Here is a 132,861-nt window from a genome sequence, read left to right as displayed (position 1 = left end):
AAGGGTCTAATACCCATACTGCACCTCAGATGCAGGAAGGTTTCAGGGAAAAGAAGTGCTGAACAAAACCATAAACGTTTTAAAAGGCAAAAAACAAAACTCTCATCCTCCACTATTGAATACAAACTTTCTGATGGTAAACAGATGAGTTCTCAATTTATAAGTAATGACTTGAAAAGATAAGTTTTCTGAAAATAAAGTGGGAGAAAAACCTTAAAAAACACACACACTAATGGAGTGGGGAAGAATCATAGATTTGAAGTACATACCTTTTCACAAGCAGTTCTCTCTAAATGTAGGAGTTTTATCAGCATCCGCCTGGGTTGTGCCCCTTAAAAATATCCTGAGTTTGGGAGAAAGGTAACAACATCTGCCCTAATGGTTAGGACTCTGGCTTGGGACACCTATATCCTTTAATGGAGTGCCTGGGTTCAAGTCCTGCCTGTTCCTGCTTCTAGGTTCCTACTAATGTGCACCCTGGGAAGCAGATGACAACACTACTCAACGTGGTTAGTCCCTGCTACCCATGAGACATTCAGATGGAGTGCCAAGTTCCTGGCCTAACCCCAAGTGTTGTGGGCATTTGGGGAGTGGCCCAGTGGACAGATCTCAGTCTCTGCTCTCCACTCACCTATCATCAAATAAAACAAACTTAAAAAAAAAAAAATCCCAATGGGAAGAACTTAGAAAATCCAGCTCATCTCAAGCTAGGAAAATTCTCTTCCATTCTTTACCTCTTCTCTTGCTTCCATTTGTCTTTCTCCTTCTGGAATTATTATTTACATGGTATTTCTGTCTCAGAACTACTCTCACTGACACCCTGAGTTTAGACTGCTACCCCTCAGAACTGAGAAAATAGCTTTGTTAGGTCGAGTCACAGCAGAGGTTACACTACTGCCTGAGAGACCCACATCCTACACTGAGTATCTGGGACAGAACCCTCTCTTCTCTGCTTCCGACACAGCTTCCTGCTAATGCACACCCTGGGAGGCAGCAGATGATGGCTCAAGTACTTGGGTCTCTACCACAGATGTCCAAGACCAGGATGGAGCTCCTGGCTTCTGGATGTTGCAGGCATCTGGGAAGTAAACTAGTGGAAGGAAGATGTCTCTGCCTTTCAGAGAAATAAAAGCAAAGCCACCTGTTGTTTAAGCTATCTTGCCTTAATTTGTAATGACAGCCCTAGAAGACTAATACCCCAACACTAAACCATATATATACACACACGTCTATATATTTATGTATATCTGTGTGTGAAAAAATTCCCAACAAAATACTATAGAATACCAAAAAGAATCTGGCAAAATAAAAGGATTATCTATCACAAGCAAGTGGGTTTACACTAGGAATGCAGGAGTGCTTCATCTTAAGAAAAATATCATGGAATTGGACAATGGTGGTGATCTTACAACTTTCATAATATACTAAACACTTCAGAATTGTGCTGTTTACAAGGCTTAAATTTTATGTAATACTAACTAGCTCCAGCTTGAAATAATCTGCATTTGTCATTCATACCGTAATTGTAGTGGACAGCACTATCCTGACCAAACATCATAAAGCACAACAGGGCCTTGATGGGAAGATGAATGGTGACAGCAATGTGCACGTGTTCAGTTAGACTCGTAAGGACAGACAGTAGGACAGGAATTTGTAGTATTGTATTAAAAGACAAGTTTTGAAAATGGGGCATGAACGAGAGGAATAAAATATAACTTTAAATACCACCCATTATTTGCATTAATAATTTTTCAGTCCAAGGCCTTCTGGATAGATTAACTTACAAAGCTCCGTTGTTTTGATCTGCATTTTACTTCTAGACATACAATCAACTTGGAATTCTCTCTCCATTGCCCTACGTTTTTTAATTACTTTACCAAATTTCACAGGCTAATCTAATTCATGAGCTCACTTGTAAAACCCCTGAAAAAATACTAACCAAGCATATCCAGTACTACCACCATGACCACGTTGGGTTTTTTCAGGAATCAAAGATTAGTGAATCATTTTAAGGTCAATTACTGCAATCTCTCATATGGGTCTATCAATGTAGACAAAGTATGAGGTAAAATAATTTCAGGAAGCAGTCTGAAGGGCTCTCACTAGCCAAAACCTGATTAATCTGAACCAAGAATAAAAGACGCAATGGATTAAAACACATTGCTAAAACCCATGACATTGTAAAGATACAAGAAAAAAAATAAGTGCTTTTGGGTTGTCTATTTCATTGTGCTGGGTATTGTTAACAATAACAAAAAAAACCTGTCTTTAACATATAAAGTACATCTTAGGGTAATCAAATGATTTATAAAGAAACTCTTCGCCGGCGCCGCAGCTCACTAGGCTAATACTCCGCCTTGCGGCGCCGGCACACCGGGTTCTAGTCCCGGTTGCCCCTCTTCCAGGCCAGCTCTCTGCTGTGGCCCGGGAGTGCAGTGGAGGATGGCCCAGGTACTTGGGCCCTGCACCCCATGGGAGACCAGGAAAAGCACGTGGCTCCTGTCTCCTGCCATGGGATCAGCGCGGTGCGCCGGCCGCGGCGGCCATTGGAGGGTGAACCAACGGCAAAGGAAGACCTTTCTCTCTGTCTCTCTCGCTGTCCACTCTGCCTGCCAAAAAAAAAAAAAAAAAAAAAAACTCTTCACATAAGTATTCTCGCTAATAAATAGTAACTGAAATATCAGTTATTTGGAAACCACAGGCAAAATGATGGATCTAGGCAATGATCAATACCTACAGAGAACACCTATCAGCATTGCCTCCTGCTGGAGCACAGCCCGTCAAATGAAGTATTCTTTCCAAAAATGCTTATGGTACTCAAAACATCCATCATTACGGTAACTTCCATTCTACAGGAAATTCAGAGAATAGAGAATCAAAAGCTACCACGGAAATGCCATAAGAGACTCAAGCAGAGGGAAGGAGCTTTGGAAGACAAACCTGATTCGTGTGACAGGTATACAGCAAAAAGAAACCTTGAAGGCCACACTGAAACCGGCTCACAAACTAAGATGTGTATACTGTAAAATTCAAGGCTTCGTATGAAAAGTATTAAGATACTTGAAAAACAGTATTCTGGATATATTAGCTTACATTATGAAAGTCATCCATGCTCCTTTTCAGAACTAAAAAACATAAAATTGCATTTATGACTTGCATTCCATTTCAATTGCACAGTGATACTTACCAAGTCCAAGGTATGACCTTATTTCGATCCTAAGTCAAACCAATCACCTGTACAAACATATTTAATCCACAATCCAGGACATCTGAATCTGAACCCTGGGTGCTTAGCTGCATCTCTGAAGGTGTGATGTGACTGTAGTTAGGTTTTTCTGTTAGTATTTGAGAGACGCGGTATAGTCTGCTGCGTGCAGCACAACGAGCTAGGTCGGTCGCGGTGCAGGCCTCCCTAAGGGCTCTGGCACTGGCCCCGCGGCGGGGGTGGAGCTGAGTGAGGGTGGGGGCCGAGGAGGGCTGTCCCTGAGACTCCAGTCCCAGCCCCAATTGTGTCCCGAGCTAGTGACTTCTCCGGCCTCCATTTTCTCCTCAGTACCGTAGGGTAATAGCGAGAACACCATTTTAGAGTGATTAGCATGTGATTAGCAAAGCGGGTAAAACTCGGAGCGCGCGGCCCGACCCGGGAAGGGTCCATTACCGCGCTGCGGCCGCGGAGGGCAGCGCCGAGCCGGGCGGGGGAGGGGGGGGGGCGGCGGGGCGGCGCGGGCGCTGACCGGGCCCCGCAGGAAGCCGTCGGGGCCCATCTGCCGTCCGCACGCCGCGGCCCGCCGTCTCCACGACGCGCGCACTTAAACCCGCCCGGACTTTTATTTTGCAATACTGCCAAGTGAAAACCGGAGTCACGTCACTTTTTTAAAAAAATAAGGAAATCGAAAATTCTAGAGTTTTAAAAAAAGAAACAAAAGGGACCTTAAAGGTTCAGAAGTTGACTATTAGAAGTCACGAAAGCTGCGGGATTCCACCCAGAAAGCGGCTGTGCCGTTCCGACGCGGGCCCGGGCGGGCCGCCGGCCTGACAGGAAGCCCTCCGCGCCCCCGCCCAGAAACAAAGAGTTAACCGCCGACAACGTGACCGGGGCACGGGCGGCCCGCACGCCGCCATGGCGCAGCGCCCACAACTTTTTGAACTGCGAGCCGCGCCGCAGCCCGCGCTCCGCTGCCCCGGCCCGCCACGCCGGCCCCGCCGCCGCCCCCTCGCCCGGCAGCTGCCCGGCCGCATGGCCGCCGCGCGCGGGCCCCGCCGGCAGTTGCGGGAAGCGGCGGCCGGCCCGGGTTCTGGGCGGCGGCCGCCCCCGCCCGCAGCGAGGCTCGCAGGCCGGCCGGGTCGCCGCGAGGCCTCCGCCGAGCCTGGGCCGCGGCCCCAAGTTTCCGGAGCGGGGGATGGGGCGGCGGAGACCGCGAGGAGCCGCGAGCGCCCTCCGAGACACAAAGGCGCGGCGGCGCGGGGAGCGCGGCGCCGGCCCGGGCCCGCCGCGCCCCGCACAAAGGCCCCCGCCCGCCCCGCGGCGCCCCTACCTCTCGGAGCCGGCGCCCAAGGCCGCACGCGCCGCCACGAGGAGGAAGAAAAGGCCGCGGACGCGCGGCGGCGGCTCCGGGCGCGGGGCGTGGGAGGAGGGCGGAGCCAGCGCCCTCCCACCAGGGCCTGGGCAACTCCCGGGCGCCGCCGGCCACGTGAGCGGCCGCCGGCGTTCAAACAGCGGCGCCGCGCCGGCCGCCATCTCACCCCCGGCCGGGCCCGCGGCCCACCCCCGGCCCCCGCCCCCGGGTTCAGCCACCGCAGCGGGCCGGGGCCGAGTGCGGCGCCAGGAACCCGGCTCCGCCTCTCCCATCGCCATCCCCCCCACCCCGCAGTGGGCCCAGTCCCCCCCCCTCCGGGCGACCTCGCACCCCCAAAAACCCAGCTCCTCTGCCCCCTCCTTCGGGGCCCAGGCCCTGCTCGGACCCGGGAGCGCGGCTCTCGACCTCCGACGCTCGCCCCCTCACCTCGGGCCCCGAGTCTCCACGCCAACCCGCACACGTCGGCCCCCTCGGCCGTCCCTCGAAGCACCCAGTGCAGGGTGGAACGCGGGGCGCTTGGCAGTTGTAGCGGAGGCAGTTGAGGCTTGTTTACCGTCACCATGGAAACCCCCGGCGGCGCGCTCGGGGCGGGGCCTCCGAGGGGCGGGGAGAGGCGCGCGGCGGGCCCCCGTCCGCGGTTCCCAGCCGTCGGGCGCACGCGGCGCTTCCGGAAGCCAGCCGGACCCCGGAGTGCTCGGCCCCCGCGCGGCCCCGAGCCCCAGAGACCCAGAAACAGCAACCCCCGAGAGCCCAAATCCCCGTCCCGGTGACCGCGGCCGGCGCGACGGCAGCCCAGGGCCCCCACGAACCCCACCTTCTTCAGGAAGACGCGGCGCAATCCTGCTTCCACGACGGAGCCGGAAGGACGCAAGGACAGCGATGGGGCGGGGCCTCCGTAGTGGACTTCCGGGGGCGGGACCTCGGAGGCGCCATTGTGACGTACGCCGAGCGGAGCCGGGCATTGGCCGTCCGGGCGCAGGTCGGGGGCGGGTGGGGGCCGGAAATGGAGAGATTAGCGACTGCGCAGGCGCCAGCCCGCCTGAGTGGGGGAGGGGAGGGGCCCCACTTCCTGGTGAGCCTAGCTCGGAAACGTGAGTTCAAAGGTCGCCTGTTGGAGAGACCCGGATGAGAGGAGAAAATGAGAATAGTTTGCGAATGGAGACCACTTGAAGGGTTTAAGGAGTTCTCTATTTAAAATTGCTCATGACATAATCACGTGGGCTGAGAAGTGTGACCGGTGCAGCGGGGTTTTCGGTCGCCGTCCACCTCCGCCGCCTTGGTGGCTGATGGCTCCCGGTCTGAGGCAGAGGAGCGAATTCTTGTTAGAAATCTGCATCTGTATTTGGAAGGCGGAGTTACAGAGGGAGGGAGAGACCCGTCTTCCATCTCTGGCGGCCTCAGCGGTGGGGGCCGGGCCCGGGGCTTCGTCCAGGTGTCCCCAGGGCTGGGTCACTGCTGCTCTCCCAGGCGCGTTAGCAGGGGGCCGCATCGGAACCGGGCCGCTGGGCCGGAGCTGGCGGCGCTCGTGGGGTGCCAGGGCGCGGGCTCCAGCGTCTTGGGGGGGCACTCCCTGAGGTGATGTTAAGGCACAGGTTAAATTGAAGGCTATTTTTAACATCAGACGGGCCAGCGTTGTGGCGCAGCGGGTCAGGTTGCCACCAGTGATGCCGGCATCCCATGCGGTTCTGGTCCCAGCTGCTCCACTTCAAGTCCAGCTTCCTGCTAATGCTCCTGGACAGACAGTGAAAGATGGCTCTAGCGTTTGGGTCCCTGCCGCAGGGGTGGGGTTCTGACCTCCTGGTTTCAGCCTAGCCCAGTCTTGAGTGTGGCCGTTTGGGGAAGGAAGCGGGGACGGAAGATCAGTTTCTCTAACTCTGCCTTCAAATAAATAAATCTTTTCAGAATAAATAAGATCAGAGAAAATAGAGTGGTCAGTCACTGTCAGGTTGTGACAAGGAAAAATACGGCTTAAAAAACTATTTTAAAAAGGAATTTATTTTAAAAATTAGGTTCTCGGGGTCACAACAAATGCATGATTTTTGCTACAACAAATGGCTGATTCTATAAAAGGATGTGAAGTGTAAAAGCAGGCACTGTCAGAGGAGCTGTAAAGATCCGAGAGAAACAATTTGTGGATGGACGGCACTGTGGCATAGCCGGTAAAGCCTCTGCCTGCACTGCCAGCATCCCAGATGGGCACTTGTTTGAGTCCCGGCTGCTCCACTTCTGATCCAGCTCTCTGCTGTGGCCTGGGAAAACGGGAGAAGATGGCCCACGTGCTTGGGCACCTGCACCCATGTGGGAGACTTGGAAGAAGCTCCTGGCTTTGGATCAGCACAACTGGCCATTGTGGCCATCTGGGGATTGATGGAAGACCTCTCTCTGCGTGTAACTCTGACTTTCAAATAATATATCTTTAAAAAATAATAATTTGGCAAAATTACAGAAAACAAGTCCTGTAAAAATCGGGTTAAAAAAAAAGGTTTACTTATTTGTGTGAAAGAGTTTTAGAGAGAGAGAGCTTCCATCCACTGGTTAACTCCCAAAATGGCCACAATAGCCAGAGTTGGGCCAGGCTGCAGCCAGGAGCCAGGAGCTTCTTCAGGGTCTCCCACAGTGGGTGGCAGGGGCCCAAGCACTTGGGCCATTTTCAGTGGCTTTACTAGGCCATTAGCAAGGAGCTGGATCATAAGTGAAGCAGCAGGACCTGAACCGGTGCCCATAGGGATGCCCGTACCACCACAGCACCAGCCCCAGATAGGTATGCTTTTTCTTTTTTGTTGTAAAGATTTATTTTATTTGAAAGAGCTACAGAGAGAGGTAGAGACAGAGAGAGGTCTTCCATCCTCTGGTTCACTCCCCAGATGGCCGCAACGGCTGGAGCTGCACCAATCCGAAGCCAGGAACCAGGAATTTCTTCCGGGTCTCCCAGGCGGGTGCAGGGGTTCAAGTATTGGGCCATCTGCTTTCCCAGGTGCGAGACCTGGCTGCTCCACTTCTTATCCAGCTCTCTGCTATGGCCTGGGAAAGCAGCAGATGGCCCAAGTCCTTGGTCCCCTGCACCCACATGGCTTCATATCCGCACAGCTCCACCTGTTGTAGCCAGTTGGGGAATGAACCAGCATATGGAAGACCTCTCTCTCTCTCTCTCTGCCTCTCCTTCTCTCTCTGTGTAACTTTGACTTTCAAATCAATCAATAAATATTTTTTAAAGAAAGAAAGAAGTTCCTCTGTAGAAGCCACTTATCAATAACAAATATTACGGAAGCTTGGGGTACCTGGAGCCCAATAGCCCTTGAAAAAAAAAAATCACTGCTCATAAAGCTTTGCTCCCTCCTTCCGCAGGACAGTGCCAATAGGTAGGCAAAGATCATCAAGTCTCAGAGAAGTCTTGCTGCACCTCATAGTGTCTGTTAACTTGCACCTGGTCTGTGCTTTGCATTCTTCTGCCTAATCTCATTTCAACACACCCCAGCCCAGCAGCAGATGTTATGCTGTTTGATCCCCATTTAACAGAAGGAAATGAAGGGACAGCTTTTTTCTGGTACCCTAAGGTCACTCAGCTCCTGGATGTTGGTCTGGGTGTGTCACTGCTGCACCTTTTTTTTTTTTTTTTTTTTTTTTTTTTTTTTGAAAGACAGTTTACACTATTTATTTGAAAGTCAGAGTTCCACAGAGAGAGGAGAGGCAGACAAAGAGAGTGACAGAGAGACAGAGGTCTTCTGGTTCACTCCCCAAATGGCCTCAATGGCTGGAGCTGCACCGATCCGAAGCCAGGACCCAGGAGCTTCTTCCGGGTCTCCCACGTGGGTGCAGGGGCCCAAGGACCTGGGCCATCTTGTACAGCTATCCCAGGCCATAGCAGAGAGCTGGATCGGAAGTGGAGCAGCCAGGACTCCAACCGGTACCCATATGGGCTGCCGGCACTGCAGGCGGTAGCTTTACCCACTACGCCACTGCTGCACTCTTTTAATGCTAGTGAGAAGCAAGTCTTTCAGGCTGCCTAGGGATCCACTTTGCCTGCCTTTCCCACTGAGAGGAGACTTGAAGGCCATGGAAAGCCAGTTGAACTGGCACAGCCACACGTTGGGCCCTCTCCAAATGTCCCTTTTGTCCTTGAGGCCAGATGCGCTAGTAAACAGAGATAAGGGATAAGATAACCAGGTGGGAAGCAGGCACATTCAGGAGTCACAGCCTTGTCTGGTTAAATTCTTGACTAGTACAGAAAAGGGCACCTTTGAAGCAGCACTCATGCTTATTTATTAAGGAGTGAGCCACCACCTGGAAGGCTGGGCCTGATGGGCCAGGAGCTTTTTCCGGGTCTCCCATGTGGGTGCCCGGGCCTAAACGCTTGGGCCATCTTCTACTGCTTTTCCAGGTGCATTAACAGGGAACTGGATCAGAAATGGAACAGCCTGTGGGGCCGGCATTGTGATGTAGGGGGTAGAGCCGCATCCCATATGGGCACTGATTTGAGTCCTTGCTGCTCCACTTCCAATCCAGTTCTCTATCTCTGCTGTGGCCTGGGAAAGCAGTAGAAGATGGCTAAAATCCTTGGGCCCTTGCACCCGTGTGGGAGACCCGGAAGAAGCTCTTGGCTCCTGGCTTTGGATCAGCGCAGCTCTGGCTGTTGCGGCCAATTGGAGAGTGAACCATCGGATGGAAGACCTCTCTCTCTCTCTCTTCTCTGCGTCTCCTCTCTCTGTGTAACTCTGACTTTCAAATACATAAATAGGGGCTGGCACTGTGGCGCAATAGGTTAGCGCCTGGCCTGAAGAACTGGCATCCCATATGGGCACAGATTCTAGTCCCAGCTACTCCTCTTCCGATCCAACTCTCTGCTATGGCCTGGGATAGCAGTAGAGGATGGCCCAAGTCCTTGGGCCCCTGCACCCGTGGGAGACCCGAAAGAGTCTCCTGGGTCATGGCTTCAGATCGGCACAGCACCAGCCATTGCGGCCATTTGGGGAGTGAACCAGCAGATGGAAGACCTACCTCTCTGTCTGTAACTGTCTTTCAAATATATAAAATAAATCTTTAAAATAAATAAATAAATAGAAAGATATTAAAAATAAAAAAAGAAAGAAATGGAACAGCCTGGGCACACTGGCTCCCACGGCACGGCAGGCAGCAGCTTAACGCACTGTGCTACAATGCCAGCCCCTATAGACCATTTTAATCATAGATAAAATGACAGATAATATATACGCTTAATAAATATTAACATTTTGATCCATTTTATTTTATATATGTAGATATATTTTTAAAATATTTACTAGTTTGAAAGGCAGAGAAACAGAAGGAAACACACAGAGAGAAAGATTTTCCATCCACTGGTTCACTTGCCAAATGTGTGTAACAGCTGGCTGGGCCATGCTGAAGCCAGGAACCAAAAACTCTATCTAGGTCCCCTGGCAGGGACTCAAGCACTTGGGCTATCATCTGCTACTTCCCAAGGTGTATATTAACGAAAGTTAATCGAATCGGAAGCAGAAGCAGGGTTCCACTGCAGGTATTCCAACGTGAGAAGTAGGCATCTCAGCTGGGTGCAGGGGCCCAACGACGTGGGCCATCTTCCACTGCCTTCCCAGGCCATAGCAGAGAGCGGGATTGGAAGTAGAGCAGCCAAGACTCGGACCGGTGCCCATATGGGATGCCAACACTGCAGGCGGCGGCTTTACCGGCTACACCATAGCTGCTGGCCCCTTAATAAATTTTTTAAAAAGCCTTAGTAAAGCTAAAACTTATGAATGATGAAATATTTCAGAAAAATTTCAAAGATAATATAGCATCACTGTTGTTTTAGGATCAGGGAATTAAGCTTTGTGGCCCATTTACATGAGTTTCTTTGAAGAAACTGTAATGCAGTTTTTGTGCTGTCTTTGACCTAGTTTTCAGGCCCTGGCTACAGGCCAGTCAGTTCCTCTTCTTGAGCGAGCGATTAAGTCCCCACCCCTAACCATCTCCCTTATCACGGCTTTTACACTCTGGGCCAATACAGGCACATCGACCCTAATCACCCCAAGGCAAGTACCAGACAACGGGGCATCCTCTGGGCCTCGGAGCCCCCTAATATCACTCAAATCAGCCAATCCTGAAGCTGTGTGCCCTGCCTAACCAGTTCCTTCCTGTAAAAACCACAATAAAGGTTGCGGCCCCCCACCCCCATCTTATGACCTATCCCAGTATCCCCCCCGAGTGAACCCACACGGAGTGCTGTGTTCTCACTAGGGAACTGGGAGTCCAGTAGTCCCCTTCATTGTGGTTTTGTTTTCTGTTGCCCAAGGTCAACTACAGTCCAAAAATAATACATGGAAAATTCCAGAAATAAGCAACTCAACGGCTTTGAAACACACCATTCCTAGTAGTGTGATGAAATCACACAGCTCTGCCTGGGTTTCAAGTCATCTTTTTGTCCAGAGTATCTGCTGTATATGCCCCCTTGTTAATATGTACAACAGATTATTTTGAAGAAGGCCAAATTAACATACTTTTATTTCCAGTATGTTATTATAATTGTTGTATTTTATTATTATTATTATTTTTTTTTGACAGGCAGAGTGGACAGTGAGAAAGAGAGACAGAGAGAAAGGTCTTCCTTTGCCGTTGGTTCACCCTCCAATGGCCGCCGCGGCCGGCGCGCTGCGGCCGGCGCACCGCGCTGATCCGATGGCAGGAGCCAGGAGCCAGGTGCTTTTCCTGGTCTCCCATGGGGTGCAGGGCCCAAGCACCTGGGCCATCCTCCACTGCACTCCCTGGCCACAGCAGAGGGTTGGCCTGGAAGAGGGGCAACCGGGACAGAATCCGGCGCCCCAACCGGGACTAGAACCTGGTGTGCCGGCGCCGCTAGGCGGAGGATTAGCCTAGTGAGCCGCGGCGCCGGCTTATTATTGTTTTTAAATCGCTTTCTATGCCTCATTTATAAATTAAACCTTATCATAGGACAAAACCATATAAATAGGTCTGTACTATCTGAGTTTTTGGGTATCCAGTAGTGGTCTTGGATTGTATTGGTGGGGGAGGCTACTGTGCAATAAACCCACAAATTCTTATCTGGTTTTTCTCTCTTGATCTTATCTCACTCAAAGAAATATTTTTAAAGCAATTTAAAACAGTTCCTTCCCACTGCAGCTTCTACTGCACCACCATGGTTGAATGGGTGGGAGGGAGCCTGGACTGAGGTTCCTGGTTAGCTCACATTCTTGGCTGCCCACCAGCCTCCATGGCGGGAAGGGGGGAAGGGCAGATAAAGCAGGCCAACACTCCTGAGCCTCACTCCACTGAGGAAGAGAACAGCAGGGTAGAGTGTGGAGCTGGCCAAGTGGGTTCCAGCCTCCTTTTTTTTTTTTTTTTTTTTTTTTAATTTATTTATTAGAAAGGCAGAGTTAGAGAGATCTTTCATCCACTGGTTCACTCCCCAGATGGCTGCAACGGCTGGAGCTGGGCAATCCGAAGCCAGGAACCAGGAGCTTCTTACGGGTCTCCCTGCTTGGGTGCTGGGGCCCAAGCACTTGGGCCATCTTCTACTGCTTTCCTAGGCCACAGCAGAGAGCTGGATCGGAAGCCAGGACTCGAACCGGTGCCCATATGGGATTCCAGCCCTGCAGGCAGCTGCTTTACCATCTATGTCACAGCGCCTGGATTTGTTTGTATCACTTGGTATTTGTTGAAAAGCAACATGTCTTGCTAATATTTACGTTTTGGGCACTTTATTGACCCCAGAACAAAACAAAACCCAAGTTTATCCTGGAAACATGACACAAGTTGGAGATTTTTTTTTTTTTTGACAGGCAGAGTGGACAGTGAGAGAGAGAGACAGAGAGAGAAAGGTCTTCCTTTGCCGTTGGTTCACCCTCCAATGGCCGCCGCACCGCGCTGATCCTGGCAGGAGCCAGGAGCCAGGTGCTTTTCCTGGTCTCCCATGGGGTGCAGGGCCCAAGCACCTGGGCCATCCTCCACTGCACTCCCTGGCCATAGCAGAGAGCTGGCCTGGAAGAGGGGCAACCGGGACAGAATCCGGCGCCCCAACCGGGACTAGAACCCGGTGTGCCGGCGCCGCAAGGTGGAGGATTAGCCTATTGAGCCACGGCGCCGGCTCACAAGTTGGAGATTTTTATATTATCATCATGATGGTTGATAATGGTGCCTTTGAAGTTTTCTGATCTATAGAAGAAAGAAAAAAAAATAATGATAATGACAGCCAGGGAAAGGGACCCACGGCATAGCTCGGGACTCCCTTTGTGCACAAAGGAGAAGCCAGAGTTTCCTCAAAAACCGACCTGCACCCCAGGGCGCCCGCCTGAATCCTGCCCTCCTCGGGGTCCCTGGGGGCAGGGGTCGCAGCTGCGCCGAACTGGGAAGCTCAGAAGTCCCCGGCCCAGGTCCGGGTTGGCGAGGGGCTGCGGGAGACGCTGCGCTTTGTGCGCGGCGGCCCGCAGCGGCTGCAGCTGCGCCACCTGCTAAGGGCGGCTCGTGCGGGTCTCCGGGGTGTGTGTGGGGGTGGGGGGCGGCGTGAAGCGAGCGGGGGCGGGTGTGTGTGGGGGTGGGGGGCGGCGGGAAGCGATGGGGGAGGGGTTGTGTGGGGGTGGGGGGCGGCGGGAAGCGATCGGGGGAGGGGTGTGTGTGGGGGTGGGGGGCGGCGGGAAGCGAGCGGGGGCGGGTGGGGGTGGGGGGCGGCGTGAAGCGATCGGGGGAGGGGTTGTAGGGGGGTGGGGGGCGGCGGGAAGCGAGCGGGGGAGGGGTGTGTGTGGGGGTGGGGGGCGGCGGGAAGCGATCGGGGGAGGGGTGTGTGTGGGGGTGGGGGGCGGCGGGAAGCGATCGGGGGAGGGTGGGGGTGGGGGGCGGCGGGAAGCGATCGGGGGAGGGGTGTGTGTGGGGGTGGGGGGCGGCGGGAAGCGATCGGGGGAGGGGTGTGTGGGGGGGTGGGGGGCGGCGGGAAGCGATCGGGGGAGGGGTTGTGTGGGGGTGGGGGGCGGCGGGAAGCGAGTGGGCTCCGGCTGGGGGCGGCGCCTCTCCCTTCCTTTCCCGCCAGGGCGCGCCACGCCCGGCTGGCTGTCCGCGTTGCGTAACAGTCCAGTCCCCGCGGCGAGCGGTGCAGAGTGGCTCGCGGCCCTCACGGCTGAGGCGGCCGGTAGACCCGCACCTCCGTGCTCCGGCAGCGGCGCTGGGCCGCAGGACTTCTCCCGGCACCTGGGGGACAGAACCTGCCCTGGTCCCGTGAGCCGTGTTTTCTGTGGCCCTCTTGAAGTGTGACAAGGCCCCCGGGGTGAGGAAAAGCTAGACTCCAAAAGGAGCGGTCCTTGTCCCTCCAGGGATGGAAGAAGACAGTGCAATCAAGTGTACAGGGAGAGCCTACATGCCGTAGAAGGTTCTGGAAGGAGGTACCCAAGATGTGTGGGTTATTGGGACTCCTGCCTATTTTTGTTTTTCCAGCTCTAACTCCTTACTTCTCAGTTTCTCCAACCTCACTTCATCTTGGACCTGACAGCCTCTACAGGGCTCATCTGTGCCTCTTAGCAATGTCACTTCCACCCTTCCAGCATTAGGATCTAAAGAGTGTTTTGCGCGGCAGGGAAGCAGTTCTTCAACGCCCCTGAACGACCATTTTAGAGAGGCCAGAAATGATGATGATAAAGGCTATGAATGAGTCACGGAATTTGTTATGCAGAGGGGAGTGACTCAGCAATAAATCTATGCTTCCACAAAGAGCACTGTTAGAAAAGAACTTTAGTGGGGCCGGCGCTGTGGCACAGCAGGTTAAACCGCCGCCTGCAGTGCTGGCATCCCATATGGGCACAGGTCCAAGTTCCTTGCTGCTCCTCTTCTGATCCAGCTCCCTGCTATTAAGCCTGGGGAGGCAGAGGAGGATGGCCCAAGTCCCTGGACCCCTGCCACCCAGGTGGGAGACCCAGATGAAGCTCCTAGCTCCTGGCTTCCTCCTGGCCCTGTCATTGAGGGCCATTTGGGGAGTGAACCAGCGGTGGAAGATTCTGTCTCTCAGTCTCTTCTCTCTATAACTTTGACTTTCAAATAAATACATAAATCTTAAAAAAAAAAAAAGAAAAGAAAAGAAATGTGGAAAAGTAAAGTCTGTTAACTTGATAGTGGAATATGTTTATTTCTGCACTTGGGAATTAGCCTGGCTACAGTTCTGCACGTTATGAAAAAACAAGGACTAAAGGTCCCACGTAGATTTAAAATTTTTTTTAAAGATTTATTTATTTGAAAGAGTTACACAGAGAGAGAAGGAGAGGCAGAGAGAGAGAAGTCTTCCATCTGCTGGTTCACTCCCCAATTGGCCGCAATGGCTGGAGCAGCACCAATCCAAAGCCAGGAGCCAGGAGCTTCTTCTGCGTCTTCCCATGTAGGTGCAGGGCCCCAAGGACTTGTACCGTCTTCCACTACTTTCCCAGGCCACAGCAGAGAGCTGGATGGGAAGTGGATCAGCTGGGACTCAAACCGGCACTGCAGGCGACAGCTTTACCCACTACACCACAGCCCTGACCACGCCCCCCCATGTAGATTTAATCCAGAAAAACAGGGCAGTGTGTGATACCTCATTCCTTGCTGCCCTTCCACCCCTCTGCCGCCTCTTCCTGCCCTCTTAGCTGGTTACACTGCAGTTCTCAGAGATGTTCTAACCTGCTTCCCCATTGCAGGCTGCAAGAAGGCAAATAGGTTTATCTCCCCAAAGTATTTCCTCATCCTCTGTTGAATGACATCAGGAGGAATTTAGAAACCATTTTGGTTGCCAGCACTATGGTATAGAAGGTTAATCTTCAGCTTAGTGTTGGCTATCCCATATGAGCACTGGTTCAGGTCCTGGCTGCTCCACTTATAATCCAGCTCCCTGCTGATGCACCTGGGAAAGCAGCAGAGGATGGCCTGGTGCTTGGGCCTCTGCACCCACGTGGGAGACCCAGAAGAAGCTCCTGGTTCCTGGCTTCGGCCTGGCCCAGCCCCAGTCATTGTGGCCATTTGTGTGTTTTGGGGGAATAAACCAGTGGATGGAAGATTCTCTCTCTCTGCTTTTCAAATAAATAACTAAATCTTTAAAAATAAAAAATAAAATAAAAATAATTTTTGAATTGGCTGTGGAAAACTTAGGGTCTATTCTGGAGCCCTAGGCACCACTATGCCTCCTCACTTGGCCAGGAAGCCACCTGCCTGGTGCTGTGTGCAAAAGGTCTTTATGTGATGATGAGCCTGACTGAGAGACGGCTAGTTTTACTAGTGCCATCAGGTGGGAAGTGGCAAATCCTGGCTTTAAACCACTTAGTTGAATCTTCAGTTCTGTGTTTCTCTTAAACACTACTAGAGGTTCTACTCCTGGCTGCTTTGATTCCCAACCCAGCTTTCTGCTAATGCATGGGGAAAGCAGAGGCAGATAGCCTGTGGGTCCCTTCACCCATGTAGGAGGCACGGATGGAGTTTCTGGCTCCTGGCCTTAGCCTGGGTCAGCCCTGGCTGTTGTAGCCATTTGAGGAATGATCAGGTGACTGGAAAGTGGCTGGAATATCTCTCTGTATCCTGCTCATTCGCGCGCTCTCTCTCTCTCTCTTTCTGTGTGTGTGTGTGTCTGCCTTTCAAATAAACAAATCTTAAAAAAAAAAAAAAAAAAACTACACAGCTACTAGATTGTACGCAGGCACAGGCAGGCCTCACCATATTTGGATTTTGTTTACCGTGGTCATGTTAAGTAACACCCCTGCCTCCACAACAGGGTTCAAATTTCACAGTTCATAGTATGAATCCTAAGCTTCACTGCCAGCTCCTCAGGCCACAGATCACTGCCTACCCTAGAGAAGCACAGGTATTCAGTGACCTGTTATGTTTGCTCTGAGCCTGGGGGCGATTGGCCACTGTGCACGCAGCACTCAGTTCACCTGTAGGTAGAGAGCAGGTACTTTGGGTTGTCTCCCAGTCATATTTAACCCATGTGCTAGTTTACAAAAAAAAAAAAAAAGAAAAAAGAAAAGAAAGAAAGAAATCAAAGGAGGGAATTCCCCAGCAAAATGCAAGTTCAGCCAGTGAACCACAAATGATACTGGTAGGAGTGAAACGCAAATTGAATGCTAAGGGAGTGATACAGGAAGTAGCTTAGCAGGGAGGGAGGAGTTGACACCGTCACTGGATCTGCAGCTGCAGGGGGTGGTCCAAGGGGAGCTTAATATGAAAGAGCAAAGTGTTTAGGAGGAAAGAATGAGCGAGTTCATGGGAAGTGATACCCACAAAATGCTCACATTATAAAAATGTTGGGGATACTTAATGGCATTAAAAATTGCAATGGAGGGGCCGGCACTGTGGTGTAGTGGGCTAAGCCTCTGCCTACAGTGCCGGAATCCCATATGGACACCGGTTGGAGTCCCGGCTACTCCTCTTCTGATCCAGCTCTCTGCTATGGCCTGGGAAAGCAGTACAAGATGGCCCAAATCCTTGGGCCCCTGCACTCACGTGGGAGACCCAGAGGAAGCTCCTGGCTCCTGGCTTTGGATGGCGCAGCCCCGGCCATTGCAGCCAACTGGGGAGTGAACCAGTGGATGGAAGATATCTCTCTCTCTCTCTGCCTCTGCCTCTCTGTAACTCTGCCTTTCAAATAAATAAATAAATCATTTTTTAAAAAATGATAAAAGCTGATTCACATTTATTATAAAACAGTATTAAGATTGCCAAAACATAGGAAAAATATTGTTGTATGACAAATAAAAAGGCAAACATTGCTCAAATTGCCTTTGGTAAGCATTTTTCAAATAAAACTCAATATTCCTGACTTTCAAATATTTATTTATTTGAAAGGCAGAGTGACAGAGAGAGAAAGACTGAGAGAGAGATCTGTTTTCCATCTGCTAGTTCATTCCCCAGATGGCTGCAATGGCTGGGACTGGGCTAAGCTGAAGCCAGGATCCAAGAACTCCAGCCTACCCTCCCACATGGCTTGCAGGGTCACCACACTTGGCTCATCTTTTGCCTTCCCAGGCTCATAAACAGGAAACTAGATCAGAAGTGGAGTAGCCAGGAGTTGAACTATTACTCTGACGTGGGATACTGGTCTTGCAAATGGTGGCTTAACCCACTGAGCCACAGTGCCAGCCCTTCCTGATATATTAAGTGAAACAGTACTAAATAAATGTTAGTTTTCCTATTTGCCTTGCCATGTACATTTATAACTGAAAATCAGAGAGCTTTTAATGTTTTAGCAAAAAATTGTGTAGGTGGGGAATGGGTGTTTGGCCTGCTGATTAAAATACTACTTGGGATAATATTTACACTGAAGTCTTGACTCTGTTCCAAATTACCCACTTCCTGCTGATGTGCACCCTGGGAGCGGTGGTGATGCCGAATCCTTGGATCCCTGCCCCTAATGTGGGAGACCTGGATTGAGTTCCAGGCTCCTGGTTGTGGCCTGGTCCAGCCCCAGTTATTGCAGTATTTGGGTAGTGAACCAATGAATGGGAGATTTCTCTCTGTCTCTCTGCCCCTCAAATAAATACATTTTTGAAGGTCACAGAATAATCGTAATATCTCCCATGGATTATTAAGGTCACTTTGCATGGTTTCACATTGCATGTTCACTTTTACAGTCTCACACTGCTGTGCAAAGTGAGGCCACACATGTACACACATGCACACAGAGCAAAGTATCAGTCTGGTGTGAGAGGACGGTGGTTAGATGGGACTCTTGCACTCTGGGTTTCTGTGCAGCCCTCTACTATCTGGTTAGCTTTGAAAGAGCTGCTTACCTTCCCTGGATTGAGTGGCCTTGACAGTGAAATTGAAGTAAACCATCTTAGCTGGGGCTGTTCAGTGCTGGCCTGACTTGACAATCAGACCTGTCTTGTCCTCATAGAGTGGGCCCCCTGAGACTCAATCTACAATGAAGTCTTGAATATGGAATCTGTAAATTAGTCTTCTGACATCTTTAAAAGCAATGAAAAGCAACACGATACTTCCTATGAACTTAAAACTTAGCATTTCCTGTTGGGATGTTGGATACAAACCATAAAATTGGTTTCCATCTGTCCTGACCAGACCTGACAGAGATGTTTCCACAGATAAGCTCCCATCACCTAGGCTACTCTTGGTGCCAAATCCACTCAGCCCACTGTGCCCCTCAACCAGACCTTCATGTTTGTAAGTAGGAAAGGATTCTGGAAGTTTCACTTTTGCTCCATTTTTTTAATTAAAAAAAATTTAAAGATTAATTTATTAATTTATTTATTTGAAAGTCAGAGTTACAAAGAAAAAGGGAGAGACAAAGAGACAATGAGATCTTCCATCTGTTGGTTTACTCCCCAGATGACCACAATGGCCAGGACTGGGCCAAACCGAAGCCAGGAGCCAGGAGCTTCTTACAGATCTCCCACACAGGTGGTAGGGACCCAACCACTGGGGCCATCTTCCACTGTTCTTCCTAGGCTATTAACGGAACTAATGGGCCGGAGCTGTGGCATAGCGAGTAAAGCCTCTGCCTTCAGTTCGATTCCTGGCTGCTCCACTTCTGATCCAGCTCTCTGCTATAGCCTCGGAAAGCAGTAGAAGATGGCCCAAGTCCTTGGGTCCCTGCGCCCACATGGCAGACCCAGAAGCTCCTGGCTCCTGGCTTCGGATCAGCATAGCTGTAACTGTTGTGGCCACTTGGGGAGTGAACCAGAGGATAGAAGACCTCTCTCCCTCTCCCTCTCCCTCTGCCTTTCAAATAAATAAATAAATCCTTCAAAACAAAAAGGGAGCTGGATCTGAAGTGGAGCAGCCATGACAGGAACAGGTGCCTACACCGAGTGCCAGCATTTCAGGTGGCGGCTTTACCTGCTATGCCACAAAGCTGGCCCGGATTTAAAAAAAAAAAAAAAAAAAAAAAAAAAAAACAACTTTTTTTTTTTTTTAACAGAGAAAGGGAGAATGACAGGACAGACAGGGAGAGATCTTCCATCCATTGGTTCACTCCTCAAATGGCTGCAACAGCCAGGCAAGGGCCCAAGTGCTTGGACCTGGACCATCTTCCGCAGCTTTCCTAGGCACATTAGCCGCTGTTCCCATGTGGGAAAAACGGATGAAGTTCCTGGCTCCTAGCTTTGGTCTGGCCATCTCGGGAGTGAACCAGACAATTGAAAGATCTCCCTCTCCCTCCCCCACCTCTGTCTGTAATTTTGCCTTTTAAATTAAATTTAAAAACAAAACAAAAAACTTAAGCCCTGGAGGTAGAGCCAGAGCAAAATGTCCTGAGGCCTAGTGGCACACCTTCATTCTCTGTCCTTGAGATTTCAAGGCCCTGGGCTGTTCACATAGGAAGCAATTTATAACAAGCCGCTTGCAAATCTTAGCCACTGGACAAGGACTTTCATGTGAAGTCACCCAATGTAGGGTAACATTTCATAGGTGACAAATGGAGTTACAGTGAGTCCTGGTGGGACTCCATTCTTTTTAAAACTGTCTTTCAAGATTCATTTTATTTATTTGAAGAACAGTTACAGAGAGAGGTAGAGACAGAGAGAAAAGACAAAGACAGAGAGGTATTCCATCCTATGGTTCACTCCCCAAATGGCCGTAACAGCCAGAGCTAAGCCGATCCGAAGCCAGGAGCCAGAAGCTTTTTCCAGGTCTCCCACATGGGTACAGGGGCCCAGGCACTTGGCCCATCCTTTACTGCTTTCCCAGGCTCATTAGCAGGGAGCTGGATCAGAAGTGGAGGAAGCAGGACCCAAACCGGCGCCCATATGGGATGTGGACGCTGCAGGCCAGGGCTTTAACCCGCTGCGCCACAGCACCTGCCTGGGTCTCCATTCTAAGATGAGAAGTAAATACACCCACAAGCTAAAAGTGTCCTGATAAGGAATTACAAGGCCGCACTTTCTTCTGTATATACACGTGAAACTCCCTAAAGCAAAGTGAAGTTGATGATGGAATTCAGTAATTAGGGGTGGGTGTTTGGCAGAGTTTAACTGAACCACAGGATGGAAGATCTCTGTGTGTCTGTGTCTCTGTGTTTTGTGTGTGTGTGTTGTTGTTTTTTTTTTTTTTTTTTTTTTAGAAATTCAGTAATTAGAATTAAAAGCAAGATTTATCAGACAGAGGAGTTGTGACCCTACAGGGTAAGCCCAGAAGGGCATTGAGGCAGAGCCCCAACCCCATTCCCAGCCCCAAGGCAGCTCTCAGAGTGCCAGGTGGGTGATAGGGTTTGTGGGTTTCCTTTATGGTAGCCTAAAGCTGTGTCCTCCCACAGAGGCCTGCTGAACAGGGGAAATGCTGCTAGTGCCACTGGAGACTTGACTTTAGTTTTGCTAAACACTAGTTTTAATTGTAAAATGCACATAAAGCTTACCATCTTAGTCATTCTTCAGTGTACAGTTCAGATGTAATAACCACATGTTGTGTGAGCCAGTCTCTTGTCATCTTGCAAAACTGAAATTCCTCAACCATAAAACCACTCCCCAATTCCTCCCCCTCTCCTACCCCAGCAGCCACCATTCTACTTTGCTTATATGAATTTGACTATTCTGGGTCCTGCAAGTGGAAACAAGTATTATTTGCCGTTCTGGGACTGGCTTATTTCTCCTAGCATAACACACAGGTTTATGCATGGGTTAGCCTGTGTCAGAATTTCCTTCCTTTCTAAGACTGAATGATATTCCATTGGTAGAGTCAGATTAAAAAAATTTTTTTTTACAGGCAGAGTGGACAGTGAGAGAGAGAGAGAAAGGTCTTCCTTTTCCGTTGGTTCACCCTCCAAATGGCCGTTGCGGCCGGCGCACCATGCTGATCTGAAGCCAGGAGCCAGGTGCTTCTCCTGGTCTCCCATGCGGGTGCAGGGTCCAAGCACTTGGGCCATCCTCCACTGCACTCCCAGGCCACAGCAGAGAGCTGGACAGGAAGAGGAGCAATCGGGACAGAATCCGGCACCCCGACTGGGACTAGAACCTGGGGTGCCGGTGCCGCAGGTGGAGGATTTGCCTATTGAGCCGCGGCGCTGGCCATTAATTTTTTTTTTTTTTTTTTTTAGTTTGAAAGCCAGAGCAAGAGAGAGCAGATAGATATAGAAATATTCTACCCATTGGTTCTCCTCCCCACAATGGCTGCAACAACACCCAGGGCTGGGCCAAACCAACGCCAGGAGCCAGGAGTTTCATCCATGGGGGTGCTGAGGCCCAAGTACTTGGGCCATCTTCCACTGCTTTCCTAGGCACACCAGCAGAGAACTGGATAGGAAGTGGAGCTGCCAGGACTCAAAGCAGTGCTCACTTGCAATGCTGGCGTTTGCAGGTGGTGGCTTAATCCACTGTACCCTGTGGCTGGCCCCAGAAGCCTGGAACTTAATCTGGGTCTCCTACATGGCTGGTAGGCATCCAAGTAACTGAGCCATCACTTGCTTCTGTCTACGTTACTCACCAGCAGGAAGCTGTTATGGGAAGCAGAGCTGGGACTAACATGCAAGCATTCCAATATGTCTTGTAACGTGTCAGAACTTGGGGATATGAGCATACTGCTGCACCAAACCTCCACCCTAATAACTTTAATTAATTAATTAATTACATGCAGAATACATGAATAGAGTATTCAGTATATACTGAATCATATACAAATATTAAAATAACTTTGCCTATTTCTTCTTTTTTTGTAATTGTGGCTACTAGAATATTTTTAATCATGTGGAAAGTGTGTATATGAAAAAGCTGTGCATCAATTTTTTTACTTATTTAAAGATTTATTTACTTATTTAAAAGGCAGAGGTACAGAGAGGGAGAAACAGAGGCAGAGAGGGAATGAGAGAGAGGGAGAAACTTCCATTTGCTGGTTCACTTCCTAAATGGCCACAACAGCCAGGGCTCTGCCAGGTTGAAGCCAGGAGTTTCCTCTGGGTCTCCCATATGGGTGCAGGGGCCCAAACACTCAGGCCATCTCCTACGGCTTTCCCAGGCTCATTAGCAGGGAGCTGGATCAGAAGAGCAGCCTGGACTTGAACTGGCAGCCATATGGGAATCTGGCACTGCAGGTGGCAACTTTACCACAGCACTGGCCCCACTATGCATGTTGCATGGATTTAAAAACTTATTCTGCACAAAAATAAACTTCCCTTTTACATTCTGTTTTCCATTAACTTTTTGAGGCAGCCCCCTCCCTCTCCTACCACATAATGAAAACCTGATTGCAAAAACTCCTTCTCTCTACGTTGCAATTTTTGTATGTCAAATAAACCTTCATGCTTGCTTCTGCCTTTAGCATTCATGACCATTTTTCATTATGAAAGGATTTCCTGAATGGAAACATCTGTCCCCTGTTACTGTGAAAGGCTGGGCTGTCCTATGGTGACTTGTTTGCTGTTTGGGCTTGGGTATTTTGTTTTCTGTCTTGTTAATGTGTTAGCTTGGTGGCTTCCCTTACCGTGTTAATTGCTGTGCCTGGGGAAGGCAGAGGGCTGCCTGACAACAAGGAGGGCTCAGGAGATGTGTTAATGTGCTTGCAGAATCAAGAGAGAGAGAGATCTTCCTTCCTTTGCTTTTGATTTGACAATGCTGCCTTGCACAACTTCTGTTTAGTGTGGTTCTTACATTTTGAGAGATTTTTTTCACTCTCAAAGCAGTCAGGAATCCTGGGCTTACCTGGCTCATGTGACAGTGTAACAGGCCTAGACCAGGTGTGATTCCTTTCAGAATCTGATAGCTGCATACCTTTTTCCTTCTTTCTTTTAGATTTATTTTATTTATTTGAAGGGTAGAGTTACTGGGAGAAAAAGTGGGATCTTCCATTTGCTGGTTCACTACCCAGATGGCCTCAATGCCCAGAGCTGGAATGATCTGCAGCCAGGAGCTTTGTCCCGGTCTCCCATGTGGGTGAACTCAGGAGGGAATTAAAAAACGTCAGGAAGGGCTCCTGGCTTCGGATTGGCGCAGCTCCAACTGTTGTGGCCATCTGGGGAGTGAGCCAGAGGAAGACTCTCTGTGCCTCAAAAAAAAAAAAAAAAAAAAAAAAAAAAGTCAGGAGGGGGAAGAGGTAGAGGTAAGGTAAGGAGGAAGATGTCTGTTGTGACTATACTTCAGCAGCTCATGCCAGTGGTGTTCGTGATGCAATAACTATTCCCACTACTCTGGTCAACAGCAAAAATCCGGCTTCTCCCTGGAGAGCAAGTTGTGCAGAAGCATTTGTCTTCGTAAGGTTTTTATTTTGGGATAATCTTAGATCCACAGAACATTTGCAGATTGCACAGGGAGCTTCTTTACCACGTTTATCTAACCCTATAGTTAGATAACCACGGCACATTTATTTCCCCCAAATATAATATTATTCAAGCACATTTATTAAAACTAAGAAACTGGTATATTAAGACTGTAGCTTATCTGATTTAACCAATTTCTCCAGCAATGTCTTTTTTTTTTCCAGCAATGTCCTTCGGCTGTTCTTGAACACAATCCAGAATCACATTTAGCAAATGAGTATTTTATATACTACGATCTTGATCGCTTACCACTATCATTAGAAAGATTAGGCATCCAGGCTTTGAGATCTTTCAGTGTGCACGAGGTATGTCTAACTCACGTATATAAGTGTATTCTTACAGGCAATGCCCGTCAGGGGCAGTCAGGGTGGTGGAATGGGTGACTTCCGGGAATGGATGTATTCCTCGCTCCACCAGTTATTACTGAGTTGTGAGTTTCGCGCTGAAGGAGCCCTCGCTCCCCGGGGAACCATGCGGCCTCAGGAGACTAGTTCTAGCCGGCTGTGACAGCATCTGGGGTTGTGGCTGGCGATGTGGGGGAAGGCGCCAACCGATCTGGCTCGGTGCTGTCAGAAAACAAGGGCAATTCGGGGATTATCTTGGCGATTTTTAGGTAGAAGGCAGAAGCCCCGGAGCAGGGCTAGCAAAGCCGGAGCCGTCCGTCACCGTGGTGTTTCCTTATCTGAGGCGAACCGGTGCTTGCCTTTCACCACTCGGACTCCGTTACGGAGCGGCCTTATTTTGTTCTCCTTCCGAAACACCCTCGCCTGACCGCCCACATCCTGCGAAATCGTTTACGTCTAGCATGGCGCCTGCAGCCCGCCTTTTTCTGAGCCACGTTCAGAAGAGAAACAGCGCGGCCTCGCGCAGACGCCGGGCGCCACCCGGGGCACGCACGCGGACCCGAGGGCTCCGGCAGGCTCGTCGGGCGCGGCCGCGCGGGCCTCGGCCTCCCCGCGCTCGCCCGCCGCAGGGAGCGGCTCCCGTCGTCTCCCCTCGGGCGGCTCCAGCGCTCCCTCAGCGCCGCCTCGCCCTTCAGCGGGCTCGCGCATGCGCCGCCGCAGCCCGCCCCGCGGCGCGCGCGTCACAATGGCGCCGGGGTGGAGGCCGAACCGCGCGCCGTGTCTTCCTGAGGAAAGCGGGCCCCGGAGGGCGGCCGTTCATTCGGTGGGCGCTGCCACCGCTGGCTGCAGAGCGGGCCCGTGGGGCCGAGCACGCCGGGAGCCGGAAGTCCCCTGACTGACGGGCGGGCGCGCGCCTGCCACCGCCCCTCGGAGGCCCCGCCCAGGGCGCGCCGCCGCGGTTCCCATGGTAACGGTAAACAAGCGGCTCTAGCTCACTGACCGCCGCTGGAGTGCCCAGTGTAGCGGCCTCCTCTAGGTAGGTGCTGGAGCCGGAGCGTGGCCCGGTGGGGGGCGGCGGTCTCAATCCCTGGACTGGCCCCGCTGCGGGTGTTGCCTGCGCGGCTGGTGTCGCGAGTGGGCGAGGCGGGGTCCGAGGGCGAGGGTCGCTCTCCCCGGCTCTGCTGCGCCTTGGGCTCTGCGGGGCAGCGGCCGGCGAGGCGGGGCCGGACGTTGAGCCCCGCACGCGGTGGGGGCGGGGTGGCGCCGTCCGCGGGCCAGGGACTGCGGGGCCCGAGGGAGCCCTGAGTATGGCTGCTGGCCCCAGTGGGGAGGGGCCAGTCCGTTTACCCTGCGGGAATGGAGGCCTGGGGACCCTGCCGAGGCACCCACTCCCGGGCGGGAATGTAGTCCCGGGTGGGTGGGCGTGTGGGGGCCTGGAGGGACCACAGGACTGCACCCTCTGCACGGACTCTGCCAGCGGTGCCGTCGAGAACAGAGGTTCTAGTAGTTACCTCTTTTAAGAGTAAGGCAGATTGAATTCAAGTGGGGGGGCGGGGCTTGACAGGGACCACGGCATTGGGTTCTTGCAGTGGGGGGGGTGTTGCACTCCTGGTTTTTCTTCTTCATTTTAAAAAGTGACCTATGTTCATCTACTTGAAAACTCTTTTGACAGAGACAATACCAAGGTCAAGATCTATCCAGTGACACACTTGCCAAATGGCCAGGCCGTAGCCAGGAGCCCAGACCTCCATCCCAGGGTCCTGACAGAGGCGGCTGTGGGAATCCAGAGCTCCCTGCTAGACCTAATCCAGTTTCTTATCTGCCCTAGTGAGGGGTCAGATGGGTTAATAGGTAGTCAGGGAGGTCCCAGTGGAATTTGGGGTGTGAAACGTTTGCTCCCTTCCCTGTTTGCTAGAACAAACAGGCCGCCCTCCTTCCGAATCTCCACGTTTACCATGAGAATAGCCAGGGAGCTCACAGGTTCCTGTGAAAACTAGTTACCTGCCCCACCCTTCTAGATAGGGTAAAGAATTGTAAATCAGGGCTTTGGATAGGTTTTTGTCCCCCCCCCCCCCAACTGAATGCAGTCTGATGGCCAAGTTGTTGTGGTTTTTTTTTTTCCTTCAAAATTGTACATAAAATCCCCTATACTACAAGGTTCTTGGTCCGTGCCACTCTGGGTGGGGGTCTTTGACTCTAATAAATCTTTTAAATCTCTGATTGGAAATTCTTCCAAGTAACAATGATTTCTCTGCCGCCGTTTTCCCGTAACACTCTCATGTAAGAACACAACCAGGAGACATAGATAAAGGTGAACAAAATAGCAGGATGAATCAAAACACAAGGCACATTGAAGACAAGAGTGCGGCCAATCTCATGACGGGGAATTTTCTCCACCAAAGATAGACTTGACCTTTTTATAGAATAAGGTGCGTATGGTTTTTCCACAACGCTGGTCCTCCAGATTTATTTATTTATTTTATAAGGTTCTGGATGCCTGTGTCACGTGTGGCCCCACATTGCTGGCCTCCAGATGTCACTATATTTATTTGGTTTGAAATATTTCCTCCTTGATTTCGTTTGCTTCCTGGTCTTTTCTGTTGCCTGTTCATGGAATAGTTAACTATTTTTTTTTCCTCCAATCATATCCTTAAAAAATTTTTTTAAAAAACTTTATGTATTTGAAAGCAGAGTGAGAGATCTTCCATCGCTGGTTCACTCTGCAAACGTCTGTGACATCTGAGCCTGGGCCAGGATGAAGCCAGGAGCCAGAAACTCCATCCTGGTCTCCCATGTGGGTGGCAGAGGCCCAAGGTTTGGGCCATCTCCTGCCTTTGACAGATGCACTTTAGCAGGAAGCTGTATCAGGAGCTGAATAGCTAGGACTCAAACCAGTGCTCTACTAGGGGATGTGGGTATCCCAGGTGGCAGCTTAACCCACTGCACCATAATGCCTGCTCCATCTGGTCATATCCTTATATACATTGTGTACTGATTCCTTTTAAACTCATTTGGGAAAGAATTTGAATTTTTAGTTTAGGATTAGTCCAGGGCTTTGTGTTAGGCTTCATATATTTCCTTTATGATCAAATGTTTTTTTCAATTTTCTTATTTACCTATTTGAAAGTCAAAGTTAGAGGGAGAGATAGAGAGAGGGGGAGAGATCTTCTGTCTGCTGGTTCACTCTCCAAATGGCTGCAGTGGCCAGAACTAGGCCAGGACAAAGCCAGGAGCCTGGAGCTTCATCCGGGTCTTCTGCTGCTTTCCCAGGCCATTAGCAGGGAGCTGGATGGGAAGTGGAGCAGCCTGGACTTGAACCAGTACCCATATGAGATGCCAGCATTGCTTTTGTATGTAGCTTTTTCTCCCACATTTTAAAAAACAGATTTATTTGTTTGTTTGAAAGTCAGAGTCACAGACAGAGATGGAGAGCCAGAGAGAGAGAGAGAGAGCGAGAGCTTCCGTCTTCTGGTTCACTCCCCTGATGGCTACAACAGCCAGAACTGGGCCAGGCTGAAGCCAGAGGGGCCCAAGCACATGGGTCATCCTTTGCTGCGCCTCATGGGCCACCAGCAGAGAGTTGGATCTGAAGTGGAGCAGCTGGGACATGAGTAGCCAGGACACTAATGGCACCCGCATGGGATACGAGCATTGCTGGTGGCAGCTCTACCCACTGTGCCACAGTGTCGGCCCTTCTTATCTTAAAAATAAGAAATACGGCCTTATAGACTTTTGGTAGGATTCTAAAATGGTAATAGCCACTCTGGAAAGCATTTTAATGGTTCCTCAAAAATTAAAAATATAATTGCATTGTAATTCAGCAATACTACTTATAGTGATATATCTAAAAGAAATGAGACAGGCAAATATTTTGTATACCCATATTCATAGCAATGTTATTCACAGTTATGAAAGTGAAAGTAACCCAAGAGTTCATTAATAGATGAATAGGTACACAGAATGGCACATACATAAAATGGAGTATTATTCAGCTTTGTATATATGCTAAAAACATTTGTAGTTTTTACTGTGTATGTTTGTTTATTTTAAGGATTTATTTATTTATTTGAAAGAGTTATACTAAGAAGGAGAGGCAGAGAGAGGTCTTCCATCTACTAGTTTACTTCCCAATTGGCCACAATGGCCGGAGCCGGGCCTATCCAAAGCCAGGAGCCAGGAACTTTTTCCAGGTCTCCCATGCATGTGCAGGTGCCCAAGGACTTGGGCCATCTTCTACTGCTTTCCCAGGCATAGCAGAGAGCTGGATCAGAAGTGGAGCAGCTGGGACTTGAACCAGTGCCCATATGAGATGCCGGCATTGCAGCTGGCAGCTTTACCCATTTCTCCACAGCGCCTGCCCCACTGTGTATGTTTATATATGAATTAAACAATATGTTTTCCTTAGTGCCTACATTTGTTAATCAGTGCTGTCTTCCAAGGTTTTTGCAAGTTATTGCAAAGTTATTGCAAGTTATTTGCAAGGTTATTGCAGGTTCAATGGTAATTTTGGCTGTTTTATAACCTTTCATGTAGTAAGTGGGCCACATGCTTCAGCAGTGTACTGTTTGCAGGATGGGATATTACAGTGGTGCTTTGCACAAGCACCTGTCTCCTGGGGCACATATGCCAGACTTCCTTCTGGCTGTGTACCTGTGCCATAGGTACAGGACCATAGGATTTGTCCACATTCTGCTTCATAACACAAGGATAGTTTCCAAAGCAGTTGTGCCAGCCCACCCAGTGGTACTGCTGTATCATACAGGAAGCATACATGTAACTATAAAATAAAACCATGGGACTGGCCTTGAGGCGCAGAGGCCCACGCCGCGGTCTGCATGGCCAGCATCCCACAGGAACTCTGGTTTGAGTCTCTGCTGCTCCATTTCTTCCTTTTTTTTCTTTTTTAAGATTTTATTTATTGAGAGAGAGAGTTACAGAGAGAAAGGTCTTCCATCCACTGGTTCACTCCAAATGGCTACAACCTCTGTAGCCATTGTAGCTGGACCGACCTGGTGAGCTTGTTTGCTATGTCTGTGTCTATTTTTGAAATGTGAACTATTTTGTTCTTTTAAAAAAGTGGCTGTTGAGTTTTGATGCTTCATTATCGTTTCTGAATTACAAGTCCAGACATGGGATTTGCATATATTTTCCTCTGGTTTGTACTTTAACTTTTCTGAACAACAACAACAAAAAGTCAGGTTTATCTACTTCTCCTTTTCTGGATCATGCACTTTTTTTTTTTTTTTAAATATTTATTTATTTGAAAGAGTTACAGGGTGGTGGAGGAGAGAAAGAGAAGGGTCTTCCATCTGCTGGTTCATTCCCCGAATGGCCACCACGGCCAGAGCTAAGCTGATCCGAAGCCAGGAGCCAGAAGCTGCTTCTGGGCCTCCCAGGAGGTTGCAGGGGCCTAAGTACTTGGGCCATCTTCCATTGCTTTCCCAGGCTAATTAGCAGAGAGCTGGATTGGAAGAGGAACAGCCAGGACATGAATCAGCACCCATATGAAATGTTGGCACTGCAGGTGGAAGCTTAACCTTTCATGTCACAGGGCTGGCTCCAATGGTATTATAAATTTTTTTCTTTTAAAAATACATTTATTTATTTGAGAGTTAAAGAGAATGAGAGAGAGGAGGATATTATACCTTAGATTTCTACATGTTGTATTGGTGTTATACAGAAAAATTATTCATTTTTGTAGTTGATCTCATATTCTACTGTGAAGAGTCATGCTGGAAATTGAGGGTGGAAAATATTCCCCCCAAAAGTTTTCCTTAGCAAGGCCACAAGTGCTTGCCTGCCCACTCCTTGGGAGCTTCCAGTCTTAACATGAGAATAGCAAGGGAGTGGGGGCTCCACCCTTCTGAGCTCCCAGTTTATTGTGAAAACAAATTAGGTGTCTTAGCTCTGGGATGGCTCTTTTGTTCTATCCTGAGTGAGCCAGACAGGGTCAAGGATTGCAAATCAGGTCTTTTGATGGGTTTTGTCCCCTGTCTTGTACCTGAATGTCAATCAAAACTGTGCTTAATTAAAACCTGCCAGAGACCACTTTGGGGTGGATTTTGCTCTCTTGGAAGCCCCCCATCCATGCTGCTCTGGCTGGAGGTCTTTGAGTCTAATAAATCTTGCTTTTAAGTCTCTCTGCTTGTCTGCTTGGAAATTCTTCTATGTGAGACAAAGAACCTTGGTAATACCTTCTTCGTCATAACACTGTGACCGTGGTCATCATATAAGCTCTAGGTTTTTCTTTTTGGTATATTTCTTGAGATTTCCATGTAGCAGACCTGGACATCAGCACATAGGAGTTATTTTACTTCTGCTCCAATCCATACTCAACTTTTATTTCCTCTTCCATTGATTTAATGCATTGCTCAGAAAAAAGAAGAGCTTGTTCCCAGTTTAGGGAAGAAATGTACAGTTTTTTTTTTTTTTTCCCCAGTGTGATGCCAGCTGTAGTATTTTTAAGGTTTTCAAAAATATTTTTAAAGTTTATTTTTATTTGAAAGGCAGAGCAACAGAGAGAGAGAGATCTTTTCATCTGCTGGTTTGAAAATACCTCTAACAGCTGGGCCTGGACCAGGCCTGAAGCCAGGAACCAGGAACTCCCAACTGGGTGTCCCCTGTAGGTGGCAGGGTCCCCAGGTACTTGGATCATAGTCTGCTACCTCCCAGGAAGCTGGATAGCAGCAATGGACTTGATCCCAGACATACGGAAATGGGGGTGCAGGCTTCCTAAGTAGCCACTTCAGCTGCTTCCTCAAAACTCCCCTCCCCCCCAGCTGTAGTGTTTGTTGATGCTTTTAACCAAGTTGAGCTGGTTCTCCTCAGTTTGTTTTTCTGCGGTGGTGATTTTATCGTAAAAAGTGTGATTTGGCAACAGCCAAACAGAACTTCTATGCCCTCTCTGGCACAATTTCAAGTGCTCCTGTGTTTGCCAGCCTGCAGGCTACACCCCCCACCCCCACACACTGTTTCTAACTTGGTAAAGGTTTTCATCATCTATGTTGGTACTTTGTTCAGTGTCTTTTCTGTGTCATATCACACAATCACGTCATTGTTACCCCAGCTATTAATATGCTGTATTACGTAGATTGATTTTCAGATGCTGATTCCAAACCCTACTTGGGTGTGGTTTATAATTGCTTTTACATATTGCTGAGTTCTGTTTGCTCATATTTTATGAAAGACTTGACATCTGTATTTATGAGGGATATTGATTTTTTAAAAACGATTTATTTTTTATTTATTTGAAAGGCAGCGCACAGAGGGAGGAGGAGAGAATCTTCCATCTGCTGGTCCACTTCTCAAATGGCCACAATGGCTGGGGCTGGGCCAGGCCAAAGGCAGGATCCCAGAGCTTCCTCCGGGTCTCCCACATGGGTACACGGGCCCAAACATGTGGGGCCATCTTGCACTACTTTCCCAGGCACTTCAGCAGGGAGCTGCATCAGAAGTGGAGCAGCCAGCTCTTGAACTGGTGCCTAAATGGGATCCCGGCATCGCAGGTGGAGGCCCAACTTGCTGTGCCACAGCCCAGGCCCCTAATCTTTTTTTGTTTGTTTCCTTTTAACTGTCTTTGAGTTTGATATCTGGGTGTAACACTGACCTTATTCAATGAGAATGGAAGTAGTTTTAACTCCCATTTTGTGGGAGATATTTATAAAAATTGTCTTAATCCTTCTTTAAATATTTGGTATACTTTTCCATTGAAACTGAGTCTGAAGATGTTTTGGAAATTTTTCAATTACAGATTCAGTATCTTTATTTCGTGTTGGATGAGTTATGGTACTAGCTTTTAGGAGAATTGGCACGTTTCACCCAAGTTTCCAGATTTGTGAGATAGAGTTCTTTATGGTTTCCTCATATGACTCTCCGATGTCATCTGGTCAAAATCGAGAATTTTCAGCTATTACTTCCTTGAATATTTTCTAGTTCCGTAGACTCCCTGTGGGACTCTGATAACATGAATGTCGGGTCTTTTGTGACTCAATTTTGATTGGGTAAATTCTGTTGTTTGATATTCTTTTTTTTTTTTTTTTTTTTAATTTTTTAAGAGTATTTATTTATTTGGAAGGCAGGAGAGTCAGAAATAGAGGGAGAGATGGAAAGAACAATATCTTTCATCTGATGATTTACTCCCCAAATGGCTGCTATAGGCGTGGGTGAGCCAGGCTGAAGCCAGGAGCCTGGAACTCCATCCTGGTTTCCCTCATGGGTAGCAGGTGCACAAACACTGGGCCATCTGCTGCTGCCTTCCCAGACACATTAGCAGGGAGCTGGATGGGGAGTGGAGCAGCTGGGACTGGAAGCAGCCCTCAGATATGTGATGCCACCATTGCAAGTGATGACTTCACCCATTGTGCCATAATGTTGGCCCTTGTCCCATTTCAAGTCAGCTGGTCTCCTCCCTAGCCCCACCCTTTCATTGGCTCCTTTCTGCTTCCAAACAAACAAGCAAACAATTCTGGTGGGGCATTTGCAGGAAGCTGGGCTGAAAGTGGAGAAACTGGGACTCAACCAGGCACTTTGATGTGGGGTGCTGGTGTTCCAAGTGTATTTTTTTTTTTTCTTTTCCTAAAGATTTATTTATTTATTTGAAAGACAGAAGCAGAGAGAAGAGAGAGGTCTTCCATCTGCTGGTTCACTCCCCAGTTGGCCACAACTGCCAGAGCTGGGCTGATCTGGAGCCAGGAGCTTTTTTGGGGTTTCTTGTGTGGGTGCAAGGGCCCAAGGATGTGGGCTGGTTTTCCAGGCTACAGCAGAAAGCTAGATCAGAAGTGGAGCAGACAGGACTGGAACTGGCACCCATATGGGATGCTGGTACTGCAGGCGGTGGCTTTACCCACTATGCCGTAGCACCGGTCTCCCAAAGTGTATCTTAACTGCTGCATCAAACGCCTGCCCTTGCATTCTGCTTTTTAAGCCTACGCAGTGAATTTTTACTTTTATTTCATTTTTTGAAAAGATTTATTTATTAGAAAGGCAGAGAGTTACAGAGAGAGATAAAGGGAGAGAGCGAGAGATTTTCCATCCGCTGGTTCACCCATGAAATGGCTGCGACTGGGAGCCTGGAACTCCATCTGGGTCTCCCACATGGGTGGCAGGAGTCCAAGCACTTGGGCCAACCGCCGCTGATTTTATTTATTTGAAAGACAGGGCTATAAAGAGAGGTAGAGACAAGAGAAAGAGGTCTTCCATCTTTTGGTTCGCTTCTCAAATGGCTATGACAGCCAGAGCTTAGCTAATCTGAAGCCAGGAGCTAGGAGCTTCCTCTGGGTCTCCTATGTAGGCACAGGGGTCCAGGGATTTGGGCCATCCCCAACTGCTTTCCCAAGCACATTATCAGGGCGCTGGATCCGAAGTGGAACAACCAGGACTCTGGCACCCATATGGGATGCTGGTGCTGCAGGTTAGGGCATTAACTCACTGCACCACAGCACCGCCCGTGAATTTTTATTTTGATCAGTAAAATTTTGTGTTGTAGAGTTTCTTGTTTCTTCTCTTTCTCGCTCTCTCTCTCTTTTAAGATTTATTTATTTATTTATCTGAAAGGAAGAGTTACAGAAGCAGAAAGAGAGAGAAAGAGGTGTCTTCCATCCACTGATTCAATCTCCAGCTGGCCACAACGGCTGGAGCTGTGCTGATCCGAAGCCAGGAGCCAGGAGTTTCTTCCAGGACTCCGTCGGAGCTGCAAGGGCCCAAGAACCTGGGCCATTTTCTACTGCTTTCCCAGGCCATAGCAGAGAGCAGGATCGGAAGTGGAGCAGCCGGGGCTCAAACTGGCGTCCTATGGGATGTTGGCACTGCAGGTGGCGGCTTTACCCGCTATGCCACAGTGCTGGCCCCTCATTGGAGCATTTTGCGATGCCTGCTTTAGAATCCTGTCATAGGGTGGGCATTTGGCCTCACAGCTAAGCTAGCCCACATTCTGTATTGGAGTGCCTGGATTCAGTGTTGGGCTCCAGCTCATGACTCCGGCTTGCAGCTGGTAAAACATAGGCGGCAGTGGTAATGGCTCAAGTAGTTAGGTTTGGGAAGACTTGGGTTGAGTTCTTGGCGCCTGGCTTCTCTCCCTGCCTAGCCCTGGCCATTGCAGGCATTTGGGGAGTGAGCTGGTGGCTGGGAGCACTTTCTGTCTCTTTTTCCCTGTCTCTCTGCCTCTCAAATAAAGAAATAAAAATTTTTGAAAAGTAGACAAAAGTTTGTGAGATATTCTACTAGCTTAGGGTTGATTTCTGTTTTTTCAATGTGCAATGTTTTCCTTTGTCTTGGTATGACACATTTTAAGGGTCATGGTATAAATTCTGCCTCTTGTTTGAGTGTTCTTCTTTAGTAGCTCTTGTCTGACCCTGAGCTAGAGGGCAAACAGCTGCCCACTCATCATTACGGGCCTGGATGGAAGCTGGGGTTGGGGCCCAGGGTGGAAGTTCATGGGCGCAGGGGGCTGAACGGTCAGTGGAGCGCTGTCATTGCCTGCTGCTGAGACAGGGCTTCGTGAACCCCCAGTGAGCCGAGGCAGGGTCGGCCCCTTCCCAGACCCCAGTGGTGTGAGCACTGGGTGCTGTTCCCTGAGCTGCTCCAGGACAGGATCTTCTTGAAATGCGTAATGGCTTTGCCTCCTTTTGGGGGCTTCTCTACTGAGTTCCTGTGTGTGCAGCCCTCACCTCACAGATGCGGTAGATCTGTGTCTCCAGACCCTCAAACCCGCGTCTTCAACTCAGGAGGCTGCCAGGCCCCAGCACGGCACAGCCAGAGCTGTGGATCTGCTGGGGCGCCTGGAAGGCCCATCTGGCTGTGTCCTGTGTCTCAGGGACTCTGCCCTTAGTTGCCTGATTCCCAGGTCTTGGGGACTTTTTTGGGGGTGGGAGACTTTTTTTTTTTTTTTTTTTTTTTGGTTAAGCTTACTTTTTGTCATGTTGTTGTCGTTGTTCCAGGTGAGAGGGTTAATCTGGTCTGTGAAACAGCCCATCCTGGTCCAGAGTGGAAAACTGAAGGAGGGGGCACCAGGCGCTCATTTTGTCTTCTGCTGAGAATCTGACCAGAAGTTTCCCTCAGACAGCTCTGACCCCCCACAGAGAAGCCTGCGTGCATGGAAGCGTCCCAGTCCACAGAGTCAGAACGGATTGGACTTTGAAGCACAGTGACGCGTAGTCAAAACAGCTCAGTTTTGAAGCTCAGCTCATGATACAGGAAAATTCCATTGGCTTAATTCCGACATCGCATAGGTAGCAGTGAGCGCTGTTATTATGGAAGCGGAAGCGGAGCTTGTGAAATCAGTGTATATTTTTAAAAATTCCTTTCAGTACTTTGTGAGGCCTCAAAATGCCTCTTGCCTCTTGAGTTTATTTTTATTATGGTAGTGTACCCAGAGTTATATATGTATCTTGAAGCAATTTCAGTTAGGTGACATTTTATATCATGCTGCACGGAGCACATTGGAGAGGTATGCTTTTTTGAAAAATTCAATTAAAGGTGTTAGAGCTATAATTTTTAAAATATTTGATGATTTTCATTCTAATTTATTTTTAAAGATTTATTTATTTATTTGAGAGGCAGAGTTACAGAGAGGCAGAGAGAGAGAGAGGTCTTCTATCTGCTGGTTCACTCCCCAGATGGCCACACAGCTGGAGCTGTGCTGATCTGAAGCCAGGAGCCAGGAGCTTCTTCCCAGTCTCCCATGGGGGTGCAGGGCCCCATGGACTTGGGCCATCTTGTACTGCTTTCCCAGGCCATAGCAGAGAGCTATATAGGAAGTGGAGCAGCTGAGACTCGAACCGGCGCCCATATGGGATGTTGGCACTGCAGGCGGCAGCTTTACCCACTGCGCCACAGCTCCGGCCCCAATATATATGTGACAATTTATATCATGTTGTACTGAGCACATTGGAGAGCTGTGCTTTTTTTTTTTTTTATTAATTCAGTTAAAGATGTTAGAGCTATAATTTTAAAAATACTTTATTATTTTCATTCTTCATTAAAGAATTCATTCATTTATTTTATTATTTAAGAGATCTTGTGTTTGCTGGTTCACTCCTGAAATACTTGGGAGCGGGGTTCTGAGTCCAGGTGTCCCGTGTGGGCGGAAGCGCCCCAGCTCTGAGAGCCACCACCGCTGCCTCTCGGGATGTGCATTTGCAGAAAGCCGGACTCAGAACCTGAACGCAGTGCTTTGATATGGTTGTGGTGTCTCACACAGTGTTTTACCTTCTGTGCTGCATGCCTGCTCCCATTTCCACCTGGCTCATTCTATTTATATGAAAGGAAGAGAAAGGAGAGAAATCTCCTGTCTGCTGGTTCATTCCCCCAATGCCCAACAGCAGCCAGGGCTGAGCCAGGGAGTTGCACGCACAGTCCGGTGTCCCGTGTGGGAGAGACCTGAGTACTAAGGCCAGCACCTGCTGCCTTCCAGGGTGCATGTTAGCAGAAAGCTAAAGCCGGCAGTGGAGCTGAGATTTGAACTCAGGCACTCTGATACGGAGTGGGAATGTCCCATGTGGGCTCCTAACTGCTAGACTAAATGATTGCTTTCTTTATTTGAAAGAGTTACAGAGAGAAAGGGAGAGCAAGCGCCCAAGCACTTGGGCCATCTTCTGCTGCTTTTCCCAGGCCATAAGAGGGAGCAGGATCAGGAGTGGAGGGGCCGACGATGTGGCATAGGTGGGATCTGCCTCATACCCCAACCCCTGCAATTCCAGTCTCCTTCCTGCCTTGCCATCCAGCACCACCGACGGCCTGAGTGTTCCCAGAACTGACCGGTCATGCTGGCGGCGATGTCTTGTTACCAGCATGCCTCGCTCCTTTCCCATGTCTGCCCTACATGCGACTTCCTCAGTGTTCTGCATCACGGGCCCTGCTGCTGCAACCTGTGTCGTTCTTCCTCCCGTTAGCCTGCCTGCTGGGCCGCATTACCACAGGACATGCTGATTAGCTGGTTACCGTCTTCCCGCTAAAATGTACTCTCCAGGTGGGTAGGAACTTTGTTGCTTGTTCATCCCTTCATCCCCAGAAGCTACTCCCTATGAGTATCAAGAGACAGTAAGCAGGGCCCGTGCCATGGCATACTGGGTGAGCCCTGCCTGCAGCTCCAGCATCCCATATGGTCAATGGTTCAAGTCCCGGCTGCTCCACTTCCTATCCAGCTCTCTGCTCCACTTCCTATCCAGCTCTCTGCTATGGCCTGGGATAGCAGTAGAAGATGGCCCAATCCTTGGGCCCCTGTGTTCTACGAGACTTGGAAGAGACTCCTGGCTCCTGGCTTCTGAATGGCATAGCTCTGGCTGTTATGGCTACCTGGGGAGTATACCAGCAGGTGGAAGAAGTCTCTCTGCCTCTCTGTAACTGCCTTTCAAATAAATAAATAAATAGATCTTAAAAAAAAAAAAATCAATAAGCTGGGTGAGGAGCAGACTCCTCCAGCTTTCCTCACTGTGTTAACATGATAAGTCCGTTTTTTTTTTTTTTTTTTTTAATTTATTTATTTGAAAGAGAGATTTTCCAATTTGCTTGTTCACTTCCCAAGTGACCACAACTGCCAAGGATGAACCAAACCGAAGCCAGGAGACAGGAGCTTCCTCTGGGTCTCCCATGTAGGTGCAGTGGCCCTCACACTTGGTCCATCTTCTGCTGCTTTCCCAGGCCATTAGCAGGGAGCTGGATCAGAAGTGGAGCGGCTGGGACTTGAACCATTGCCCTTGTGGGATGCAGGTTATCCTCTGTGGCACAAGGCTGGCCCCTGTCAATTATTTTTGCATTGCAGTTTTCTCCTTTACTCACAAATTTTAACTTTTGCTCGGTGTAGTTGTGAAGATTAATGGGAAAAGGATGGAACTGTCATTTGTGAGCACCTGCTGGGTATACATTGCTGCAGTACTTTGTTCCTGCTATCTAACCCTCCTGTCAGCCTGATAAAGTCAGTGTTTGTATTCATTTTTTCAGATTCAGAAACAGGCTCCACAAACTTGCTAGTCTTGTAAAATCCAATGGGATAAAATTGTGTAGTAAGAAAGATACAGGGGCCGAAGTGGTGCAGTGGTTAAGCCACTGCCTGCGACACCAGCATCCCATATCGGAGCCCCACTTTGAGTCCCAGGTGCTCTGCTTCTGACCCAGCTCCCCGCTAATACACCTGGGAAAAAAGCAGCAGAGGATGGCCCATGTGCTTGGGTCCCTGCCACCCATGTGGGAGAAAGGAGTTCCTGGCTCCTGGCTTCAGTCTGGCCCAGCCATTTGAGGAGTGAATGACCAGAAGGAAATTCTCCCTCTCTATCACTTGGTCTTTCAAATACAAGAATAACTTGTTAAAAAAAAACATAAAGTACCTCAATCATTTATACTTACTACATGTTGCAGTGATAATGCTTCGAATATTATATATTATATATAAGATATATTATTCAAATTAGTTATCTTTTCTTTTTTACTTTGAATGTGGCCACTGTAAACATAGAATTACATGTGTAGCTCATGTTTTTTTTTTTTTTTTTTTTTTTTTTAATATTTATTTATTTATTTGGCAGAGTTACAGAGAAGGAGAGGCAGAAAGAGAATCTTCCATCTGCTGGTTCACTCCCCAAATGGCTGCAATGGCCAGGGCTGGGCTAGGCCAAAGCCAGGAGCCAGGAGCTTCTTCCAGGTCTCTCTCCAACGTGGGTGCAGGGACCCAAGGACTTGGGCCATCTTCTGCTGCTTTCTCAGACCATAAGCAAGGAGCTAGATCAGAAGTGGAGCAGTTGGGACTGGAACCACTACCCATTTGGGATGCTGGCACTGCGGGTGGTGGATTTATCTGTAGCACCGGCCTCAACTCACATATTTTTATTTTGACAGCATTGCTATGTCTGAAAGAATGAAAGAGAATCCGTGAATTCAAGGAAGAAATTTCACAGACAAATGGTTCTGCTTATGATAAGCAGTTTATTGAATGCACGTTTGCATTATGTTTTACTCCAGTATCCTATTGCTATTCTTTTTTTTTTTAAATTTTTTTTAATTTACTTATTTATTTGACAGAGTTAGTGAGAGAGACAGAGAGAAAGGTCTTCCTTCCATTGGTTCACCCCCCCCCCCCCCCAAATGGCCGCTACGGCCAGAGCTACGCCGATCCGAAGCCAGGAACCAAGTGCTTCCTCCTGGTCTCCCACGTGGGTGCAGGGCCCAAGCACTTGGGCCATCCTCCACTGCACTCCCGGGCCACAGCAGAGAGCTGGACTGGAAGAGGAGCAGCCGGGACTAGAACCTGGCACCCATATGGGATGCCGGCACTACAGGTGGTGGCGTTACCCACTGTGCCCTAATGGTATTTCAACAGATGTGTAGTGATAAATTATGTTTCCCTCTCTGTTGTCACTCTGTGTTGCAACAGTCTGGCTTCTCTGTTTTTTCACAAAATATATATGAGGTTATTGTGAACTATGGTTCACCCACTGTGCTGTGGAATAAATACTACAACTAATTCTGTCTGTTTATCTGTATTTTTGTCCCCATTATCCCTCTATCCCCTTCCCTTCTCCTCAAGCTTTGATAATCTGTGTTCTACATCCAGATCGATTTAAAATTTTTATTTATTTGAAAGGCTGAGAGAGACAGAGAGATGCCTTCCGTTTGCTTCACTCCCCACCTGGCTGCCACAGGGCTGGGCCAGGCTGAAGCCAGGAGCCAGGAACTCCATCCAGTTTCTCCTGTCTCTACAGAGACCCAAGTGTTTAAGCCATCACCTGCTGCCTCTCAAGGGGCGCTTTAGCTGGAAGCTGGAATTAGGAGTGCAGCTGGGACTCGAACCCAGGCCCTATTAATACAGGATTGAGGCTGGCGCCGTGGCTCATTAGGCTAATCCTCCGCCTTGCGGCGCCGGCACACCAGGTTCTAGTCCCGGTTGGGGCACCGGTTTCTGTCCCGGTTGCCCTCTTCCAGGCCAGCTCTCTGCTGTGTCCCGGGAAGGCAGTGGAGGATGGCCCAAGTGCTTGGGCCCTGCACCCCATGGGAGACCAGGATAAGTACCTGGCTCCTGCCATCGGATCAGCACGGTGCGCCGGCCACAGCGCGCCAGCCACGGCGGCCATTGGAGGGTGAACCAACAGCAAAGGAAGACCTTTTTCTTTGTCTCTCTCTCTCTCTCACTGTCCACTCTGCCTGTCAAAAAAATAAATAAATTAATTTAAAAAAATACAGGATTGAGGTCCCACATGCACTGAATGCCCATCGCTCTCCTTTTTAGCTTCCACATCCAAGGGAGAACATGCAGTATTTATCTTTCTGAATCTGACTTATTTCCCTTAACATGTCTTCCAGTTCCATCCATTTTGCTAAAAATAATAGGATTTTACATATTTAAAACCTACTCTATTTTGTATATATGCCACATTTTCTTTGTCCATTCACCTGCTGGTGGCAAACCAGGTTGATTGCCTACCTTGGCGGGTGTGAATAGCACACCAAGTTACATGGGTGGGTGTGCTGGTATCTGCTGCTTCCTGTTTCCTTTGGAAGAGGGGTGGAGGGGTCCTATGGTAGGTCTATCTTTGGGTTTTTGAGGCCCCTACACAATGTCCTCCCTACTGGCTGCACTAATTCACATTGCCACCCATAGTGTATCAGAGTTACTTTTTTTTTTATTTAATTATTTATTTGAAAGAGTTACACAGAGAGAGGAGAGGCAGAGAGAGAGGTCTTCTATCCAATGGTTCACTCCCCAATTGGCCACAATGGCTGGAGCTGCCCCCATCTGAAGCCAGGAACCAGGAGGGAGGATAGGGCGGGAAGTATCACTATGTTCCTAAATCTATATGAAATGCATGAGACTTGTATACCTTAAATAAATAAAATTCCTTTTCCCCATGTCAGCATTTGTTGTTTTTTAAGTCACTAAATGCATTCCTTAATGCTCTTATTTATGATATTGTTATGGGACAAATTATCATTACCTGGATTCTCACATGGAAGAATTTCCAAGCAGAGAAGCAGAGATTTAAAAGGTAAGTTTAGACTCAAAGACCTCCAGCCAGAGCATCATGGGTGGGGGGCTTCCAAGAGAGCAAAATCCACCTCCCTCAAAGTGGTCTGTCTCTGGCAGTTTTTAAGCACAGTTTTGTTTGACATTCAGGTAAAAGACAGGAGCACCCGGACTTGAACCGAGGCCCATAGGGATGCTGGTGCTGCAAGCAGAGACTTGACCTATACCACAGTGCTGGCTCCTATTTTTAAAAAATGTTTAGCATATATATTTTTTTCCTTTTTTTTTTTTTTTTTCACTGAAAGACAGACGGACAGATGGAGAGAGAGCATTGATTTGCTAGTTCACTCCCCAGATACCCACAGTAGCGGGGTGGGGGCGGGCACAGGCTGAAGCCAGGAGCCCAGAACATGGTTTGGGTGTCCTATGTGGGTGGCAAGGACTGCAGCACTTGTGTCATCTGCCGCATCCCAGGATGGGCATTAGCAGGAAGAAACTGGGTCAGAAGAATGGCAGCCAGGACTCCAGCAGGGGAGACATAGCTGGCCCAAGTGGCCAGTTAACTGCAGTGCCAAATGCTTGCTCTTTATTATGCTGAAATTATTTTCTTTCATTGTGGTAAAATATGGACACTGTTTAGGCCATGTGTAAGTGTGGCACATTGTTGTGGGAGTCTGACCCAGCAGCTTCCCTGTGCAGAACTTCTAAGAAGACTTTTGTTTCTAAATTGTGAGATATGCATAACAAAATAGGCCATCCTATTTTAAAGGGTCCGGTTCTGCAGGGTTAAGTGAATTCCCTGCTGTGTAAACAGTCTCCCTGAACCCCCTCAGGCAAGACGGGAAACCCCTCCCCACCACCAACAGCTGCTCACTTCCTCCTCTCCCTAGCCCTTGGAAACCAGCATTCCACCGCCAGCCTACTGTTCTGGCTGGACTCACATACACCCCGGGTTGGTTCATCTGTTAACTGGTGTCATTCACCTAGTGTCACGGTAACTCCAGTCGTAGCATGACTCAGCATTTTCTCCCCTACCTCCACCGGGCAGACATAACCACATTTTGTTTATCCACTCATTTGTTGGTGGTCCCTTGGATTGGATTGCCCTCACCTCTTTGGCCATTGTGAATAACGCTGCGATAAATATAGGTGTGCAGGTATCTGTTCAGAGTCCCTGCTTTTAAATTCTTTTGGGTAAATGCTGGATCAGAAGTCGAATTGCCGGATCACATGCTAATTCTATTTTTGTGTGAGGAACGGCTGTAATGTCCACAGTGGCTGTATCCCGTTACGTTCCTGCCAGCAAGGCACAAGGGCTCTGATTTCTCCACATCCTCAATGATACTGGTGGTTTGTGAGAGAGAGAGAGAGAGAGAATAATAACCTAATGAGTGTGAAGTCGTGTCTCAAATTTTTTTAAAGATTTATTTATTTATTTGAAAGAGTTACAGCAACAGAGAGAAAGAGAGAGGTCTTCCATCCACTGGTTCACTCCCCAGATGGCTGCAATGGCCAGAGCAGGGCCAATCCGAAGCCAGGAGCTTCCTCCAGGTCTCCCATGCAGGTGCATGATCCAGAATTGTATGAATAGGAATGTACAGAATTCATACATAGCCCTGAGTATGAATTTACAGAACCACAGTATAGCTCATCTCGAGGCAGACTGGAGACCACCGGGCAAAATAGCCTCCCTTTTTTTTTTTTTTTTAAGATTGATTTATTTGAAAGAGTTACACAGAGAGAGGAGAGGCAGAGAGAGAAAGTGAGGTCTTCCATCTGATGGTTCACTCCCCAGTTGGCCTCAATGGCCAGAGCTTTGCAGATCTGAAGCCAGGAGCTTCTTCTGGGTCTCCCACATGGGTGCAGGGGCCCAAGGACTTGGGCCATCTTCCACTGCTTTCCCAGGCCATAGCAGAGAGTTGGATTGGAAGTGGAGCAGCAGGGTCTTGAACTGGCGCCCATGTGGGATGCTGGCATTGCAGGTAGCAGCTTTACCCGCTATGCCACAGCGCCAGCCCCTCCCATTTTAAATAGTTGCTTCAAGATGTACAGAAATGAGAGGACCATAGCATCTTAGATGACAGAAGACATGGGTTCTGTGCTGCACCAGACAGTATTATCTGTGTTTACCCATCTGCCATCCAGCTATGACATGTGGTTTCCTGAAGCTCTGGTTCCCAGAGCACGGTGGCCTCCCATCTTGGGGCCAGGACGAACGCGTTCTCTCTGTTGTCCCGCAGGCCTTGTGCCCCACCGTGCCCCTGTGTTCAAAAACAGTGGGGCTGGCACTGCGGCATAGTGGGCTAAACCTCTGCCTGCAGTGCCGGCATCCCATATGGGCACCGGTTTGTGTCCTGGCTGCTCCTCTTCCCATCCAGCTCTCTGCTTATGGGCTGGGAAAGCAGTGGAAAGTGACCCAAGTGCTTGGGCCCCTGCACCCGCATGGGAGACCCAGAAGAAGCTCTTGGCTCTTGGCTTTGGCTTCACTCAGTCCCAGCTGTTGCTGCCATTTGGGGAGTGAACCAGAAGATAGAAGACCGACTTATCTGTTGCCCACCCCCCACTCTGCCTCTCAAATAAATAAATAAAAATCTTAAAAAAAAAAAAGTACTACAAACACAGAGTAACTTACTCCATCTCTCACAGAACCTGCAGTCCTCACACTGGGAGAGGGACAAAAGTCAGTAAACCCCACCAAACCTGGAACTTGTTGAATGTACTCCCAACTAAAAAAATGAACCATTTTTGAACCTGAAGAGCAAAACCATATTTTCAAGGGCAAGAATGAAGGAAAAATGTAGCAAAACAGATAAAGGGATGAGTGCAAAGAAACATACTTGCACGCACACACACAAGTTCATGGTCCCAGTCGTACCCTACAGAGGACGGCACCACCACGGCCACGGTCAGCTAGCTTCCTTCTGGGTCATCGGTGCCCACCCTCAGTGATCCTGCCTGCTGGTATCTGTGCCTTTCTACAGTCCTCTCCCACACTGTGCCTATGTCCCCTGTGTCATGAACAGGATGTGGTAGAAGCGATGGCACAGTCACTTCTGTCCTAGGTTATAAAAGACGCTGTGGGGGCTGGTGCTGTGGTGCAGTATGTTAAAGCTGTGGGCTGCGGTGCTGGCATCCCATATGGGCGCTGGTTCGTGTCCCGGGTGCTCCTCTCTGATCCAGCTCTCTGCTGTGGCCTGGGAAAGCAGTACAAGATGACCCAAGTCCTTGAGCCCCTGCACCCACGTGGGAGACCTGAAGGAAACTCCTGGCTCCTGGCTTTGGATCGCCGCAGCTCCAGCCGTTGCAGCCAATTGGGGAGTGAACCAGCAGATGCAAGACTGACTCGCTTGCTCGCTCGCTCGCTCTGTTTTTCTCTGTTTAACTCTGACTTTCAAATAATTAAATAAATAATAATAATAATAAAGGCACTGTGGCTTCTGTCTTTCTTGCATTGCTTGCCGGTAGGGAAGCAAGCTACCATCTTGAGATGCCCTACATGGCAGGGAGTTGAACCCGTGCCAACAGCCATGGGAGGGAGGGAGCCATCTTGGGTGCTGTCCTATGGCCCAGCTGAGAGCTAGGCTCATGGGCAGATTGGTTGGAACTGCCCAGCCACGCTGCTCCTGCCCCTCCGAGATGGTAAGAGGGAATCAATATTTGTGGTTTTTGAGCACTAAGCTATGAGTAATTCGTTAGGCAGCAATATGTGACAGGTGAAAAACACATCTGGAGAATGCGTGACTCCATTCTCTAAGAACTGAATGGGGGAGGGACAGTTTTCAGTTTTTTCATGTGTGCAGTTTGTAGACACCCCTGAAATTTAAAAAAAAAAAAATTGAAAGCACACACACACACACACACACACAGCTCGTATCCATTGGTTCATCCAAATACCCACAATCCCTAGGGTTGAGCCAGGGCCAAATATGGGAGCTGCGGACTCAATCCAGGCCTCCCATGTGGATAGCCAATTCCTTGAGCTGGAGTCAAGAGCACAAACCTCTACAACTCTGAAACTGGACATCAACACACCTGTAGGGCGTTGGCTACAGGACGAACACATGGTGACTTGGAGCGGAGAGACCTAACGGGAGAACAGCTTCTCCTTTGGAACCTCCTGTCAGGGTCACTTTTCCTCTCCTGCTGATGCACTCATGGGTAGCAGCTCTGGGGTCTTCTGCACCACGATGACAATGTCCCGTGTCCCCAGCCAGCTGTTTCTTGCATTCCTCCATCTGCGGTCATTTTGAACTTCATGTCCTGTGTTCTCACTTGAATTTATTTGTTGCAATGCCATGTTTGTTGGCCAGTTATTTTTTTTTTTCTTTTTTGTCAAATGGCTTGATGCACTAGGGAGTCTGACAATAGCCACCTTTCAACTCCTACCAGTCTCACTTCCTTTCTGCCCTGCATCCGGACAGATGATAGGAAAGCCCAGGTAGGGGCCCGGGAGAGAAGTTAAAGCCGCACACAGGTCCTGGCATGCATGGTGCAGCCCTCACTTCCACCCACTCCTTTACCACAGTAATCTCCCTAGTGGAGCCAGTTTCTCTGCTCTCAATCCATTTTTGGACTTGTGTGGGAGCCACCCCTGTTCTCCCCAGAAAGTCTTTCTGTGTGAGTACATAATAAACCGGTCCTCTCTTCATGCATGGGGTGGGGTTTGTCATCCGTTTTGACAAACCAGTTCGTGGGTGGGCAATCTGTCTCTCAGGTTCAGGATAATGTCAAAGGCAGACACAGCCAGACGTTACTGAAAGCAGTTGGGAGCCTGGCGCGTGGATCGGAGTTAAGCTATCTGTGATGCAGGCATCCCATATGAGTGCCATTTGGAGTCTTGGCTGCTCCACTTCCAATCCAGCTCCTTGCTAAATGTGCCTGGGAAAGCAGCAGAAGATGGCCCAGGTGCTTGGGGGTGCAGCCAACCATGGAGACCTGGATGGATTTCCAGGCACCCGTGGTTGTTACGGAAATTTGGGAAGTGAACCAGTGGATGGAAGATCTGTCTCTCTGTTAACTATGTCTTTCAAATAAATACCTTAAAAAAAAAAAGCAGTGTAAACATTAAAAAAAAGATTTATTCATTTATTTGAAAGGTGGAAGGCAGAGTTAGAGAGAGAGAGCGAGCATGCACTTGCATCTGCTGATTCACTCCCAAAACGGCTGCAGCAGCTGGAGCTTGGCCAGTCTGAAGCCAGGGGCCAGCTTCCTCCAGGTCTCCCATGTGGGTGCAGGGGCCCAAGCACTCGGGCCACCATCTGCTGCTTTCTTAGGCACGCCAGCAGGGAGCTGGATTGGAAGTGGAACAGCCAGGACTTGAACCGGTGCTTATGCCCATATGGGATGCCAGCACTGTAGGCAGAGGCTTTACCAGCTATGCTGCTGGCCCCAATGCAAGCATTTTGTTCAGTAACTTTAGACAGTAGGGAAAGAGCTGACAGCTCCATTCATGAGGAGATTGGACATTTCAGAGGGAGAATGAGAGGGTAGGGAAAGGAAGTGTGGTGTCACAAGGGTTGGCCAGGATCAATGTCATCAGGCCAGCTGGGTCTGCTGGCTGGCAGTTAAGATTCTGCCCCTCTGCCTGAGACCTGGAGGCAGAGGCTTTATGCTGAGGTCCTTGAGAGAGACCCTTCAGGGCATAGTTTTATTTTTATTTATTTTTTAATTATTTTTTTTTATTTGACAGGTAGAGTTATAGACAGACAGAGAGAAAGGTCTTCCTTCCGTTAGTTCACCCCCGAAATGGCCGCTATGACTGGTGCGCTGCGCTGATCTGAAGCCAGGAACCAAGTGCTTCCTCCTGGTCTCCCATGCGGGTGCAGGGCCCAAGCACTTGGGCCATCCTCCACTGGTCTCCCGTGCCACAGCAGAGAGCTGGACTGGAACAGGAGCAACCGGGACTAGAACCGGCGCCTGTATGGGATGCCGGCGCTGCAGGCGGAGGATTAACCAAGCGAGCCACGGCGCCGGCCTCGAGGGGCATAGTTTTCTCGTAACATGCAGTTTGCAGGAAATTGTGGCATCTCCTCCACATGGATTCCAAAGATTTTTGCACTAAGATAAATAACCATAAACCAATCTCTGGAATCCATTTGGAGAGCCTTTTGCACGGCTATGGATCCTTACAGTATTCAAGGGATGGATCCAGAACTGTTAAATCCTTTTCAGTAAGTGCTCGGCGGGCTTGTCATCAGGTGCGGCGGATCTCGCAGCCAGCTTTCCTGGCAGCATGAGCTCTCTCGGCCGGCATCTGAGGGGAAAGGGCTCCCGGGCGGGGCAGGCGCCACTGTGAGAGACGAGGCTCGAGGGGGCTGGGGCGCGGAGGTTCAGACGTCCAGGAGGCAGGCGGCCGGCACAGGTCCGCAGCGGCTGCCGGCTCTGCGTGAATTACGCAACAGTCTTTGGGAGAGGCGATCGGCGGTGACCAGACTGGAGAGCCGAGAGCCAGGCTTGCACTTGAGGCGGTCACTCGGTGCCCTGGTGAGCTGACATCTGAATCGTGGCCTCGGACTGCTGTTACTGAAACCGCGGGGCTGCCGTTCGTGCACACAGAGCGGCGCGAAGCGCAGGGCTGCCTCTCGAGTTTAGCCCGTTCCATTGCTCGGGAACTGAAACGCGGCCAGTTTAAAACCATGGGAAGAAGCATCTGAAAGTTGTGTGCCATGCCCAAAGTGTGGCATCAGGAAATTATCGCAGTGCTTTTGAAAACCAGTAGGAACGATCACGGATTTCCACAATATTCTTGAGGGTAAATTGAGGGCAGTGTTATCACTACATATAGTTTCCTTTGAGAAGCACACGCATTTTAACTCCATTACTTGTCACTCTCATAAATTGTCGTATGCTTGGAGACCTCTGGGAATGATCTGCTGACTTGTGCTACAAGTATTTTAATGTTGTTAAAAGTCCGCCTTTTTTCTTAACCAGCTAACTCGGGTATTCATCAAGTATTAATGCTGTGCCTAAAAACTGATAACTCGGCAACGAATATGGATCTTTTAATAGGATTGGATGTTGATGCACTGCGCAGTTCAGCCGGTAGAGAACCGCCTGTAAAATGCTAGGAGAAACAGAACAGAATTTAAATTTCTATTCATAGTAAGACTGCATTCTGTCTACACTCACTCGGATGGACAAATTAATACTCTATTATTACCAGTGAGTCTTGCCAAGCCTGCACTTCCACAGTCCTCATACATGTTGATTTTGGTGCATCCTGGTGTTAAAAAATCCATTTATAAAAAATTTTAATTTTTTTTAGATTCAAACGTTTTCACAAAACTTCCATAAAGACGTTCGCGGGACAACTCGGGAGCTGTGCCTGTGGACTTGCTATTAGCTGCTTTTCCAGAATCACCGTCCAGCTCACCAGCGGTGACCTGGTATTACCATGTAGTAGTTTGTTCTTACGCTGGGGCTTTACTGCAAACACACACACATTAACACACACACAAATTAAACACACACGCGCAAAGATGGTAGACTATGAATAAACATGGACTGTAGCTGAGGCGTTTCCGCGTGTGGACGGAATCCCGCACGTGTTAGATCTGAAAATTTCCGTAACAGAGCTGACATTATCTTAACGAAAAGACGTCGTCCGAGACCACACGCTGCAGTAGCCGCGTCACGAGCCGACACTGCCAGCCACCCAGGGGCGCGGACTCCAGCTCGCCTCCCCCACGCCGGCCAGGGACGCTTTGCCTTTAAGGCTGGTAGGCGGGTGCGGGCACATACGCTGGCGAGGCAAGTGCTGATTGGAGGGGCTTGCGGTCAATCAAGGCCAGAGCGCAGTTACCCCGCCCAGGAGCTCCCTGAGGAAGCAGGAATTTTAAGGGGGCCCTCCGGTGTCTGTCACGCCCTCTGCCTTTAAGGCCGGCCATCTGAAAGGGGTGAGGCCCTGTGTAACAGCCGTTCTCTCCTTTCAGTCGTGTCTATTTTATTCGTTGACAGCTTTCGTGTTCGGCATGGATGGTTCAGGATTACGGCCATCTGGTTTGCTTCTTGAGGTTTGCCTGGGGGCGACCTCTGGCTCGCTCTGGCCCGCGGAGAAACGCCTGAGGCGCCCCCTGTCGGCCCGGCGGACGCAGCGCAGCCCCGCCGCCCGCCGGGGCGAGGCTCCCGCCGCGGAGCCTGATGGGAAACGGCGCCTTGGGAGCTCGCGACGCGCGCTGCGCGGGAACCAGGGAGGCATGCGCGGCCTGGTTTTGGCGCGCCAAGCACGGGGCGCGGTCGGCTCCACCGGGTCTGGGGGGCTGCGGGGCGGGGTTCCTGGAGCCCAGCTTTCGGGTGGTCAGCCCCGGCAGCTGCGGCTCGGCGCCGCCGAGGACGTGAGGCGCCGTCCCGCTCCGAGGACGTGCGCGCCCTGGTGGCGGCCGCGGGGACGGCTCGCCCTGGGCGCTCCGCACATCCGCCTGCGCCCCGAAAGCCGGTTCTGTGCACGCCCTGGTTGTGTCGTCACGCCCCGCTCCCGTGGCCGTCGGTGCAGACGATAACCTGGGCCCCTGTTTTTACCTCGGGGCTCTGTGGGGTCCCCTCAGATGGCCCAGTGCCCGTGCGTCCTGGGTTCAAAACACCAACTCTAGGCACAGGGAGTGACCAAGGGGACCTAGCCGGGCTGAGGAGGGAACCAGGAGGCCCACCTGGAGGAGGGAGACCGCCCCAGGGCTTAGCGCAGAGGCGGACAGCAGCCCCTTAGATGCGCATGGCTGCTGGAGGTGACTGACAGGTGTGCCCAGGAGTCTGGAGTAAAGAAACCCCGCCTCTTCGCTTGGGCCCCGCGGGTTCCTTGCTGTTCGCGGATCTCCAGGAACCCGCCCCGCGGGTGGCTCTGAGAGACGCAGGTGCTTCCTCCAGGCTGATGGTGTAGATTCGGAAAGCCGGGGTGCAGGAGAGAGCTCCTGGATCCCCTATTAGCCCGATCTGACGGATGACCGTCCAGGGCACCCCAGCCACTAGGGGCCCACCCGGGGGCAGCATTTCCTCAAGAGTTCCATCAAAGACAGCAGCTGCTGCCAACGCGGCTTTTTTATTTATTTATTTATTTAATTTGAGAGGTAGGATTACAGACAGTGAGAGAGGTCCTCCATCAGGCCATAGCAGAGAGCTGGATCAGAAGTGGAGCAGCTGGGACTCGAACCAGCACCCAAATGGGATGCCGGCACTGCAGGTGGAGGATTAACACACTGTGCCATGGTGCCAACCCCGCTTCCCAGTTCTCTAGAGGGTGCTTCAAGAGCATAGGAAAATGACTGGCTCGCAGGTGAGTTGTGTTTATTTATTTATTTTATTTTTTTTTCTTTTTATTTATTTATTTATTTTTTACAGGCAGAGTGGACAGTGAGAGAGAGAGACAGAGAGAGAAAGGTCTTCCTTTTGCCGTTGGTTCACCCTCCAATGGCCGCCGCTGCAGCCGGCGCACCGCGCTGATCCGATGGCAGGAGCCAGGAGCCAGGTGCTTTTTCCTGGTCTCCCATGGGGTGCAGGGCCCAAGCACCTGGGCCATCCTCCACTGCACTCCCTGGCCACAGCAGAGGGCTGGCCTGGAAGAGGGGCAACCGGGACAGAATCCGGCGCCCCGACCGGGACTAGAACCCGGTGTGCCGGCGCCGCAAGGTGGAGGATTAGCCTAGTGAGCCACGGCGCCGGCCCTATTTATTTATTTTTTTAATTTGAGAAAGAGTCAAGACAAACCACTGGCTGGTTCACTCCCCATTTAGATGCCCGTAATGGCCAGCACGGCACCAGGCTGAAGTAGAGTTGGGAACTTAGTACAGATCTCTCACAAGTACTTGACCCATCCTTGCTGCCTCCCCACATCTGTATTAGCAGGAAGCTGGAGTCCGGCACCGGGGCTGGAGCTGGGTATCGAACCCAGGTACCGCAATATGGGACACGGGCAACTTAACCCTAGGCTAAATGCTTGTCCCAAACTATCCATTCTTGTGTTAATTCATTGTTGATTTTTAAAAAACATTTATGTATTTGAAAGGCAGAGTTAGAGAGAGAGAGAGACAAACATGCAGAGAGAGAGAGAGAGGTCTTCCATCTGCTGGTTCACTCCCCAGATGGCTGCAATGGCCTGAGCAGAGCTGATCCAAAGCCAGGAGCCAGGAGCTTCTTCCAGGTCTCCCACCTGGGTGCAGGGGCCCAAGCATGTGGGCCATCTTCCACTGCTTCCCCAGGCACATTAGCAGGGAGCTGGATTGGAAGTGGAGCAGTAATTACTTTATTTATTTGAGAAACAGAGAGAGAAAGATTTGTCCACGAATACACTCCCAGATGCCCACAACAGCTAAGCCTGGGCTCAGCGAGGCCAAAGCCAGGGGCCCAGAACTCAATGTGAGTCTCCCATGTAGGCGTCAGGGACCCAAGCACTTTAGCTGTTACCTGCTACCGCCAGGCCTCTCCGTTATTTCCTGTAGAATGTTCTCACCAGCCAGGCTGTCGCCTGAGTGCACACGTGGTCTTCACCCTCGCTGCTGCCCTGTACCAGCTCCTGCACATCTGCGCAGTGATGAAGGCTCCTGTCTTTCAGGTTGTTAATGCACAAATCCCAAGTGCTTGGCCTGATAAATTGTTCGTGGATAGCTATCACCGAGGTCAAGATAAGGGACATTTTCTGCATATCTCCAAGACTGCTCTTACTCACTCATACCTGAGGGTAAGCATTATTTTGATCTCTGTCATCATATATTAGCTTTGTTTTGTTTTAAACTTCATATAAATAGAATCATGCCGTACACACACGCACACACACACACATTCCTTTATGTCTGACTTCTTTGTTTCAACCCTATGTCTGTCATATCATCTGTGTTTACATGTAGCAATAGCATGCTTTTTTCCATGTGCATTCTGCTATCAATGTATGTAGCGCTGTTTCTCCTTTTTTTAAAAAATTTTTATTTATTTTTTGACAGGTACATTTACAGACAGTGAGAGAGAAAGACAGAGAGAGAGGTCTTCCTTCCGTTGGTTCACTCCCACAAATGGCTGCTACGGCCGGCGTGCTGCGGCCGGTGTGCCGCTCCGATCTGAAGCCAGGAGCCAGGTGCTTCCTTCTGGTCTCCCATGCGGCTGCAGGAGCCCAAGCACTTGGGCCATCCTCCACTGCACTCCTGGGCCACAGCAGAGAGCTGGACTGGAAGAGGAGCAGCCGGGACTAGAACCGGCGCCCATATGGGATGCCAGTGCTGCAGGCAGAGGATTAACCAAGTGAGCCACGGCGCCAGCCCCTGCTTCTCCTTTAAAAAATTTTTTTATTTATTTTTATGTGAAAGGTGTAGTTAAAGAGGGAGACAAAGAAAAGTCTTCCCATCCACTGGTTCATCTCCCCAAATGGTTGTGACTGCCAGAGCTGGGCCGGTGTGAAGCCAGGAGCCAGGAGCTTCTTCCAGGTCTCCTACATGGGTGCAGGGGCCCCAGGACTTGGGCCATCTTCTGCTTTCCCAGGCCATAGCAGAGAGCTGGATCAGAAGTGGAGCAGCCGGTCTCGAACTGGCGCCCATATGGGATGCCAGTACTGCAGGCAGTGGCTTTCACAGTGCTGGCCCATGAGCTCTTTCTGATTTTGATTTTTGTGCATGCTTTTTGGTATACGTGGCCCTCGATTCTAAAGGCTACAACCCCAGAAATGCAACTGATGGGTCATAGCACATAGGTTTATTTTTAATTTTTAAATTTATTTCCAGGGCTGGTGCTATCGCAAAGTATATGAGAGTACCCGTTCGAGTCCTGGATGCTTCATTTCTATCCAGCTCTCTGGTAATGTGCCTGGGAAAGCAGTGTAAGATGGCCCAAGTACCTGGGCCCATGCCACCTGCGTGGGAGACCCGGATGGAGTTTTGAGCTCCTGGCTTCGGCCTGGCCCAGCCTCATCTGTTGAGGCCACTGGGGGAATGAACCATTGGATAGAAGATCATCTCTCTCTCTCCACACAACCCTCTCTCTGTCACTCAGCCTTTCAAGTAAATAAAAATAAAAATCTTTAAATAAATTTATTTTCATTTTATTTGAAGGGCAGAGAGACAGAACTTCCATTCAGTCGTTTACTCCCCAAATGCCCACAACAGCCAGGGCTAGGCTAGGCTGAAACCAGAAACCCAGAGCTCCACCTGGGTGTCTCATAGGGGCATCAGGGACCCAAGTACTGGCGCTGTCATTTGCTGCCTCCTGGTGTGCACATTAGCAAGAAACTGGATTGGAACTGGAGTGGCTGGGACATGGGCCAGGCCATTTGAATCTGGGGCATGTGTGTTACATACCTACCCCGCAATTACTTTGATAGTAGAATCCTTCTGTGGAGGAGGGCCTGTCACATCACAGCCCAGTTGTCACTTGGTATTGCTAGTGGTGTTTTATGTTTCTGCTTTTTATTTATTTATTTTTAAAGATTTATTTATTTAGGAGCCAGTGCTAGTGGCATAGGGGGTAAAGCTGCCATCTATAGTGCCGGCATCCCATATGGGCACTGGGTCAAGTCCTGGCTGCTCCACTTCTGATCCAGCTTTCTGTTTATGGACTGGGAAAGCAGTGGAAGATGGCCTAAGGCTTTGGGCTCCTGCACCCACGTGGGAGACTCAGAAGAAGCTCCTGGCTCCTGGCTTTGGATCAGCGCAGCTCTGGCCATTATGACCAACTCGGGAGTGAACCAGCAGATGGAAGACTTCTCTCTCTCTCTGTCTTTCTCTCTCTGCTTCTCTATAACTCTGCCTTTCAAATAAATAAATAAATCTTTTTTTTTTTTTTTTTTTTTTTTTTTTTTTTTTTACAGGCAGAGTGGACAGTGAGAGAGAGAGAGAAAGGCCTTCCTTTGCCGTTGGTTCACCCTCCAATGGCCGCCGCAGTGGGTGCGCTGCAGGCGGCGTAGCGCTGATCCGATGGCAGGAGCCAGGTACTTCTCCTGGTCTCCCATGGGGTGCAGGGCCCAAGCACTTGGGCCATCCTCCACTGCACTCCCTGGCCACAGCAGAGAGCTGGCCTGGAAGAGGGGCAACCGGGACAGAATCCGGCGCCCTGACCGGGACTAGAACCCGGTGTGCCAGCGCTGAAGGGCGGAGGATTAGCCTAGTGAGCCACAGCGCTGGCCTAAATCTTTTATTTATTTATTTTTTTTTTGACAGGCAGAGTGGACAGTGAGAGAGAGAGACAGAGAGAAAGGTCTTCCTTTGCCGTTGGTTCACCCTCCAATGGCCGCCGGGCCCGGCGCACTGCGGGCAGTGCACCGTGCTGATCCGAAGGCAGGAGCCAGGTGCTTCTCCTGGTCTCCCATGGGGTGCAGGGCCCAAGCACTTGGGCCATCCTCCACTGCACTCCCGGGCCACAGCAGAGAGCTGGCCTGGAAGAGGGGCAACCGGGACAGAATCCGGCGCCCTGACCGGGACTAGAACCCAGTGTGCCAGCACCGTAGGCAGAGGATTAGCTTATTGAGCCACAGCGCTGGCCCAAATAAATAAATAAATCTTAAAAAAAATTTTATTTATTTGAAAGGCAAAGTGACAGAGGAGGAGAGACAGAGACAGAAAGAGGTGTTTTGGTTTTTTTAAATAAACTTTTAATTCCATTTTCTGTGCTTTTTTTTTTTTTTTTAATGTGTATGTGTTTGGAAGGTAGAGCGGCAGAGAGAGGAGAGACAGAAAGAGTGACATCCTCCAGCCAATGGTTCACTCTCCAGATGGTCACAACAGCCAAGGTTGGGCCAGGCTGAAGCCAGGAGCTCAGGTCTCCCACATGGGTCTCCCTCGCGGGTGGCAGGGGCCCTAGGACTTGGGCCATCATCTGTTGCCTTCCCAGGTGCATTAGTAGGAATCTGGATCAGAAGCAGAGCAGCCAGGAATCGAACCAGCACTCGGCTGGTGTTGTAAGCTGCAGCTTAACCCACTGTGTCACAATACCAACTCATGTTTTTGTCTTTTTAGTATTAAGTGGGTGAATATAGTGGTGTCTCATTATGGTTTTATTTAGTTTTTTAATTTTCAAAATTTATTTGAAAGAGTAATGCAGAGAGGGAGAGACAGATCGTCCATCTGCTGGTTTACTCTCCAGTTAACTGCAATTGCTGGGGCTGGGCTAGGCCAAAACCAGGAGCCAACAACTCCATCCAGTTCTCCCACGTGAGTGGCAGGGGCCCAAGCACTCGGGGCATCTTTTTTTTTTTTTTTTTTTAAAGATTTGTTTGTTTATTTGAAAGTCAGAGTTACACAGAGAGAGAAGGAGGGGAGGGAGGGGGGAGGTAGAGGTCTTCCATCTGCTGGTTCACTCCCCAGATGACTGCAATGGACGGAGCTGTGCTGATCTGAAGCCAGGAGCCAGGCAGGAGCTTCTTCCAGGTCTCCCTTGTGGGTGCAGGGGCCTAAGGACTTGGGCCATCTTCTACTGCTTTCCCAGGCCTTAGTAGAGAGCTGGATTGGAAGTAGAGCAGCCAGGACTTGAACCTGTGCTCAAATGGGATGCCGGCACTGCAGGCAGCAGCTCTACCCACTACGCCACTGCGCTGGCCTTGTTGGGCCATCTTCCTCTGCTTTTCCAGGCCATAGCAGAGAGCAGGCCGGCACCATGGCTCACTTGGCTAATCCTCTGCCTGTGGTGCCAGCACCCTGGGTTCTAGTCCTGGTTGGGACGGCGGGTGCTAGTCCCGGTTGCTCCTCTTCCAGTCCAGCTCTCTGCTGTGGCCCGGGAAGGCAGCGGAGGATGGCCCAAGTGCTTGGGTCCTGCACCTGCATGGGAGACTGGGAGGAAGTACCCAACTCCAGCTCCCGGCTTTGGATTGGAGCAGCGCCAGCCATAGCGGCCATTAGGGGAGTGAACCAATGGAAGGAAGGCCTTTCTCTCTCTGTCTCTCTCTCACTGTCTATAACTCTACCTGTCAAAAAAAAAAAAAAAAAAAAAGTGGAGCAGCTGGGACTTGAACTGGCCTCATACGGGATGCCAGCACTGCAGGCGGTGGCTTTACCTGCTACGTCACAGTGCTCCCCCCTTGTGGATTTTTAATTTGCATTTTTCTAATGGCTGATCATTGAGCATCTTAGATTTTCTGACAGTTTTGATCTTTTTGTTTTTGCTGTGCATATTCTAGTCTTTTTTCTTAATAAATAAGATCAGTAGTTTATCTCTGCCGTATTAGCTTGTAGGAATTCTTTCTCCTCTAGCTGTGAGTCCTTTGTCAGATAAATGTCCAGCAGATGTCTTCTTTGAGTCTGAAGTTTCTTTTGACTTTTTTCATAATTTAAATATTGGTTAGCATGTGGTACAAGGTGATCTCTCGACATTTACACATCAGGTAATGATCAAATCACAGTAACTAGCATCTCATTTCCTTATCAGGTTTTTTTTTTTTTTTTTTAAGATTTATTTTCTTGAAAGAGTTAGAGGGATACACACACACACACACATACACACATACATACACACAGATCTTCCGTTGCTGGTTCACTCCCCAGATGGCCGCTATGGCCAGAGTTGGGCTTATCCGAAGCCAGGAGCCAGGAGCTTCCTCCAGGTCTCCCACGCGGGTTCAGGGGCCCAAGGACTTGGGCCATCTTCTACGGCTATCCTAGGCCATAGCAGAGAGCTGGATCGGAAGTGGAGCAGCCAGAACTCCAGCTGGTGCCCAACACCACATGGGATGCCGGTGTTGCAGGCAGTGACTTTACCCACTATGCCACAGTGCTAGTTCCTCCCTTATCATTTTCTTTTTTAAATTTTTTGCCAGGCAGAGTTAGACAGTGAGAGAGAGACACACAGAGAGAGTTAGACAGTGAGAGAGAGACAGAGAGAAAGGTCTTCCTTCCGTTGGTTCACTCTCCTAATGGCCACCATGGCCAGTGCTATGCTGATCCGAAGCCAGGAGTCAGGTGCTTCTTCCTGGTCTCCCATGTGGGTGCAGGGACCCAAGCACTTGGGCCATCCTCCACTGCCTTCCCGGGCCACCACAAAGAGTTGGACTTGAAGAGGAGCAACTGGGACTAGAACCCGGGGTTGCCAGTGTCGCAGGCGGAGGATTAGCCAAGTGAGCCACAGCGCCGGCCCCCTTATCAGTTTTTAAAAACATTTATTTTATTCACTTGAAAGGCAAAGTCAGAGAGAGAGAGAGAGAGAGAGAGAGAGAGGTTCCATCTGCTAGTTGCCTTCTCACGTTTAGTCCCCTGGCACTGGCCAGGGCTGGGCCAGGCCAAAGCCAAGAGTCTGGAACTCCATCAGGGTCTCCCATGTGGGTGGCAGGGGCCCAAGCAGTTGGGCCACCATCCACTGCTTTCTCAGGCACAGTGGCAGGGAGCTGGACTGGAAGTGGAGCAGCTGGGGTGTGACCCAGCACTCCTGTGGGATGCTGGCGTTGCAGGTGGTGGCTGAACCTGCTGTACCACAACGCTGGTCCCTCTGTATTGTTTCTTTATGTTCCGAGCCTGCCAGCTCCTCCTCCTGCATTTTAATGAAGTATAGTTTATTAATGTTTTCTTTAACGGTTAGTACATTTTGTGCCCTGTTTAGAAACATATTTGCCTATACCAAGGATGTAAAGGAATTGTCTTACGTTTTCTTCTTTGTTTGAAAGGCAGAGTTACAGAGAGTGTGGAAGGGACAGACATTTTCCATCTGCTGGTTCATTCCCCAAAAGACTGCAACAGCCAGTGCAGCCTAGGCCTAAGCCTGCATCCGGGTCTCACATGTGGGTGTCAGGAACCTATGTGCTTGGGCCATTATCTACTGTGTTCGCAGGCACATTAGCAAGAAACCAGATCATAATCAGAGTAGGACTTGAACAGAGCACTCTGATACAGACCAGGCACTCTGATACAGGTACGGGTATATCAGGCATGGCTTAACCCACAATGCCTACCCCTTGTTTTCTTTCTTTTCTTTTTTAGATTTTTATGTATTTGAAAGACAGAGTTCCAGAGAGAGGCAGAGACAGAGAGAGAGGTCTTCCATCTGCTGGTTCACTCTCCAGATGGCTGCAATGGCCAGAGCTGCGCCGATCTGAAACCAGGAGCCAGGAGCTTCTTCCAGGTCTCCCACGTGGGTGCAGGGGCCAAAGGACTCGGGCCATCTTCTATTGCTATCCCAGGCCACAGCAGAGAGCTGGATTGGAAGTGGAGCAGCCGGACTAGAACTGGCGCCCATATGGGATGCCAGGACTTCAGGCCAAGGCTTTAACCTGCTATGCCACATCACCGGCCCCACCCCTCGTTTTCTTATGAAATCTTGAATTGTTTTAGTCCATTTAAAATTATTTAACACGTATACTTACCCACACATTTTTTTTTTTTTAAATGTATTTAGTTATTTGTTTCTTTTTTTTTTTTTTTTTTTTTTTTTTGACAGGCAGAGTGGACAGTGAGAGAGAGAGACAGAGAGAGAAAGGTCTTCCTTTTGCCGTTGGTTCACCCTCCAATGGCCAGCAGAGAGCTGGCCTGGAAGAGGGGCAACCGGGACAGAATCCGGCGCCCCAACCGGGACTAGAACCCGGTGTGCCGGCGCCGCAAGGTGGAGGATTAGCCTATTGAGCCACGGCGCCGGCTTGTATTTAGTTATTTGAAAAGCAGTGGAAGATCTTCCATCCAGTGGTTCACTCCCTCAGTGGCCGCAACAGCTGGGGTTGGGCCAGGCCAGGCTGAAACCAGGAGTCCAGGAGAAGTTCCTGGACAGGAGAAGTTCATGGTGGCCAGGGCCCAGCTACTTTTGCCATCTTCCTATGCCTGGAAAGGCATATTAGCAAGAAGTTGGATCAGAAGCAGAGTAGCTGACACTTGAACCAGGCCTCTCCTAGGGGATGGTGGCGTTGCAAGCAGTGACCACAACAGCTGTGCCACACCAGCTCTTGCAGTTCCATTTTTTTTTTTTTTTTTTGACAGGCAGAGTAGACAGTGAGAGAGAGAGACAGAGAGAGAGGTCTTTCTTTGCCGCTGGTTCACCTTCCATTGGCCGCCGCGGCTGGCGCACTGCCGCCGGCGCACCGCGCTGATCTGAAGGCAGGAGTCAGGTGCTTCTCCTGGTCTCCCATGGGGTGCAGGGCCCAAGCACTTGGGCCATCCTCCACTGCACTCCCTGGTCACAGCAGAGAGCTGGCCTGGAAGAAGGGCAACCGGGACAGAATCCGGCGCCCTGACCGGGACTAGAACCTGGTGTGCTGGCGCCACAAGGCGGAGGATTAGCCTGGTGAGCCGCGGCGCTGGCCTGCAGTTCCATTTATTGAAAAGACCTTCTGTTCCCAACAGAATTGCATTGCTGTTTTGATTGAGAAGCAGGTAGCCATTTATATGAGTATCTCTTTGGATCCTCAGTTTTATTGCAGTTTTCCCTTTGGCCGTGTTAATGCCAGTGAGCCTTGGTTCCCCTAGCTTTATAAAGTGTTCCTGTGTGGGAATGTAAATTCCCCACCTTTGTTCTTCAAGATTGCTGCTCTCCGTCCTTTGTATTATGGTGTAAATTTTGGCATCATCTTCCTTCCCCCAACCTCCAATCTGCTAGAATTTGATATTGAATTAAATCTCTGGATTGATTTGGTAGAAAAGTCATATTAATACTACCTCTCTGTGGTGTAGCAGGTAAAGCTGCCACCTGCAGTGCCAGCATCCCATATGGGCACCAATTCGAGTTCTGGCTGCTCTACTTCTGATCCAGCTCTCTGCTGTGGCCCTGGAGGGCAGTGGAGGATGGCCCAAGTGCTTGGGCCCTGCACCCACTTGGGAGACCCAGAAGAAGCTCCTCACTCCTGGCTTCGGATTGGTGCAGCTCTGGCTGTTGCAGCCATCTGGGGAGTGAGTGAACCAGTGGATGGAAGACCTCTCTGCCTCTCTGTAACTCTTGCCTTTCAAACAAATGAATAAATCTTAAAAAAAAAAAAAAAAAAAAAACTACCTCTCTGAACTTATAAACATGGTATTTTTCTTAATTAACTTACATCTTTAATTTTTTTCAGGCATGTTTCATGATTTTCTGTCTGGGTCTTTTGTACTTACTTCGATAGTTTTTTCCCTAGATATTTGGAAATTTTTCATCCTATTTGGATGCTGCTGGTATATAGACATAGAGTTGGATTTTGTATATTGAACTTGTATCCAGTGACCTTGCTGTTTATTAATTTTAATACTGTATATGTGAATTAATTTAGATTTTTTTACCTATACAACAGTATTATATGGAATTTGTTTCCTATTTAAATTTCTTTAAGATTTATTTTATTTATTTGAAAGACAGAGTTACATATAGAGGTAGAGACAGAGGTCTTCCATCCACTGGTTCACTCCTTAGATGGCCGCAACGGCCAGAGCTGCGCCGATCCGAAGCCAGGATCGAGGAGCTTCTTCCGAGTCTCCCACGTGGGTGCAGGGGGCCAAAGACTTGGGTCGTCTTCTGCTTTCCCAGGCCATAGCAGAAAGCTGGATTGGAAGAGGAGTAGCTGGGATTCGAACTGGCGCCCGTATGGGATGCTGGCACTGCAGGCCAGGGCTTTAACCCACTGCGCCATTGTGCCAGCTCCTCCTATTTAAATCTTTTTTTTTTTTTTTTTTGACAGGCAGAGTGGACAGTGAGAGAGACAGAGAGAAAGGTCTTCCTTTTGCCATTGGTTCACCCTCCAATGGCTGCAACGGCCGCGCACCGCGCTGATCCAAAGGCAGGAGCCAGGTGCATATCCTGGTCTCCCATGGGGTGCAGGGCCCAAGTACTTGGGCCATCCTCCACTGCACTCCCTGGCCACAGCAGAGAGCTGGCCTGGAAGAGGAGCAACCGGGACAGAATCCGGCGCCCCAATCGGGACTAGAACCCAGTGTGCCGGCGCTGCAGGTGGAGGATTAGCCTATTGAGCCCTGGCGCCGGCCCTATTTAAATCTTTTAAGAAAAGATTTAGTTTTTTGAAAGACAGAGAAACAGAGTTTATTCATCTGCTAGTTTATTCCCAGATGCCTGCAATAGTCAGGAGTTGGCTAAGCAGAAGCCGGGAGTCTGGATGCAACTCAACCTGAGGGTCCACATGCATGGCAGGAACTCTGGTACCTGAGCAGCCAGCCTTTGCCCTGCCAGAGTGCACGTTAGCAGAGGACAGCGGAGGGGCCGGGACTCGAACCTGGCACTCCAACAGGAAATATGGGCACCCCAAACAACATATTACTATGTTTTTTTTTTTAAACTTTTATTTACTTATTTGAAAGGCGGGTAACAAAGACAGAGAAGGAGATAGTGCTGCCCAAATGGCTGTAGCAGTCAGGAGCCAGGAACTCCATCTAGATCTCCCACATGGGTGGCAGGGCCCCAAACACCTGGGCCATTTTCTGCCACCTTCCCAGGTAAATTAGCAGGGACCTGGATTGGAAGTGGAGCAGCCGGGGCTTGAACTGGCACCTGTTTGGTATGTTGGCATTAGCGGGTAGCAGCTTAATCCGCTGTGCCGCTACTTTTTTTTTTTTAAAGATTGATTGATGGGGCCGGTGCTGTGGCGCAGTGTTTTAAAGCCCTGGCCTGAAGCTCCGGCATCCCATATGGGTGCCGGTTCTAGTCCTGGCTGTTCCACTTACGATCCAGTTCTCTACTAAGGCCTGGGAAAGCAGTAGAAGGTGGCCCTATTCCTTGGGCCCCTGTACCCATGTTGGAGGTCCAGATGAAGCTCCTGGCCACTGGCTTTGGATTGGCCCAGCTCTGGACATCATGGCCATTTGAGGAGTGAGCCAGTGGAAACGAGATTCAATCTCTCTCTCTCTCTCTGTAATTCTGTCTCTCAGATAAATTAAAAAAATTTTTAAAAATTTCATCAGTGAAATTATAAAGAGTCTGAATTTTTTTTACAAAAATATTTCAAACTATAGACTTTCCTCATCTTAGGGAAATTACACTTTAGAAAATGATGTGAGTTTTTTTTTCATGGTTTGCCGTTTGTCACCCCAAAGTAGGTGGTAGGTGGTGTTTATTCCGGGGCAAAGCTACAGTGCACACAGAGTGACCTCACTTTGCTCCAGGGGGCAGAGAGAGCCAGAGATCCTCATCTCCCCGGGAACTAGAAGCCTTCACTCCCGTCGCCCCTCAGCCTTTTAGTCTGCAGAGGCCGGCAGTGACCTCTAGTGGCAAAGCTGCAGATTGCTTTTTCCTTCTGAGTCAGGACACCCACCTGACTCTGAACTTTTGCCTTCTGTCTCATGGCTTGCTGTCGCTCCCCCTCTTCGTGGGGGAACGACACTAAACCCTGCCTAGGCTTCATATCCGAGTCACAGCACCATTATGTCGTTCCCCCTCTTCATGGAGGAATGATACAGGACCCTGCGCTGTTCTTTTGTCTGCTCGGCCCTCCCCGGGTTTGCTGCTGGTTCTTCCCGGGTTGGCTACCGACCCTTCCACCTCCGTGGAAGGGCGGTTCCCCCTGCCACTTTCCCCACTTCCGCGGGGGAGCGGCACACCGCCGGCCGGCTCTCTCGGGGGCTGCTCAGATGTTCCTCAGGTGTTCCCCCTAGATGTTCCTGGTGCATGTTGTCTCTCTCCTCCTTTATAGTCCTCTTCCACCAATCCCAACTCTGCTACCCACACGCCGAGTACGCTGCTCTCCTCCAATCAGGAGCAGGTCCTACAGTTTATTGGCTGAACTGGAGGCAGCTGTGTAGAAGCTGTTTCCCTTCTCAGCGCCATATTGTGGGAGAGCAGATGCATAGAATAAGTCTTAATTCCAGTAACTTAGTCTAGTCCGAGTTGCTCCCAATTGCTCCCCACAGATCCCCCTTTCTTTTTATTTTTGGCGTTGATACGCGCCTGTCTTCGGTGCCCCGTGGCACACACTCTGCTCTGCTTGCTAGAGTTGCCCACAGGCTCTTACAAGCCCTACCAATCAGGCAAACCGAGTCCGGGTCCTCTCTTCACCATATTGTGAGGAGGTTTTTAGGCGCTGATGCGTGCCTGTGTTCGGTGCCCTGCAGCGCATGCTCTGCTCTGCTAGAACTGCCTGCAGGTGCTTACAAGCCCTAGCAATCAGGCAAACCGAATCCAAGCCTTCTCATTGCCGTATTGTGGGGAGACTTATTGGTGTTGATAACGTGCCTGTCTTCGGTGACCTGCAGCCACCCACAGGTGCTTATCGTCTTACTAATCAGGCAGACCGAATCCAAGCTCTCTCATTGCCATGGCGTGGGGAGGCCTTATTTTTCTCTATTTCTCTATCTCCGGGCATTCCTATTTCTATTTTACTTCTATCTACCAGCATTCCCATTTCTCTCATTTTACTTCTAAACTTCTGTTTCTCTTATCCCCGCGGCTTCCCGGCGCCCGCCCCGAGGCTGCTTCTCGGCGCCTCGCCCCGCGGCGGCTTCCCGGCTCTGCGCCGCTTCAGCCCGCGCTTCTCTCATCTGCGCGGGTTCCCCGGCTTCGCGCACGCTCCGCGGTCTCTGCGCCCCTTCGCGCCCGCACCACGGCCTTCGTGCTAGCCCCGCGTTCTCTCTATTAGCGCCCCGTGCGCTCTCCCCACTTGTGCCCCGCACGTTCTCTCTGCGCGCGGCGGCTTCCGTGAGTCACACAGCGTAGCTTACGTTTCCGCCACCGGTATTCAATCTAAGTTCCCTGGGCTAACCTGGCGAATTCAACCTAGCTCACGTCCGCGCCCTTCGGTTTGGCTTCCCGTCTTTTGCTCCCCGGGCTAATCTGATGGATTCCAACCTGGTGGCCCACGTCTCTGCCTCTGGTTCCAGATTTTCGCCTTTTGCTCCCCGGGCTGACTTGAAGAATTCCAAGCTGGCTTACGTCTCCGCCTCGGCCTGCCCCCGCGGCTTCATCCTCCCTAACATTTTTCTCTACCCGGTATGTTTCCTAACTTTTCTTCCAACAATATTCCCCTCTCATTTCTCCTGGCTTCTCCCCACAGTCCGTATCCAAGTCTGTTTCTTCTAGGTTTCACTTTCACTTTCACCCTGCAGTCCGTACCTGAGTCTAAGTTTCTTCTTGCTTTCACTTTAAATCCTAACTTCTTTCCCACAGTCCGTATCCAAGTCTATGCCTAGGCTTTCAATAGCTTCTTCCGGCACCTTTTCCGTCCGGCTTTTCCCTAGGCTCTTTGCTAGTCTCTCTCTCCGGTATTTTCCCACTTCTTCCCGCTTCTTCCCTCCTAAGTTTCCTTATCCAAGTCACGGCACCATTATGTCGCTCCCCCTCTTTGTGGGGGAACGACAGCTTGCTGCTGGCTTCTCCTTTCCTTCCTACCTATGACTGCTTGGGTATCCCGGGGTGCAACCCTTAGTCCTTGTTCTTTCTCTGTCTGAAACCCCCCCCCCCCCCCCCGGCAGGGTAGTCTCATCACTACTCTGGGGCTTGCCCATTGCTGGTAGTCTCCATCACAGGTCTCTCTCTGCACTTGGGGTGCACGTGTCTACATGTCCACTCTGCATCTCGGCTTGAGTATTTAACAGGCCCAAGTTCATCATGACTAAGGTCTCCTGGCCTGTTTGTGCTGAAGTGGTCTGATGGCACACCCCTTGGAGTCACCTTTGATCTGTTTTCTCTGGTGCACCGAATCATACTTGTCGGCAGAAAGCCTGGGCCCTGCGTCATCTCATGGCATGTGTTGCTTGCATTGCAGCAAGCCACAGAGCAGGTCTCGCTGCTGTGCCCCGGCCCAGGCTTAGCGTGCACAGTGCCCTTGGTGGACGTGAGTCAGGTCACTCTGCTCACGCCTCTGTGCAGCAGAATTCAGGCCAGAGTTCGTTCTTTTTTTTTTTTTTTTTTTTTATTTTTCATTTATTTGGGAGAGTTAGAAAAGGAGAGATAGAGAGGGAGATCTTCCATCCATTTGTTCACTCCCCAAATGTCCACAATGGCTGGGGCTGGGCCCCGCTGAAATCAGAAGCCAGGAGCTTCATCCGTGTCTCCCACTTGGGTGAAAGGGCTCAAGCATTTGGGCCATCTTCTGTTTTCCCAGGTACATTTGCAGGGAGCTGGGTTGGAAGTGGAACAGTTGGCACTTGAACCAGCCCATAGGGGATGCCAGTGCCGCAGATGGTGGCTTAACTCACAGCACCACAGCGCTGGCCCTGACCCAAGACTTCTGACTTCATCTGCTTCCCAGGCTCTTGCACGTCTTGCTATTCTAGCAACATACCAGATACAAGGTCACCTTCGTTCTTGTGACAAACGTGCCTGGTCCTGGGGTGCATGTTCCCCCCAGAGCTCACCTGCCCTTCTCGGGACCATGTGTGGTGAGGTCTACCCCCTCCCACCCTTCTCTTGCTCCTCTGTGTATTTTTATTTATTATTTATTTATTTCTTAAATAATTATTTTATTTATTTGAAAGTCAGAGTTACATAGAGAGAGAAGAGAGAAGGAGAAGCAGAGAGAGAGAGAGTCTTCCATTCCACTGGTTCACTTCCCAAATGATTGCATTAGCCAGAGCTGAGCTGATCTGAAGCCAGAAGCCAGGAGCTTCTTCCTGGTCTCCTACACAGGTGGCAGGGGCCCAAGGACTTGGTCCATCCTCTACTGCTTTCCCAGGCCATAGCAGAGAGCTGGATTGGAAGAGGAGCAGCCAGGACTCAAACAATATGGGATGCCAGTGCTGCAGGTTGGGGCTTTAACCCGTTGTGCCACAGTGCCACCCCCCAACCCGGTTTTTTTTTTTTTTTTTTTTGACAGGCAGAGTGCAGTGAGAGAAAGAGAGACAGAGAGAAAGGTCTTCCTTTTTTTGCCGTTGGTTCACCCTCCAATAGGTGTGGCGGCCGGCGCGCTGTGGCCGGCACACCGCGCTGATCCGATGGCAGGAGCCAGGTACTTATCCTGGTCTCCCATGGGGTACAGGGCCCAAGGACTTGGGCCATCCTCCACTGCACTCCCTGGCCACAGCAGAGAGCTGGCCTGGAAGAGGGGCAACTGGGACAGAATCCGGCACCCCGACCGGGACTAGAACCCGGTGTGCCGGTGCTGCAAGGCGGAGGATTACCCTAGTGAGCCGCGGCGCCGGCCCCCTGTGTATTTTTAATATAGTGCTTCTCTTCCAACAACATACTCTGCAGTTATGTTAACTGTTTATTGTCCATTTGCCCTCGTGAGTGAATTAATCCTCTTGCAGACTGGGGGTGGGTGAGGACAGTGTTTTGTCACTGTTCTCTCCCACATGTCTAGGACTTGGCATTGGGAAGTCAGTAATGAATTAATTTTTATTGCTGTTTAGTTTTAAGTATCTCCTTTTTAAGTCCCATGTGCCTCAATTTTTAAATCCAGCCAGGAGACTTCCTACCTTTTTGTTAACAGACTTAGTATGTTATTGCTTGTGTCCTTGTTTTGTGTTTTATGCTCAAGTACATTTTTATATAGTGTGTCTTTTTTAACAAATAGATAACCTCACTCATAATAATGTAGATTTCACTTAGTAAGTTGGTCACCTTTTGCCTTATTAACTGAAACTGTGGAGTGGGTATGTGTCCTAAATTAAGCTGCTGGTTAAGCTGCCTGCATCCCATGTCTAGCGTGCCTGGTTTTTTTTTTTTTTTTTTTTTTTGACAGGCAGAGTGGACAGTGAGAGAGAGAGACAGAGAGAAAGGTCTTCCTTTGTCGTTGGTTCACCCTCCAATGGCCGCCGCAGCCAGCGCGCTGCAGCCGGCGCACCGCGCTGATCCGATGGCAGGAGCCAGGAGCCAGGTGCTTTTCCTGGTCTCCCATGGGGTGCAGGGCCCAAGCACTTGGGCCATCCTCCACTGCACTCCCTGGCCACAGCAGAGAGCTGGCCTGGAAGAGGGGCAACCGGGACAGAATCCGGCGCCCCGACCGGTACTAGAACCTGGTGTGCTGGCGCTGCTAGGCGGAGGATTAGCCTAGTGAGCCGCGGCGCTGGCCGCGTGCCTGGGTTTTATTCCTGGCTCCGGCTTGCGATTCCACCCTTGCTGCCAATGCAGACCCTTTGAGGTAGTAGTGAGATGACTCAGGTAGGTAGAGTCCTGCTGCCTACATGGCAGACCTGGGTTGAGTTCCTGGCTCCTGGCTTTGACCCCAGTCCCAGCTAGCTATCGCAGGCATTTGTGGAGTGAACCATTGGATAGAATCTGTCTGTTTCTGTCTGTGCCTCTTGAATACTTTTAAGATTAATTTATTAATTTGAAAGGCAGAGTTATAGAGTGAGAGAGAGAGGCAAGGAGAGAGTGAGAGAGAATCTTCCAGCCACTGATTTATTCCCCAAATGGCCTCAGGCTGGGGCTGGGCCAGGCTAAAGCCAAGAGCCTGGAATTCCACCTGGGTCTCCTGAGTGGATGGCAGAGTTCTGAGTACTCAGACCATCTTCTGCTGCTTCTCAGGCACATTAGCAGGGAGCTGGATTGGAAGTGGGGCAGCTGGGATTCGAACGTGCCCTCTGGAAATGCTGGCGTCTCAGGCAGTGGCAATATTCTGTGTCACATTGCCAGTCCTGTTGAATACATTTTTTAAAAAATAGATGTTTAAAAAAATTGAAGTTCTGACTCTATCAGTATACTAAAACACTATAAGTGTAGATATTTGAATGTTTCTGAACCTTTCCTTTCTACTGGTATATTTCCTTTTTTTTTTTTTTTTTTTTTTTTCTTAAAAAAACTTTTCTTTTGGGGCTGGTGCTGTGGTATAGTGGGTTAAGCCACTGTCTGCAGTGCTGGCAGCCCGTATGGGCACCGGTGCTCCATTTCCAATCTAGCTCCCTGCTAATGCACCTGGGAAAGCAGTAGAAGATGGCCCAAGTGCTTGGGTCCCTGCACCCATGTGGGAGGCCCAGAAGAAGCTCCTGGCTCCTGGCTTCAGCCTGACCTAGCTCTGACTGTTGCGGCCATCTGAGGAGTGAACCAGTGGATGGAAGCACTCTCTCTGTAACTTTGCATTTCAAATAAATAAAAATAAATCTTACAAGAAAAAAAAAACATTTTTTTTAATGTGAAAAGCAGTAACACAGGAGAGGGACAGAGAGAGAGAAAGAGAGAGAGAGAGATCTTCTGTCTGCTGGTTCATTCCCCAAATGCCTACGACAGCTGGTGTGGGGCCAGGCTGAAGCCAGGAGCCCAGAACTTGATCCAAGTCTCCCACAGGAGTATAGGGACCTGCTGGCTGGCAGGGTGTGTGTTAGCAGGAAGGTGGAGTTGCAAGTGTGGCTGGGACTTGAACCCCGCCACTTCATCACAGGATGCAAGCCTCTACTTGGTATCCTTACGCCATCCCAACCCAAGTGCTCAGCCCTGCCTGGGAACTTATTATCATTTATACTGCTAATTCTCTGTCATGATTTTTGCTTTGTCGCGTTCAGGTTTCTCGTTACTTGACTTTGCTCTGTTAGTTTTGTATTCTTCCGGACAGTCTCCCACCTCTGGTTCTTGCACTGAGCTTGCCTCTCTCCACGTGGGTGGGTGCTCTTCTCCCCCTAGCATAGCGATGGCTGCTCTTGCTCCCGCGGCCTCTCCTAGGTGGCCGTGGAGGCGTCGCTCCCCTCACCGGAGCCTGTACCCCTTCGTCTGGCTCATTTGCTGGTACTGTGCACTGCTGGCTGTGCCCCTGCCGGGAGGCTGGTGGTTGCAAAGCCCTCTCTGACGACTCCTGTGAAAACTCCGCCGTGGCCAGACCGCGTCTACAGGAGCTGCTGTTTTTCCCTCCTCCCCTGGGACTGTCAGGCCGCTGCCTCTGCCTCCCCAGCACTGCCCTGCAGATCTGTTTCAGGAAAGCGTTTTATGAGAACTGGCCACGCAAGGTGGAAGGAGCACGAAGTGAGGGAGATGAGGAAAGAGGATTGTGCGAGGTGTAGGTTACGGGACCACGATCTCAGATGGCCATGGGACAGTGGGTCTCTGTGCCCTGCCCGCCTACGTGGTGAGGTAGACACGGGGAGCCCTAGGCTTTCTCAAGAAACATCAGCATTGCAGGAGTGGGCCTGTAGGCCTGACTGGGGTGGGAGGATTGGCTCTGGGATGGGTCGCTCCCATGGCTGGCAAGTTAGTCCTGCTGTTTGGCAGAAGGCCTCACTTTCTGGCCATGGGGACTTCTCCACAGGGCACCTGATCGTCTTTGTTACATTGCAGGTAGCTTTCCCCAGACAGAGTGATCCAGGGAGGAGCAAGATGGGGGCAGACACCATCCCATGTCAGAGTACCGGGGTTTGAGTCCCAGCTTCTTGCTGATGCGTGCCCTGGGAGGCGGTGGGTGATGGCCCAAGTATTTGGGTCTCTGGCAACCCACATGGGAGACCTGGATGAGTTCCAGGATCCTGGCTTTGGCCTAGCTCAGCCCTGCTGCTGGCTCAGCCCTGGCTGATGTGCATTTGGGAAGTGCACTTGCATTTCTAACAGATGGTGTCGGTCCAAGGACCCCATTTGGAGAACACTGCCCAGGGAGAGCCGATGAAAAACTTGGAAGGAAATACAGCGTATTTCCACGCAGGTATTAGTATAAAAATAATGATATTTCATGTACGTATAGACATATAAATAGCTATGTTAGGTGAATGCTGAAATTTAAAGGGTAAGTGATCTAATATTTTGGAACCCTAGGCTGTAGGTATATATTCCCCAATTATCTACAGTCTTGCTCTGTGTATTGAGGCTTTATCTTTTCTTTTTTTCTTAAGATTTTATTTATTTATTTGAGAGGTAGAGTTAGAGAGAGGGCAAGACAGAGAGAAAGGTCTTCTATATGCTGGTTTACTCCCCAAATGGCCTCGATGGCTGGAGCTGGGCAGATCAGAAGCCAGGAGCTAGGAGTTACTTCTGGGTCTGCCACATGGGTGCTGGAGCCCAAGCACTTGGGCCATCTTCCACTGCTTTCTCAGGCCATAACAGAGAGCTGGATTAGAAGAGGAGCAGCTGGGACATGAACCGGTGCCCATGTGGGATGCAGGCACTGCAGGTGGAAGCTTAGCCTGCTGTACCACAGCACTGGCCCCGAGTCTTTATCTTAATACATCTCATGGCCCAAGTCCTTGGGCCCCTGTACCTGCATGGGAGACCCAGAGGAAGCTCCTGGCTCCTGGCTTCGGACTGGCACAGCTCCAGCCGTTGCAGCCAATTGGGGAGTGAACCAGTGGGTGGAAGACCTTTCTCTCTCTCTGCCTCTCCTTCTCTCTCTGTAACTCTGACTTTCAAATAAATAAATAAATCTTTAAAAAAATACACCTCAAAGCCTGTTCTCCTATGATAGAGTTCCATTAACTTACCAGGTAATTTTTTATGCCTCTACATTTATATAGTTTGTATAGTTGCTCATATTTATAAAGCATAGAGAGTTATGTATCAAGACTCAAAGCTTTCCTTCTCGATGAAGCGTCACCGATAACACCAAGTACAACTTTTCTCTTTGCAGCTCCCCATCTACCGTCCAGAGGCTTCTAGCATTGCTTCTGTGATTCTTGGTGTAGATATTAATGTTTAGGTGTGTCCCTGACCTGGTCATTCTTGAAAGCAGGATTATTCTTTTTTAAAAGATTGATTTATTTGAAAGGCAGGGGACAGAGAGAGTGGATTAGGGGTTGGGGGGGAGACAGAAATCTTCCATCTACTGGTTCAGTTCCCAAGTGGCTGCAATAGCCAGGCTGAGGCCAGGAGCCAGGAGCTCTGCCCATGTCTCCCACTTTGGGTGGCAGGGACCCAACTACTTGGGCCATCTTCCTCTGTCTTTCCAGGTGCATTAGCAGGAAGCTGGATTGGAAGCAGAGCAGCTGGGGCTTGAACCAGCACTCTGATCATGGGATGCTGGTATCACAAGTGGTGGCTTAACCTGTTGCACCCCAACACTGGCCACGAGATTTGTCTTTTACTCACCTATAGAAACTGCACTAGTTCCTGGCACAGGGGCAGGACCTCATACACTCTGTGTGAATGGAGAGATTAACATCCTGGCAGAGCCCTTGCACCCCGGTTTCTCATTTTCCCACAACAAGGAACACTAACAGTAGACATCCCATGTAGCGTTCTCTCTTCAGCCACAACACTTCAACACGACAACATATCGTGCGCTCTCCACTCTGGTCGCTGTTGCTGTGTTGTGGGAGTCACTGTCACGCAGGGATGTGGCTGTGGGCTTCTCCCAGGGGGAGGGGCAGGGCCGCGTGGGGGAGTGGTGCTAGAGAGCTACAGCCACCTTGTCTCAGTGGGTAAGCACGGTGGTACCTAATCCTGCACAAAGCCATCCATTCCTTTGTAGCTGCTGCTCCAGGGCACTGCTTTGCAGAGAGGGTCAGAGCCCACTGACCTCTTGTGGACGTGAGCTCTTTAAAGAGCACCTGTGTTCCTTTCTCCCCAGGGAAGTGTTCCAGTGATTATTTCTGTGCGGCTGTGTTTCTGTCCTCCTTAAAAGGTCCTGAACCTCAGGCTGCGGGCCCCACGTCCTGCTCATTTCTGTTCACAGGGCGTTGCGTTACCAAAACCACAGGTGGTTCCCAAGTTGGAGCCAGGAGAGGAGCCGTGGATATTAGAGGACGAGTCCCCAGGCCAGAGCCACCCGGGTGAATCCGTCAGTGTACGGGAAGCTGTGGCTAGGGGGACACTGGGTCTCAGCCAGGTAGTTCCCGTAATTCCAGCTTTGAGGTTTTCCAGGAATCTTTCTTTAGAGTTACCAGAACTTTGTAAGTGACAGAGTAATTGGCCTGCAGGCCCTGGATGCCTGTCCCCACCCTGACAGTAAATTCAGTCCTTGCTTGTCTCATTTAGACATTGACTACTTTTTAAAAAAGATCTGTTTGTTTATTTGAAAGGCAGAGTCAGAGAGAGAAGGAGAGGCAGAGAAATCTTCCAACCACTGGTTCATTCTCCAGTGGCTGCAGCAGCTGGGCTGGGCCAGGTGGAAGCAAGAAGCCAGGAGCTTCATCTGGGTCTTCCACGTGGGTGCAGGGGCCCTAGCACATGGGCCATCTTCCACTGCTTTCCAGATGCATTAGGGAGCTGGACTGGAAGCAGAGCAGCTGTGACTCGAGCTGGTGCCCAAATGGATGCCAGCATTGCAGCCGGTGGCTTACCCCACTGTGCCACACAGCCTGCCTCCCCTCCCCTGCTTTAGCATCTATTTATTTGAAAGGCAGAGTTACACTCCCCCAAATGGCCACGTGACTGGGGCTGGGCCAAGCCAAAGCCAGGAGCCTGAACTCCATCTGGGTCTCTCACATAGGTAGCAGGGGCCCAAGGACTTAGGCCATGTTCCACTGTTTTCTTAGGCACATTAGCAGGGAGCTGGATCAGAAGCTGAGCACCCATCTGGGACCTGAAGTGTTATGGGTGGTGCTCCAACCCACCGCACCAAATGCAGGCCCCTACACCTTTTTCCTTAAATTGATTATAGTTGTCTTTCTTTTTGTCATGTGTTAACCTAGTAAGTATTTGGCACCTACTGTATGCCAGCCTTGCTGTGTGGTGGGGATACAGCTGTAAGGATACAGGGACTGTCCTAGTGGTGGGAGAGCCTGAGCCGTGTAGGGTTTGTGACGGTGTGCTCAGGGAAGGTCTCCTCCAGCGACGCTCTTGGTGCTGGACGCGGAGTTGGAGAAAGCGAGACTGCGGCTTCTGAACATTGTGGCTAGATGGTGTATGCTGCACATGAACCTGAGGCTGGAGTGTTCAGGGTGTGCGGTGGTGAGCCAGGCTGGGAGAGGTCAGGGCATGACAGGGGACATGCGAGAGCTGTGGTCAGAGACAGCTGCGGTGGTCACTGTAAGCTCAGTAATCTTATTCTGAGATGGAGCCCTTAGCAGGTCATTTACTTACTTATTTATTTGAAAAGCAGAGGGAGACACACTTTTCCACCCATTGGTTCATACTCCAAATGGTTGTAACAGCTAGGGCTGGGTGTGTGTGGCAGGGACCCAGGCACCTGGGCCATCCATCATCTGTCTCGCAGAGTGCTAATAGGAAGATGGAATTGGACATAAAGCTGAAACTCAAACCCAAGCCCCCTGCTATGGAGCGTGGCCATCCCAGTGGTGTACCCGCCGTGCCAGATGCCTGCCCCCACTGGCAGGGTTTGGACAAAGCAGCACACGTTCTTCCTGTCTGTCTTCCGGCTGCTGCCTGGTGAGATGCTGACAAAGGGATGGAGTAGGTAAGAGGGCGGTTAGCAGTGGTCAGTGTGAAGACCGGGGCTCCCACCGCAGCGGGGGCCCAGCTACTTGAGTCGTGGCTGTCGCCTCCCAGGGTGTGCATCAGCAGGAGGCTGGAGTCAGCAGCAGAGCTAGGATGTGAACCCAGGTGCTCCTATATGAGACCAAGCACCTTAACTGGTATCTTTCGTTTTTTTCTTTAAAGATTTATTTATTTGAAAGTCAGAGTTATACAGAGGGAGGACAGGCAGACACACACACACACACACAGAGAGAGAGAGAGAGAGAGAGAGAGAGAGAGAGGGGTCTTCCATCCACTGGTTCACTCCCCAAATGGCCACAACGGCCAGAGTTGGGCCGATCCAAAGCCAGGAGCCAGAAACTTCTTCCAGGTCTCTCACGTGGTTGCAGGGGCCCAAGGTTTTGAGCCATATTCTACTGCTTTCCCAGGCACATTAGGAGAGAGCTGGATAGGAAGTGGAGCAGCCAGGACTCGAACCAGCGCCCATATGGGATGCCAGCACTGCAGGTGGTGGCATTACCTGCTATGCCACAGAGCCAGCCCCTCCATGAACTCTTTACACAGTTTCCCCTAATGGCAACATCTTGCCAAAAGTATAGTACAGCATCAGCCAGGGTAATGACACTGATAAAACCCATCAATCTGGGCCCCTGCACCGATGGGAGTTCCGGAAGAAGCTCCTGGCCCCTGGCTTCGGATCAGCCCAGCTCCACCCATTGCAGCCATCTGGGGAGTGAACCAGTGAATGGAAGATCCCTCTGTCTCTCTTCCTCTCTGTCTGAAACTCTGCCTCTCAAATAAATAAATCTTTTTTTTTTCATTTTTTTTTTTTTTATTTTTTGACAAGCAGAGTGGACAGTGAGAGAGAGAGACAGAGAGAAAGGTCTTCCTTTGCCGTTGGTTCACCCTCCAATGGCCGCCGCGGCTGGTGCACTGCGGCGGGCGCACAGTGCTGATCCGATGGCAGGAGCCAGGTGCTTATCCTGGTCTCCCATGGGGTGCAGGGCCCAAGCACTTGGGCCATCCTCCACTGCACTCCCTGGCCACAGCAGAGAGCTAGCTGGCCTGGAAGAGGGGCAACCGGGACAGAATCCAGTTCCCCGACCGGGACTAGAACCCGGTGTGCCGGCGCCGCTAGGCGGAGGATTAGCCTAGTGAGCCACGGCGCCGGCCTCAAATAAATAAATCTTACAAAAAGAATTCCTAGACAGTCAGCCCTTCAGGGCTCTCTCCTTTGGGGACCCCTCTTGGCATTGCTGAGAGTGTTGTTCCTTTCATTTTTACTTTAACTTCTCTGCCTTCTTTCCCTTTTTTTTTTTTTTAAGATTTTTTAAATTTTATTTGAAAGGTAGTTACATATACATATAGAGAGAGGTCTTCCATTTGCTGGTTCACTCCCCAGATGGCTGGAATGGCCAAGCTGTAGCTAGGAGCTTCATCCAGGTCTCCCAGCTGGGTGCAGGGGTCCCAGCACTTGGTCCAACTTCTGCTTTCCCAGGTGCATTAGCAGGAAGTTGGATCAAAAGTGGAGCAGCTGGAACATGAGCTGGGTATATGAGATATGGCTTAATCCACTTGCCAGCGCTGGCCCCAACCCTCTGCTTTCTTTGAATGAACCACTTCTACTTTATACTCTCTTCCTTGTCCATCCTCATTATTCCTGGACATGAAATATGATTCTGGCAGAAAAAAAAAAATAAGCAGAGTCCTGCAATAGTTTCATGTTTATTTTTCAAAGAAACTGCCTGACTTTCTCCAAGCGACTGTTCTGTGTTATATTCCAATAATGTGGGGGTGATTAAGTGTCTCCACACTCTCACCAGCGTTTGGTTTACCACTGTTTTTTGGTTTAGTCATTTTGATAGGTGTATAGTAATATATCAGTGTAGTTTTTTTTTTTTTTTTAAGTTTGTTTGAAAGGCAGAGTGAGAGAGAGAGAGAGAGAGAGAGAGAGAGAGAGATTCTATCCACAGATTTACTCCCCAAATGTCTGCAACAGCCAGGACTAGGCCGGGCTGAAGCTCCATTTGGGTCTCCCGGGTGGGTGACAGAAACCCAAGTTTGTGGCTGTTATCTGCCGCCTCCCAGGTGGATTAGCAGAAGCTGGATCAGAAGCATGGATTAACCAGGACTGGAACCAGCTACTCTGATATGGGATGAGGGCATCCCAGGCAGTGGCTCAATCTGCTAAATGCCCACCCCACAAATGTGGCTTTAATTTATACTTCCCTAGTGGCTGATATTGAATATCTTTCCATGTCCTTGTTTACCACCTGTATATACTCTTCAGTGTCTTAGACCTCTTTTTTTTTTTTTTTTTTTTTTTTGACAGGCAGAGTGGACAGTGAGAGAGACACAGGGAGAAAGGCCTTCCTTTTTCTGTTGGTTCACCCCCCAATGGCTGCTGCACCATAGGTGGAGGATTAGCCTATTGAGCTGCGGTGCCAGCCTTCTTAGACCTCTTTTTAAGAACAAGATATTTTAAAGACAGAGGAAGAGAGAGGGCCTGCATGCTCCAGTCAAGCTGGTTCACTCCTCAAGTGCCCACAACAGCCAGGGCTGGGCCAGGCTGAACTAGGAGATGGGAACTTGATTCAGCCCCTCACAGGTGTCACCTGCTGTGTCCTAGAACGTGCATTAGTAAGAAGCTGGCATGGAAGGCAGAGATGGGACTCGTAGCCAGGAATTCCGTTATGGGATGTGGGTGTCCCAAGTGATGAGAGTGAGCAAGCTAGCAAACACTTCCTTTCTCTGGTTCACTCCCCAAATAGCCACAACGGCAGGGGCTGGGCCAGGCCAAAGTTTGTTTCCCATGTGGGTGGCAGAGGCTCAAGCACTTGGCCACCTTCCGCTGCTGTCCCAGGCCATTAGCAGGGAGCTGGATTGGAAGTGGAGCAGCTGGGACTCGAAGCAGCACTGCACATGGATCCTGGTGTTGTGCTGCTGTGCCACAGTGCCTGTCCCAGTGATTGTACATGATGGGTATTACGCCAGTGATCCCTCTGTGATCTGTCACAAGGTCAGGTGTGGGATTCTCCACTTCTGGCAACGTGTTGGCCTTCAAAAATGTTTTTTTGGAGGATTTTTGGATTAGGGGTGTTCAGCCTTTATAAGGCTTATCTCTGTCTCATATGGGAGAAAAACTGTGGAGCCTGAGACAATAAATGAAGTGTTATGGGTCACTTTTTTTTTTTTTATTTTTTAGATGTATTTTATCTGAAGGAGTTAGAGAGGTAGAGACAGAGAGAAGGCTTCCATCCACTGGTTCACTCTCCAGATGGCCACAATGGCCAGAGCTGAGCTGATCTGAAGCCAGGAGCTTTTTGACAGGCAGAGTGGACAGTGAGAGAGAGAGAGAGAGAAAGGTCTTCCTTTGTTGGGCTGTTTTTTTTTAATTTAATTTTATTTATTTTTATTTTTGACAGGCAGAGTGGACAGTGAGAGAGAGAGAGACAGAGAGAAAGGTCTTCCTTTGTTGGGCCGTTTTTTACTGCTTTCCCAGGCCATAGCAGAAAGCTGGATTGGAAGTGGAATAGCTGGGACTTGAACTGGCACTCATATGGGATGTGGGCACTACAGGTGGTAGCTTTACCTGCTACACCACAGCACCGACCCTAGGAAAAATCTTAAAGCAATGTACTAACGAATTCAATTTTTAGAGTTCTGTAAATTGTTCAACTTCGGCAATATTCCTAATGTGTGTATGTATATATATGTATATATTTAAGATTTATTTATTTATTTGAAAGAGTTAGAGAGAGAACTTCATCCACTTGTTCACTCCCCAATTGGCTGCAGCAGCCAGAGCTGGGTCAGGCTGAAGCCAGGAGCTTCTTCCAGGTCTTCCACGTGGGTGCAGGGGCCCAAGGACTTGGGCCATGTTCTGCTGCTTTCCCAGGCCATAGCAGAGAGCTGGATCAGAAGTGGAGCAGCAGGCATTGGAAGTGGCACCCATATGGGGTGCTAGCGTTGCAGGTGGTGGCTTTACTTGCTACACCACAATGCTGGTCCCTTACTTGGATTTTTATATCTACCTAAGGCCTGAAATTTTACTTAGGGCATAATTTCTTCTTTTTAGTCTATATCCTAGGTAATCTACTCCTTTGCTTTTATAGTTCATAATTGAGGATATAGTGTCACAAAATTTACTTCTAACAATGTCTTACTTCTAGAATTTCTTGGTGACCAGCATATGATCTAATGATGAAAATGTTGTCAGATGACCTGATTCCCACCTTCAACATGTTGCTTAGCTTTTTTACTTTAGTTTTCTTATGCCTTCTTTTTGGACAATGGTAGTACCTATTTTACATGTTTATTGGAAATTATTAGGTTATGTTTAAACTATTTAGAAACCCATTTGGCATAGAATCAATATGACTGAGGAGCAGGCGTCGGGTGCAGCAGTTAAAGGGCTGCTGGGATGCCTGTATCCCGTATCAGAATGCCTGGCTGGAGTCCCGGCTTCTGGTCTGGCTTCCTGCTAAGTGCACCCTGGAAGCAGCAGACAATGTCTCAGATGCTTGGGTCACTGCCACTGAACGGGAGACCGGGACCTGGCTTCAGGCTCCAGGCTTCGGGGAGTGAATCAGTGGGTGGAAGATTCTCTGCTTTCAAATAAAAATAAACAACATTAAATTTTAGATATCATTAATAGTGCAGCAAATTTTGCAAATTTTCCCTCAGTATTATTTTAGAATAAAATATTTTCTGTAGTATACCACTTGAGAGTTACCTTTGCTTATTTTTATTTCTTCCACCTGTCATAAGTTGAAGAGGTATCTTGCCTTATTCAGTAGTTTGCTTTATATCACTAAGGTAGCAGTTGATTTTGTATTTAGGTGTGTAACAATATGACTTGTCTTCTTAACTAATTTTGCTATTTATCATATGATATCTGGTTTTTTCATGTCATAAAGTTGAGGATTAAGCCTGAGACTCCATTGTAATACCAATAGGGCTTTTGCTTTTGCCTGAAATACTTTGCCCATTTCTTTGCTTTTCTTCATCTTTTTTTAAAATTTTGTTTATATTCATCTTATTTGCAAGGCAGAAAGAGAAAGGGAGAGAGAGACATGGAGAAACAGAGAAGAGATCTTCCATTTGCTGGTTTATTCTCCAAATGTCTGCAACAGCCAGGGCTGGGCCCAGCTGAAGCTAAGAGCCAGGAACTCCATCCAGGTATCCCATGTGGGTAGCAGGGACCCAAGTACTTGGGCCATCTTCCACTGCTTTCCCGGGCTTGTTAGCAGGGAGCGGCTCAGACACGGACTAGCTGGGACTTGAACCGGTGCTCTGATAGGGGATGCTGGCATTGCAGTCAGCAGGGTAACTGTGGGGCCACCACAGCAGCCCCTGCAATCTGTTTTCACTTTCACTTTCACAACTCAGGTTGTGTCCATTCTGAAGGTTATGGCTATTAGAGTAAACCATGAGCCCTTGTGTAAAGGCTGTGGATGGGAGCGTTTCCCCTACTGGAGTAGACACTGTGGAGTGGGTTTGCCATGCTGTGAGCTAAGTGTCTCACTTTGTAAGAACAGCCACATTGTTTTCCAAATGGCTTGCCATTGTTCCTTCTGTGTGCATTTGCACACACAAGTCCCTCTTTTTTAGATTTAGTCTTTTCCTCCAACTTCCTTCCCACAACCAGTGACATGTTCCCTAAGCACACAGATTATATCAACTGAATTAAGGAAGATAATACGACGGGAGTTATGGCACAGATGGTTAAACCGCTGCGTGGAATGCTGGCATCCTGTATTGAGCACTGGATAGCATCCTAGTTGCTTTGGTTCCCATCCAGCTCTCTGCTAATGCACCTGGGAAAGTAGTGGAAGTTGGCCTGGGTACTCAGGCCCACTCTACACATGTGAGAGACCCAGATGGAGTTTCAGGCTCCTGGCTTTGGCCTGGCCCAGCCCTGGCTGTTGTGGCCATTTGGGAAGTGAACCAGTGACTGGAAGATAAATCTCTCCCTCTCTCTGCCTTTCAAATAAAAATGAATCTTTTAAAATATAAATTTAAAGAAAGGAAGATAATGCCTAAGAGAGAACAGCAATAGCTAGTTAAAATAGTTAAAACATTAACAACTCAGGGCTGGTGATAAGCGTGCTGGTTCAAGCTCCAGCTGCTCCACTTCTGACCCAGCTCCCTGCTAATGGCCTGGGAAAAGCAGTGGAAGATGGCCCAAGTGTGGGTGGGCCCCCACACCCACATGGAAGACCTGGATGAAGCTCCTTGCTTTGGTCTGGCCCAGCCCTGGTCATTGCGGCCATCTGGGGAGTGAACCAGCAGATGGAAGACTTGTCTCAGCCTCTGCCTCTCTGTAACTCCGCCTTTCAAATAAACAAACAAATCTTAAAACAAAAATTTGATGACTCAAAATTACATATAAAAGGAAATCTGGAAAAACAGTTTTATGTCTGGGACTGACTTCAGCCCTATGCCGTGGCCTCTGTGTCCACGGGTTCTTTATACTTGACATGGCTCCCAATTCCAGTTAGATCACGTTAATCAATTCGAAGGCCGGTGTGACAGGGAAGTCAAAGCCATCATGTCTTCAGAGGGCGGCTGGAATCTGAGACCTCATCCACAAAGCACTTGTGGTGCTGCCTGAACAAAGGCTACTCTGCAGAGCCCAAGGCAGATGCTAAGCCACCACCCAGAATCGTTCCCCCACAGACTGTTCAGGGCTGGAGCCAGTCCAAGAGTCTCTCTCGAAGGAAAGTAGATGTGTGTCACGCACCCTCCTTCATTCCTTTTTCTGGGAGTAACTGCTTCCCTGGAGTTGGTGACCTGGTACGTCCTTAGTGCTACGTGCTTCAGATCACCCTTAGTCTGGGCATCCGCTACAACTCCACCTTCCTGAGCTAGTAGACGTGTGCCCTACCTGGTTCTTTTAAAACAGGGAGACTAGTTATGGGAGCGAACTGGGGTCTTTAAGCAGCACTGCATGAGCAATCATGAGTTGCAATTAGCAGCCCACTGCATGGTAACTTCCTGTGTAGTTACATGATGGCAGTCAGTTCCGTGTTAACTCCCACAGGCCGAATGCCTTGCTGTGGGGGGTCCTATAGCCACACCAATGCCATCCACACCCCGAGGGAAGTAAGTGATAGGGCACATGTTTTTAGTCCTCTTCTCAATATATTCTCCAAATGTGGCTAAAACCATCTATGTAGCTACTTTCATGTGACATATTATTAAGCAAATACAAAAATAACAGAAAGAAATTAGTTGTCTATAGTGAGGTCTAAGGAGTGGGTAAAACAAATGACGTTTTTAGGGCACTGTACGTGAGACATTAAAGAACACTCAGAAAGAAAAATGTCGGAGTTCTTTGTTTTGCTCAGGGCATGGGGTGGTGAAATAAATTAAGACAACTGGATGCGGAAGTGCTGGGAGGGGCATTAAATATATTTAAATAAAATCAACTTCATTTGCCATGTTTCAGCATGGTGTGTGTGGGGAGCACGTATGAGGTGGGGAGATTAGAAAATTTCCCAATAAACTAGCTTGTACCCATGAAAAAGAACTACCTGTATTTCTGAACAGCTGCCTGGGGGGAGGGGCACTCCATGTCCCATTAGAAGTAGTGTACGGAAGTGGCCTTTTCCACCTCCTTGCTGTGTGGCCACAGACCGCGGTGCAGTATTGCAATAAACAAGAGATTTCCACAGCCTCTGCAGTTTTCTCCCATACATCCTAGGCCAAAAACGGAAAAACCAGATGTTGTCTCAGAAAACACCAAGAACACAAGGCACCCGATCTGAGGAGAAATCCGATTGCAACTTCTCAGGTAACGTGGATAAGGGCAGACATGCCCTGCTTGGACAGATACCAAGCTCTCCTTGTTGGCAACACTGGGTAGAACGTACGGTTCCAAACAGACGGAATTGTAAGGTACGGATGCTGTCACTCTACCTGGCTGAGGGTCCAGGGAGATCCACAGGTGTGCAGCATAATAAAGTGCCTGGTACTTAGAACAAAGAGTGAGTGAGTGAGTGAATGGTTTTGTTTCCGTGAAGGAACTTATCTGAGCGACCCTTCCTCCCTCTCTCCCCTCTGGAGCACGAGGAAGAGTGAGGTGAAGAACGCAGTGCTTCCGGTCCACGCGCCAGCTCCTGTCCTTAGCGGGGCTCCTTCCTGTGCACGCGCTGGTGGATGTGCAGGTTGGAGCTCTGGCTGAAGCCCTTGCCGCACTGCCCGCACTCGTAGGGCTTCTCGCCGGTGTGCACGCGCTGGTGGATGAGCAGCTTGGAGCTCTGGCTGAAGCCCTTGCCGCACTTGCCGCAGTGGTAGGGCTTCTCGCCGGTGTGCACCCGCAGGTGGATGCGCAGGTCCGAGCTCTGGCTGAAGCCCTTGCCGCACTCGTAGCACTGGTAGGGCTTCTCGCCGGTGTGCACGCAGCGGTGGATGTGCAGGTTGGAGCTCTGGCTGAAGCCCTTGCCGCACTCGGCGCACCTGTAGGGCCTCTCGCCGGTGTGCACGCGCTGGTGGATGTGCAGGTTGGAGCGCTGGCTGAAGCTCATCCCGCACTCCCCGCACTCGTAGGGCTTCTCCCCGGTGTGCACACGCTGGTGGATGAGCAGCTTGGAGCTCTGGCTGAAGCCCTTGGCGCACCTGTCGCACTTGTAGGGCTTCTCGCCGGTGTGCACCGCGTGGTGGATGAGCAGGCTGGAGCTCCTGGTGAAGCCCTTGCCGCACTTGTCGCACTTGTAGGGCTTCTCGTCTGTGTGCACGGCCTGGTGGACGAGCAGGCTGGAGCTCCTGGTGAAGCCCTTGCCGCACTGCTCACACCTGTAGGGCTTCTCGCTGGTGTGCACGGCCTGGTGGAGCAGCAGCTCTGAGTTCTGACCGAAGTCCTCGCCACACCGACCACATCTGAACAGCTTCGCCGCCACCGAGTGGATTTTCTCTCGCGGATGGCCGTTGGGGCTGGGGTGGAGTGCTTTCCCACGGCTGCCACGGGCACAGGATTGCTCCTCTGTGGGAACCTCCTGCTGGCTACAGCTGACTGATCGTGACTTCCATTCGGGAAGGTCCTGGCGGTTATATTCCGAGGGACCCAAACGTTCTTTCGGCTGGCCGCTGTGGCCGGTCACCTCACCCCGGCCCAAGGGCGAGCCCAGCTCTGTGACGTCAGACCCAAGTCTAAGGTGAAGGTTCTCTGGACAGCGCTCCGTGGGAGGACGGGATCCCCTTGCCGCTTCCCTCTCGGGGCTCTCCTCAGTCACCGCGAGACTGCCTGTTCCCTGGGGCTCGTCCTGGCAGAGCTGCACTGCAGGGTCCCCTGTGGCCATTTGGCTCCCCACTTTCAAGGCCAGGTGGTTTTCTCTCTCCACCTTTTTGAAGCCATCAGTGTAACGGGTCACCACACCGCTCCTGCTGCTGGAAATATTCTCTCTGTTTCCCACATGGGGGCGAGATCCAGTTCAGGGTTCTTGGGCACTTCCCCTTGAAGACTCAGCATGATCCTGACGCCTACTTCCGGTCCTGGCCGTCTCTTCCTTTCTTTGGAGGCTGCTCCAGAGGACTGTCACTCAAGTCTCCTAGGGAACAAAGAATTCAGTGATCAAACAAAGAGTTCAAGATTTCAGAACTGGAGTGCTCGAGGCCTGAGGACTTTCACCTAGGAGAAAGGTCAGGCTTAACGCCAGGGGTAAGACCTGGGGTGTGGCAGAGAGAAATTCTCTTCACTTTTAAGCACGGCCAGTGAAGTGTCCCTTCGTGGTTCCTGCAGAAGGGGCCATGAATCGTTTATCCTCACCACAAACATTTCATTTCACTTTGCACTGAATTGGTAGTCCAACTGCCTCGGTGTTGGGGACACAGGAAGAAGACAGAAACCCTGCTGCTTCACAAGCTGCAGCCTCCAGGGAAGGAGAAACACAGCAAGCACGATACACCCGGGTGACAGCGCGGGTGACGACGCGGGTGACAGCACGGGTGACGACGCGGGTGACGACGCGGGTGACAGCGCGGGTGACAGCGCGGGTGACGACGCGGGTGACAGCGCGGGTGACAGCGTGGGTGACGACGCGGGTGACAGCGTGGGTGACAGCGCGGGTGACGACGCGGGGGTGTCCCTTTCCGAGCGGCTGGGGAGTAGCGCTGTGTCTGCCTGCCAGGAGTTTTGGATTTTGGAGTATCTGCATAGACGCTGCCAGCTGAACACCCCAACCCAAATGACACCAAACGCGAAAACTTCTGAGTCCTTGAAGTTGCAGGTCTCAGAGCATTCTGGATTTAGGCACGTCAGTCCATGTACGGTACAACACAATACAGGAGATACAAGCATGAGAAACCACGCGAGCCCAGGGCAGGGGCACTCAGCTCAAGCCTGAGGGCCCTGGGAAGATTTCTGGGACAAACTGACAGGACAAAAAAAATACAGACATGTTCAGGAAATACAAGCAGCTGCTTGAGGAGCTTAAAAAAAAAAAGGTTACGGTGGTAGAAAGGGAGGCAGGAACCAGAGTGGAAGGCTTGGGGTCTACTACAGAGGGCTACACTGCGGGAGACTGAACATTTGTAAATTTAAATTCAAAGAGAATTCTAAAACTTTCTTTGATGACAAATACCACTGGAATGCAAACTCTGGGCAGAGACAGACAAGCGAAGGAACGGATGAAGGCTGTGCAGAGAAATGGGGACATCTGCTCTCTATCTCGGATGACGAATCTAGAGGCAGCAAGGGGAAGCAGGTGCCACGCGTGCTGCTGGTTCCCTGCCTGAGTGGGTGCCGTGGTGGCACGTCCCAGCACGGGAAATGCAAGCTCAGAAGGCTGAGTGAGGAGGGGACACAGATGACAGAACACAAAACCGGACTCGTCTCACCCGTGGTGCTGGGGGCACCTTCCTCCGGCACTGTCCGCTCAGCAGCGAGGGCAGAGTGTGTTAGGAGACAGAGTTTACTGCTGTGTATGCTGGTCAGAACAGGAGGGGAATCCTCATAACACAATGAAATGGCAAAAAAGAAGTCCCTATTAGTCTTGAAGATCAGACAGGCTGCCGTCACCAGGGGACCGGGGGAGAAACTGGAAAACAACGCACGGCTCACATGGTGTGCAGGATAAGCCTTCAGCGAGGGGGAGAAGTCTTCTCACTGAGTCCTAGAAATTCAGATTCCAGATTCAGACTCAACAATCAGGCAACTTCATCCAAGAAACGGATGTTCGAGGCAGGATTCCTAATGGCTGGGCTAGAGGCTGGCCTTAGCAAAACTAGTTGCCCGACAAAAAAACCCAAAACCAAAAATCCTGGGTGGCTACCAGCAGCGGCCCAGGAGAAGGCCTCCAGAACAAAATAAATAATCTGCCAAAAAAGGAATAATTTGGGGTGAGGGGAGAAGCGGAGGTGGATGTAAATGCTGGACCTACAGAGAAAACAATCAATCCCACATACGTCCAGGACAGAGCCTGAGGGTGTTCTGAACAGGGCCGACTGCAGCTCAGAGCTGGGGCCAGGGTGGCAGGCATGCTCCTGGTAGCCAGCTGACACTGACTTAAGCAGCAGCCTGCACAGCGCCCTCAGGTGGAGTGATTTTTTCCCTTTAATTTTTATTTACTTATTTGAGAGGCAGAGAGACAAGGAGCGCTCCCATTCTGCTGGTCCACGCCCCAAATGCCTTTGACAGCTGGGGCTGGACTGGGCCAGCAACTCAAGCCAGGTCTCCCGCATGGGAGGCAGGGACCCATCACTTGAGCCATCAGCTGCTCCTCCAAGGGTCTGCATTAGCAGGAAGCTGGAGTCAGGAGCCAGAGTCGGTTATGGAATCGAAGGCCCTGTGATGTGGGAGGCCGGCTCGCGACCAGTGCGTTAACTGCTAGGCTGCACGTGTGCCCCATCGATGGACTCTGGTTCCCTCCTCAAGTGGAACACATGTGCATTGTGGTGGGCTGGGCAGCAGCTGAAGATACGTGCTCCAGTATGGCTGGCAACACACGACCTCTGAAAAAATCATGTGAGCATTCCAAATATGTCCAGCAGACAGGTGGACACCTACCAAGCACAAACTGAAGAAACAGCGAATGGAGGAGATGGCATTTAGAAGGTACATCACTGAAAAAGCCGGGGAAAGCAGAGCGCCTATCACTTTTAAACACCATCTAATGAACTACCAACATGGCAATGAGCAGTAATCACACTGCTTCGAAGCTGGGAAAATGACTGAACACCTACTGTGCCAACGGAAGCGCTGAAGCTTTGGTGACACGACCACACACGGAAAGAATGGTTAGGACTCCAGTCTCACACGCGAGGAAACCCAGGCTGAAAGAGGTCAGGTAGCTGGTCTCATAGCGCTACGCTGTCTTATTCTAAGGCCTCCAATCTAAATGGGTTGCATAGCCAAAGGAGACATGGTGAAATCGGAAGTTGGAAAGGCTCTCCTAGAATGAAGAGTAACAGGACGGAAAAATGGAAAGATAAAAGTAACCGGGGCTGGCACTGTGGCACAGTGGGCTTAACCACTGCCTGCAGTGCCAGGATCTGCTGTGGGCGCTGTTTTGTGTCCTGGCTGCTCCATTTTTTTTTTTTTAAAGATTTATTTATTTATTTGAAAGTCAGAGTTACACAGAGAGAGAGGCACAGAGAGAGAGACAGAGAGGCCTTCCATCCGCTGGTTCACTCCCCAGTTGGCCGCAATGCCTGGAGCTGCACCGATCTGGAGCCAGGAGCTTCTTCTGCACCATGAGGGTGCAGGAGCCCAAGGACTTGGGCCATCTTCTGCTTTCCCAGGCCATAGCAGAGAGCTGGATCGGAAGTAGAGCAGCGGGACTTGAACCGGCGCCCATATGGGATGCAGGCCTTGCAGGCAGTGGCTTCATCCACCATGCCACAGCGCCGGCCCCTGCTAATAGCCTGGGAAAAGCAGCGGAAGATGGCCAATGAACCTGGATCCCTGCTACCCATGTGGCAGGCCGTTGTGGCCATCTGGGTAGTAAGCCAGTGGACAGAAGATTCTCTCTTTCTCCTGCTCTCTGTAACACTGACTTTCAAATAAGTAAATAAATCTTTTTTTTTTTTTTTTTTTTTTTTTTAATTAAAAGCCCATCTTGAAGGAGCTCTTCACCCCTCACACTTTTTCGGGTAAGAAAGGATTCAACAGCTCAGGAATGTAAAGCAGCACAAAAAATTTTAAATTAAAAAAAAGAAGAAATAGCAATAAGGGGCTGATGTTGTGGTATGGCAGGTAAAGGTGCCACCTGCAATGCTGGCTCCAGTTCCAATCCAGCTCCATGCTAATGGCCTAGGAAAGGCAGTGGAGGACGGCCCAAGGACTCGGGCTCCTGCTACCCATGTGGGAGACTGGATGAAGCTCTTGGCACCTGTGTGGCTCAGCCCTGGCTGCCGTGGCCATCTTGGGAGTAAACCACCAAATGAAGGCTTCTCCTCTGTACCTCCTTCAAATAAAGAAATCTTTTTTTAAAATTTTAAATATTTTATTAATTTATTTGAGAGGCAGAGTGAAAGAGGGAGAGACAGAGAGAGAGAGGTCTTCCCTCAATTGGTTCACTCCCCAAATGGCTGCAAAGGCTGGAGCTGTACCAATCCGAAGCCAGGAGCTTCCAGGTCTCCCACATGGGTCCAAAGGCCCAAGGACCTGGGCCATCTTCCACTGCTTTTCTAGGCCACAGCAGAGAGCTGGATGGGAAGTGGAGCAGCCGGGACTAGAACTGGTACCCATATGGGATGCCAGTGCAACAGGCAGAAGATATAACAACAGTACAGAATGAAATATTGGCTTCAGGAGGGGAGAACTGCCATCACAGCATACTGCAAGACTCCACAATGAACAGTAACTCCAAAGTCGAGCAGTAAAACATTCATTGCTGATAAGATTGACAGATTGTGGGAGAATGGACACACTGGGGGAGGGAATGTGAAACAGCTGTTACCCTCCCCAATGATATGGGGAAGTTAACAGAAAATATTCAACACTGGTAAGGTGAGAAAGAGCGTATATCATAAACTCAAAATGACACTGGGGCCAGCGCTGTGACGTAGCAGGTAAAGCCGCCTTCTGTGATGTGGGCAACCTATATGGGCGCCGGTTTGAGTGAACCAGCAGATGGAAGACCTCTCTCTCTCTCTCTCTCTCTCTGCCTCTCCTTCTCTCTCTGTGTAACTCTTTCAAATAAATAAATAAATCTTTTAACAAAATAAGATGGGGCCTTTGGAAAGTGATGAAGGTCAGCTACATTGGGGTGGGGCCCTTCTTACTGAATCTTGCTGGCTTTTTTTTTTTTTTAAAAAGATTTAATTATTTACTTAAAAGGCAGTTACATACAGCCGGCGCCGTGGCTCAATAGGCTAATCCTCCACCTTGCGGCGCCGGCACACCGGGTTCTAGTCCCGGTCAGGGCGCCGGATTCTGTCCTGGTTGCCCCTCTTCCAGGCCAGCTCTCTGCTATGGCCAGGGAGTGCAGTGGAGGATGGCCCAGGTGCTTGGGCCCTGCACCCCATGGGAGACCAGGAAAAGCACCTGGATCCTGGCTCCTGCCATCGGATCAGCGCGGTGCGCCGGCTGCAGCGGCGGCCATTGGAGGGTGAACCAACGGCAAAAGGAAGACCTTTCTCTCTGTCTCTCTCTCTCACTGTCCACTCTGCCTGTCAAAAATAAAAAAAAAAAAAAAAAAAAAAAAAAAAAAAGGCAGTTACACAGAGAGAGGCAGAGGCAGAGGCTGAGAGAGAGAGTCTTCCATCTGCTAGTTCACTCCCCAGTTGGCCGCAACGGCTGGAGCTGTGTGGATCTGAAGCCAGGAGCCAGGAGCTTCTTCCAGGTCTCCCAGGTGGGTGCAGGGTCCCAAGGACTTGGGCCATCTTCTACTGCTTTCCCAGGCCACAGCAGAGAGCTGGGTTGGAAGAGGAGCAGTCGGGACTTGCACCAGCGCCCGTATAGGATGCCGGCGCCACAGAAGGCGGTTTTATCTGCTGTGCCACAGCACCAGCCCCCAAAGGCCCCACTTCGACACACTGTAATTTGATTAAATTTCCAACCTCAAAGTGCATGACAGAGACTTTGGGGAGGAGTGATATTGCTGCATGCTTACCATGCCCCTTAGGATGCCCACATTCTTGTATGAAGCGCCTGGGCTGGAGTCCAGCTTCCTGACAGTACAGCGGCATGAGAGGCAGCAGTGATGGCTCCAGTAGTCAGGCCCCTGCCACCGACAGGACAGACCCAGACTGAGTTCCTGGCTCCTGGCTGGCTCAGCCCCAGCTACTGCAGGCATATGGTAAGTGACCCACTGGATGAAAGCTTTCTCTGCATCTGCAGGGTTTGTGAGCGATGCAACCCTGTCACACTGAAGACACACTGCTTGAGTGTATACTGGCGTCACCCACCGCGAAGGTCGGATACTTCCTGTGTGCCCTCAGCACTCCATGTGGAGGTTTCCTCCGAGTTCCAGGCACAGCAGTGAAGTGACGCCTACATGACCTTACTCATTGCAGGAGGGCGTGAAAGGCCGATGACTGGATCCTGGGGGGACAGGAGTTGCGGACGTGAAAGAAAGGGTTCACGGTCAACTTTGCTATGCTTTTTGAAACCATGTGAACGCATTCAGTCTTAAAAAAGAGAAAATAGGGTGGCCGGTGCCGTGGTGCAGGTTAATCCTCCACCTGTGGTACCAGCATCCCATATGGGCACCAGTTCTAGTCCCAGCTGCTCCTCTTCCAATCCATCTCTCTGCTGTGGCCTGGAATAGCAGTGGAAGATGGCCCAAGTGCTTGGGCCCCTGCACGCATGTGGGAGACCAGGAAGAAGCTCCTGGCTCCTGGCTTCAGATTGGCGCAGCTCTGGCTGTTGCAGCCATCTGGGGAGTGTACCAGCGGAAGGAAGACCTCTCTCTGTCTTTCCCTCTTTCTGTAATTCTACCTCTCAAATAAATAAATAAAACCTTAAAAAAAGAGAAAACAAATAGCTGTCCAGAGCATATTAGTTGAACTATGGAGGAAAACTGAGTAAGGAACAAGTGAAAGGACCAAGACCCCCACGGGAGACCTAGACTGAGTCCCCAGCCCCAGGCTCAGCCTGGCCTGGCCTGCAATGCTGTGGGCATCTGAGGAGTGAACCAGCTGATGGCAGCTCTGTCTCTGGTTTTTATATTAAAAATAACAACAACAACAACAACACCCCAGTGCCTTTGAGCAACCTCATCATGGCCTGCAGAGCAGGCAGAACATTTTAAAAGATTTGAATGGCACAGTTACACAGGAGAGGAGGACGGACATGGACATGGACATGGACGGACACACACACACACACACACACACTTCTCTCTGCTGGTTCACTCTCCAAATGAACACAACAGCCAGAGCTGGGCTAAACTGAAGCCAGGAGCTTCTTCTGGGTCTCCCACGCGGGTGCAGGGGCTCAACAATTGGGCCATCTTGCACTGCTTTCCCAGATGTGTTAACAAGGAGCCGGATGGGAAGTGAACAGCTAGGACTTGAACTGGTACTCATATGGGATGCCAACACTGCAAGCGGAGGCTTTACCTACTATGCCACAATGCCAGCCCCTAGAACAGTTTTTTTTTTTTATTTAAAGATTTATTTATTTATTTGAAAGGCAGAGTTATAGAGAGACAAAGGCAGAGAGAGAGAGAGGTCTTCTATCCGCTGTTCACTCCCCAGATGGCTACAATGACCAGAGCTGGGCCAATCGGAAGCTAAGAGCTAGAAGTCAGAAGTCAGGAGCCAGGAGCTTCCTCCAGGTCTCCCACGCAGGTTCAGGGCCCTAAGGACTTGGGCCATCACTACTGCTTTCTCAGGCCATAGCAGAGAGCTGGATCGGAAGCGGAGCAGCTGGGTCTGGAACCAATGCCCATAGGGGAATTTGGCACTGCAGGCTGTGGCTTTACCTGCTGTGCCACAGCACTGGTCCCCCGTAGAACAGTATTTGTCTTTTGATACAATTTGCTTTACCTAAGCAAATGTATTACTTTTTTAAAAACCTACATTTTTTGGGGGGATTAAGATTTATTTCTTTATTTGAAAGTCAGAGTTACACAAAAAAAGGAGAGAGAGAGAATCTCCCATCTTCTGCTTCACTTCACAGATGGCCACTGTGGCCAGGGCTGAGCCAGACCAAAGCCAGGAGCCAAGAGCTTCATCTGGTCTCCCACGTGGGTGGCGGGGATCCAGGGAAGAAGCTCCTGGCTCCTGGCTTCAGATTGGCGCAGCTCCAGCCATTGCGGCCAACTGGGGAGTGAACCAGTGGATGGAAGACCTCTCTCTCTCTCTCTGTGTCTCTGCCTCTCCTCTCTCTGTGTAACTTTGCCTTTCAAATAAATAAATCTTTAAACGAAGATGAGTGACTCCTCTCACCTATGGTATAGACCCTTGCATCAGGTACGAGGGACCCACTTCATGATGAATCTTTGACTATCGAGATAACAACAGTGGGCTCAGAGGAGACGGCTAGGAACCCTAATTCCTAAAAGTCACCGCAGACAACCTGATGCACTGCCTGGCTGAGGGGCATTTTAGTAGAGTGATTTTTTTAAAAAATCACCGTGCTTCCATTTTGCACCTTTTCTCATGATTTTAACACTTCCGTGGCTAACAAATGATGACCATTAGCACGCAGTGTTTCTGGACCCGTCACCCACTCAGCAAGAGGGCCAGCTCCGTGATCTGGAGACCACTGAGCGCTAGACGGAGCCCGGGACAGCTGGCAGTGTCTGGCAGGCTCTATTGGAAGGGACCAGAGAGACGCCCCAGGCAATCTTTGGCCAGAAGAGCGGAGCCTGGTGCTCTTAAGGAGTGGCCCAGGGTCACCGAGTCACTCATGTGTACGTCAAAATCAGCAGACACCCGTGCTGAGCCCGGTGAGACCACCTGCAGATTCCACCCCCCACCCCATATCAACCCGTTCCTAAAAACCCGTCTACACAATGCCTTATGTCGCGCACTGAAATCCAACCACAGAGCAGACAGCAACCCACCATCTAGATATGGAGACAGAAACCCGGGCTCACCTGGGCCTCTCAGGGACGGGCGGATTCCTGGAGAGAGAGGGGGGGAGGGGTGAGGGAGAGGGAGGGAGAGAGAGAAGAGAGAGGGAGGGAAAGAGAGAGAGAAGCTGCCAGCAGCTCCACGAAGCGCCCACGTCCTCCCTCGGACGTGGCCCGTTCTGCGCGAAGACTCCAGTTAGGGCAGGGGCTCTTGGGGCACACTGTCCATCCGGACAGCTTCTAGCTGCCCCAAGGCTTCCGGGAACGGGACCTGGGTCCCTCGCAGAAGGCCCCTCTCCGTGGCCTAACGTCCACTAGAAACCTCCCTTGCAGTTAAGGCCCGTCCTGGCTTGCAAAAAAAGGCTGGCGTGGGCGAGTGCAGGGGCCAGGCCAGGGCTCGGCCCGGCGAGGAGCCGCGGCCCACGAAGCGGCAAGGGGTCACCCCAACACTGGGCGGCCCCGCGCCACACGTGCGGCTCCCCCCAAGGCCCAGCGCGACTCCCCGCGCGGGAACCCCCACACAGTGCGACCCCCGCGCGCGGCACGGCTCGTCTCACCTCCCACGTGCAAGCCCACAGCGGCAAGCGCAGCACTCGGGATCTCACCCGCGCCCACGCGGAGGGGCCCGAACTACAAGTCCCAGCATGCCGCGCTGGGGCCACGCCCACTTCCGGCAGCCGACAGCGCCCCACTTCCGGGCGCCGGCCGCCGGGCTGCGCGGGACGGTGTTCTGACTGCGGCCGGGTAGGCGATGTGGCCTCGCCAGTGATTCTCCGGAGGCCTTGCTGTTGTTACAAACGTGATAGGAGTTGTGTTAGGAGTAGCTGTTCAGGTACTGCTTTCCTGTTGTCACAGTTGCTCTTGGGGAGAGAGGACATGGATTCCGCCGTAGCTCGGGCGTCCGCGAACGTTCTGAACCGAGCGCCCCTCGGCGTCCTCTGCGTCAGTTCCGACGTTCGCCCGTGTGGCACATAGTACCCGGGCCCGGTCCCAGGAGCGATCTGGTGTGGGAAACAAGCAATCTAGAAATGCAGGTGGCCAGCGTATCATGAGGTGGGACCTGGGTGGGGGGTGCTCGTATGGGTCGGGGTGAGATTTGCAGTTTTGAGTTGGGGTGCTGGCGCAGAGACGGGCGGTGAGGGAGAGGCGCGCGGCACTCAGCGCCCTGTGGGGCATTTAGGTGATTGAAACGGAAGCGGAGCCCCTCGGTGCGTGTGCGGCTGCAGTTTGCCGTTTTAATTTTTTTGGAAGACTTATTTATTGGAAAGGCAGATGTGCAGAGATTGAGGTAGAGACAGAGAGAAAGAGAAGAGAAGAGAGAGAGGTCTTCCATCCGCTGGTTCACTCCCCAGTTGGCTGCAACGGCTGGAGCTGCGCTGATCAGGAGCCAGGAGCTTCTTCCAGGTCTCCCACGCGGGTGCAGGGGCCCAAGCACTTGGGCCATCTTCTACTGCTTTCCCAGGCCACAGCAGAGAGCTGGATCGGAAGTGGAGCATCCGGGTCTCCAACGGCACTGCAGGCGGCGGCTTTACCCGCTACGCTTTTTCTCTGCAATCCAGAGGGTCTTAGATATTACACAGCGTAAACTAGTCTCAGATCTGCAAAGAGAACAGAAGCTGCCTGAGAAAGGCCGCAGTTAGAGCCTGTGCTGTTCCAGTGTGTAAACTCTGCTGTGCTTCAGACCTAAACAGAGCGCAGCGTTTGAATACAGCACTTAGGCTTCAGTTCCCACGGCCAGGATCCTCAGCCTGGGTTCTTTTGTTTTTCTGAAGTTGTACAAATTAACCTGAGGTGCTTGTCTTCTCAGCACTAGTGCCGTTTTATAAATGTAGAAAACTAAGAAAGAAACATTTCTTGAAGTCATTCAGCTTGCTAGTGGCAAACCTTGGGAAGGCCCAGTCGTTGCTGCTTTGGGGGACAGTGTTTTTCTCTGGACTTCTGTGGGATAGAGTTGAGAGGTTGGGGGGGAGATGTGGTCAGATGGTAAACGGGGAGCGGGAGAGAGACTTGGCCTCACTCACTGCTTAAGAGGGGGAGGCTTTTCTTGGTTCTGCTTTGAGAAGGGCTGATTGCTCACATGGGGAAGGGCCCTGGAACAATGTAGTCCCATCGAATATGGAGGAATATGGAGGAAGAGACTCTGTTTATTTCGCGTAAGAAGGAGGCATTGTCACCCCATTTTAGAGCTTTCACTTCTGAATAGCCTTCAGAAAGGGGCCGGTGCTGGGGTGGAGCCAGTAAAGCCGCCTCCTGCGGCACCTGCATCCCACTTTGGTGTCCCGGCTGCTCCACTTCCAGTCCAGCTCCCCGCTAATGCGCCTGGGAAAGCAGTGGGAGATGGCCCAAGTGCTTGGGTTCCTGCAGCTACGGGGGAGACCTGGATGGAGCTCCTGGCTCCTGGCTTTGGCTTGGTCCAGACCTGGCCATTATGGCCATTTGGGGAGTGACACAGCAGATGGATCACGTCCCTCGCTCTGTAACTCTGTAGAAACATACCCAATGACGGGGCCGGCGCTGTGGCATAGCGGGTAAAGCCACCACCTGTAGTACCGGCATCCCATATGGGCGCTGGTTTGAGTCCTGGCTGCTCCACTTCCAATCCAGCTCTCTGCTATGGCCTGGGAAAGCAATAGAAGATGGCCCAAGTCCTTAGGCCCCTGCACCCGCCTGGGAGAGCCGGAGGAAGCTCCTGGCTCTTGGCTTTGGATCAGCACAGCTTCAGCTGTTGCAGCCAGTTGGGGAGTGAACCAGCGGATGGAAGACCTCTCTCTCTCTGCCTCTCCTTCTCTCTCTTCTTAACTCTTTCAAGTAAATAAATAAATCTTAAATTATCATTAAAAAAACATACCCAGTGTCTCATAATTCATAAAGGACTAAATCCTTAAATTTAACCCTAAATCCTTAAATTAGGACTAAATCCTAAATGGATTCAAATCCGGTTTCTTCTTTCTTTTTCGCTCTTTCTTTCGTAGATTTAGTTATTTATTTGAAAGAGTTACAGAGAGAGAGGGTGAGACAGAGCCATCTGCTGCTGGCTCACTCCCCAGATGACTGGATTTAAATATTTATTTATTTGATAGGCAGAGCAACAAAGAGAGAGGGAGAAAAGGAGAGAGACAGAGGAAGAGATCTGTCTGCTGGTTTATTCCCTACATGGCTGCAACAGTGGGGTGTAGGCCAGGCTGAAGTCAAGAGCCAGGAATTCCCTCCTGGTCGCTCAGATGCGTGGCAGGGGCCCAGCCACTTGGGTCATCCTCTGCTGCTTTCCCAGGCCTGTTAGCAGGGAGCTGGATTGTAAATGGAGCAGCCAGGACCCAAACTGGTGCCCATGTGGAAAGAGTAAAAGCTTTTAGTAAAATCCAACAACTATTTCTAGTAACTACTCAGTGAACTGTGACTAGAAAGGGACATCCTCAAATCTACATCATATCTCATGTTAAAAGACTAAATGCTTGGGGCCCGCGCTGTGGCATAGTGGGTAAAGCTGTTGCATGCAGTGTCGGCATCCCACATGGGCGCTGGTTTGAGTCCCTGCTGCTCTACTTCTGATCCAGCTCTGCACCCATGTGGGAGACCCAAAGGAAGGTCCTGGCTCCTAAAGCTTTGGATCAGTGCAGCTCCAGCTGTTGCGGCCAATTAAAGAGTAAAACAGCGGATGGAAGACCTCTCTCTCTTTCTCTCTCTCTCTCTGCCTCTCCTCTCTGTGTATAACTCTTTCAAATAAATAAATAAATAAATCTTTTTTTAAAAAATGAGACTAAATGCTGTCCCTCTAAATAAGTAACAAAGCAAGAATGTCTGCTTTCACCATTTCTTAAAAGATTTATTTATTTGAAAGAGGGACAGAGAAGCGAGAGGGAGAGGGAGAGAGAGATTCATGTGGTTCACTCCCCGAATGGCTACAATAAGCCAGGACCGGGCCAGCCAAAGCCAGAAGTCAGGAGCCCCACCTGGGTCTGCACCGGGACCCCACCTGGGACCCAGATACTTGAGCCGTCATCTGTTGCAGTGCTGGGTGCAACCACAGGAACCGGGACGGGAAGTGGGCCCGGTGCTCCAGTACGGGATGGCAGCATAGTCGTGGAAGTTCTAGACAGCAGGCAAGGAAAAAATAGAAGGTTTGGGAAGAAGGAAATAAAACTCCCTGTAAATGACATAGTTGTTCATGGAAGATGTCAAGGAAGGGTTCTGGGCCGACGCCATGGCTCACTTGGCTAATCTTCCACCTGCGGCGCCAGCATCCCATATGGGTGCCGGGTTCTAGTTCCAGGTGCTCCTCTTCCAGTCCAGCTCTCTGCTGTGGCCCTGGAAGGCAGTGGAGGATGGCCCAAGTGCTTGGGCCCTGCACCCACATGGGAGACCAGGATAAGCACCTGGCTCCTGGCTTCAGATCGGCGTAGCTCTGGCTGTAGCAGCCATTTTGGGGGTGAACCAACAGAAGGAAGACCTTTCTCTCTGTCTCTCCCTCTCACTGTCTATAACTCTACCTCTCAAATAAATAAATAAAAAAATCTTAAAAAAAATAAAATAAAGGAAGGGTCCTGGGTCCAATATCAACACACAGATACCAGTGGCTTTTCCATATACCTGACAACAAATATCAGAATTTGAAGTTAAAAATATAGTACCATTTACAATCTATACTGCAGAAATTCACAAAATGTAGTCTGTCTGAAAATGACAGAATTGGGACTGGCGCTGTGGCATAGTGGGCTAAGCCTCCAGCCATGGCGCTGGCATCCCATATGGACACTGGTTAGAGTCCTGGCTGCTGCACTTCCAATCCAGTTCCCTGTTGATGGCCTGGGAAAGCAGTAGAGGATGACTCAAGTCCCTGGACCCCTAGGCCCATGTGGGAGACCTGGAAGAAGCTCCTCACTCCTGGCTTCAGATTGGTCCAGCTCCCACCACTGGGTCCATTTAGGGAGTGAACCAGCAAATGGAAGACCTCTCTCTCTGTCTCTCCCTTTCTCTGTTTGTAACTCTGCCACTCAAATAAATAAATATTTTTAAAAAAAATGACAAAATTTAGTTATAAAATGTCACTCATGGGAGAAGAGGAAGAAAGAAAATAAGTGACCTCCTTGGATTTTTTTTCTAACTTCCTGGGAATTAAGTTTTTTTAAATATGAAAAAGATACCTGCACTCCCACGTCTCTTGCTGCACTACTGCACAATACACATAATATGAAACCACATGGATGAACAGTACTTGGCTTAGACACACAATGGAATGTATTCCACCACAAAACCAGATGAAATCCTGACATTTGCAGCAAAATAGGTGGGATTAGATGTCATTATGTTAAGACACAGACCCAGATACAAGCAATGTTTGTGTGGAAGTTGACAGGAAGTTGGGGTGCCGTGTTTGATGCCGCTGTTCAGATGGCAGCACACGGGTGCAGGGGACTCCCACATTGAGTGCCTGGGTGCGAGTCCTGGTTCTGCCTAGGTTGAAGTCCTGGCTCCGCTCCCGGTCCAACTTCTGCTAATGTGCACTGTGGGAAGCAGCAGGTGGTGGCTGAAGTGCTTGGATCCTTGCTGCCCGCAGGGGAGACCTGGAATGAAAATGGATATTCCTGACTTCTGGCTTCTGCCTGGTCCAGATTTAGCTGTTGCAGGTATTTGAGGAATATGATTCTCTCTCTTTCCCCCTCTCCCCCTTTCAAATACAGTGACCATAAATAATTTTTTTACAAGTTTGTAAAAGTCCATGTGAACTTAGAATAGTGATTTCTAGAAGCTGGGGAGGGTGAGGAGACATGAAGACAGGCTGGATGACCGGTAATAAAACAGGCGGAAGTAATAGGTTCGAGCAGAGGGGCGACCGCAGTTCCCTAACGTATTGTGTGCTACAGGATGGGCTGGAGAGAGGAGCTGGCAGGCTCTCGGGGGGATGGGGATGCTGGCTGCCTGATTTGATCAATGCAGACACTATGCACCTGCTAAAATACTGCACTGTGCCCCACACGTGAGAACAAGTGCTGCCTGCTAATGAAAAATCTAAATAAAGAACATTTAAAAATAAAGAAAAAATGTGAACTGAAAAAATTGAGGGGTGGCAACGCAATGTACCACAGGCGAAATGGAAGTGTGACTACAGATAGAGCAGCGTGCCAAGATGCTGTGAGGAGGTGCCACCTGTACGCGTGCATGTAGTCCGTGGGAGTGAGTATGGGCTGTGTCCATGGCAGGTTCAGCAGAACACCGTTCAGCACACATCACAGCTCTGTAGAAAGTGAGGAACTGTGATCTTTCTGCTAGCACTCTTGGCCGCTTGGGGAAGGAACCAGTGGATAGAAAATCTCTTCCAGCCGGCCACATTCTGCCTTTCAAATAAATAAAATAAATCTTATTAAAAAGTAAAGTTGGCCAGCGCCGTGGCTCACTAGGCTAATCCTCCACCTAGCAGCGCCGGCACGCCAGGTTCTAATCCCGGTCGGGGCACCGGATTCTTTCCCGGTTGTCCCTCTTCCAGGCCAGCTCTCTGCTGTGGCCAGGGAGTGCAGTGGAGGATGGCCCAGGGGCTTGGGCCCTGCACCCCATGGGAGACCAGGAGAAGCACCTGGCTCCTACCTTTGGATCAGCGCGGTGCGCTGGCCCACAGCGTGCCAGCCGTGGCAGCCATTGGAGGGTGAACCAACAGCAAAAAGGAAGACCTTTCTCTCTCTCTCTCACTATCCACTCTGCCTGTAAAAAAAAAAAAAAAAAAAAAAAAAAAGTAAAGTTGAGCTGCTGAATATTCGTTCACTTAAAAATACACACACAAATGACAATGGGAAAACTGCAAATACCTGATTTCTGCCCCCCATTTTTCCCCTTGAAATTGTATACTTAGGTGGCTGGTGCTGTGGCATAGCAGGTAAGGCCGCCACCTGCAGTGCTGGCATCCCATATGGGCGCAGGTTCGAGTCCCAGATGCTCCACTTCCAATCCAGCTCTCTGCTGTGGCCTGGCAAAGCAGTGGAAGATGGCCTAAGTACTTGGGCCCCTGCACCCATGTGGGAGATGCAGAAGAAGCTCCTGGCTCCTGGCTCCTGGCTTCAGATTGGCCCAGCTCTGGCCATTCCGGCCATTTGGAGAGTGAACCAATGGATAGAAGACCTCTCTTTCTCTGCCTCTGCTTCTCTCCCTCTCTCTCTAACTCTGCCTTTCATATAAATATATAAATCTTTAAAAAAAGTGTATACCTAGGAAACTTTTGACCCCATTTTAAAATTATATATATTATATCTATATCTATATCTATATCTATATCTATCTTAATGTCTGAAACTACCATTAACAGGTAGAAGAGAAAAAAATTTTTGAGAATGAAATTTTTCCCATCATGGATTTGTAAGTACATTCTCCACGTATGTAGCATGCTAGCTGGGTGTCTTTTGGCATGGTTGCTACATGTTTGGCTTGGCGTTTTCACAGAGGCCAACCAGATAGGCCTCAGTTGTCTCCTGCGAAACACCAATAGCCACACTCTGGAAGTGCAGATCTGTTTTGAAGTCCTGAGCAATTCTTGGGAGGGGAGTTTGGGAATCCCAAGTTCAGTGGCTTTCTGATGTCTAATCTGATTGCTACCGGTACCAGGCCTGTAAGGGTGACGTTCCTTCACCCTCCAGTAGAGGGCGCACTCTTGTGAGCGGCTTTTGTAGCTTGTTGCTTCACCAGGGTCACCAGGGACCAGCAGTTTGTAGGACACATGGTGTCGGAACCTCTAGACTTACCCTTCTTTGGCCGTCATGTAACTTCTTCTTTGTAGCAGGTTGATATGGTGTATTAACATTTAAAAATATTGAACTATGAGGCTGGCACTGTGGCTTAGCATGTAAGGCTGCCGCCTGCAGTGTCGGCATCCCATATGGGTGCCGGTTCTAGCCCTGGCTGCTCCACTTACGATCCAGTGCCCTGCTAATGCACCTGGGAAAGCAGTGGAAGATAGTCCAAGTGCTTAAGCCCCTGCACCCACATGGGAGACCAGGTGAAACTCCTGGCTCCTGGCTTTGGACTGGCCCAGCTCTGGCTATTGCACCAATGGATGGAAGATCTCTGTCTTTCTCTCTCTCTGTCACTCTGTAACCATGCATTTCAAATAAATGAATAATTTTTTTTAAATATATTGAACTGTACTTGAATGCATGGAGTAAATTCCACGTGGTAATGAAGTATGATCCTATTTAAAAAAAAAAAGGATTTATTTATTTGAAAGGCAAAGTTACAAAGAGGGAGGAGACAAAGAGATTGATCTATCATCCATTTGCTGGTTCACCCCCCCAAATGGCCAAAAATGTCCAAGGTGTGGCCAGGCCGAAGGCAGGAGCCTGAAACTCCATTTGAGTCTCCCACAGGGGTGTGGGGAACCAAGTCCTTGGGCTATCATTCATTATTTTACCAGGTGCGTTAGTGGGAAGCCGGGTCGTAAGTGGGGCAGCTGGGACTTGAACTGGCACCAATATGGAATACCGGCATTGCACGCGGCAGCTTAACCAGCTGTACCGTGGTACTGGTCCCATAGTCCTTTTTTCAACTTTGCTGAATTTTATTTGCTAGTATTTTATTGAGAAGTTTTACATTTAAATTTACTAGAAATATTAGTAGGGTTTGTTTGTTTTGTTTGCTTCTTTTTTTTACATTAGTATTGTCTTTGATTTTTGGTATCAGATAATACTGGCCTCACAATGAGTTGAGAAATATTTCCTCCTCTTACTTTTTGAAGGAGATCATGTAAAATTTATGTTAAATCTGCTTTAACTGGCAGAGGGGCCAGTGCTGTGGCGTAGTGGGTAAAGCGGCCGCCTGCAGGGCCAGCATCCCATATGGGCGCCGGTTCGAGTCCTGGCTGTTCTTCTTCCAATCCAGCTCTCTGCTATGGCCTGGGAAAGCAGTAGAAGATGGCCCAATGGCCATTGTGGCCATTTGGAGGGTGAACCAATGGAAGGAAGACCTTTCTCTCTTTCTCTTCCTCTCACTGTCTGTAACTCTGCCTCACAAATAAATAAATAAAATGTTAAAAAAAAATGTTTGGTAGAACTCTCCAGTGAAATAATCTGACCTTGTAAATTTCTTTTTATTTTTCAATTTAATTAAAAATTACTATTCAGATTTTATTATTGCTTCTAAGTTGTTAAATTTATGAATATAGACTTGTTTATAATATTCCCTTTTTTATTTGACAGGTAAAGTTATAGGCACTGAGAGAGAGACACACAGAGACAGGTCTTCCTTCCCTTGGTTCACCTCCAAATGGCTGCTACAGCTGGTGTGCTGCGCCGATCTGGAGCCAGGAGCCAGGTGCTTCCTCCTGGTCTCCCATGCGGGTGCAGGGCCCAAGCAGTTGGGCCATCCTCCACTGCCTTCCCGGGCCACAGCAGAGAGCTGGACTGGAAGAGGAGTAACTGGGACTAGAACCCGGTGCCCATATGGGATGCTGGCGCCACAGGCAGAGGATTAACCAAGTGAGCCATGGCACCGTTCCCCACCCCTTTATCTTTTACTGGCTTTAAACTTTGTGGTGATATATATGCCCAGTTTTGTTCTGAACTTGGTAATTTTATTTTATGTGTTAAGATTTATTTATTTAGTTGAAGAGCAGAAATAGAAGGAGAGAGAGAGAGAGCGAGCAGGGGCACACACTTCCTTACTGGTTTACTCCCCAAACGGCCAGGAGCATCAGCAGGGAGCTGGATTGGAAGTGGAGCAGCTGGGGATGAACCAGCACCTCATTGTGAGGCCGCATTACCTGATACCAAAAATCAGAGACAATGCTAACGCAAAAAAAAGAAGCAGAACAAAACAAATGACGTACAGTGCCAGCCCCTACGTTGGTAATTTTTGTTTTTAAAAAAGTTGCTGATATTGGATGTGGGCATCTCAATTGTGGCGTGATCACTACACTGCAATGTCCACCCTCTCCCAACTTCTTTGGATGCATTTTGCTCTTCTTTTTTAGTTTCCTAGATAGGGTCATAGATTCTTGATTTGAGACTTTTCTTTCTAATATAAGCATTCTCCCGTCCCACCCAACCCCTAGCGGCCACCTTTCCACTGTGGCTTCTTGAGTTTGACAACTATCAGTACCTCACATAAGTGGATCATACAGAATTTGTCTCTCTCTCTCTCTCTTTTTTTTTTAAGATTTATTTATTTATTTGAATGTCAGAATTACAGAGAGAAAGAGAGAGAAATTTTGTATTTGTTGGTTTACTCCCCAGGTAGCTGCAATGGGGACAAAGCCAGGAGCCAGGAACTTCATCCAGGTCTCACATGTGGGAGGCAGGTGCTGAAACCCTTGGACCATCTCTGCTGCTTTTCCCAGGCCATTAGCAGGGAGCTGGATCAGAAGCAGAGCAGCTGGGACATGAAGCGGGGCCCGCGTATGCGATGCTGGTGTCCCAAGCGACGGCTTTACCTGCCATGCCATGATGCTGGCCCCAGAATTTGTCTAAGTGTGACTGGCTTGCTTCACAAGGTTCATCCATGTAGAATTTCCATCCTTTTTAAGGCTGAGTAAATAATTCATTACATGTATATATCACATTTTATGTATTCATTCATTCCTGGATAGACACTTGGTTGCTTCCATGTTCTGACTGCAGATAATGCGACTTAGGAAGATGGATGTAGAATTCAGGTATTGCCCTTACATTTCCTTTAAAACTTCTTCTGACACAAGCTGGCACCCATATGGGATGCCGGCCTCACAAGCAGCAGAGCCTAACCCACAACACCTGCCGCAGGAATCTACTTTTAAAGAGCATTTCTTGGGGCCAGCACTGTGGTGTAACGGGTAAAGCTACCGCTTGCAGTGCCGGCATCCCATATGGGAGCCAGTTCAAGTACTGGCTGCTCCATTTCCTATCCAGCTCTCTGCTGTGGCCTGGGAAAGCAGTAGAAACATGGCCCAGGTCCTTGGACCCCTGCACCCATGTGGGAAGACCCGGAGGAAGTCCTTGGCTCCTGGCTTTGGATTAGCGCAGCTACGGCCATTATGGCCGATTGGGGACTGAACCAGCAGATGGAAGACCTCTCTCTCTCTCTCTCTCTGCCTTTCCTCTCTGTGTACCTCTGACTTTCAAATAAATAAATAATTTTTTAAAAAGATAATTGTTTTCCTATTTTTTAGGTTGTATTTATTTGAGAGGCAGTTACAGACAGTGAGATGGAGAGACAGAGATAAAGGTCTTCCTTCCCTTGGTTCACTCCCCAAATGGCCGCAACGACTGGAGCTGGGCTGATCTGAACTCAGGAGCAGGAGCTTCCTCCAGGTCTCCCACGTAGGTGCAGGGGCCCAAGGATTTGGGCCATCTTCTACTGCTTTCCCAGGCCATAGCAGAGAGCTGGATCAGAAGAGGAGCAGCCGGGACTAGAACCCATGCCCATATGGGAATGCCGGTGCTTCAGGCCAGGGCTATAACCCACTGTGCCACAGCACCGGCCCCCAGAATGGCAGTATTCTGATGGCTTCTTATCTCACCGGAAATAAGAGCCAGTAATTTGGACCAGTGTTGCAGCGCAGTGGGTTAGCTGCTGTCTGAGATGCAGGCACCCCATAGGGAGCTGGTTCTTGTCCTAGCTGCTCCACTTTGAATCCAGTGCCCTGCTAATGCACTTGGAAAAGCAGAGGAAGATGGTCAAAGTGTTTGGGCTCCTGCTACCCCTGTGGGAGACCTGGATGAAGTTCCTGGCTTTGGCCTGGCCTAGCCCTAGCTGTTGTGGCGATTAGGAAGTGAAGCATTGGATGGAAGATATCTCTCCCTCTCTGTAACTCTGCCTTTCAAATAAATCTTAAATAGGAGGCAGTATTCTTCCACTGCACTAAAAGTGATTGGACCTTTTATGTCTTCAATGTCTTTACCACATTTACCTTTCTCAAATAAACCAAACATGCTGTCTGTAGGGGCTTTTGTTTAATGTTTCCCTTCCTAGTGCATACTCCCCACAAACACACTCCTTTGTGTTATCCCACTTTCCTTTTTTTTTAAAGATTTATTTATTTATTTGAAAGGCAAAGGCAGAGAGAGAGGTCTTCCATCTGCTGGTTCACTCCCCAGAAGGCTGCAATGGCCAGGACTGGGCCAATCCAAAGCCAGGATCCAGGAGCTTCTTCCAGGTCTCCCACGTGGGTGCAGGGGCCCAAGGACTTGGGCCATCTTCTACTGCTTTCCCAGGCCATAGCATAGAGCTGGATTGGAACTGGAGCAGCCGGGACTTGAACCGGCACCCATATGGGATGCTGGTACTGCAGGTGGAGCTAGCCCTGAAAGGAGCTTCTTCTTTTCTTTTTTTTTTTTTTTTTTTAAATATACCTGGGCAGGCCAGGCGGGCGGCTCAGCTGAGAGGCAGAGGGCTAGAGGGCTGAGTGCAAAATCTGTTTGGACTCCCCAGGTTTTTTTTTTTTTTTTTTTTTTTGACAGGCAGAGTGGATAGTGAGAGACAGAGAAAAAGGTCTTCCTTTTTCTGTTGGTTCACCCCCGCAGTGGCTGGCGCACCACGGTGATCCGATGGCAGGAGCCAGGTGCTTCTCCTGGTCTCCCATGCAGGTGCAGGGCCCAAGCACTTGGGCCATCCTCCACTGCACTCCCTGGCCACAGCAGAGAGCTGGACTGGAAGAGGAGCAACCGGGACAGAATCCGGCGCCCCGTCCGGGACCAGAACCCGGTGTGCCGGCACTGCAGGTGGAGGATTAGCCTAGTGAGCCGCGGCGCCGGCCCGAGAGGAGCTTCTTAACAGACAGAAGAGCTGTTTACTCTGGCTCACAGTTTGAGGGCAGCCCCATTGGCCTGCCATCGAGTTGGAGCTGGCGATGGCGGAGCACGTGTGGAGGAGGGAAGCTGACGCAGGGAGCAGACTTTGCTTACAGAACCCCCAGGGGCCCACCTCCCAGATGCCGCAGTTATCAGATCAAGTCTCCACCCTTAAACCATCCACTGTTAAGCTAAGACTTCCGGGATTTGAACATTTGCATACATTTGGGGAGCCCCATCCTGTCCAATCCATAATATTCTCCCTGCTTCCCCCAAACCCCTGTCCCTGTCACAGGCAACGTACAATCATTCCATCCCCAAGGGTGCCAACATCTCTCTCTCTTTTTTTTAAAGATTTATTTATTTACTTGAAAGTTAGAGTTACACAGAGAGAAGGAGAGGCAGAGAGGAGAGAGAGAGTCTTCCATCCGCTGGTTCACTCCCCAGATGGCCACAATGGCCATAGCTGTGCCGATCCAAAGCCAGGAGCTTCTTCCAGGTCTCCCACGCAGGTGCAGGGGCCCAAGGACTTGGGCCATCTTCCACTGCTTTCCCAGGCCACAGCAGGGAACTGGATTGGAAGTGGAGTAGCTGGGACTCTAACTGACGCCCATATGGGATGCCAGTGTTGCAGGTGGCGGCTTTACCCGCTCTGCCACCCTGCCGGCCCCAAGGGTGCCAACATCTCAACTAGGCCAAACATTAATTTGCAAGTCTAAAGTCCAAGTCTTAGCTGAACCCCTGTATGATCCAAAACAAGACACATACTTCCAAGACAGAGCGGCATAAGCACATCGAGAGCATTTTCATTCTACAAAGCAGACACAGGGGAAGGGGAAAGGTTAGCAGGGTCAAGCAAAAGCCAAAAGCCAGCAGGGCAAAGTCCCACAGTTCCACATCTGGCCTCCAGGGCACGCTGCTGGGGGCTGGGCTTGGTGCAACCCTCGCCTATGGCTTTGCTGGTCGCAGCCCTCATTTCATTTCACCTGAACAGACAATCGGAGTCTCATCTTTGTAGCTCCACCAGGCACTGCCCTGCTGGGGACTTGGTGCCGCAGCTCCGACTGCGCACTTCCACTTGGCCTTGGCTTCGTGGAGGCTCCTTGCAGTGTCGCGGGTCTCTGCCTGGGTTCCGCGTTTGTCTGAAACATCCTTTGAAACCCAGGTGGAGGCCTCCGTGCCTCTACACCCCTGCTGGCCTTTGCCCTGGTGGCCGCCCTCTGCGGCCGCACGCTGCTGTCTGCAGCTCTCCCAGGCTTGCCTGGCACATTGCTTGTAGCTTTTCTCGGAGGGTGTCTCGCACTGCTGGCCCTTGTGCCTTTCTGGGGTCTCTTCTGCAGCTCCCCTCTGAGTGCCTCACCGTGCACTGCTCCACGCAGGGGCTCCAGCCCTTGCTCCCGACCCTGCCTGGGCTTCCAGGCTTCCCTTTGAAATCTTGCTGGAAGCTGCCTTGACCCTGGGACCCTTGCATTCTGCTTCCCTGCAGCCCCAGCACCACAGGGATGGTGCCCAGATCTGCCGCCAGCAGGAGTCCTGCCTGGACCCGGCAAGCTAGGATCCAGAGAGCGCCCTGGGGCTCTTTCCCGAGAGGGTGGGGCCTTGAAAGATTTTGGAAACAAATATGCACTTCTGGGCCTCTGATGGGACTGCAGAGGGAGGGTCTGCCTTGAAGAGCTCTGGAAAGCCTTCCCGCTCTTCCTCCCGGGAGCACACGGCTCCCTTTTACTTGTGCTCACCACACGAGCAAGCAGTTTCTCTGTGGTCTTCTCTTGTCCTGAGCACACCGCATTCTCTTCCTGCTGTCCCTGGCCAGGCCGGGAACTTCCCAGATCTTTCTTCTCTGCGCCAGGCTGCTCCGGATCCTCACCGCAGAGCTGACTCACAGCAGCCAGCAACATCCACGCCGCCGCCTGGAGGCTTTGCTGCCGTGAAATCTCTTCCGCCAAGTGGACCAGTCCGCCATGCTGGAGTTCAGCCTCCCACGGGGTCTCAGGGCACGGACACAACGCGGCCAGGGTCTTTGCCACCACGTAACAGGGGTGGCCTCTGCTCCACTTCCCAATGGGACCCTCGTTCCCACTGGAACCCTCATCCGTGCGGCCTCCGCTCTCCTCACTCCTGTCAGCAGCAGGGCCTTCTGAGCCCGTCTTAGCGTCACCCATAATGCTGTGCTCGGCGCCTTCTAGACGTTCTCCAGTCTGCTCCTGCACACCCTTCCAGTCTTTCCCCACCAGCCAATTCCAAAGTCGTTTCCACATCTTCCAGCAGTCTGCAGGAACCGCCCCCCGTCCTTGCTGTTTCCTGCACGAGTCAGCTGTCCCTCTCTGTACCCTCCACACGAGTCAGCTGTCCCTCTCTGCACCCTCCACACGAGTCAGCTGTCCCTCTCTGCACCCTCCACACGAGTCAGCTGTCCCTCTCTGTACCCACAACACCCAAGAGGAGATGCTTGGGCAGGAAAGCGTTCACTCTGGCTTACAGTTCAGAGGCCGCGTGGTCCCTTCAGTCTGGTATCTGGTGGAGGCTGATGACCGCGGAGTGTGAGAAGAACAGTCTAGAGTGATACAGGCTCAGCTTATGTACCCAACCTGCTCAACAGAACTGCCTCCCGAGGGCACGCCCCCACGCCCTAAGGACCTCCCACCAAGCCCACCTCCCAGATGCCATCATTAACTCAAGTCTCCACCCTTCATCCAGCAAATGCTCACCTAAGACTTTGAGGTTTAAGCCTTGGCATGAGCAGTGGGCGTCTGACACAGTGGTTAAGGATGTCTGACTTTGGGGCCGGCGCTGTGGCACAGCGGGTTAAAGCCCCAGCCTGCAGCGCTGGCATCCCATATGGGCACCGGTTCGAGTCCTGGCTGCTCCTCTTCCAGTCCAGCTCTCTGCTGTGGCCTGGGAAAGCAGAAGAAGATGGCCCAAGTCCTTGGGGCCCTGCACCCATGTGGGAGACCCAGATTGAGTTGCTGGCTCCTGATTTTGGCCTGGTTCAGTCCCAGCTGCTTCTGGGAATTTGAGGAACGAACCAGCTGTGTGAGATCACTCTCTGTCTCTTGGCCTTTCAAATAAGTAAGTTAATTAACTTAAAAAAGTTTTTGGAGAGCCAAATCCCACTCAATTCCTAATAACGCAATAGCACCATCTTCAGTCTTGCCCCACCATTTTGCTTTTCCTCTACTTCCGAAGGACTCTGACTGCCTTACTGGACTAGCTGACTTCTCTCCCAGGCTAACCCTTACCCTAACCCTTAGGCTTCAGTGCTGCCAGAAGCAAAGCCAGCTCCTAGCCTGCATGGAAAAATCCTGCCACAGCTTCTGACCAGATTGCCAGTCTGCCCTGGACTGGGATCTCACAGGTGAACTGCCCTGAGAAACTTTAAAAAAAAAATTCATTTTAATCTATGTCAAAGTGAGAGTGACGGGGCGGGGAGTGGGAGAGGCAGAGAGGGAGATCTTTCATGGGCAGGTTCACACCCCAAAGGCCTTAGAAGCCAGGAACTCCATCCAAATCTGTGTAGGAGACAGGGACCTAAGCTCTGAGCCGTCAGCTGCTGCCCCCTCGTGTTCGAGATGGCTCAGTGCTGTATTTTCATCAGAACGCAGCCTCAGGACGGCCATGCTGTCAGCCCTCAGTGGCAGAGCCCCCGAGGTTGAGCTTGCTGACATTCCCGCCCGCTGACGGGTTTTCCCCACCCTCTGACATCTAAAGCTCTCCAGGCTTTTTCCTTTAGCAAGACAAAAGTGCTGACCCCACCCTTCTGAGTTCCTAGGTCTTTTTTTTTTTTAAATGATGAGGAGGCTTGACAGGATTCTCACAGGGCCCCTGGTCGTGCCTGAAGCGCCCTCCCTCCCTTCTCCGATCTGCCCCGCAACAGGTCTATTAGCCCTCCCCCACACTAGGCTCGATCGCCCCGCCCAGGGGGAGGGACCTTTGCGGGGCGGGGATGAAGGGACCCGAGGGCCAGGGGGGAATAAGCCTCGCTCCCTGCTGCCTTGGGATTTCTGACTCCGCCCCGTGGTGGGGAGGCGGCCTCAGATGGGAGGTGCCTGGGCGGTGGAGCAGCTGGAACTTGAACCGGCGCTCCACGTGGAATGTGGATGCTTCAGTTGGCAGTTCAAGCCTCTGCACCACAGTGCCACCCCCACCCCCAGGAAGCCCTCATTGTGTAGGGCCTCTTCCTTCCTTCTGCAGTCTTAGGGTTCCCTCAGTGTGGGGAGCGTTACAGGCTCTGCCGACATTCGGGCAAATACGGGAGTGTGATAGCATGAGATCCGTATTTGGTCTTCCCTCCCGTTTTCTTAGCACACAAACTACTAAAATCCTTTGATTCGTGATGGCAGGCCGCCCCCAGGCAGCTTCAGGGTGGGGGATATGGTCACCCAGAAGGCCCAGGACAGGATCAGAGGGCTGGGACTTTCAGCTCCACCCTGACTCTGGGGTGGGGAGAGGGGCTGAAGGTTGAGTTGACCACCAATGGCCAGTGGTTTAATTGATCATTCCTAAGGAATGAGGTGTCCGTAATAACCCACAAAGACTGGGTTCAGAGAGCTTGGGGAAAGCCGAACTGTGGAGGCTTCCAGGATGGTGAACCAGAACATATTTGTGCGGTGGGGGAGGGGACGTGCAACCCAGTTCCACTGGAACTTGGAGACTGGCCCCAGGCATCTCTTTATCTGCTGGCTTATTTATATCCTGTAAACTGTCCTTTTTAATAGTAGATCAGTAAGCATGCATGTTTCCCAGGGTCCTGTGAGCAGCTGTGGCAATTAAGTGAGCCCCAAGAGGGGTTGTGGGAACCCCAGTTGCAGACAGAAGCACAGGTGGACCTCTGGGGGCTTCATTGGCTTCTGGAATGGGGAGGTAGAGCAGTCAGTCTTGGGGACTCAGTCTTCCATCGGGGAGCTGAGGCTAACTCCAGAGAGACAAGGTCAGAACCGAATTGGAGGGGCTGCCTGGTGCTGTGGCATAATGGGCTAAGCCTCCACCTGCAGCATTGGTATCCAATGTGGGCGCTGGTTCAAGTCCTGGCTGCTCCACTTCCCATCTGGATCTTTGCTATGGCCTGGGAAAATGGTAGAAAATGGTCCAAGACCTTGGGCCCCAGCACCCAAATGGGAGCCCTGGAAGAAGTTCCTGGCTCCTGGCCTCGGATCAGCCCAGCTCCGGCTGTTGCAGCCATTTAGGGAGTGAACCACCAGATGGAAGACCTGTCTCTGTTTCTCCTTCTGTCTGTAACTTTGCCTCTCAAATAAATAAATAAAATATTTTTAAAAAATTTATTTATTTGAAAGAGTTACACAGAGAGAAAAGGAGAGGCAGAGAGAGAGAGAGGTCTTCTATCCGCTGGTTCACTCCCCAGAGGGCTGCACTGGCTGGAGCTGTGCCAATCCAAAGCCAGGAGCCAGGAGCTTTTTCTGGGTCTCCCATGTGGGTGCAGGAGCCCAAGCATTTGGGCCATCCTCCGTGTTTTCCCAGGCACATAGCAGGGAGCTGGACTGGTGCTTACATGGGATGCCAGCACTGCAGGCTGTGGTTCAACCCACTATGCCACTGTGGCAGCTGCAATAAAATGTCTAAATGGGACTTTTTTTTTTTTCTTCTAAAACTGGGTTTGGCAGGCCAAGGACAAGGCATAGTTGAAAAGAAGGCTTAAAGGAGCCTGAATAGTTTAGTGAAGGAAGAAGTCCTTGTCAGCTGCTGTGTTTTTGGCATCTAGAACTGTGAGTGGGGCATTGGTCAGTCGTTGTTAAAGTGGTATAGAATACTGTATTGTGAGAAATTTGATGGTCCTCTGTTGCCGGCGGTGGAGAGTGGGCTCATACCCTAAAGAACGCTCCACCCCAAAGCTCAAAGCAATGGGGTTTATAAAGGTAAAAACCACAAAATCGGGAGTGATGGCATTCCATATGAGTCTGGGTCCTGGCTGCTTCACTTCCAATCCAGCACCCTGCTAATGCGCACGTGAGAGAGATCTTTCATCTTCCAGTTCACTCCCCAAATGCCTGCAACAGTTAGGGTTGGGCCAGGTCAACTCAGATCCAAGCTCGCAAGTGGGTGGCAGGCACCCACACCCTTGAGCCATCATCTGATGCCTGGGGGTGCCCATTAGGAGAAAGCTGGGTGGGAAGTGGAGGAGCCAGGACTTTTTTTTTTTTTTTAAAGATTTATTTATTTGAAAGTCAAAGTTATACAGAGAGAGAAGGAGAGGCAGAGAGGAGAGGGAGAGATCTTCAATTCGCTGGTTCATTCCCCCAGATGGCTGCACTGGCCGGAGCTGCACCAATCCAAAACCAGGAGCCAGGAGCTTCTTCCAGGTCTCCCACACAGGTGCAGGGGTCCAAGGACTTGGGCCATCTTCTACTGCTTTCCCAGGCCATAGCAGAGAGGTGGATCAGAAGCGGAGCAGTCAGGACTCGAACCAGTGCCCATTTGGGATGCCGGCACTGCAGGTGGTGGCTTTACCTGCTACGCCACAGCGCCGGCCCCGAGGAGCCAGGACTTGAACCAGGCACCCTGATATGTTATGGGGGTGTCTCAAGCCTTGTTTCTATGTCAGCAAATGGTGAGGAAATAGTTTTTAGTGGCTGGGATGTCATAGATTCTAACATGCTTCTTTGTTGTTGTTATTCTTGAAATCAATACAAGATCATTTGGAAACCCACAAAAACAGCTCTCCAAAGTAGCTGTCCCACCTGTCCTCACTTTCCAGAGGTGGGTTGAAATTACTTGACACATTAGTATCGAAGTAACACCTTGACAGTAGGGACTCCATTTTGAAGCACCTGAGACTCCATCTTGAGAAAGACTCCTCCCCCTCCCCCGCCCCATGAGACTCTGGTCTGAAACTATGATCTAAAACACTCGGCTAATAGCAGTCCCCTACACCACACTTGGCACAGTATAGAAACCCCCTAGCATGATTGCTCAAGCTTGGAAGCTGATAGGCTGCTCCTGGGTTAATGATAAAAATGTAATTTGTCTATGTCCTACATATGACTTAAGCCAGCCAATATCTGGATTAATGTCAAGATTATAATGGAAATTGTTGATTGTAGCTGGTATTGTCAAGATTATAATTGATATTAGTTTTGCATGGGCTTTTGGTCAGCTTGACCCCGGTAACCATGTATTCCCCTCCCGGTTTTGTGGTTTTTGCCTTTATAAACCCTGTTGCTTTGGGTTTCAGGGTCGAGAGTTTTTAGGGCATGAGCCCGCTCTCCACCACTGGCAATAAAGGACCATCAAATTTTGTCCGTGTGTGGTGCTTCTCTATTTGCACTCGCTCAGTATCATTTGGGGGCTTTGAAAAATCTCCATGCCAAACGACACCCAGACAAGTTAATTCATAACCTTTGGGGCTGGGACCACCCGCCTCTTCTGAAAGCCCGGATGTGTTCAGACTACATTTACAGAAGCCCTGAGGCCACTTCATTCTGGTAGATGTGCAGTATATCTCACTGTGATTTCATGATCCGTGTTCCTGATATCTAATGAGTTAAGATATTTGAAAATCTTTATTGGCCCTTACATATTGTCTATTTCAAGTGCTGTTCACACTGTCTGTTGTTGATTACATATGTAGTATTATGCCTTTCTCTGAGGCTTGCATTTTTAGTTAATCATTTTTTTAAAGATTTTATTTATTACAAAGGCAAAGAGAGAGAGAGAGAGAGAGAGAGAGAGAGAGAGAGAGAGAGAGAATCTTCCATCTGCTGGTTTACTACCCAAATACAAAGAGCTCAACCCTTATTGATTGGCAGAGATTCATGGTGGTGGAAAACCTTATCACTGTAAAAATGTGGGAGGGGCCTGTGTGTGGCATAGTAGGTAAAGTCGCCGCCTGCAGTGCCGGCATCTGATATGGATACGGGTTCGAGACCCGGCTGCTCCACTTCCCATCCAGCTCTCTGCTATGGCCTGGGAAATCAGTAGAAGATGGCCCAAGTGCTTGGCCCCCTGCTCCTGCGTGGGAGACCTGGAGGAAGCTCCTGGCTCCTGGCTTCGGATCTGCGCAGCTCCAGCCATTGCAGCCAATTGGAGAGTGAACCAGTGGATGGAAGACCTCTCTCTCGCTTTCTCTGCTTCTGCCTCTCTGTAACTCTGCCTTTCAAATAAATAAATAAATGTTAAAAAAAAAAGGAAAAAAGAAATGTGGGAAATCCCTCTGGCACTCCTCAGCTGGGTTGAACATCCGAGCCTCCACACTGGGGAAACACCTTACGAATGTGATGAGTATGGGAAAGCTCTTCTCCCAGGGTCAGCCCTTAAACTTTAATGTAAGGGAACCTGTAACAAAGACCAAGCCACCAAATGTGGGCATGGAGTAGGTCCTGCCAGTTCATTCCTTCTGACTGCCCAGGGGCTGGGGCATGCCACACATCGCACACTTCAAAACATTCGCCTGTATCCCTATCAAGGAGAACTTCTCTCATGCATGGACTGCCATTTTAGTGTGCTTTGCACTAGCGAAACAGTTGAGAATGCTAAATGTTGAACAATATGGTACTTGTTTCTATATACATTTTTTCCCCAAAGAAACCTTTTATTTAAGGAGTACAGACTTCATGCATTTCTTAAGTATAAATATAGTGATTCTTCCCATCATACCCAACCTCCCACCCACACTCCCAATGCCTCCTCCTCCTCCCTCTCTCACTGCCAGTCCCATTCTCCACTAAGATCCATTTTCTTTTTTTGTTTAAAGATTTATTTATTTTTACTTGAGAGTCAGAGTTACACAGAGAGAGGAGAGGCAGAGGGAGAGAGAGAGAGAGAGAGAGAGAGAGAGGTCTTCCATCTGCTGGTTCACTTCCCAATTGGCCGCAACAGCCAGAGCTGCACTGATCCAAAGCCAGGAGCCAGGAGCTTCTTTCAGGTCTCCCACTGGGTGCAGGGGCCCAAGGACTTGGGCCATCTTCCACTGCTTTCCCAGGCCATAGCAGGGAGCTGGATGGGAAGTGGAGCAGCCGGGACTCGAACGGGCACCCATATGGGATGCCGGTGCTTCAGGCCAGGGTGTTAACCTGCTGCACCACAGCGCCAGCCCCTATTTTCGATGAACTATACACAGAAGACCATCTCTATACTAAGTAAAGAATTCAATAATTTGCACAAAAAAGAAAAAAAAAACAAAACTGTTCCTCAACAGTTGTGACAAGGGCTGTTCAAAGTCATTGCAACTTGAAGTTAATTTCACTTTTTTTTTTTTTTTTTTTTTTTTTGACAGGCAGAGTGGACAGTGAGAGAGAGAGACAGAGAGAAAGGTCTTCCTTTGCCGTTGGTTCACCCTCCAATGGCCGCCACGGCCGGCGCGCTGCAGCCGGCACACCGCGCTGATCCGATGGCAGGAGCCAGGAGCCAGGTGCTTTTCCTGGTCTCCCATGGGGTGCAGGGCCCAAGCACCTGGGCCATCCTCCACTGCACTCCCTGGCCACAGCAGAGGGCTGGCCTGGAAGAGGGGCAACCGGGACAGAATCCGGCGCCCCAACCGGGACTAGAACCCGGTGTGCTGGCGCCGCTAGGCGGAGGATTAGCCTACTGAGCCGCGGCGCCGGCTTCACTTTTTTTTTTTTTTTTTTTAAAGATTTATTCATTTATTTGAAAGGCAGAGTCACAGAGAGGCAGAGGCAGAGGCAGAGAGAGAGAGAGAGAGAGAGAGAGGTCTTCCATCCACTGCTTCACTCTCCAGATGGCCACAAAGGCTGGAGCTGCGCCAATTCGAAGCCAGGAGCCAGGAGCTTCCTCTGGGTCTCTCACATGGGTGCAGGGACCCTAGCACTTGGACCATCTTATACTGCTTTCCCAGGCCACAGCAGAGAGCTGGGTTGGAAGTGGAGCAGCCAGGTCTTGAACCATATGGGATGCTGGCACTGTAGGCAGTGGCTTTACCTGCTAGTCACAGCACAGGTCCCAACACTTCTTATTTTTTTTTTTTTTAAAGATTTATTTTATGTATTTGAAAGAGTTAGAGAGACAGGTCTTTCATCCACCGGTTCACTTTCCAAATGACCGCAACAGCCAGAGCTGAGCTGATCTGAAGCCAGGAACTTCTTCCAGGTCTCCCACATGGGTGCTGGGGCCCAAGCACTTGGGCCATCTTCTACTGCTTTCCCAGGCCACAGCAGAGAGCTGGGTCGGAAGTGGAGCAGCTGGGACTGGAACCGGCACCCGTATGGGATACCAGTGCTGCAGGTAGCTCAGCCTGCTACGCCATAGTGCCAGCTCCAATTACTACCATCCTTTATTTAGTATTCTTATTATTATGTATCTAACTCCTATGTTTATAAACTTTACTTTCATTATTACTTTAATATAAACAGCAACAATCTTTAGACATTTAATCATAATATATGTAATAGGAATAATATCATTAAATCTTTATATTTTCTGGTCTACTTCTTATTTACTTATTCCTTTCTGTAGAACCAAGGTTATCAGCTTTTAAATAGAATTATTTTAAAAATTTATTTGAAAGGCAGAGTGACCAAGAGAGGGATAGACAGACAGATGCTAGATAGATACATCTTCTATCCGTTGTTCACTAATATCCTGAATGCCTGGAAGTCCCTCTGGGTCTCCCACATGGGTACAGGGGACCGAGCCCTTGGGCCATCACCTGCTGCCTTCCCAGGTGCATTAGCAGGGAGCTGGGTCAGAAGTGGAGCAGTCAGGACTTGAGCCAGTGTTCTGAGATGGGATGCTGGCCTCAGAAGTGGTTTAACCTGCTGCATCACAGCACTGGCTCTAGCTTATGAGATTTCTTGTACAAAAATAAAAAAAATACATTTATTAATGGCAGGTCTGCTGGAGTCTAGCATCTATTTATTTTATAACTTGTACGTGGGTTGGCTAATCTATATCCTGCCTCTCATTTTGTCAAAAGGAATATTTACTTTTAAATCTTAAGTTCTTGGGCCTGCACCGTGGCTCACTAGGCTAATCCTCTGCCTGCGGTGCCGGCACCCCGGGTTCTAGTCCCGGTCGGGGCGCCGGATTCTGTCCCGGTTGCCCCTCTTCCAGGCCAGCTCTCTGCTGTGGCCTGGGAAGGCAGTGGAGGATGGCCCAGGTGCTTGGGCCCTGCAGCCGCATGGGAGACCAGGAGGAAGCACCTGGCTCCTGGCTTCGGATTGGCGCAGTGCTGGCCATAGCGGCCATTTGGGAAGTGAACCAACAGAAGGAAGACCTTTCTCTCTCTGTCTCTCTCTCACTGTCTAACTCTGTCAAATAAAAAAAAAATTTAAATCTTAAGTTCTCTAATGAATCATAAATCATATTTTCCTGATTTGAGTTAACCAGTAAGATAGTATTCTGATTGCTGCCCTCTATTTTTCCTTTTTTTGAAAAAAATACTGCATCATTTTTTAAAATGGAAAATTGTATTTTCTATTATTATTGCATACAAACTTCCTGAAAGTGTTGTCTTTTTCTTGCGATTTTGCTAGCAATTCGGTAATGCAGTGTCAGCTGGGGACCTCTCATCCGGGTTCGGTTGGAAGTCAGCTCTGAAGTTTCTACTGGACTGAGCACCTGTGAGCCACTTATCGCCGGAGCTGATGCTGGCTGCGCCACTTCGCGTGGACTGTCCACTACCCCTGTGTCAGGATAGCCAGCAAGTCAACATGGTGCGTTGGAGCAAGTCTCCTGGGAGAGCTGGGCGGAGTTTTCGGAGCCTGTAAGGGCGTTTCAGCTCTATCCTTGGAAGTCAAGTGGAATCACTTCTGCTGTGTTCTGTTGTTTGAAGCAGCCCCAAGTCTGGCCACACTCAAGGGGACGTGACACAGACCGCATCTCTTCATGGGATGAGTACAAGGAACTGTGGGCAGTATCTTAAAACTGCCTCAACTGTTATGGAAGTGTACTTTCCGTGAGATAAAAGGCACAGATTTTTTTTTTTTTTTTGACAGGCAGAGTGGAGAGTGAGAGAGAGAGAGAGAGAAAGGTCTTCCTTTTGCCGTTGGTTCACCCTCCAATGGCCGCCGCGGCTGGCGTGCTGCAGCCGGCACACCGCGCTGATCCGATGGCAGGAGCCAGGTTCTTCTCCTGGTCTCCCATGGGGTGCAGGGCCCAAGCACTTGGGCCATCCTCCACTGCACTCCCGGGCCACAGCAGAGAGCTGGCCTGGAAGAGGGGCAACCGGGACAGAATCCAGCACCCCGACCAGGACTAGAACCCGGTGTGCCGGCGCCGCAAGGCAGAGGATTAGCCTAGTGAGCCGCGGCGCCGGCCAAAAGGCACAGATCTTAAGAGCGGTAAGTGAACTCTGACAGTTGTAGACCCATGCAGGTGCCACCAGAAGTAAGAGATAGCACATGTTCTCACCCTAGAGCTCCCTTGTATCCCTTTCCAGTCAATCCTTGTTTCTTTTTCCTGTCCTGTGGAATTATATGAATGGAATCACATATTCGTGTGTATCTGGATTCTTTCACTGTAACTAAGGCTTTGAGATTCACCCACAATGTCGCAAATTTGTCAGTTGTTATTTTTTATTGCCAAGCTGTACTTCATTGTGTGAATATAACACAACTTGTTTATCCCTTACTTATTTTTGGCAATTTATTTGCAGTGTGTGGCTATTATGAATGGAGGTGACAAGAACATTCTTATGTACATCTCTGAATGTTTTCTTATGATTCAAACTTATTTCCGAAATGTTTTGGTGCTCAAAGATCTTTGACAATCCTTTCTCTCTCTAGATGACAAAGATTTGCTCTCATGAGGCCTTTTGGTACCAGTTTATAGGCTCTTACTGGAAAGAATGGAATGATACCTTTTTAAGAAACCACACACCTACATGCTTCATTTTTATTACATAAACGCTCGGCATGAACAATTAGAGATGGTTCTGGTAAGAAAATGGAAACTTTCCCTCAAAGCCAACCTCTGCTCCCCACCTCCTTCAAATCTCATCCTCTAGCAGGGGTGGGGGATGCCTGGCAGCTGCAGGACAACTCAAGTTCAGTCCATGTAAGCAGGCTAAGTTTTAAGTTGGTATTTTACATGGCCCACGAGTGATGCTGCCAATACCCAAATGGCCCCTGGCAGAAATAAAGTTCCCCAGCCCTGCTACAGCTTTGGGGAAAAAAAAAAAAAAAAAAAAAAAAAGGAATGGGTTATGCTCCCACATTTATCCCTGTCCAGGACAGAGGATAGTTCTTGGAGTGGAACTTCATTACTGACTCTAAACCACAAATCTAGGCTCGGAACCAAGCGCAATTCTGTCCTCTCCAGATGACCCCAACTCTGAGATATGGCTGCTGTCGCCCAGCAGGGGTGAAGGTCACGTCTCAGGGAGCAGGAGTCCCCTGAACAGAGGGCATAGTAGGCTCACGACTCTTAGAAACTGCCGATAGCAGTCGTCTGCTCTTTGGTTATTAAGCAAATTATCTCCACCCCCATTAGGAATGAAGCGCTGAAGTAAATCTCAGAGCACAAACGCCAAACCTAGGGCCTCTGTGGCCACGAGTGGTTATTAGGTTATTAGGGCTGTCATTCAGGTAATGAGATGCTTAATATGAAAATTATTACATTCAACAGATTTACCCATGGGTTCTGGAGTGCAAGATGAAATTAACTGGAATATACAACACAGAAAAGAACCTTGGGATTGACAAGGGGCTGATTTCATTTTTTCAGAGGCTGATGGTATCGACTAAAAATGAAAAATACTTGCTACACACACAGCACTCTCTAGTATGTTAGATGAGTGAGGGGAACCAGGCCAAAATAAACTGACAAATTATGAAGACTGTGATACTGATAATAAACAAGACATTTATTTCTTATACTCATCTGGGGGAGAGGAAAAAGTCAGTTTGCTGCACCCAGTGGTGGTCTTTCTGAGATTCTCCACTTCTCCCATGTAGCTGGAGAAGCTGTTGGGCGGCAGAGGATCTGTACCCTTCATTCAGAAAGAGAACGGCCTCTGCGGAAGGCAGTCAGAGGGTGAGCCTCTGTGAGCAGCTCCGCTGGTGCACAGCCAAACTCCCTCTCTGGGTAAAGCTTTTCCCACACTGGCCACAAAGATAAGGCGTCTCTCCCGTGTGGATTTTGCCATGCAGGATGCAATTGCCCCTGGTGTGGAAACTCTTCCTGCACTGGGTGCAGGCGTATGGCTTCAGGCCCGTGTGGACTCTGATGTGGACAATCAAGCTGCCCTTCTGACTGAAGGCCTTTCCGCACTGGTCACACCTGTAGGGCTTCTCGCCACTGTGCACTCGCCTGTGGACAGCCAGGTTGCTTTGATTCCTGAAGCTTCTCTGACAGATGGCGCACTCGTACGGCTTCTGGCCGGTGTGGAGTCTCTCGTGCACAGCCAGGCTCCCTCGCTGGCTGAAGCTTTTCCCACACTCTTTGCACTGATAGGGCTTCTCGCCGGTGTGTATTCGCTGGTGCGTGACAAGATTACCTTTGGCCCTGAAGCTTTTCCCACAGTGGGTGCACTCAAATGGCTTCTGGCCAGTGTGGATTCTCTCGTGTAACGTGAGGCTGCCTTTCTGCCGGAAGGATTTTCCACATTCCTGGCACTCGTAAACCTTCTGTCTTACTCCAGGGGACTCTTCCTGTAGCGTCTTGGAGTCTGGCGATTTCTGTTCCAGCTTTTCTCTTCTGAAAGAACTCTGGAAATCCCAGCTGGAGGATCCCGTGGCCTCGGCGTGATCATATTTGTGGGCTTCTGTCATCACATCTGGTGAAACGAGAGGGAAGTCACGTAAGGTGCTGAGAAGGGAAAAAGGAAAACAAAACCCCAAGTCTGTATCGTGTGCCACGATCCTGAACACGATCCTCTGAGCTGGTTCCAGATGTAAAGGAGCGCGCGGGGAGGTTATCCAAGGTCACACAGCTGGGGCGCAAACCCAGGCCTGCTCCAACCGTGCACCCCTCCCACCTGAATTCAGCGAAGCTTTTCAGATACTCTTGCCTCTATTATTATCTCTAGAGGTAAGAAAGCAGGCCCAGAACATCAGGAAAACCATACAGGATCATATGGAGTCCTAGACTCAAATCTGGCTCTCAAACAGGTGGCTCCACGTTGTGCAGGGCCCAAAGCTCTAAAACTTAGAGGCACTCCTTGCTGAAAAAGCGCGAAATAAGGCACAGGGCTCGGGGAGACCAGTTCGAGTGAGGGGTCTGGAGTCTTGAGCCGCGTCGGCTTCAGGAGACGTCCATCCTGCTCTGACGACGGAGTAAGCTCCACTGCCTCAGAAAATACGGGGCAGAATCCCTGGGACCTTTTCTCTCTGATTTCTAATCCCTCCAACCTTACCAGATAGCGGTTACTATCCCATTTTACCAAGAGCTGGGAGCTTGGGGAAGGTAAGCAATTTGTGTAATTATAAAATCAGATGCAAGGAATTTATCCCTTTAAAATCAATGCTATGGGGCCGGCGCTGTGCCACAGTGGGTTAAAGCCCCAGCCTGCAGTGCGGCATCCCATGTGGGCGCTGGTTCAAGTCCCAGCTGCTCCACTTCCGATCCAGCTCTCTGCTGTGGCCTGGGAAAACAGCAGAGTATGGCCCAAGTGCTTGGGCCCCTGCACCCACGTGGGAGACCCAGAAGAAGCTCCTGGCTCATTTCAGTCTTTTACATGATGATGGGATGAGAAGGTGTTCTCAGACACTTCCTATGCAGGTACTGACCGTGACCTCGCACACTTTACACGTGGGTCCCGCCTTGTCCTTATGCAGGGACAGAGCCAAGATTTAAAGGTGCTCCTTTATCCCAAGACTATCTCAGGAATATCTCTGTATCAAGCCTGTTTGATTCATATTTTAATTACAGCCTGCAGATTTTCCCGTCCCCCCCCCCCCCCCCCCCCCCCGGACGGCCCAGGGATCAACCAACTCACTCACTGAAAAACGCTACGTTCTGGGCATATCTTCCATGACAGTCCAGCAGCGTAGCTGTCGGAAATCCAAACATGTCCACTCCTGCCCTAGGACCTTAACTGCCACTTCTTCATAGGAGTCTTCCATGGGCTGTTCTTGACCACCTGAGGAGGGGGCAGAACAAAAACACCACCACAAAAACACACAGGCAAGGGCAGGAGAAACGGTAAGTGAGAAGGATGGAGTCAACAGGCGCTCGGGGTTGGGGTGTGAGGAAACACAGGAAGCCCGGATGTAGCTGCCCGACGCAACGGCAGTCACCCTCGTCCCCTGCAGATCGGGCCCAAAGGCACCAGACCACTGACACCTGAGTCCAGCTGGAAACAGGAGGTGGCGAGGAAGAAAGCACACAAACACTTCTTCCTGCCAACCGCAAGTTCATGGTCACTCCTGCTTGTACTTCGGGTACATGATCGGGATCTTTCACTTGCTGCCTAACCATCTGACCTTCCGTATCTGAATGATTCAGATTCACAGGAACACTTCATCCTCCATGACGGGTTCCATAATGGAGACAGGTCCAGCTCTGCTCTCCTACTCCTCTTAGGTTAGAGGCATCACTGTTTACTAAATGCACAGGGCCAGCTCTGTGGTGCAGTAGGTTAATCCTCCACCTGTGGCGCTGGCATCCCACGTGGGCGCCGGGCCTCTGCACCTGCATGGGAGACCCAGAGGAGGCTCCTGGCTCCTGGATGGCTGTTGTGGCCATGGGGGAGTGAACCAAGAGGTGGAAGTTGTCTCTCTCTCTCTGCCTAATAAATAAATAAATCTTTAAAAGCCTGTGCTTTAACACTAGACAATTCTCCAGTCTACATCACTTTTTTTTTTTTAAAGATTTTTATTTTATTTGAAAGAGTTACACAGAGAGAGGAGAGGCAGACAGAGAGAGAGAGAGAGACAGAGAGAGAGGTCTTCCATCCGCTGGTTCACTCCCCAGATGGCTGCAACTGCCGGAGCTGCACTGATCCAAAGTCAGGAGCCAAAAGCTTCTTCCAGGTCTCCCATGTGGGTGCAGGGGCCCAAGGACTTGGGCCTTCCTCTGCTGCTTTCCCAGGCCACAGCAGAGAGCTGGATAGGAAGTGGAGCAGCTGGGACTAGAACCAGCGCCCATATGGGATGCCGGCGCTTCAGGCCAGGGCGTTAACCCGCTGCGACACAGCGCCGGCCCCCTACTTCACTGTTAACAGCTGGAGAGAATGCAGACTGAATTACTCTTCCAGGTCCTAGGACTCTCCTGTGTGTGTGCTCCACATTCTTACTTTTGTTCCCCCCACGGACAATCCTTACTTACAATACTGAAGTCGTACACTTTGTTTATACAGTTGTTTCCGTAGCTATCAATATGCTGGGTCCTGATTTAATGAGCTCACAGCAGGATGCTACACTTCTGTTTCGGTCACCTGTGCACCTGCACCTTCCTGACAACCACACATTCGGCTACAGGTTGAGACAAGCAGGAGAAGCATTCACAACTCTGAACACAAGCCACAAAGGCAGTCTCCTTTCAGGGCGACTGGGAAGCACTGGGAAGCTCAACGCGTCACTGTTTACTAAATGCACAGGGCCAGCTCCATGGTGCAGTAGGTTAATCCTCCTCCTGTGGCGCTGGCATCCCACGTGGGCGCCGGTTCTAGTCCCAGCTGCTCCTCTTCCAAGCCAGCTCTATGCTGTGGCCTGGGAAAGCAGTAGAAGATGGCCCAAGTGCCTGGGCCCCCACATCGGGCCCCCACATCCACGTGGGAGACCCAGAGGAGGCTCCTGGCTCCTGGCTTTGGATCAGCTCAGCTCTGACTATTGCAGCCATTTGGGGAGTGAACCATTGGATAGAAGACCTCTCTCTCTCTGCCTCTCTAACTCTACCTCTCAAATAAATAAAATCTTAAAACAAAAAACAAATGCACAATTAATGCAAAAGTGCATAGTTCCTGCAGCCTGTCCCTCGGGAGTCCAGAAAGTTTAAGTGGGTAGAAATAAAATCGAGGGCTCTGTCTCTTCCACTGCAGGGAGCTCCCCGAAAACATAACTCAGGAACCTTCCAGAATAAGGGGCAACTGCCACAGTTTTGTCCCTAGTTCACAGCTCTGAGCAGTCACCTTCCTGAAGATTTTGAAGATACCGAGCGGATAAAAGAAAATACTGGCTTGCCTAGTAGAACGCCTTTTTATATTCTTGGAAAAAGCTCAGAATCGGGTCCTTAGAGACTGGGATTTTTGCCCTGGCTCCCTGAGTCTGCCCAGACCTTGGGCAGGTAGCTACAACATCCCTGTCCTCGCTTACTGAAGGGTTAATAGCTCTGCCGGCTCCAGACCCGCTTCTGAGACCCCCGCGGCTGACCCCGGGATGCACCTGCTAGAGCGCCCCTCCCCCATCCCCAGGGAGCAGCGAACCCCCGCCCCCTCCCCGCGCGGGCCCCCGGCCCGCCCCGCCCCGAGGCCTGGTCTCCAGGCCCGCGCTTCGGCCCAGAGAGCTCTCCGCTGGCTGGCCGCCGACCTCTCCCCTCGGGGCCCAGGCCCACAGGCCCGCTCAGGGACGCGGCGCCGCCTCGCCCGGCGCAGTGACCCGCCCGCGGCCTCACTCACCGCAGCGGCGCGCGCCCGCAGACGGACAAAGGCCGGCGCCTAGCCGCAGCGCGCCGGCGCGAGCGGCGGACCACAGCTCCCAGGAGCCCCCGCGCGGGCCCGCCTGCCGCCCCGCCGTCCCGCCGCCCGGGGCACTGTGGGAAATGTAGTTCTTCTGGAGGCTGCGGGGCCTGCAGCCCTACAACCATAGCGGCGTGTGGCTGGCCACGGAGCCACGACGCCCGGGCCCGAGGGTTCTCGTGGAGAAAAACGGAGTCCAGAGGAGAAGTCAGTTGATGAGGCCTCGGGGGCTTAGACGGCTCTACGCCTCTCCTGGCTGGTAGTCTTACCTGCCTTTGAGGTCACCCCAGGACAGTCCCGTCCAGACCAGCTGTGGTCATCAGGACGGTGGGAAAGGCGATCGGAGGCACATTTCTCATACAGATCTTAGGACGTCGCTTTAAGGAGCCTCAGGAAAATGGGTCCACTGAACGGAAAGCCGGGGGAGAAAGTGATGAGGGTTGGGGTCGAGGAGAGCCCGGTGAGACCCAGCTCTCCCTGCATAGAACTGGGGAGTCTTTGCCCAGATCCTGGGTGGGGCCTGGTCCCAGGGTGCCGGGTGGGGCCGAAGGAATTATTATTATTTAGATTTATTTATTTGAAAGAGTTACAGAGAGAGGTAGAGACAGAGAGAGAGGTCTTCCATCCGCTGGTTCACTCCCCAGATGGCTGCAACGGCTGGAGCTGCGCTGATCAGGAACCAGGAGCTTCCTCTGGGTCTCCCACGTGGGTGCAGGGACCCAAGCACTTGGGCCATCTTCTACTGCTTTCCCAGGCCACAGCAGAGAGCTGGATCGGAAGAGGAGCAGCCGGGACTCGAACCGGCGCCCGTATGGGATGCCGGCGCTGCAGGCTGGGGATTTACCCGCTACACCATAGCGCCAGCCCCGAAGGGGTTCTTGTCAGCAGTGTGGATGTGAATAATCGCCCAAGAACTCTTCCCTCACTTCTCAGCCATTCCAGAACGTTAGGGGAAGAACGGAGAGTTCCATAAACGGTGTCCTGACAGAAAGCTAATGATCTGGGGGAAAATTAAATGTTTACCCAAGTCCCATGCCAAGACAGCCTCCAGATAGATTAAGTATAAGACACGAAACCCAGCTCCATGGAAGGCCCAGAACATACGGATTAATAGTTTTACAATCTTGGCACGGGAGAGGCCTTCCTAACCATGGTAACAAAGGCAGAGACAATAAAGGATTAAAACCCAGCACTTCTGTGTGGCCAAAGCACGAGTTGATGAAGTTAACACATGACAAGCTGGGGGAAATATTAGCAGCTATCCTATTTAAAACACCAAATAAATCAATTAGAATGCGACATTTCGATAGAAATTTGGCGAACTTTCCCAACTCTCTGTCTCTCACACACACAAAATTAAGGCAAAATATTCGGATTCAGTATTCAGTTCTTAAAAAATTGCCAAGAGAAACAAAGATAATTTCTCCCCTAACTACTGAATGGGGGAGCTTGCCGGGGAGATGGGGGAAGCGGATGGTTTTGGCTGTGCGTAGAGGGAGACAGTCTCCCGCTTAGCAGTCTGCTGAAATGTAGTAACAACCCGAAAAGCAGCTATGCGGCTTGGTAGGATTATGGTCCCGAGGAACAAAGACCAGACAACTGGATCCTAATCACGGGATGCAAGCTGTCACGTCCCGGTTTCTGACGCTGAATTCACGACTGGGAAAGGACACTCGGTTCCTTGGGAGGCAGCGGCTGCCCCAGAATGTTCCAGGAGCCTCGGGGGCTGCCGTGGCGCTGAGCTCAGCGTGTGGGTCTAGGGCGGGGAGCATGAGCCTGCAGCCTGCAGCCTCCGGGAAGACTTCATCCGCGCATTTCCACGGCGCCTCCGCTCTGCGCTTGCTCAGTCTCTGAAGTGCAAACCTAGGGCCGGCGCCGCGGCTCACTAGGCTGATCCTCCGCCTTGCGGCGCCGGCACACCGGGTTCTAGTCCCGGTCGGGGCGCCGGATTCTGTCCCGGTTGCCCCTCTTCCAGGCCAGCTCTCTGCTGTGGCCAGGGAGTGCAGTGGAGGATGGCCCAAGTGCTTGGGCCCTGCACCCCATGGTGCAGCGTGCTGGCCGCAGCGGCCATTGGAGGGTGAACCAACGGCAAAGGAAGACCTTTCTCTCTGTCTCTCTCTCTCACTGTCCACTCTGCCTGTCAAAAAATAAAAAAAAAAAAAATCACTGAAATGCAAACCTGGTTGCTCATCCGCTGACACTGGTTTCTGGACTTTCACTGCAATAACCCGTCTTCAGCCCCTTCCAGACTCTCCTCCACTCCCTGTACCATGGAGGCCAGAGCTCCGGGAAAGTGCGCTCTCTCGCAGGCTCCTGAGGGGCGGGGCTGGAGGAGCTGGACCTACCAGGATCGAGGGATCTCTGGGAAACTTGCTGACCTCTGGTGAGGCCCACCGAGTGGCTCTGGATTCCTCAGGGTCAGGAGCCATCTTGGCCTCTCCTCGGGCAAGCCGTGTCTTTCCTTTGCAGCCGGCCTTGTCCCCTTGAGAGAATGCATATTTTATATGTAACTTGATTTGTAAAATTCAGTACACTAAGAATCTGGGCTTCACTAGCTCAAGTGAAGTGCCCAAGTCCCACAAGAACTCAGATCAGAATCTTTCATCATTGATGAAAGGTACTTGTTCAGAGCCGGCGCCGTGGCTCACTAGGCTAATCCTCCGCCTAGCAGCGCCGGCACACCGGGTTCTAGTCCCGGTCCGGGCGCCGGATTCTGTCCCGGTTGCCCCTCTTCCAGGCCAGCTCTCTGCTGTGGCCAGGGAGTGCAGTGGAGGATGGCCCAGGTGCTTGGGCCCTGCACCCCATGGGAGACCAGGAAAAGCACCTGGATCCTGGCTCCTGCCATCGGATCAGCGTGGTGCGCCGGCTGCAGCGGCGGCCATTGGAGGGTGAACCAACGGCAAAAGAAGACCTTTCTCTCTCTGTCTCTCTCTCTCACTGTCCACTCTGCCTGTCAAAAATAAAATTAAAAAAAAAAAATTAAAAAAAAAAAAAAAAAAGGTACTTGTTCAGGGCCGGCGCTGTGGCGTAGCGGGTAAAGCCCCTGCCTGCAACGCCTGCATCCCTTATGGGCGCCGGTTTGAGACCCAGCTGCTCCACTTCCGATCCAGCTCCCTGCTAATGCACCTGGGAAAGCAGTGGAGGATGGCCCAAGTCCATGGGCCCCTGCACCCGTCTGGGAGACCTGGAAGAAGCTCCTGGCTCCTGACCTCGGATCGGTGCAGCTCTGGCCATTGCGGCTAATTGGGGAGTGAACCAGTGGGTGGAAGACTTCTCTCTCTCTGCCTCTCCTCTCTCTGAGTGTAAGTCTGACTTTCAAATAAATAAATAAATCTTAAAAAAAAAAAAGATACTTGTTCAGGGCTCTGGATAGATTTTTATCCTTACTATTTATTTAGCTGTGCCCTTTTTCAACCTCTTTTTTTTTTTAAGATTTATTTATTTATTTGAAAGAGTTACACAGAGAAGGAAGGAGAGGCAGAGAGAGAGAGAGAGAGAGAGAGAGAGAGAGAGATCTTCTCTCCACTGGTTCACTTCCCAATTGGCCATCAATGGCTGCAGCTGAGCTGATCCAAAACCAGGAACTTCTTCTGGGTCTCCCACATGGGTGCAGGGACCCAAGGACTTGGGCCATCTTCTACTGCTTTCCCAGGCCATAGCAGAGAGCTGGATTGGAAGTGGAGCAGTTGGGACTTGAACCGCTGCCCATATGGGATGCTGGCACTGCAGGTGGCGGCTTTACCCACTATACCACAGCACCTCATTCTTACATGTGATCACCAGATAGTAACTCTCAGCAAAGTCTCTGCCAAGAACCATGTTACCCAGAAGCCACTGCCTGATACCGAAAGTACAAATCCGCCCAGCAACTCTGTTCAATGTCAGACTAGTGTCACAGTGATTGTCCATCATTGTGGCTAACTGTTCATCGTCGCAAAAAATCTGGTATAATCCCCCTCATATTTGCCTTAGACTTTCCCTTTTCTCAATCTGTCTTTGACAATACAACCACAGGTCATCTGCATGTGTTTTCCCATCACCGATCCCCATGCTTCCCAAAAAAATATTGTTGTTTTTTTGAGAAGCTCTATTTTTCTGTTTAGACTGGTAACAGGAGTACTTAATAGTAAACTACTGATCTGACTTGAATTTTACTCATTTTGTTCCCTCGTGTTCATCTTCTGTTCCTGGAAAAATCTAGGCTCTCACATCACATGGGGTTGTTGTGCTCCCTTAAGCTCTTCCAATCTGTAGCAGTTCCTCATTTAAAAGAAGAAAATATAGTCTGTTGGTTGTGATGACGCGAAATTGCAAACTAACCGTGGTGACATGCAAATGCTCTGCTACCTCTCTTTCTTTTTTTGTGTTCATTTTCTTTCCCAAGCGAAACTTAAATTACTTTTATTTTCATTTGTCATTGCAGTAAATAGTAGTGATTTTTATTTTATTTATAGTTCAAAGTGGACAAAAATGGAGTTTTCACACAATGGTAATGGTCATATAGCTAATTTTATGACTATGTGTGAGATTATTTAGCCTTGCCCAAATAGAGGGCTGGCTTTTTTTTTTTTATTTTATTTTTTATTTTATTTTATTTTTTTATTTTTTTTTTATTTTTTGACAGGCAGAGTGGACAGTGAGAGAGAGAGACAGAGAGAAAGGTCTTCCTTTGCCGTTGGTTCACCCTCCAATGGCCGCCGCGGCCGGTGCGCTGCGGCCGGCGCACCGCACCGATCCGATGGCAGGAGCCAGGATCCAGGTGCTTTTCCTGGTCTCCCATGGGGTGCAGGGCCCAAGCACCTGGGCCATCCTCCACTGCACTCCCGGGCCACAGCAGAGGGCTGGCCTGGAAGAGGGGCAACCGGGACAGAATCCGGCGCCCCGACCAGGACTAGAACCCGGTGTGCCGGCGCCGCTAGGCGGAGGATTAGCCTAGTGAGCCGCGGCGCCGGCCCGGCTTTTTTTTTTTAAACATAAGAATTTTTTTCTTTTTTTCTTTCTTTTATTTTCAGAGTTATAGACAGTGAGAGAGAGACAGAGAGAAAGGTCTTCCTTCTGATGGTTCACTCCCTAAATGGCTGCTATGGCCGGCACTGCGCCGATCTGAAGCCAGGAGCCAGGTGCCTCCTCCCGGTCTCCCACGCAGGTGCAGGGACCCAAGCACTTGGGCCATCCTCCACTGCCCTCTCGGGCCACAGCAGAGAGCTGGACTGGAAGAGGAGCAACTGGGACTAGTCCAGCTCCCCAACCGGGACTAGAACCCAGGGTGCAGGCGCTGCAGGCAGAGGATTAGCCAAGTGAGCCATGGCACTAGCCAAGGGCTACTTCTGTCCTCAGCACCTGGGAGATGATTGCTAAGGCCCCTGGAATGCTGTGCCTGATAGGAGCACTGACTGGCTCATACCAGAAAACCTGAAAATTGGTGCAGCAGGTGAAGTTGCTGCCTGAAACGCCGGCATCCCACAGGAACACCTGTTCCAGTCCCAGGGGGCTCCACTTCTGATCCAACTCCCTGCTAGCGCTCCTGCAAAGGCGGTGGAAGATGGCCCAAGTGCTTGGGCCCCTGCCACCCATGGGAAAGAGCTGGATGGAGTTCCTGGCTCCTGGCTTCTGCCTGGCCCAGCCATGACTGTGATGGCCATTTGGGGAGTGAACCAGCCAATGGAAGATCCCCCCCCCCCCCCCACTTTTCAAACAAATAAATAAAAAAAAATCTGAAAGTGTGTGAATTATGTTGGAACTGACACACTGGACTGTCTTAAGGTAGGAACTGGAGGCTGGCGCCGCGGCTCAGTAGGCTAATCCTCCACCTAGTGGCGCCGGCACACCAGGTTCTAGTCCCGGTCGGGGCGCCGGATTCTGTCCCGGTTGCCCCTCTTCCAGGCCAGCTCTCTGCTGTGGCCAGGGAAGTGCAGTGGAGAATGGCCCAAGTGCTTGGGCCCTGCACCCCATGGGAGACCAGGAGAAGCACCTGGCTCCTGCCTTTGGATCAGCGCGGTGCACCGGCCGCATCGCGCCAGCCATGGTGGCCATTGGAGGGTGAACCAACGGCAAAAAGGAAGACCTTTCTCTCTGTCTCTCTCTCTCACTATCCACTCTGCCTGTCAAAAAAAAAAAAAAAAAAAAAAAAAAAGGTAGGAACTAGACATTCCAGGTAGTAACCATATGATGTAGGCTGGGGGCTTGGGTCACAGGGTGTCCATCAGCCTCTGCAGGTCAACACTCTGAACACCATGGCTCAAGTAGACTCTGGTTGCCAGTAGCGCCTGAAGATTGCGTGGTACAGAGGGTGGTGGTGATGGTGCGGAGATAATGCTTTCCTGAATCCCTGGGCAAGGAGGGTGGAGCCAGCATCTGGGAGTTTCCCTGGCCTCGTCCCTCCCATCGCTGCCCATGGCTGGTCTTCCTCTAGCCATGCACTGCAGCTCTCAGTGAATTCTGGAACTCTTTCTAGCAAGGCATCGAGCCTGAGGATGGCTTTGGGAATTTTTCCAAACTTGCAATTGGTGTTGGACGAGGGGGCGGTCTTGTGTGGACTGTCTCCCTAACTCTGCAGCCGGCTTTAACTTTGGCAATGACTTGCGCTGTTGAATTTGAAGCTCACGTGTCTTCACATGTGAGGTAAAAATAATTCTTCTAAGACGAACAAGGGGATGCTACCAGTGATGTCACTTTGCCTTTCGCAGTTGCATTTCAATGACAGGTTCCCTTCTTAATATTTCAGCATGTTTTGTTTATAAGAACAGATTAGAGCAGCCCTGGTGAACTTCAGATCTGAACTTATCTCGCTTGTGCTGAGGGTTCATAGCAGTGCTGGATTTTTTTTCTAAAGACAACTGAGATAAGACCCCACATAAAACGACCATCTTGGAAGACCCTGCTCTGACCCCAGGCAGCTTTTATTGGTGGGTCACCCATGTAACTGTCTAGAACCCAGAGCACTTAAAAATGTCTCCAATATTTTTGCCAAGACCCAGGACTAGAGAACAGCTTTACGGACTTGTTTTCTTTTAGGAAATTCCAGCTAAATACTATTAGTGGACATGAGGGGTCTGTTCGCTTGAGGGGTTGCCAAATAATCACGTTCAGCAGGAGTCGCTCAGTGGAAGCTTTATCTACTGGTGACAAGAAAAAGAGATAGTGGGAGAGTGTATGTCTCTAAAGGAACTGTCTCCTTGCGACGTTTGCCAGGGTTTTCACAGCAGGGCTTACGGGAGTGTCCAGGACGTGGAAAAGCAGGGGCCAGGGAGCTCTCCCGCTTGTAACACACGTGTTCATGCATCGCGTGTCCAGAAGTCTCACTCTGACCGATTTCCTGAAGCTTTTCTTGTTTGCATGGTCTGGAGCCCTCTGAGACCCATTCTGCAAGATCAGCTTTCCTGCAGCATGGAGGGGTGAATGGGGTTTCAGATGCTCTAGCCCTGTTCCTGCCGGCCCCTTTCCTGCCTAAATCCTACACCCTTGGTTGCACACAGCACTGAACACTGTGTGATTCCACTGGAAGGGGTGGCACCAGGGGTATCTTTCCAAAGGTTCAAGTCTGGGTGTTGGCATTGAGGGCATCTGCTTGTGAGGGGAACACATCAGGTGCAGAGTATTTGCCAGGCCCTTGACCTTGCTTGCAGTTATCAAGTTCCTGAAATCAGAAGTTCCCATCATTCACAGGGCATGAGAGAAACTGATGCTCTACAGGATCAAAGGCTGCTGTTGTCAGACTTTAACTTTGAACTACTCTAGGAGTTTTGGAACATATGCAAGAACCTCATGGGACGTGGGTTAAGCTGCCACTTGTGTGTCAACATTCCATATTGGAGTGCTGGGTTGAGTCCTGGCTGCTCCACTTCCTTTTTATTTTAGTTTATTTTTTAAAGATATTCTGGCAGGTATTTCTATTTATTTATTTGAAAGTCAGAGTTGCACAGAGAGAGAGAGAGGTAGAGGCAGAGAAAGAGAGAGAGAGAGAGAGAGAGAGAGAGAGAGAGGTCTTCCATCTGCTGGTTCACTTCCAATTGGCTGCAATGGTCAGAGCTGTGTCGATCCGAAGCCAGGAGCCAGGAGCCAGGAGCTTTTTCTGGGTCTCCCATGCAGGTGCAGGGGCACAAAGACTTGGGCCATCTTCTACTACTTTCCCAGGTCATAGCAGAGAGCTGGATCAGAAGTGGAGGAGCCAGGATTCAAACCAGAGCCCACATGGGTTGCCTGCACTGCACGCAGTGGCTATACCCACTATGCCACAGTGCTGGCCCTGGCTGCTCCACTTCCAGTCCAGCTCCCTGCTGATGCACCTGGGAAGGCAGGCAGTGAAAGTTGGCCCAAGTACTTGGGAAACCAGGATGGAGTTGCTAATAGCTGGCTTCTGCCTGGGCCAGCTCTGACTGTTGCAGTCTTTTGGGCAGTGAACCAGCTGATTGAAGATCTCTCTCTGCCTCTTTCTCTTTCAATCTCTCTCTCTTTCAAGTAAATAAATAAATAAATAAATTTTTAACAAATAAATTTACTTTTTTTAAAAAAGATTTATTTACTTATGTGAAAGGCAGAGTTACAGAGAGGTAGAGAGAGAAAGAGATAGAGATAGAGAGAGTTTCCATCCACTGGTTCACTCCTAAAATGGCCGCAATCGCCAGAGCCAGGAACCAGGAACTTCCACTGGGTCTCCCACGTGGGTGCAGGGGACCAAGGACTACTGCTTTCCCAGGCCATAGCAGAGAGCTGGATTGGAAGTGGAGCAGCTGGGACTCGAACCTGTGCCCACATGGGTTACTGGCACTGCAGGCAGCGACTTTACCCGCTAGGCCACAGCGACAGTCCCATAGGTTTACTTTTGTACAAAAATAGTTTCCAGATGCATTTACAGTTTTTGCAGAATACCCATTTTGCATGATTATGAAAAATTTATCTTTGTGAGCCTGATGTTTCAGGCACAAAGGAAGCTGAGGCTTTTATTTCTACCCCCCGCCCCCTTTCTTCTCCCTTCAAAAATACTCTTCTACATTTTTCCTTCTAGAAGTTTCATATACAACTGTGAACAGATCACTTTTTGAGCTGTTGTCCTGATTGTTGGTTTTGAACAAGCGCTGGGTCTGTTAGCATTTCCAGTGTCGGCAAACTATTATTTAGTGGTTTGCCTGCTTTGTACACCCAATTGGCCAATAACTCAATGAGAATGCTTTTCAAATCAAATGCCCTGGGAGCAAACACTTGGCCTAGAAGTTAAGATGCCACATCCCACACTGGGGTATGTGATGTCCCAAAGCGGGAAAACGTGAACCAGTTTCTTTCTGAACCATGAATTGGATGAGGCTCAGACAAGCGACAGGATAATAGCAGGAGTTTATTACGAGAAAGCAAGCTGTCTCCCGAGAGCAGGATCAGAGACCGCAGGCCCCTAAGGCATTAGCGGCTCCATCTTTTATAGGGGTAGTGGGATACTGGGTGAAGGACCCTTAATGAGCTTTGGGATTATCTACCTGACGTGCAGGCCATCTGGCCACTGTCATATCTACACGTACAGCTTTTAAGGGAGCATTATCGTACCTACGCGTTAGCTTTTAAGCGAGGATTTTTACCAACCTGCAATTTTGACAAGTCATTTATCAATGGAGCAATTAGAGCACTTAGAGGCAAGGGGTTTGTTTCAGCTCCTGTCTTCTTGAACTGGGATTTTCTGTTCTCACTTCCTCCAATTAGTCCTGATCCATCTCTGCCCTGACTTCTCCAATGAGCCCCGCCCTGCCTCCTGCCTCCAGGTTGAGAGGCAGAGACAGATGGGGGAGAATTAGACATCCCCCTCCCGCTGCCCCCCACCCCGGTTCCCCAGTTGTGGAATCTTTGGTTTTTCAGCTTTCCCATTTAACCCTTACCTGCCTTGTGGTGGGTTTAATACCGAGGTCTGTTCTTGGCTCCAGCTTCTCTGGGAGACAGCAGTTCAAGTGATTGGGCTCCTGGGAGGCCTGGATTAAGTCCCCAGTTCCCGTCTTTGCCCTAGCCCGGGTCACTGTAGCATTTGGGGAGTAAACCTGCAGCTGGGAGTTCTTTCTCTCTCTCTCTGCCTCGCAAACCAATACACATAAAACCGACTTCACTAAGAATGGGAGTGAGCTCCTTGGAACTCATAAGATGAGCTGCCCGAATAGTTTCTGCACATTCTTCTGCATGGCATTCTCATACATGCTTACAGCGGTAAAACTTAACGCATGTCATCAAGGGAAACTATTTGACATTTAAAAGTCCTTACTAAATAAGGTTGGAAGCACGGTGTGTTTCCCAGCAAGCACTCAACAACTAAAGGAGAAGTTGCTCTTCTGTGCTGGGGACGTTGTGCTTGGTTGCACGCCTGGAGGTCTTCATGGGGAGGTGTTTGTGGACTTTGTGGAAGTAGCACTGCCGTGCGTCACTCTCAGGCTAGCCCGGTGGGCGGAGCCTCTGCTGCTTCCTGTGGGACTTGAGAAGACACCCTGATGTGTAGCAAATGATCTTGGTGCCTCCCTCCTAAGCTTGAGCTCTTCTTAAGCTCCAGTAGACAGTTTCCCCGTATGCCGAGGGCTTC

At 50.4% G+C, this 132,861-nt stretch overlaps 2 protein-coding genes and 2 long non-coding RNA genes across 19 annotated transcripts; 2 read left to right on the top strand and 2 right to left on the bottom strand.

Moving 5' to 3' along the window:
- Window positions 1-13,964: 13,964 nt before the first annotated feature.
- On the top strand, window positions 13,965-58,334 carry LOC103345532 (uncharacterized). Of its 5 annotated transcripts, none has more exons than XR_007915939.2 (5): window positions 13,965-25,164; window positions 35,063-35,571; window positions 38,645-50,341; window positions 51,504-51,742; window positions 57,945-58,334. It is a non-coding gene; the product is annotated as an uncharacterized lncRNA (long non-coding RNA). The 5 variants fall into 5 exon arrangements; XR_007915938.2 differs by having other exon boundaries at window positions 35,063-37,092; window positions 38,955-50,341; XR_011382631.1 differs by having other exon boundaries at window positions 35,063-37,092; window positions 51,617-51,742.
- A 22,147-nt stretch (window positions 58,335-80,481) lies between these two features.
- On the bottom strand, window positions 80,482-91,748 carry ZNF239 (zinc finger protein 239). 10 transcript variants are annotated; one of them, XM_070058133.1, is made up of 5 exons: window positions 91,610-91,688; window positions 91,077-91,103; window positions 88,143-88,573; window positions 83,926-84,200; window positions 80,482-82,637 (listed from the first exon to the last, which is right to left on the bottom strand). In XM_070058133.1, exon 5 carries the CDS (start codon window positions 82,386-82,388, stop codon window positions 81,216-81,218), a length of 1,173 nt encoding a protein of 390 aa, XP_069914234.1. In that variant the 5' UTR covers window positions 82,389-82,637; window positions 83,926-84,200; window positions 88,143-88,573; window positions 91,077-91,103; window positions 91,610-91,688; the 3' UTR covers window positions 80,482-81,215. The 10 variants fall into 10 exon arrangements, with proteins under 10 accessions (XP_069914234.1, XP_069914235.1, XP_069914239.1 ...); XM_070058134.1 differs by having other exon boundaries at window positions 88,143-88,253; XM_070058138.1 differs by lacking the exon at window positions 83,926-84,200 and having other exon boundaries at window positions 88,143-88,253; window positions 91,610-91,692.
- On the top strand, window positions 91,738-116,329 carry LOC108175795 (uncharacterized). Its single transcript, XR_011382629.1, has 3 exons — window positions 91,738-91,884; window positions 115,234-115,635; window positions 116,023-116,329. It is a non-coding gene; the product is annotated as an uncharacterized lncRNA (long non-coding RNA).
- A 1,213-nt stretch (window positions 116,330-117,542) lies between these two features.
- On the bottom strand, window positions 117,543-122,350 carry ZNF32 (zinc finger protein 32). 3 transcript variants are annotated; one of them, XM_008250062.4, is made up of 3 exons: window positions 122,256-122,350; window positions 119,641-119,780; window positions 117,543-118,475 (listed from the first exon to the last, which is right to left on the bottom strand). In XM_008250062.4, the coding sequence occupies exons 2-3, from the start codon at window positions 119,708-119,710 to the stop codon at window positions 117,727-117,729; spliced, it is 819 nt and encodes a 272-aa protein (XP_008248284.2). In that variant the 5' UTR covers window positions 119,711-119,780; window positions 122,256-122,350; the 3' UTR covers window positions 117,543-117,726. The 3 variants fall into 3 exon arrangements, with proteins under 3 accessions (XP_008248284.2, XP_069914240.1, XP_051692868.2); XM_070058139.1 differs by having other exon boundaries at window positions 119,637-119,780; window positions 122,256-122,294; XM_051836908.2 differs by lacking the exon at window positions 122,256-122,350 and having other exon boundaries at window positions 117,543-118,507; window positions 119,641-119,777.
- Between the last annotated feature and the right edge of the window lie 10,511 nt (window positions 122,351-132,861).

This window comes from Oryctolagus cuniculus, chromosome 15 (assembly GCF_964237555.1).
Source record: "Oryctolagus cuniculus chromosome 15, mOryCun1.1, whole genome shotgun sequence".
Lineage (NCBI taxonomy): Eukaryota > Metazoa > Chordata > Mammalia > Lagomorpha > Leporidae > Oryctolagus > Oryctolagus cuniculus.
This window is presented reverse-complemented; position numbering and strand designations above follow the sequence as displayed.

Coding starts and splice junctions, on each gene's coding strand:
- ZNF239 (XM_008250057.4), bottom strand. CDS start 82,388: ATGGCCACAGGGGACCCTGCAGTGCAGCTCTGCCAGGACGAGCCCCAG.
- ZNF32 (XM_008250062.4), bottom strand. CDS start 119,710: ATGTTTGGATTTCCGACAGCTACGCTGCTGGACTGTCATGGAAGATAT. Junction 118,476..119,640: donor CCAGAACGTAGCGTTTTTCA/GTGAGTGAGTTG, acceptor TCGTTTCACCAG/ATGTGATGACAGAAGCCCAC.